General features: G+C 39.7%; 1 protein-coding gene across 2 annotated transcripts; it reads right to left on the reverse strand.

The window, feature by feature from the left end:
• Positions 1 to 21835: 21835 nt before the first annotated feature.
• Positions 21836 to 106776, reverse strand: TLN2 (talin 2; the record flags this gene model as incomplete). Of its 2 annotated transcripts, none has more annotated exons than XM_080626091.1 (56): positions 21836 to 22617; positions 23562 to 23687; positions 26075 to 26257; positions 26346 to 26408; positions 29201 to 29326; positions 36230 to 36354; positions 38072 to 38177; positions 39614 to 39721; positions 44370 to 44555; positions 46602 to 46718; positions 48186 to 48311; positions 49263 to 49446; positions 50826 to 50992; positions 51566 to 51712; positions 53083 to 53202; positions 54391 to 54492; positions 55088 to 55234; positions 56089 to 56259; positions 57082 to 57183; positions 58541 to 58673; positions 59489 to 59670; positions 60330 to 60470; positions 61558 to 61719; positions 61906 to 62049; positions 63291 to 63413; positions 64303 to 64392; positions 64714 to 64807; positions 68523 to 68662; positions 70690 to 70887; positions 71904 to 72023; positions 72843 to 73051; positions 75065 to 75167; positions 75758 to 75886; positions 76858 to 76992; positions 78249 to 78362; positions 80128 to 80241; positions 81752 to 81880; positions 82779 to 82945; positions 84693 to 84987; positions 86429 to 86596; positions 87160 to 87258; positions 88094 to 88302; positions 89012 to 89120; positions 89740 to 89853; positions 90875 to 91055; positions 92607 to 92683; positions 93571 to 93672; positions 94239 to 94394; positions 95065 to 95169; positions 97199 to 97262; positions 101173 to 101300; positions 102726 to 102868; positions 103686 to 103838; positions 105274 to 105403; positions 105901 to 105998; positions 106641 to 106776. In XM_080626091.1, the coding sequence occupies 56 exons, from the start codon at positions 106774 to 106776 to the stop codon at positions 22489 to 22491; spliced, it is 7629 nt and encodes a 2542-aa protein (XP_080482217.1). In that variant the 3' UTR covers positions 21836 to 22488. The 2 variants fall into 2 exon arrangements, with proteins under 2 accessions (XP_080482217.1, XP_080482216.1); XM_080626090.1 differs by having other exon boundaries at positions 56050 to 56259.
• Between the last annotated feature and the right edge of the window lie 37403 nt (positions 106777 to 144179).

Below are 144179 nucleotides of genomic sequence, written 5' to 3' on the forward strand. Positions count from 1 at the left end.
TGCAACTTTTTGTTTTGACCACTTTCTTTCTTTTCCTGTCTGAAATTACTTTTTGGAAGGTATTTATAGTAGTTTGAGTAGCAAAGCTAAAAATATCAGAGCAAGTTAGATTACATCTGAAGTTAAACAGGGATCTTCAAAACATGTTCTTGTGGAAAACTTCAGGGAAGGCAAGGCTGAGGTCTCCCATCATTCCTGTCACTGACCCCATTTATAATTTGCAGTCTCATGCTTCCCCTCATTTCCTTATCCAATGTTAATTTGCCTTTCAAAGGACAGTGAATGTGTTCCTGTTCAGGTAACTAGGCACTAATGACAAATATTAACTCATGTATTTCTAACATCCTATTTTGTGAGATTTTTAATATGTCCCTTAATCTGGAAATACTTTCATTCTTTCTGAAGGTTCATCTGGTATTCCTATGACAGGGTTTAATCTTGGCATTCATTTTTGGATGCAACAAATCCATTTAATGGGTATTTTTATGAAACTGAATAAATATTACACTGAACTATCCACCTCAGTCCACATGAAAAGGTGGACATCTGCACAATATGCTGGTCACGTCAAGGTGGAGTGCTAAGAAGCAATCAGAAACCATATTTCTCTGCCAAACACATTCTTTGAATTTAGTTTTCCTCAGCTTTTGGATTGGGAATCCTGCTGCTTAGAACAGCTCCAGCTATCTATCCTTGGGCTTGCTGCAGCTCATATTTTAAAGAACATGGGCAGTAGCTGACAAAGTTAGCTCACTGTAAAGCTAATGCAATAATTAGGAAATACTATTTACTGATAGCAACAGGTTTCAGTGAAATGGCACTGACTTGTGCTAGCTAGACAACCAAGACAGTAAGTTTATAAACATGACCAAGGGAAGCTATTTGTATATGTGCATATACATATTTATGTGTCTCTCTGTGTACGTACTGATAGTCAAGTACTAAGTGTCTACATTGGCAAGTAGAGAGATATAAAAGTAATAGATCTGTAGAGCAAATAACGTGGTACTAAGGACCAATTTGTTCTATATACACTTTAGGGAGTTTTGTTTCAGACTTTCTCTACTTTTGTGGACCGAATGCCTGTTTGTGATCTGACTGCATCTTCTGGTTTCATCTAGAAGGCACCCAGTTTGTGTGCTTCAAGGACACCCAACAATACAAACAAAACCACAGGAAAAGAGGTTAACAGAGAGATTCACATCAAAACTATAATAGTAATCTAAATTAAAATGCTAATGAAGATACATATTATGTCCCACTGGCCATCCATAGTGCATATGGGTGATGCAGTCAGCGCTGTAACATTCTCCTAATAACTGTTTGCAGAGAAACTTTCAGTACCATTCGATGTCAATGATATCTTGTCTATTTTCCCTTATGCTTAAATACTATTTCAACTTTACTGCTTGCTAGTGTGGCTTTAAATCATATTTAGCTTTCTTGTGGCACCTGAAGTTTGAAATACCACATTGCAACTCCACTGTGCTGCCCATTGTCTGTGGAGCTGAGAAACCATTTGCCTTCCAGTTTTTTTTTATGAACAGTCTCTAAGTCATAAGTCAACTTGGTCAATCTCTGTTTTCCACTGGCTCGTAAATTAGAAGGGAAAATAAAATACGCTAAGTCGATGCTAAAATACCACGACATACTTCACTGATTTACTAGGGAATAAACAAAGGACAGATCTTGCCTTTTATAGATGCAAGCTTCTCTGTGCCAGAGTCGTATAATCTGCCTTTGCCAAAGTTTAATTACACACAGTGTTTGTGAGGCTTTGGAATCACAATCCCAGTTTAACTTCCATAGAAAAATAAATCTGTCTGAAAGTACTTCACCAGAAAATTTTTTCCATCACGGGCAGGCTGTCAGAAAGGAATCAACCTTAATATATTTAATCAACAGTAATATATCACCTATGAATACAAATGCTCTGCCTCTTCCCAAGAGACAGTACATATATGTAGGCATTTGTGATCCACCATAGCAAATACCTTGCTCCATCAATGCCAAGGGCAGCAGGATAACTTCTGATGCCCAGGGCAGGCTGGATTATTTACAGAAGAACAACAAACCTCCAAAACTCAGAACCACCTTAAAGCTGCAACAGTCAGGATCCACAGCAGTCAGTAGCAGGAAGACAGGGATCATAACATAACCATAGTTACCTACCCTGTAAGCTCAGGACACAACAAATGCAAAGATTTAGTCTTATCAGCGTTCCTATCAAGCATCCTAGTGCCATGTACTTAGGTAAACTTCACATACCAGGATGCCTGGTTTATGCCAGTATGCCATAACCCCCTGTTTATTGCTTCAATAGTTCCTGGGAGTATTTTAAAAAGTGAAAAATAACAGATTTAATCCCTTTTGTAGCTAAAGATATGCATCAAAGAACAGATCTCTTGACACTTGGAATTAAGGGGGTTTTGGCAAACACTTCTCCCTCTTATCACCACTCTGCTTCAGATGCAAATAGAACTGAGGCTGTGGTTCAAATTCAACTATCCAAGCTTCCCAAGCACAACACAAGCATTGCCAAAACCTTCGCTGACAGTTTTCCAGGATAGGCAGGGAATTTTTAGGCAATCTGAGTAGCTCTTTCTTCAGCTCCCTGTATAGTCATTTGGTGGCTACCACCAGCTACTGAAGAGGACTGAGGTTTGGCTGTTCAAGAGGCAAGTGGCAACAGTAAGCAGGACCTGGCAGAGAGCAAGGTGATGTAAGTTCTGGAGTGATTTTTTCTGGCCACAGGAATGAGCTAGAGAATGGAGCTTTAATGAAAAGCCACTAGTCCAGAGCTATTTAAAAGCTGCCTCGGCAGCTCACCTGGCAACAGCCTTCCTCACATGCCTTGTTACTGCAAAACATATTATCCCACTGTGTGCTGGTTGTGCCCACAAAATTATGGTGATAACTATCACTGTTGGATTTCTACTGCTGAGGCAAGAGCACAACTTGGAATTCTAGTTATGGCAGCACTAATGAAAGACAACTGTTGGGAGTATGTTTTTTTAACCTATCAAAAAGACAATGATTTATAGAATTCCAAGATATTCCTGAATTTGGAAGAATTTAGTTCTACGAACTATGGTTGTAAGATACACAGGCCCCATTACTTAAAATGAGAATCCTGGCTGCATTGCTAGTAAAGCTGAAGAGTTGCTTTTAACACATTATTAACTTTCCACATCAGTCACATAATTTTACCCAACCTTGTGCTTATAGGAATTTTGCCACTGAGAAGTTGCCTCCTGCCTTTGTTCACATCAGTTCCTGTGGAGTTTAAGGGTATTGGACTCCCATGCAGGATAGAAGCCAAATGTTACAGGAGCACTGTACGGCAGCAGATGGTGATGCAGACTGGATGACTGAGTAGCCCCAGGCGCTGTCTGATCTATGGACACGAACAAGGAAAAATATGTTTTGCATATCATTTGACGTTTCTTGCAGAATAACACTGTGCTGCTGAGCTCATAGTTTACATTTACATGCCCATTCCTGAGGTTCCATACTTACCCAGGAATAGCCACTGACTTCTGACATTAGAAACTGTTTCCAGTCCCTGCACTATTGGAATCAGTCAGGAGAAGCAAGGTCTCACACATCTGAACCCACTCCTCTAAATGCAGCGCTATTGACTGTATCATTTAATTGTTACCTTGCAATGCCAAAGCAGCTGCTAACCATACAGAAAGAGTCCCAACCCGGCAAATGACAATATATGAGGAGTGGGGGAACTTGAAGAAGATGGGAATAAATGTAACTTACTAAAAGCGTCAGAGGAAACCAGCTGCTTGGGAGGAAACTCTGTAGCTTTCAATGCATTTCCAAAGGCATCACCTGTGCTAAGAGAGGGGAACATCTGGTCATTGCAGGAGGCCCTGAGGTTTGAATGCTGTGCTGTACCACAAGTTTGCATAGCTATGTTTTCTCTGTTGTTGAAATTGCTTCAGCCTATCAAAGAACCAGGAGTTACCAGACTTGGCCAGTGGCCTTGTACAGTTCCTCTGAGTCCCACTAACAACACAGGGGCTTGAGCAATTCCATCTTTGTGTTTTCCAACATCTGGTTTACATTTTCCCTATCTCTCTGAAGAACAGGTACTAAAAGATTGGTTCAGTGGGTCAGATTTCCAGGATTGCATAAACTAGCATGACCTGTGTTAAGATGATTCTAATGAAGCTATTTCAGTTTACACTGGTTGAATGTTTTGCCAAAAATCTTACCTCAAAACGGCCATTATTCCGTTTTGGCACCTCTGCACTCCTGTGCCCTCCAGATGAGTGGTGTGAGGAGTTGGGGAAAGAAAGAAAAGCCATCTGGCTATTTGCATGCAAAACTAGATATTCCTGACTTATTTATGTTCTCAAATCATCCATCCTTGCAGGGATGGGGAATTTTCCTTGCTTTGAATTCTTAGCCTTGTAGTCCAGAACATACTGTCTGAAAATCAAAAAGCAGGGAACCAGGAATGTCATAGCTTCTTGCTTGTTAGGACTGGGCTACGTAGATCCCTTAGTCCTGGCAGAAGGCCCATATACCCCAATGGAGGGAACACGCAGACAGTCAGAATCCTGTAGCATTCACAACTGGCAGATTAGGCAGCGGTTGTCTTCAGTAACACATTTGAAGTACTTGACACCAGTGAGTGCCAGACAAAGTGTGTTACTGAGCTGCGGATGATAAGCCTATCTCCAACAGCAATAACTGTTGTAACTTACCCAACACATTCCCATACCAATTAACAGCTTAACTGCATACACATTGCCTAAAGGATCTAGAGAATTTGACAAGGGATTAGTTTAGATAACTTGGTGTTATTTTTATCATGATCCTGCCAGTGTTCTATCTCCCCTCTAAACAGATAGACTTAGCAGCACTGTCTGGGAGGGAGCGAGCTTCAGTTTGTTACTGCTGCCTCCAGGTTAAGTTTTTAAATCTTGACAAGTAGAACCAGGGACACTCCCGAGTAATACTGATAGAGCAGTCTGTTCCCTCACACTGACCTCGCAGACATCTAGCATGCTGTAGAAATGCTTCCAGTATAGTTGCTTATAGTATGGCACTGAGCTGGGATGTCCTTTTCAGTCCAGTTTACCTGCACTTTTCTGTAGAGATAAAAACATGAGTACAAATCAGAGGCTGCTTTGAACTCTTTCAGAAAATAGGGACAAACATGGATCAAAAAGGTGAGTTGACTCTCCTGTACAGTCCACTGAGTTCTCTTCACAAGAGAATCGGTTGGTGTCCAACCCCTTGGGATAAAAAATGTTCATTCATGCTGTAGTGTATTTATTGACTAAAAAAATCAAGCTAATGCTTTTCATCTAACACATTTCACTCTAGAACTGCTGTGCTAGAAGTGATACTCCTGACACGCTGACAAGTGAAGAGGCAGAACATAGAGCAGCATGCCACACCACTGCTGCTGAGGGGAGGAAGTGTGGTGAGAATTAAGAATACACTTATTTAGCGTGGAATTCTGCCAGAATAATACAACAAACAACACCCAGCTTACAAAAGAGAAACTCATTAGATCTTTAGTTGCAAAATGTGGAAAGATTACAAACCCCTAAGACAATAAGCTTTCCGTGCTTCAAGGCAAGGACTGGGAATATTCTGAGAATGCAGTAGCTATGATCAAGACTATTCAACATTACTGTTGTACTTTCAGAAGTCTACCCTGTGACATGTCTAGGCCAAGATACAGTGCATCCCTCTGCCAGAGGCACTACCCCTTTGTCTCTCACAAAGGCAGGAGAATACCCAAGTCTTACATGTGACAAGCACTCTGCTTCTGTCCTCTCTCCATTCAAAGCCTGTCAGGCATGTTGGAGTCTCCTGGCAGAGCTGCATGGAGCTGTGGAGCACCTGCATCAGGCTGGGTAGCACAAGACCAGCCCAGACTGCTCACAGCTCTGTCGCCAACTCTGCCTGGGAACTGAGTGTTGGAAGTTGAAGACTTCTGCGCTCATGCACCGTGTTACTGGAAATCTCCCAACCCTACTGCATTTCTATGTAAAGAAGCACAACCTGGTTTCAGATCTATCCATGTATTTATCTACATAACAAGGCAATCTTAGAAATGCCTGTTCCAGTGAAGTGGCAGGTTAAAACTCATAGGTGGCCACAAAACTGAACACTACTATGAGTCCACAGGATAACGTGTCAGCCCTTCTTTATCTACAGTCCACCCTTCCCTGTGCCTAAAGAGACCACTCTGTGTAGTTTTTGTTTAGTTTAAAGAAAACTAAAACCAACCAAATGAGAAGTCCCAGCCCTTCAAACATTGCCTTTATAGGCCCAGTGCATCTTCATATCTGGTCTTTAAGGGTGCAGAATCTTCTCTGAAAGCTACTCCTAGCATCAGATTACATTGTCTTGGAGGCTGGAGGCTTTCAAAACTGCTCTGGGGTGTAAAGGCACAGCAAGTCATTAGCCTTTTCAACTGCATGGTTCACATGAGATTCTATCACGGTTCATATACTCTACAGGTGTAACACTGAAGTTACCAGAGATTCTCTTAAGTCTCCAGCTTTGTTTTCCATTACATTTTAGGAGCAGATGCACAGATTTACATATGCTTGCTACCCACTTTTCTCTGCCTTGTCTTCATCACTTACCCTTTGTAGCATGGAAAGCTTTAAGACTGCTTTAGTTAAATTCCAATTTTTCTTTGTTTATCGAGCACTTTAGGCCCACAGTATGCTGCTCCGTTTCCTAGCATTCACCCTAATTTCCTTGTGGATTTGGTGATCTCACTGAGTGGCTAAAAACATTTCCTCAAACCTGTTCAATATGGCACACTGCTGCTCCAGACCTTCCCCTAAGACAAGCTGCTCTTGTTGAATGACTCCTGCTTTTCTTTACACACCAAATTTACCTGGGAAGAAAGTCTGAACGCTCAAATTGATGATGGAAAAAATTACAACACCTCAGAATAGTTTAGCAAACGTTGGGACTCATAATCCAGGGATTCCTGTGCACCAGTCTTAGTTGCAGCAGCCCCTAAAAATGTTAGAAATGCAAGCAAATACGATACAAACAAGTTCAAGGCTGAAAACCGGGAGACCATACTTACTACCCGGGTGTGAGAGAAGTGCATAGAGACTGACTTCAGTTGTTTTGAAAGTCTTTGTTTCTTTTTCAAAACAGGCAGCATCTCTCTAAATCTGTTTGACAACTCTGAGGATAGAAAGCAGAGCTTTCTAATGCATGCTCAGCAGCAGTCTGGGGATGCTAGCAGGATGCAAAAGCCTTCTCTACAAGCAGACAGGAACTATGAAGAGAAGTGGCCAATTATAGAACTGCTTCAGCATCCCAAAATGCCTTTGTAGATATGTGTGCCTGAGTAGCAGCAAGTTTTCCTCGTACAAGAATGGATTTCCACAACAAAGAACCTTTTCGATGCTGCATTGTCACTGCAGAACCAACAAGTAGTCACCACTCCTTCCTCCCCCTTTTTTATTTAGTTAAAATAGTGGCTTGGAAAGTCCCAGTGTGACAGCTAGAGGAGGCTACTGCAGCACCAGCACAACTGAGCCTCTGCCAGAGGGTCCATTGGTTGGCACATGGGAAGGAGCAGGTCTACAAAGCTCTGCTTTTGGAAGGGCTTCACAGCTTGGGCAGACGTCCCTGGTGCTGCAAGATGACAGTTGCTGGCATGTGAGGTTGCAGTTAAAGGCCATTTGGAGTGGCCAGTGCATTAATGTGGACATAGCATATAAGTTAATAAAGACAGAGGAGGTGTATTGCGGGGGGGATTGTAGTCCCGATGATTCTGGCAATGAAGAAAAAGGGTAATTTCATTTTTGTGTACAAAATGGGTCTCTGTCGGCTTATCACAGCAATGATTTGTAGGTGTTGTGCAGGATCTGAACTGTGGGTTATCCCAAGGTATGTTTAAAGGTCTATCTCTTCACCCAAATATCTTGGAATCATAGAATGGTTTGGGTTGGAAAGGACCTTAAGCTCATACAGTTCCAACCCCCCTGCCATGGACAGGGACACCTCATCCTCCACCATGTTGCCCAAAGCTCTGTCCAACCTGGTCTTGAACACAGCCAGGGAGCATTTACCACTTTTTTGGGCAGCCTGTGCAACTGCCAGTACTGTGAGTTCTTTACCCTCACAGGAAAGAACTTCCTCCTTCTATCTAACCTGAACTTCTCCTGGTTTAGATTAAACCCATCACCCCTTGCCCTATCACTACAGTCTCTGATGAAGAGTCCCTCTCCAGCATACTTGTAGGCCACCTTCAGGTACTGGAAAGCTGCTCTGAGGTCTCCATGCAGCTTCTCTTCTCCAGGCAACCCTTCTGCAGGGGTTATTAATAAAGAGGAAGCAAAATAAGTTAAAAGATAACAAGAGGGAAAATCAGCATTGAAGGTTATCCCATTTTCCAAACTACTATGCTTTCATTTGTATTTAATAGCAGTCTAGAAGTGATACCAAATTAACTCTTTGCTAAAGTTAACCCTAAATATCTTTCTCTATTGAGAAAAATAAATGTCATTATCTACACACAGTAAGGAAGCAAAGAAAATTGCGAAGAGCCGTGTAGCTCAATGGCAAAAGAAATTCAGCTCTCAGGCCTGAGAACTATAGATCTTTAGTGGAAGTTTTGCACAATGAAATAGTAAAAGTACAATTTCTGCTTCAGTACCTCTGGTACTTGCAGTAGTGCCAGTGAGAGTGGGGGAAAGCTTGGCATGTTAAGGCAGACGCATAAATTCCACCCAGCTCTTTGTTCTTTTGTTTCCCAACATTTGTTGAATTCTTCCTACTTTCCATGGTTTATTTAAGAGCTCTTGCAGATGTTTTAGATTTCTTCTAATCACAGCTAAGCACTACTTATATTGGTTTCTTAAAAACAATATGCAATATATAATTTCGTATTAAGCTCCATTTTCCAAAGCCCCTGTTCCCCTGTGTCTTTTGTTCCCATATGTTACCCATTACAAAAATGGGTTTGTTAACCAGAAATTACTCCACAAATATTTTCAAGCTTTGATTATGCTGCCCCTCTATAGACAACTCATCTATCTCTGTAGCACAAGGATGCTGTGTGGATTGTGATCACTAGTGCATTTGCAGTTTCACACTTTGTCTGAAGAAGACCTGTGATACAGCTCAGCACTGCTTGCTGAAGAAGAGATGAACATGAGACGTGGTGTGCGATCAGGTGATGGAGCACAAGCAGCAGCTTTTCTAGGCGCAGGACCAGCTACCATTGCAGGACGCAAATGGAAGAATCACAAACACTTCCTGGAAAAGAACACTCTCATTGTAAAAGCAAAGAGTGTTTCCACAGCTGGACAGTGCAAACAGCACCTGTAGCTGTGTGTTAGCTGTGCAGGAGCACTGTAAACCTCTGCAGTTCCTGCCTAGCAGGATGGCCCTGACCCTGTGCTTTGCTGTAGCCCAAACTGTGCCTCGGAAGACTGCAGGTTTCAGACCACCTTTGTGCCAGAGAGGTGCTGACAAACTGAAACAGCTTTGAGAGGAGACAAGAAACCTGAGTTAACAGAGCTGATTTCGTTTGTGAGGCTGAGCTGGACTGTGAGCAGCAGCTGGGAGAAACATCCTCCAGAATTCCATCATCCGATGATGAAGTTTTCCTACTTCCTTCCTTCCACTTTCCCTTGAGTCTCTCAGCTGCTTTCAAGCAAAGCCAAGTGCAACCAAAACATGCCAGAAACACCAATTAGGATTGATAGATGTTTTCTCTTATGGTCAATCCACAGCCAAGGAACAAATGGAAATTGAAAAAGTGAAGTTTCACCCAAAATCACTTCCTGTAACAATCACTTCCTCATCAACTCACATCTCTCCTGTGGGCAGAGTGTAAACAGAGGAATGTGAGCAGGAAATGCTTTCCAGTCTAACATACCTACAGCGATCAAGTGCAAAGACAGGCAGAAGTGGGTCATTCACATGGGCACACAGGAACTGTCAGCACTAGCAGGCACAGCTGAGTGAAGAGGAGCTCTATAGAGGAGCCTGGGGAAAGCCTTTCAAGCTCAGAGTCAAATCACCACCAGAGCAAGTGGGGAAAGAGCCTGAGAACTGCACAGTACAATGTATTTGGGCTTCTACAGTGACAGCATGTCTGCTATCTCACCCAGTATGTGGGAGGCATCTTTAAATCCCAGGATCTATTCACTGGTGAAATGGTGCACAAACTGGAGGACAATGCCACTGAATTGTCCTTTATGGTCTGGTATAAAAGCCAGAGAAAGCAGATACTGTTCTGTCTCTCAAGAGAAAGGACTAACATACAGTATGCACAGAAAATATACAGCACTTTAAAGGGAAGAGGCAGTACTGTTCTGCATGAAGTTTCTGTTTTCTCTGCACTCTAGGGTGCAGTTTGCATGTAGTGTGAGTGGCTCTGAGAGAAGTTTGCCTGGCATATTCTGGAGGCAAATAGGATCAAGAAAATCTTGACATTGATTTTTCTCCAGTTTCCACAGATTCATATATTAAGAAAGGTACTAAGCTACTAGCAAAGTCATCTGGACTCTCTCTCAGCTGCTAATCTCCATGGTTCCTGATGTTTATAGCAGGGGGTGTGCTGCTAACTCATCCAAACGGTAGGCCTCCTGCAAACTTTAAATAGGCCTCTGCTTGTAGTAGGCCTTATTTTCCAGACCTTTTTAAATGTTATTCTGGGCACTGGTCTATACCCTTGAGAAATTCCTAACTGAGCAGATTCTGAGGGCAGCCAGTGACCCAATAACCTTCATTTTCCTGGGATGATGCAATGGCCAATTCATGCTCAGGAAGTACAGCGGGCTGAGCAGGACGTGAAATGAGCTGCTGAAATTCCCAGGTCAGCGTTTTGTTTCCATGCCATCAAGGGTAAGATTTCAAAGTGCAGAACGGTCCTTTAAGGTCTCTCTTTTATGAGGTCAGGCTAAATGCTTCCCTTTTATATATGAAGAGAGGGTGATCTTTGCCAGAGTCCACACTGGGTTTGCTCTTGTTTTGATTTCCGCTTTGGTTGAGAGCTCTGTGTAGCAGGAAATGCAGCTTTCAGCAGCAGTTCAGGCTTTGCTGGAAAGTGGCCCCTGCAACAGTGGACTGCAGAAGCACCCAAGCAATTTAGCAGCAGCAGAGAGACTCTGTCTGCAGGCTCTGTCAACTCAAATACCCTTCCTTTCTACCCAATCCTCAACTTCAAGACTGTATTTGATTTTGGTCAGTGAATAATATGAATGAAGGAATAAAAGTGAAAAGCTCTGAAGAACTGGCAAGGCTGTGAGAGGAGGGTAAAGATTTCAACATAAATAAACCTGACTGTGAGGCAGTGAAGGGCAGGTTAGAAACACCCTGGATTGTGTGAGAGTAATCCTGTAAGATATTAAATATCCCCATTTACATCTTGATTTAATCAGCTACAGTTGATAAGAAAAAAACAACTCCCAGCACAGTCTACAGGGATCCCCAGGAAAGCATTAGAAAATATATTTAAACTGGTATACTGGGTGAAAGCACTGGAAAATGTTCTCTATTGGTAGTATTTGCAGTAACGATTAACTGAATGTGCTAACACTCATGGATGGGCTTGACTGCAGACACAAGCAGGGACCTGAAGTCTGTGCTAGAAAGAGTGCTTTTAAGATGCAGCAGCCAGCAGAAGTGGCTTAGACACTAGATCTAGCTCTGCATCTCACCTTACAGCATGTTTCACATGGTGCATGCTTGACAAGCATGTCCTGGTGGAATACAGTCCTACCGGGGCAAACACAGCGTTGTGCTAGAACACAGCTCCCAGAGAGCTCAGATCAGTTTCCAAAGGCTGCAGTAATTTGGGCAATTGTTTAGATTAAGTAGTTGAGGCTGATTAGCCGGTAACCCCAGCACTGGGTTCCCATCATTAATTTCAGTAACACTTTGCAAGGGACAGAGACAAAAGGGCCCCAAGGCCAAGCCCTTACTGCGACCCTATAAGCCTGTTTCTCACGCTTGATGTCAAAAGCAGGTTGATTTCTATTCCCTTCTAGTCATATGTACAGACTAGTCCAGAGTTCCCTTCCTGCCTAAACTAATTTAGGACCAATACATACGAATTTCCTCCTATGCCAACTTTAGAGTTGTGAATTTAAATAGCTCCCTATTTTCCAAATCTGCACTTACCTTCTTGCTGGTTTTATGCAATGATCCAGAACTGCTCTCAGACTCTTAAGCTTAAACAAAACACTTCTCCATTTGGCTCTCAGGACAGACTCTCCTTTCCTTTTGATTTTGGACTTCCTGCCCTGTGAAGTGCTGTGCTCTATCAGCTTCAGGTTGCTGATCACACAAGGGTTTCTGTATGGGAAAAAAAAGTCATCAGGGCATTCAGAACCGGCACCTAGAATTAGCTCTGTGGGAACGAGCTTCTCTACAGAGCTCCCTGGGGCTCTGTGAAGCACTTAGGCTGAAGAGAGCTGCCAAGTGGGTTTTGAGATGACTTTTTCTTTGGAAATCCAAATGAAACAACAGGAACTTACTGCCGATAGAAGGGGCTGGACATGAGACTGGACAAATACTACTAATGCAGTAGAATTTTCCAGGGACCATATACCATGTGTGGAAACAAAGCTGCAGTGGGAAGCAAGATTTCTCCTTAGGGCTGCAACATTAAAAATAGTCTGGTTTTAGTCCAGAAGGAAACAAAATCAGAGGAATTTGACCCCAAGTAGTGAACAAAAAATGCCTGGCATTTTCAGGATGTCTGTGTTATTACAGGGACCAGCCAGGGATGAGTTATTTGTCTTTGAGCTATACAGCTGTTAAAGTTCTAAGAAATGAAGTCATGGCTTTCAATGTGCCCCAGTTATAGCACGTATTTCTGTTTGAACTCTGAAGGTGGCCTGAACTCTGAGAAATGCATGAATGTCTTAAAAGCCACCACCTACTTGTCTATAAGATCAAAAGGGACCAAAGTAACATTTGAGTTTACCTAATTTTAAATATGATTCTGTAATTTGCCATCAGGAATGTCACTGCAGGTCTGATTTACCCTTTCAGCACTGCCATTTTTACTGGCAGGGAGTAACTACAGATAGTATAAACCCAGCTTGGAAGCAAATAAGCCTCAAATAGTCTTCTTGCTGTCTCAATTTATGTATCTTTGGACTTTCAATAGGAATTTGAAGGTAACTCAGGTTCCTGTTACTGGAAAATCCAAGTATAGTCATTGTCGTCCTCTGCCAATCCTTATCCTGTTACCCTTTTGCAACATGTTAAAGATCAGCAGCATCTTTCATTGTGTCTATAAAAGGGTGGAAAGTTCTTATCTCACATTTTGCCCTGCTGCTCTCTCTAACAATGAATCTTCTTTTTTCTCCAGCATAGGATTTAAACTTGCTTGTGCAGTGGTGTTTGGCCAGCCCCATTTCCAATGCACATTCACACATATCCGAAGCTGTGCTGGCATTTCAATTCCACTGCAATCATGTGGCCCACCACACTTAAGAGACAACCCTCTGCAAACCCCAAAGCTACTTCCTAACCTGTGCCTGCCTTACAGTCCCAAAAGCTGCATCCAGCAGCGTTCCCTCCATTCAAAGGCAACTAACATATTGGGAACCATCCAGCACACTAAGCAGGGAGAAAGAAGGGCATCAAACAACAAAATCAAAGGGAATACTCGTTGTCTTTGTCAATGGACATTATGAAGCTACTCATTATGAATCCACATGGGGTCCAAACAGGGTGAACTCTGCTGCTAGCAAATACTTCTGGAAAAGGACTATAGGTTGAAGGTTCTCTTTTTAGGGGTGCTACCCTTAAAATAGGGAAGAACATCTGGGGAAGAACATCTGAATAGGCTCTGATGTCTTCCGAAAGGGGTGCACTGGCAGCCTGTTTTGCTTCACAAAGCATTTAGTCTGGGAGATATTAAGACTTTTTCCAGTTTTAGGAGAGGTACAGGACACCTTAAAGAGAAATTTTTGCATCTAGCTTCTTTTCAGATAATAAGGTCTTGGACAAACCAAAATACAAGTGATTGGGTCATGTAATAAAGAGCCACTCCTACAATTTGGAAGAGATCCGAGATGACTCCTCAGCAGTGAAGAAACTAACCAGGAAATTCTTTCTGTGGTTGGAGTTGTTAGGCTATAGGATTTGGAAGCATCACAGGCATGTCACAGCAGTAACATGGTTTGGCTTGAGAATTACCCTAAATAGCCACTTTATCACCACCAAAAGACTGCAAAGCCAAGCATAACAGAATGACCAATGAAGCTGTTATTCTGTGGTCTTCTTTTTGACCTCTTATTTTCCCCCCTACAGTTTTGTATGTGAAACCTCAGTAACACAAAGTCCCAGATCAGAAAAGATCAGCAAGAACAGCAATGTCTTCACACTAAAGTTCTCACTCACTTTCATTTTTCTGAGGCAAAAAAGAAACAGCTCTAAGTTATGCTGGCACACAAACATTTAGCTAAAATCACTACTGATGTCATGAAACAGAAGTTCAGTCTAGGCTTGAAGAACCCATCTTTTTTCCCAACACACATCTGTTGGAAGTCATAACACAGATATTCCCACAGTGCCTGGGTTGCTTCAACTCACTGATTTTCAAATCTATTTCAAATGATATGACTATTACATATATTGACCATGCATATGAGGAGACAAATTCAGTTCCTGCACTGTAGTTTCATGAACTTAAGGACTGAGTGTCCTGCATCAGTGACAGCTCAAAAATAACCACTGGAGGATTTGATCTTGAATTGCAGCAGCTACTGTTCCTGATTTTGGTAATAAGAGTTAAGACCCCTGTCTTCTCCACAGATAGTCACTATTTGTGACTAAATCCACACATATTGAAACATACTGACTTTCAAGGAAAAAAGCCAACCATGACCAGATGAAAGCAGGCAAAACCAGATGCAGGCAAAATCAATCACTAAAAAGGGAAGAGAAATTAACATCCAGCTGAAGTCTCCAACGATTTCATGAGACAAAAGTTCAGCCTAGGCTTGATGAACATACCCATTTTCCTTCCTAACATGCCTCCATCTTAAGTCATAACTCAAATATTCCCACAGTGAAGGTATTGCTTTAACTCTAAAATGCATATAACAAGGAATAACAATCTTTAAATTATTCCTAAAGGAGCATGCTTCCCCCCTCAGTAAATGACAGAAAAATTGTCTCAAGTATAAGCATTTAATATGCACTTGAGCTACGAGAGCTTTCACACCAGCTCTGCCATGCATGCCACACGTGTGGCAATTTACAAAGAAAACTAAACATAATCCACAATCCGGACCTTAAAAAACTGTGCTAGCACTTTAGAAATACAGTCATTGTAACTCATTTACAGTTAAAAAACTCAAACAAAAGATGGCTATTTGGAAGAGACAAAATAGCGGTGCTTGTATAGCTGAAGGCAAAGAGCGAGTAATTGCAGACAGACCGGACTCATTAGTGTGGCGCTCTTAATCTCTAAGTCTCACATAGCTGCAGATGACTAAAGGCATCTCTGAGTAAACTTCAGTACTAGTTTTGTGGCTAAAAGTGTCATGCTAAATGCTCCAATGCCTCAGGATTTTCATCATATTTGCAGGAAGCTTTGGTAAAGCAGGAGCTGATTTAAAGAACCTGCAAGGACTTTGTATTAAAGTTGTCAATTCCCTTGTAGAAAAATTTAGAGAAAAAGGCTGTGTTAACTCCTTACTTATGGGGAGGGCACTGGAGGCTGGAGCCTTAATAGAAGTGGTTACAATATAAAGCAAGCCAAGGCACTGCAGAGATTCTTGCAGATTAAATTCTACTCTGGAAGACAGGATGTTTGTCTAAAGCATTGGCAGTGAAGGATGGTTGTTCTTGGCACTAATCACAGATCACTGTTTAAGTCCCTCTGCTATACAGTTACCAATAAAGAATGCATTGGATTTCTCTGGAACTGACAGAGCACAGAAACATTCATAAAAAAACCCAAAACATGTAGAGCAGTCAGTAACTAGATGGGAATATAAATATTAACCCTTTCCTGGATATGACTACTACTGGTCTAGCTAGCTCTTGGATCACAGGAACTTGACTGGCTACTACATTCAGTGCAACTTGCTCTGCATTTGAACAAACGATCTCCCTTCCTGCAACATTATTTTGCCATCTGTAAAACATTAGTGAGTCATTTGTAGTGCTTCATGAACCACAAAGAAGAAATGGTCTCCAAGAGCAGAGTATTCTTATTAATACTTGAAACCCACTATGGTGATCTTGGAATAGTTACGATGGAGACAGCAGTTCTAACTAGTATCAAGCATTTGGTCCCAGCATTGTCCCTCTGAGTGTCTGAAACGCTGTAATTTGAGAAATCTTTTAAGCATGTGCTTAATCCCATTTAGGTCAAGTTTAGGTAACTATATAGCAACAGAAGTCCTTCACACTCTGTGTGCATTTATATACAGTAAGTGCTACAGCATTTGATGAACTGAGGCAAAAATACCTTCTCTGTTTCAGAAGCAAGGCTGATAAAACTATTATCTGGCAGTACATCCTTAATAAAATGCAATGTATTTATTGTCAAAATGGAAAATGTACAGGACAGTACAAGCACATATCAATAATGTACCACTGCCCCAAAATCTGACCATTCTTTCCAAGACTTAATCAGGTCAATAGTTGAGTGACTTAAGCTCAAGTAAATATTTTAATCAGTAACTTAGCATACACAATGCAATCTGAATGCAAAGATCATCAGCTGTAATGGTGGAAGAAGCCTCTGTATTAACCTTTTTACTTGGTCAACTGCACCTTACAAAATACAAATGGTGACAAAGGTGACAGATTCTGAACCATATTCAGAGAAGATAGAGCATGGTACAAGCAATTCCTCTAAAACAGAAAGATATACTAAACACAGCCCAGAAAGTACTGAACACTGATCTGGGTGGGATTGCAGATTGCAATCAGTATTAATAAATTCAACACTTGGAGACCAAGAACTGTATTAAGAAAATAGCCAGCAACATTTTCTCACTGTCCTAATGAACAGCTTCAAAATGCTTCCGAGACTGCTAAATTAACATTTGATTCAGCACCATGAGTGAATTTTCATGCTCAAAAGTTCTGAACTGCTGAACTTAATGTTCTATGTATATTTTTAACAGAGATTTTGACTTTATAGCAATACCTGTTATGAGTAAACATGCCAAAAGAAACCCTCCTCACCTAAAATAAACCCTTGCAGCGGACATTTTAGGATGCTAACAAGTCACCAGGCCCTACTACCTAGTTTTAAAATAAAAAATATACTTTGAGAAAATAACCAGTAGGGAAATAAAATGTTTGTTACATAAGCTTTATATTACTCAAAATAGGCATGGATAAACCCCACTTACTAGCACTTCCGCTGCCACACTAGACATAAGTGAGTGACTTGCACAGATAGAAAACCTAACTGTGTATGTTCTTGAAAGATGCTTCGGGAAAAGAGTCCAGCTCTAATAAATGCTCAGAACAAAAGAGAAAGGGAAAAGCAAAGGAATTTGCAAGATAAGGACAAATGAGACCCAAGCATATCAAACACTGTGGTTTAGTTTTCAAGTCTTAGGCATTACCATGCAAGCACAAAGAATTACCTTCCCTAGAGTCTCTAAGGTAGTGCCTAGAATGTTTTCAACACAATTAAAATCATGCTGCATAGAAAATAAGACCAGAGCAAACTTGCCAAATGCTTTTCCCCTAGTAGTTGAAAATACCTGTTTTAAAAGATTGTAATAGATATTTAAATAGGTATTTAAACCTAAAACATGCCTCAGGCCTCTATAGTCCCCATTTAAATATTCAGATAACCAATCCTAAAATAGCAGCTTCTTCAATCTTGTTCCTGTCATGGAGAATACGCAGAAGAAATCTACCACATAGCCAGACATGATATATACACCTGGTGATGCAGCCATTAGATAAGCACACAGAACACCAAAAAGATCCCACTTTGACACAAATGCAGTCATGCCAGAACAGACCCACCTGGCAGCAACACAAAATTAGTTACAGTGCAACTGCTTCAGGGCAAGATTTCCAGCATAGATCCCATATGGAGAAGTAGCCTAACTGTACATACACACACAGTTATATTTGACACGGAATAATGTTGAATGAATGGAAACCATAACAAATATAAACCCAAACCTAGCCTTCCACCCCAAAAAACCCAGCACCACCAAGCATCCAGCACCCTTGAATAACTGTTGTTCGACTTTTGTATGTGTGTATGTGTGATTAACGTGCTTTACTTTAAGAATATTGAATGCTCACTGCCATATATCACAGAGTACGCATTCTTAGTTTATACTGCAGAGCTTTAAATAGAACACTCTCCTCTGTCACCTGGGAATCGGGTCTCCTCCCTGCCTTGCAGATAGATACAACTTCTGTCTTGCTTTGCTTAAGGAGCAAAATGATCCTTTGCATGACCATGGCAACACAAGCCACAGATACCTACTAGCAGGGGGAAAAAGAAAGAGAAAAGAATTCCTTCAAGGGCTTATTGTTGGTGAAGACAAGAATAAATTATGTATTTATTCTGTGGCCAGGTAAGTACTACACATAACAGTGTGGCAGGAGGGCTGCCAACTCCTTAGTGCCTTTCTTGGGGTTAAAACTTTAACAGGAAGGGAAGACATTAAAGTTAAAGCTTAATTAATGACAGACAATAATCTTTAAGCAAAATGAATCACAGTATGAGATATGAGCTGTCATGGGTATATCATTTCCACACTGTGACGAAGGAGTAGCAAGGGATGTTGCCTCTTGGGCTGCATGCACTTCAGCAACAGTCACCCAAAGACCTCTGCATTGCTCTCCGCTGAATGATGCCCTGTGCTCAAGGACAGAGGTCACACATTAAATGAAGAGTAACTCATGAGCTGGATCTAGTCAATGCATCTGTCTACCTCCAAACCCGTCTATCCAGCTCCACTGCAGGTACTATGGTCAGGTGACATAGCTATTACTAAGACCTGTAACTCACACGACCAAACAGTGTCTGCATTTGATATCATAAACTTTGGGCCACAAAAATGTGTTTTTCCATTAATATGAACAACCACAACATGTTTAATATATACTACTGTGAATACGGAAAAGCAGGTTTCAGGAATCATGACAGTGATGGGAAGATAACTCTGTTAATCATGATGCAGTCACATAAGGACAAAACTCTTTACCAGTTTGGACTGATCAACAGCAACAACATGCTTGTGAGCTAAACATATCTACATTTAGGAGGCTTTTAGATTATCTATTCATCCCTTCATTAATGTAATGACGATACAGAAAACCAAAGGGAAAGGGGCAGACCAAACAGGAGTTTCAATTCTTGTTATAAAACTTTTCTCACTTTGAGAGTTCTGATAAAGAGAAGTTTAGAAAAATTATCAAATGTTTAAATTATTTCTGCAGAGTTGGGGAAACAACACCGGACTATTTGTACACAAACAGCTTTGAGGCATTTTGCTTTTAATTTGCATACAATTCCTTAAAGTGAATTCCACGTGAAGAAGGGTGAGATACAACAGAGCTTGTTTGCCATTTCACAAGTTAACAGAACAAAGTAAACATCTGTCCTTCTTATTACTTAGCTTCCATCCTGTACTCCAATTTGTAACTTCCTACTGCAATTCTCCATGCCAAATAAATGCATGGACTAGTTCCAAACTCCACAGACATTCACATGTGGACTTCAGTGATACTGCAAATTGTAACAGCAAGAAAAAAACCGAAATAGACTTTACATGAGCTTATATTCTCTTCATGTTCCTCAAACAAAGACCCAACATTCAGAGTAAAAAAATACTTCAGTTGTTCAGCTCAGCTACTCATCCGACCGCGGTTCCTCTATGGAGCACACAGCTGAGGAGAAAAAAGAACGGTGGCTTTCTGTCAAATGAGAGGGAGCGTTAGATCAGAAACAGAGAGGTCTCAAAATAACTGTGCTAAAATGGACTTCCCAAACTGCTTATTTGGAACACAGTCCGAGCATGCTCTTTCCTCCTACGTACTGATAAAGTTTTCTAGCTATACAACTTCCATACATAGTTGCATTTGACCAGGCTTTTGGCTTCTTTCAAGCTGACAAATAGCATCCCGATCAAAATATATTACAACAGTATTATATCGATAATAAAATACTGGCATGATGCTAAGGACAGCATCATCTTTCTTCGTGCTTTAATGAGACCAAATAATAGGTTAAACATATGTTAAAAGGGGAGCAGTAACAAATCTGTACGGCAGATCTTTCTGACATGGGAGTGTGAGCCTATCCAGGTAATATAAAAAGAGCCATAAGCTGCAAAGAAGCTGGGCCTCCCAACAGCAGCAGAAACTCTCTATCACTAGAGCTGTCTTTAGTTAGGTCTTAGAGCAATAAACACCAATTTAGCCTTGTTTAGCCTGAAAATTTACAGGGAGCCTTTTTTTTTTGTGTAGGAATTCTTAACATGAAGATTCTGTGACACTGCTTACAGCAAGCTGAGTGAGAAAGATCAAACTAATTGTGCTGAAGTGAAAAATGACAGAACTCAGAACTGCATGTCTCTGATAGTAAGGGTCTGCATATGCACACAAGCCTACGCACCACAGCACATCTGTCAATGCCAGTGATTCCATTTGGGATTTGCCAATTCTTTCCTCTCATGATTGTGGAGCCTCCAGCAACTCTACTGAGTCTGAAATATGTCAGTACCAGAGAAGAGACTAACAATAAAAATCTTTGTACACTTTAATATTTATTAGCTCTCTAGTAATTTTTTTGCTATATATTTAATACTAGTGTGACAAAATTCCTGGTAATCATATCTCATGCATGTAACTTAAATGAGGAGTTAGCACTATCTAAACTGGTAAACCTACCACTAAGGGGTTACTTTTGAGTCTACAAGACAAGTATTTCTGCAACAATGACAACTAGTTGGGTATGCATGTAACATAACAGGCTCAGCTGAATGGACCTAGCAGGTATCTAAATGACAGCACAGCCTTCAGAAGGACTAGAGTGACAACATCCTTTGACCTAAACAGACTTGACATTATTGTTTAAGAGGGCTTGAGTGAAGTTGGAGGCATGTTGGAAATTGTCATTAGGAGAGATGGTGTTTCTGTAGTTAGTCAAATAATTTACCTTTTGCTGGTTAAAGTTGCTGTGATTTGTGTTCTTTCTCTGACAGGGTAAGATGTGGTACTCACTCTACCCATATTGCTATTGTTTAGGTCACAACAGAGATATTGAGAGCATACCGTACCTTTCTGCAGCTGAAGACAAAGACTGATGACTGCTGCTATTCCTTCTCTGCAATTCCTTGGTGAGTACATTTTCATCAATACCAACTATGAAAACAAACTCCCTAGAGTCCAGATAATTAAAAAATACATTACAGGAAAAGTCTACTTGTAAATCACTTTCTCTTTGCTCCTACCATACCCACAGGTTTCAAAGCAAAATAAGTATAAATGAAATCATTAAAATAACAACAAGGGTTGTGATAGTCTGTTGTTGTACTGGGCATTTCCTTTTTTTCACTGAAATACATTCTAACAGAAATCCCACAGTACGAACAAGATAACTTCCATAAAAAAAACCAAAATGCAAGCTATTCATCCCAATGTTAGAGCATGTGTATGTGTGTATAATACTGTAAAAGTAGTCACACATTAGAGGTATATAATTGAAACAGCATTTTCTTTCATGAACCTGCTATTATTGAGGCAGTGACAAGGTTTCCATTTCTTTGTTTTCCAAGCTCTTTAAAGAATGGCTATTGCCACATTTTGTAAACCTAAATATTGTACAAGCAGAAGCTTGCTGGTATCAGGTAAGGAATAATACCACTAGTGCAAACAGGTGCAGAGACAATTCCTCCAGTTTTGGGGTGAACCAGCTATATAACACTGAAAGAGGACAGGCATCTTCAAAGCCACACTCATGCGTGTTTCTCCACTCAGACATACATCCTTCTCTGTCTTGGTCTTCTTTTTAAAAGAGTAGTTGGGGGAGAACCACCAGCTTGTGTAATATTTATCATATGAAATACTTCTTGACTGTTTTCCTGTTAATAAGATGAACGTTTTATAACAAGTCAAGGAACGATAAATACCTCAAGCATCAGGAAAGTGACAGTAATACTGACTTAGTATCTTTAGTAAAAAGTGAAACATTCTCTCCTGAGATATAAGTCAAGGAAGGAACAGGAACGATGAACCTAACACTGTACCATTATTTGATCATCATGCACCTCAGCTGCCCAGACGACAAAGAACAAGTGTTTATTCCCCTCTGCTCATCCAAAGCTATGACACGCAGTTTATTTAGCTAAGTGCTTGGCATACCAGAATGTTGTCAGAGCAGTTCTCACTGTACTGTCCCCCTTTAGCTTATTTCTTCAAAAGAAAAGAAAAAAGGAAGAAAAAGAAGGGAGAAAAAAAAAAAAAAAAAAAAAAGGAAAAAAGAGAAGGAAGAAGATCTCAGCAGGTTTAACCCTCATCTTCTCTCAGCTCTGTGGGTAGGAATTTGTATTGCTGTTGGCGAATCTGAGCCAGTTTTTTCCTTGCCTCTTCCAGCTCTCTTTCCTTCTTCAGCATTTCTTCTTGGGCTGCAATGATCTAGAGAACACAAACATAAGTTGTGACAGCAAGAGCAAGGAATACTGTCCATAAAACAAGATTCCTTTGTCTGTGACACCAGGCACAGGTAGGCCTTGAGCATTCTCCAGAGAAGCACCAAATTTCAGTGACTTCAGCAGGAATTGCTCAAATTTTTCCAGCTTCCAGCAGTAGGCCATCAAGAACATGATCATATTCTCACTTGTGCCTTAAAGAGGACTAAAAAGAGAAGAATCTATGAGCATAGTTTTATACCCATGATGGCTTTTATAGTGCTCATGGTGGTGTGGGGTTCGCACCATGTTTACATAATGTTTGCGCGACAGCAGAATTGAGCACTCATTACTGCAGGTGTCCACAGTATTTTCCTGCTTCTCAAAATGCCAAAGGAAAAACAACAGTACTACAGACATGCAGAAATGATAAATTTCAGTATCTTGTAAGCAGTGACCACAATAGGTGGTGTTCCTCATTCACAACAGGATCCACAAGCTGGTAAAGCCTCAAAGCCTTGGAGGCTATTTTAAAATACTGCTATTATTTCCCCATATTTGTTATGGTCACAGCAATGAACTGTCACCAGTTCTTATGTCTCTTTTTCTTTGATTATATACATACAAAAGCATTGTTCCACTAAGATTTGTGAATATTTGAAGTACATAAGAGAAATTTGAAAAGAACTACTAACTTCATCAGAACAAAATAAAAGATACTGGACACCAGTAGCTGCTATTACAGTAAATGCTCAGTGAAGAAGCATTAGATGTCTTGCAGTCTTGCAGCTGTTATGTCAATGGTTACCTAACAGTGAGGTATCAAGTAACTTACTATAGATTTCTACTTCTATTTGTCCAGCCTGCAATGCAGCAGATGGACAATCTAACACTATGCTACATTTCGATGATAGTTTTCCTCTGCTTTACTTCTTGGATGATTGTACCAACCTGAGCAATGCCACCCACAAACTTCGTTTTGACCACAACGTCGTCATCCTCTGCTTTCCCAAATGCTGCCTTTTGGGCAGCCCTGACCAGATTGTCTGATGCTCGCTTGACAGCGTTTCCTGCAGCCTTTGAAAAAGAACAAATTTAGCACAAAAATGTATAAGTAACATGGATTCATCTGAGCATCAAAACTAAAAGATCTCTGCCTGACTACACAACAAAGGTGTGCTTTGTTTTTCTCAGTGAAAAGTGAATGCATGTTGCAAAATCAATGGTACAGAGAGGAATACAATTCCTTAATTTCAATAGCTGGAAGCTGGAAAAAGCATAAACAAGATTTTATTTTCCCCTTACAGTTTGCAATAAAACAGGAGATGAAATCACAAGCTGTTACGCACAACACTGAGTTTTCTTCTTCTGTCCCTCACCTCCCCTCAGTCCCATTCCATATTTCCAGCTTCATCTCCCTTCCAACTTATCTCTCTTCCCACCTGAAATGACCCAAAGACAGATTAATTGAAATTTGCTCTGCTCAGTCTGGAGCTCATCCAAAGAGAATGGAAACATTGCTATTTGTTTCATTAAGTTTTGGCATAGGCTTAGTGCATTCCAAGGAAGTATACATGGAAAATGCAGTTCAAATGTCTTCTTCCAAAGCTCGCAGTTGTTTGTAGGGTAGGAAGGAGAAAACTAATAGACTTGAACTCCCATACCTACCTATTGATTAAAGGCATATGAAAGTGTTTGTGCTGGGGGCAAAGCCAGCTGAAAAGCCTCAGTAGTTTTGGCAAAAACACCAGTAGAACAATTTAGTAGACATCAACTCACCAGTTTTGCTATGATAAAGGACATAATTTCCAAGTGCAAACTTATTTTCCCTTTGTTATTCACTTTGTCACTAATAGGAAGCTTGATAAAATGGCCAAGTTAAATTTCAATATGTCCTTGGGCTTCTTTCTTTTTCGCATCCCCTTTCATCTTTTCACATTAAATCTCTGTTTAATAGTATCTGCCTGAGGGACTTAGCACCTCAAATTCCCTGGCAGAGCTGACAAAACAGTCTCTAATACTTGATTTTGTTCTTGTTTCTACTGTTTGCATTTAAAATTTATTCAGACCCATCTTGGCATTTGGATACTAAAGTGCAGGTTGCATTATAGTCAGAAATATCTCCCAGTTACTGATACAGACCCTTGACAAAATCAGTCTAAGTGAATCCTCTAGAAAGCACTAAAACCATCTCACCCCTAGAGATGAAGATGCCCCTGCTCATTGTAGGGGGTTGAACTAAATGACCTTTGAAGGTCCTTTCCAATCCAAACTATTCTATGATTCTTTAACATTGACATTAAAAAAACACTGTTTTCTGTAGAAACAGATTTTCACACAGTCATACATCTGGGTTTTTTAACTCCTAAATATTTAACCCATTTCTCTACTTTGAAAAAACGATGAAATCAATTCTTCTTCCTCAGATGGATTAAAGTCATACGTATTTCTGTTGGACTTGATCCTACCCATCCATTCATGAACTGTTATATTGAGTGTCCATTAGGAGCATCTGTGCAAATAAGAGTAAAGGGCAAATTTCACTGTCAAAGATACTTCAGTATGAAAAAAGGCGCTAAAACAGTTCTCAGGCTCCAGGCTGAGCCTGCAGGACAGGATGTCACAGATGGCTGTAGCCATTTTTAAAATGAACACCCTTCAACAAGACTACTGGAGATGTTCTATTTTACCCACCATAACACACTGCTAATTCAGCAACAGTTCATAGAAGCTCAGAATGAAATGGATGTTTAATGTAAAAGGAACCAGTTTAACATAAGAAAGTTAAACCAGCCTTGAGCTGAGACACTGCAGCAGGTTCTGCTCCTGTTTTAGCTTGACATTGATTCTCCATTTTAGAAATGTTCTATCTACAATTGCTGTGTCTTGATGCCTAGAAACAAAGGAAAGCTGACCATAACCCAGGCTGGCACTAAGGCAAGTACTTGTTGAACATATGTATCATTTTGAAGAGGTCAGGAGGATACTCATGCGCAACCCAGTGAAGAGTGCTTAGCTGTTTGAAGGCTTACTGGGAGTCTAACTGAAAGCAGAATAATTGCAGAGAAATCAGCTGTACTCAGTTGTTATAAAAATGCATGTAGTAAACATTCTCAGCTCATGTATTCCTATGGCTTACCATGGATATGAACCTATCAATACTGCACCTAAACCAAGGCTTAGCACAGGCCAGTCAACATTTGCATCTCTGTGTCTTGTAAAATTGAAGACTAAAACAAGCAGTAAAGCAAGCTGAAGCTACAGCTGAATAATGACAAATGCACAACCACCCTTGATGAATGCAAGTGCCTCACAAGGGGCAAGAATCCCACAAGGAAGAAAAACTGCACAGAGTGCTGAAAATTCAGTAAACTATTCCTAAAATTTGGGGTTTGTTCACACAGTGCTAAAATAGCATTTACATTGCACTGTTATAGATTTTCAGTAAGAAAGAACGTAAGTACCTGCAGCCTCCTCATAGCTTCTGAGTCATGATCAGCCTTCACTTTGCAAGCCACAAGCAACTGGGCTGTAGAAGCTGCCACTTGTTTGGCGGATGAGATGAGCTTCTCCTCACTAGCGTGGCCTTGTACTGATGCATTAGCTGCTTCACAGAGATTGCTGGTTGCAGCTGCCACCATTCGGGCCTAGGAGACAGTGAAAGAAGTCACTGTGTATTCCAACAGGACATTATTTCTTCAGGAATGGTGTTAGTTTTCCTCAAGAGTTACTCACAGCAGAAATAAGTCCCTGAGACCACTGTCCATCATCAGCTGCATTTGCAGGGATTGCTCCAACCTGAAAAACAGTTCATAGATATCTCACAATGAAACAGAACATATGATTGCTTTGTCTCAGATTTAAACAAACAGTAATCCACGAAAAAAGGAAACACCTGCACTGTGACTGTGCCCAGCACATGCAGGAGCAGAAAATCCAGCTGAAAGTTAGTTGTCAAAGTGTGCTTCCAGCACATGTCTGCCTGCTCATGTAGTGCCAGCCTGCTATGCTGCTTGGATTGCCCCATCATAGAAGTCTCAGAGTACTGGTTGTTGCAGCTGAGATGTTGGCCTAAGCAACAATAGCAGCAGATCCCTATCTCCTGATCTTTAAAAGACTTTATTTCTGTCTCCACAACACATTCAGATTTACATCATTCAGACTTACATCATTCCTCAGCCTCTTCTGATTCTGGTACTATCGGAACATACAAGCCAGAAAGCTTCACAGGAAAGCCCCCTAACCGCCTAATACTGAGCCTAATAATGGCATTTGAGGAAAGCAGCCTATTTTTATGCATGTCTAACCCACTGAAGTGTTCTTGACATCAGCAGTACAGGCAACAGCAAGTTGTTAGACGCAAGTAATGAAACAACATTCTACACACAGTTGGTTGCCAGCCCCCCACTCCCAGCTGCCGGGGCTGGGAGGTTTTGTGAGAGGAGCTGGAAGGTGTGAAATGCAAACAGGGTCCAGAAACTTCATGTATTTTTAAGAAAATGGAAACAGGGATTTGTACATAATGAGGATCCCAGAGATTGGAATCGAATTCTTACGTGTAGCATCAGCATAAACAGAAGGTGCGCTTTCTCATAGCTATGGTGACACACCATACCAAATTGAAAAGGTCAAAGAGGAATAGTTAGTTGCCAGAGTAAGTGTGTTTACTAGTACCATTAGCTGTTTGGCACTGAAGCATTGGATGTGGAGCAGATCAAACTTGTTCTTCCTGCCCACATGCCAGCTATACGTTTCTGGGAGGAGTCCGTACCACATGTCTTAGAAGGCTTCTTACAAAAACAAAACATTTCTCCAGTATCAATTACAAAATCTTCCCAGCAGGAACGTTGGAGCCATTCACTATGGACAAGAGTTTGGTCAGTGTTGTTATCACTACCTATACTTCCGGCAGGCCTGGAGGTACACGTTACTACAGCAGTCAGAGGATACCCCATAGTGATAATTGCCTAAGCACTCATAATTAGTAAAGAAGAAAAATGAGTTAGGGCTTCATTATTTCAAAAGTATGGCTTTATTTGTTGGTGAGAACTATCATAATGAGAGGATGTGCAACATTGATTTCGGTGGGGATTAATTTCTTCTTTAAAGACCACAGTATTATTTTCATATCCTTCAAGCACGCAAGAAACTATCAGTAAAAGCCATTTGCTTTAAAAATTCCTGATCTTTCAGCAAGTTGCTATGGAAAAGTGATGGATAAAACAAATCAGCTAAATTCAGTAAAGTAGGTACAACAGATCTGCTAATAGGGCACTATATTTGACAGGTGTGCTTCTATTAGAACAGCAAGGTAAAGCTTTCCTTAGAGAGATTACAGTGGTTTTAACAATTATCTAAACTTGGATGGAATAGGCTGCAAGTGCCATTATCCTCAATCTGAAAGACACAAACAGAAATGTATCTGTGGGAGCAAGAAGCCAAAACCTGTGGGAGATTCAGGGCTGGTACCAGGTATGTTCTCTATTATTCTATATAACTTTACAGTGGTGGTCACGAGGAAAGTAAAGCAAGCTGTATGCCATAATGAAACTAAGTAAGAACAGGTCTCACCACATAAACACACTGCACAATAATCTAAGCAAAGCAGGTAAGTAAAAATTCTCTTTTTTGGGCTGTCTCCATAGTCAGATAGATTTTTATCACACTAACATCTCATTTTATGCAGTACTGGTAATTTCCATAACTACAGCTTACAGTGGGTCTTTTCACACAGTTACATCACTATTGCTCTGAAACACATGCTCTGTGCTCCTGCTGGAACTAACAGCATGAGCTCTTCAGAAATTCTAGCTGAAGCAGAGAGCATTGTGCTTTTGTGACAGGGTCCATGATACAGTCTGCTCAGAATAAAGAAGTGGATGAGATTGGAAACCATTACTATACAACATCAATGATCCTCAACCAAATTGTTCTCACAGGGAACATATATGTTTGCTATTCAGATTTTAAATTTCGAAGTATATTAACTGAGAAAAAAACACAGTGATGGATAGGAAGTAAACCACAAAGCTCTCAATCCTGACCAGACCAAAAGGATGATGTGTTATAAGCACTCTTTCCATTGGTCCCAACAACAATAACAAGCACATCCACTTAAATGCACTGCATTTGCACACAGGCCTGCATTCTCACTGAATCAGACAACAAACACCGAGGACACAATGAACGAAACCCTTTCTATTCTGGTCCAGAATGGTGTTGTATACAGTGACATTTGCTTTCAGATCCCCAAGCTGTCTTGTGAGGCTATACACTACTAGCATGAATGACAGAGCTTCAGAAAATGAAAAAAACAAACCCATAAACACAACACCTCCCCACAGCAAAAAGAGCTGAAAAGCCAAACGCTGCATGACACTTGCAAGGTTTAAATAAACACAACTGTGTTTTCCCTCAATGGAACCAGGCCTGGGCCATGCATTGTGATAAGCAATAAAAATACTGACACTTTCATTAGTCATTCCCAAGTCTTTTCCTCGTGTTTTAACAGAGAGGAGTTAAGAGGCTAGATTCAATTTTGATGCTTTCCCCATCACCCACCGCTGTTGCTGCTTGTTCCGTTTACCTACCTTTCCCTGTGCCACCAGTTCTCTCTGGGCTGCTGAAGCTGACTTCACAAGGGCACTGGTAGCAGCTGCAATGGACTTAGCTGCTTCCAGGATCTGTTCTTCAAAATCCAGAGTCTCATCTGCTTGCTATAACCAAGAAGAAACAATGTCACACATTATTCACCTGAAAGCACTTGTATTTTCAAGATAAAGGACACACACAAAGTGAAGGAAGAGGATTTTGAAACTCATCAGTGAATTCATTAAGACCTACAACACGATTTTGTGCAAAGGAATTTCCTGTGGACTGAAGCTGAGAGTCAACAAAAGTGAATTAAAATACTGGGTTGCCCTGTGGCTGCTCACACATGAAATTGAGTATCACACAAGATACTTATAGAATCGCCTTCAGCTTTCTAACACATGACCTCCACTAGGGCTACTCAAAAGTACATTCAGAAAAGTCCAGGTCTGAAAAGAAATTCTTGGTTTTCCGGACCAAGATGATTTTAGTAGTGCTATCATACTGGCTTTCAGGATTGCTACACTAAATAGAGCATTTTCTAAATAGTTCAAGACTTCAAGCAATAAGAAAGAGCAGTGAGAAATGCATATTTTCTCATTCACCTGTACTAAGAAATGTAAAGTAGATGCCAAGCAAGTCATAGAGTTAACAGCTTTTAGTAAGAGCAGTCATTTCACAGAAAGCAGCATTGTGAAGCAGTCCAGTTTAGTCATCTTGGAGATAGGAAGTTCCAAAGGTCTGTCTGGAACACTTCAGTCATCCAAATGTGTCTTTCAACAAACATATGCAACTAGAGACATCAGCTGTTCCTAATGAGGTTTCTTACTTTTTAAAATGCAAATCTGTTGTTCCATAAAATAACTTCTTCAACTTCCTAATCACTTAAGCAAATACTGAGAACATTCATCCATTTAAGCATGCTTACTAGCTTCAAACAGTTAACCAAATAGAGACAAATCATTCTTGCTAAACAGAACCAGACCTGGGCCATGTATTCTGGTTGGGTTTTATGCAAAATAAACCAATAGAATGTAATTTGTTTGTGATCAAATCGTAAGTCTGCCAGAATCCAATGCAGTATGACGAATATGGATACAATACCAGAAGAGACCACCTTGTGAGACATGAGGCTTTTGAAATACAGGTTAATTCCAACTTATGCAACCACAGCATTTTTGTGTCAAATAACTAACTCTAAGAACACTGGCCAAGTGTCCAGAAAACTGGACACTTCATTTGCAAGTCTAAGTGCATCCATCATAGTTTGAGTCTTAGCTCTCCTCTTACTGCACTCTGATGAAATAGTGGTCAATTATAAAATAATAAAAGATAATGATGAGTCATTATAAATTGTTACAAAATGGAACATTGAGCAGTGCTCAGTCCTACCACACTTCACCTGACTGCCACATAACTGAAAGTCCAAGAGATGAAACTGTAGCATTCACTGACACCAGAAAAACTGAGTGATCTAAAAATAAACACGGATGTGTAGGTGAAGTTGTTTGGCACTTTAAAGATTTTCTTTAAAGATTTTATTTGAAAACCCTCACCTAATTCAAGGAAAAACATTTGTTTTGCCTTGCTCTTGGGCTAATCTTCTCAACTGAAGCATATGCCTCTGCAAAAAGAGTGTAAGGAATTGCTTTAAGTGCACAAGTCATGTTCCACGTGAATTTTTGGCAATGCTTGCAATGTCACATCACAACCATTATTACACCTAAGTTGTAATCACATTGGTCCTGAATTTATGCATCAGGCATCAAGTCTTACAAAACTCTACTTCAATCACAGCATCACAAAACCAAAGTGACTAAATGTAATTCAGTGTAGTCACAAACAGATTTTTTTTCATTATTAAAATAGATGTGATTTTGACTTTGATTTAAGTTGACTAAAGACATAAACTGAAATATCAACAAAAGCACCACTGGACCATAGCACATTTAACAGACAATTACTGCACTTCTACCTTCAACAGATTGTTATTACACTTTTATTTTATTCCAAGGCTCCTGTTATACTTAATTACTTAAATTAAGTATAAATTAAGAATTTAAGTGAGCACTTAAATTCTTATTTTCAACACACCAAAATATATGATGTGTATTATTCTTCCTAGGTCAGCATTTCAGCATTGTCAGAAATTCAGACTTGAGTGAGCATTTCAGTGTCTGCTTCCTTATCATAAAGGAGGTGTCATTCTTTTGTCCAGTTAATAAAGTGCCCATGACCATGCTCTGATCTATGAGGCAGATGGGTATGTGCCCTGTTTATTACAAAACAGCCACCAAAAAGAGCTGAAAGTTGTTGTTGCAACTCAGCTCAGTGGAGTGAGCAGATTAAGTATTGCACACAAGCACTAGGCAAAAATGACTACTTTCCAAGGGAATGCAGAGAAATCAGATCTCGCATTACTGAGAATGCTGTTGTAAAATTGCTGGATTAACTTCCACCATGGAGCAGCAGGTAAAGCTCAGTAGGAAAACAGACAGATAAACCCTAGTATCTCATTAGGAAACAGATTACGGGGTTTTTTCCCCCATGTACCAAATGAATTTTTTTCCCATTATATTGAAATCCGGGAGCAGAGAGACAAGACAATACAGCCCGAGGTTCTCAAACTTCCAAATCCCACATTTCCTGTTATCTCACGATTTCTTTATTTTCAGGTTGTGTGTGTGTGTGTTCTATTGACAGTTGATCTCTTCTGTGGATAATTTATTTTGGAAGCAGCCTTAACACAGCACACAAGCTGTGGAACTTCTCTTGAGTTTCCATCTTTTCTAACAAATCCCTATTTTCTATTCCTTCCCTACAGTCTTCCTGTCAGCATTCTCAGGTACAACGTATCTAGGGGTTGAATCCTCATGTGTGAAATAGGGAAGATAGCAGGAGGCTTGGACAGTGCTGTGTGTATGTTTACCTGTCTGTACTCTCCAAAAGGCATTCCTCAGCAACAGGACATGTAGCACTCCAAGACTGAACACAGCAAAACGCCCTACAAGGGAAGTAATCCTTCTACCCACTCACATTACTAAACAGTGTGTTCCTGAGCAGTCTGAAGTTCACATTCCTCAACAGTGCCCTCAACACGTGTCAACTCACAGCCTTCATGAACCAAGTTAGGAACAATAATGTGATTCATGGCAGAAAATTTCACCTTGCAGGATTTTAGTTACTTGAGGGGGTACTTGGGTTTCTTTAGAAAACCAGATTGATAAGACAAGTGATAAGTTTCTCCTTCCTCAAGTTGCATCTATGAAGATCAGCATCTTATTTCCCACAGGCTTAAACTAATAAGCTGTTATTGACTAAGTACAAGTATAAATGGATCAGAAAATGAAGTCACCAGAACAGACAAACAAAATTATTATGCTATAGTCTGTAGCATGAAATAGCCTGAAAATGTTGACTGCACCATTAAAAAAAATATATAATTTGAGTTGGTTTTGTACTGTATTTTAACCAGTTTTCTACAGCATCTCCACTATTAGGGGTAGCATAAATCAAGCCAGGGTTAACAGGAGAACAGATGAGCCCCAAATCTCATTGCTAAATAACAGAAAATATCACAAAAGATAAACCATTTTATTTTGAAGCGGCTCTCCTCTTCTGTTTCATAAGAGAAAACCAGTATGGGTAAGTTACTGCACTGAGCCATGGAAAACACAATAACCAGTTCAGATAAAGTCAGTCTTTGGAACAGCTGCTGCTCACTGTCATAAAAGGCCCTACACAGCTTAAGAGTCCCTCCAAGAGCAATTCCACTGATAAAGGAACCCTTCATGTATATATTTTAAATCAGATTAGATTAGGAGTCTGCAGAAAGTCTTCTAAACCTGCTTGTGAGTGAATGTACTCCTTCATATTGCCTTCTACTATATTAAAACCCCCGGAGACAGGGCAGGACACTGTAGGAATATGTTTGATATATAGTTGGATTAAATAACAACCTAATATATCAAACATATCACACAGAGTCCTGCAGAAAAAGGCATCCAGGTTTGATTCATCTTGGGGAAAAAAAAGGACAAGCTGCTGAAAGCTAACAGCAGGGAACTCTTATTGACTACTAAAGACACTCGTGTTTGAAGGCATAAGCCTGCACAGAAGCATGAAGAGCATACCAACAGACTAGGGTAGGTACAGCAATGCTCTCTGCTGTTGTACTTCATCTACCACACCTTTTCCCTTAAAAGTGTTATTTCCCAATAGCAGTGAAGCACGTAGGTGTTACTTAGACAAAACGTTTTTCTTCTTCTGAAACTACTAATTTGGGGATGGGGGTGTTGTTATTTCAAAGCCAGTGGCATATTTGCGTAACAGGAGGAATATGTGGTTGTATTGCAAGACGCATGATCCTCCAAAACGGAAAACAGAAAAAAAGGAGTCTATACTCCGGAAAAACAGAATTGTTATTTAAAGGAAATAAACCAGCCAAAACTTGCTTAATAAACAATAGAGATCTCATTGCTTTAGAGAACATTCCCCACCTTGAAGACTGTAATAAGAGCACTGAACAGGTTTTGTGTTATGGGGAATAGTAACACCACCTACTTAGGAAAGTCCTCAAAGCGCTTGTAAGATAAAAGCTCGGAAGACAGACATATATTGACAGGGTATCAATGGAGCAGGGGACTAGCACACTAAGCATTTTAGGAGCACATTCACCAGCAGCTATATGGCCAGAATTTAAAGCAGAGTATGCATCACACAATAAACATGAGCAGCAGTTAACATGTCTGTGTCTTATTAGAGAATGTTCTTTGAGATGACTCTCAGTACTGGAAAATGAAGACATCTCAGGCTATTGGTCTCAGTCTAAGACAGCAAACGGGTATGGTAGGTGCAAAAATATGAAGAGAAAACAAGGAAAAGAAGAATGAAAAAAATCCAAAAGTATATAAAAAATTCAGATAGCAGAACGAATGAGAGAATCCCCCACCTTCAACCTGGGAATTTTTTCTGTAGAAGTAATAAGACAAACTGGAACACATAGAGATGAAGATTTCAAATCTGAATGAAATGACTCTCACTCCCTGCCCCAGTAACAGAAGCTTACCCAAAAATAGAGAAGCAGCCACCAATTAATAATGATGAAGAAGATAGATTTCCTGCAGGCAGATTATTCTGAAATTACCAACTAATGACTTCTCTGCAAGTCCACTTGATGATTACTGTTAATCAAAGCAGAGCACTGGTCTAGCTGCAGCACTGGTCTGTTGCATTGTAGAAGATAGCTCCTATTCCTGCATTTCATAGACTAAGCATAAGAAAAATTAATTATATCAGCCCCCTTACCTAGTCTAGGCCTTCACACTACAACACTAGGTATGTTGTCAAAGATAGAGCCTGTTCAGAAGGAGGATATGAGGGAGGATATGAGCTACAAGTCTTCAGCAGAAAAGGTGATTTATGAGCCCCTCTGTGATCTTCCTAGTACCTTTTCATGTGAATTACAATCCTTACTGTGAAAGGGATTAAACATCTAAGAAAGGGTGTAAAGGCTGTTTAAACCCAAAATGACACAAACAGCTGGATACGAATTTTAGTTTCATTTACTAAAAACATTTAGTTTAGTTTTATTTTAGGCAAATAAACAGAGCAATAAATCACAGAGACTGGACACTCAAATTACCATGTTAAACGAGGAGCAGGTGTGAGATCTACATTCACTGTGAAATTACAATGACCCTGGAGAAGCTTAGATGTTGGAAGGAAACTGCTCCACGGTTACCAGGCAACACATATACACTATTGTGTAGTGATTGTACAGAAAGGTGATGGAGGACTCTTCCCCTCCTTGTACTCAGCCTGTGTCCTCTGCTCTGCAGAATCTCATTAGAAAGGACCATTTTTCTTTATAAACAAAATGGATATACTTGTTAAAAAATGCAAGACAAAGAGCATGTCTTTGTTATGAGCTGATTTATTCCCAGCACCAAGAAGTGTGGGAGGACTGGGGTGGCTGTGAAGTCCTCAAAGAGCAAAGCTACCAAAACCTATTTCATCTGATGTTCCTCAATGACAAAATACCACCCTGTACCGAAAACAATCATCTACCACTGAAAGTTCTTGAGGCCCTGCTTTTAGAAAGACTTCTCATTAGCTTCATTGAGAAAACAGTTTTGTACCTACAAAGCAGCATAAACAGGGAAATGGATATATAGTCCGTTACTGAAATCAGTTATACAGCTAAAGCATGATTTTCATTTTAAAGACATGCAATTCCAGGCAACAGAGTAATTTCTTTTAAATGCTGCCTGTTACTCCACACAAGGCAAGAAGTAGCAATTCTCTGTGATCCAGTCTTGTGAGCTATGTATACAACCAGAAGTAGTGGCAGTTTCATGTACTACCTCTATACCATCCATGAGAAAAGCTGGCTTAATTTTACCTAATATATTCAGACATACATTTGAAATGAATTTGCAATGTGCAGCACTAGCTTTCATAATGAACTGTAATTTATTTTCCTTCAGGAAAATTAATAGAAATGGTCATACCACATATCTCATTAGATACTGAGGCAGCTACTCTTTTAGCATGGCATAAAATGCCATGTTTTTAATCTAAGAAAATCCTGAAGGTCTTTGCATTCTCCTGAACCCCTTCTCTGTTGCTACTGCTCTCTCCTGATATATTACACACTAAAGATGAGAACAAAGCATCCTTCAAAGGAAAGCAAATGAGAATGACTTTTCACATCAGTCAAATGTGACTGAAAAGTAAATAATCAACAGCAATGATGCTGTAACTCTTAAAAGCATTTCTAACATTTGGCTTTTCTTACTTTGCTTGCTCATGGCTGGTGTTTGACTCACTCCCTGAAAAGCATCTTTTTATCCTTTTCCTTCAGGGGTGAGTCCCATTTAGTACAATGTCTCATGGCACTGAAAGCGAAGCAAGGTTTGATTGTTTATACCATTATCAGAGACAGTATCAAAGCATATACCAATATATGGGCTATACACATCTTCTGCTTTATTAACTTCAAAGTAACAGGGGGGATGGACACTCACCTTTGGCTTGGCTCTTGGTTTCAGCTGCTCTAACTTCTTTGCTGCAGCTTCAATTGATGCTGCAGCCCCTAGTAGCTCTGTCTCTGCAATGACTGTTGGGTCCTCTGGATCCACCCACTCTGTCCCTGAAATTAATACAGACAAAGACAATAACTTCAGAGCCACTGTGAGCTGTCACTCAAACAGGGTGATATGCAGTCAAGTGTCAAAACACAGGATGCACATAGTAGAAAGCTGATTTTAGTACCATAATGGCATAAAACCTCTAATGTTCATGTCACTGAGAGTGAAATGTAATTCAGAGTGAAAGAATGTATTTCTTAGGGTTACTCTATTATGAAAGTAACTGAAGAACTGTGCACACAAAGCAGCTTCAAAAAGGGATACTGCCATACCCTAGGAACAAAACTAGCTGTCACCAACTTGCGTTTATCAGAGCCCTTACTAATGTGGTTCTAACTTGGTAAGGTACATTGAGAAGTCTGACAGAATGGTAAAGATGACATATTATAGGCAACACAGCCATCCACAGCACACTTTTCAGAGTCTCTTTTTATGGTAGTGGCTAGAGATGAAGCTATTATTGACTGCAGAAAGCATGCTTTTGGCAATGTGTTTCTGACAGCAATGTAGAGTTTCTGTAACATAGCCAAAGGTCAACTTTTTTTGTTTTGTTTTGTTTAGTTTTTGGCATTTCTCTTGGCTCAAAGAAACTCTGGAGGTTCACAAAATGAACACTTGGCTGCATGAGTCCCAGATTTCTCTGTGCATTCTTATTTTCCATTTCATAACATTATTCTCTGGATGACAAGATTCAGAAAGCATCCATGTTCTGGACTGAGGGAAGCCATGAGACAGCCAACAGGAAAATCAGATGGAGAGAGAAAAGGAAACCAGAAATAAAACTTCCAAGTTCATAACTACTAGAAGCAAGGGGAGGAAGTGGCACCACAGATGGAAACAGCAAAGGATAGGAAGCAGTGTATACCAGGCAAAGGGAGACTAAGCTAGAATGAAAAAAACAGAACAAAGGAAAACAACTCTTAACACCTTTTTAAAAGTCACTGAAACTGGATCAGAAAGTTTGGGTGAACTTAATAATAAAATCTCAACTGAAACATCAATCATCATTAAGGAACAACTACTGAGGAGAAGGATACTGGCACTTTGCATCAGGAATAGCATAACCCATGTCTGATTCATCAAACAGCAAAGGAAATAATGTTGAATGTTTATGGATCACCATTGTGCCAGGTAAAGAATGAGGCAGTTTCTCTTATGGATGACAAAATCACAGGAAAATACAAAATGACTGGTTCCTACTTTTGATGTGCTGGGAGAAAACTGAAGTATATGGTACTGTAATCCTGCTGAGCTGTGTTTTATGCTGCTAATAGCTACAGAGTACATATATATGTGTTTTATATCAACTATCAGAATGTTACCAAAGACGTTTAGCTCAAGTAGTGTACAAGATGAAGGAAATCTATATTAAGCCTTAATATTGGCAGATAAGCAGGGAAAGAGATATTTTTGATGAAGGCAGCATGTATAAACAGTTAAAGCCAAACTTGTCGCTCTACTTGATGGTTCCATCTTCAAAGCCCACACAGATGACTTATGGTCAATCATCTTAAGTGGCAGAGGGCCAAATATACATGTTTATCAAGACTGTGAACTGAACATCAGCAATGAAATTTGAAGAATGAAAGTATGTGGTACCAAGACACTGGGAACATAATCAAAAGGGGTTTTGTTAGTTTTCACTTTGTTTTAAACTACAACAATGACAGTTCATCATCTGGAGTATAAAGCACACTGTATCCAGGCTGCCCAACTCACCTTTCATTGCCTCTGCTGATTGGATGAGCTCTGTAACAGCACCAGCAACCCGCTTGGAGAAAGACGCCAACTGATGCTTTAGTTCTGGAGTCGGTTTTTGAAGGATCTAGAGGCAAAGATAAAATGTACTAATGCACATTAGTAAGGATTCCAGAGAATGCTGGAACATTCCCAAGCCATACTAGTGAAATATTTATTTCCTGCAGCAATGGGCTGAGAGAAAACATGAGTGCAGTAAAAGAAATACAGTTATCAATGAATCACTAGGAGCAAAGGCCCACCTGCAATGCCTGATGCATGCTGAGAAAGTGGTACTGCCTCCGATTTCTACAGGAACTGGCAATATTATCTGGAAGTTCTCAGTGCTAAAGCTAGGACAGAATTTTCCAAAACAGCAGCACATGTGTGACTGTGTGAGGAACACATGCTTTAGCACTCCAATCTCAGACATTATAGTCATTATACTTAGGCATCAGGCTTAGTCTTTCTACACTGCTGGAAGTCATATGAGCAAACTGGATGATCACTATTACTAAGAAACAGAATTAAGAGTTCTGCAAGCTAGCTCTAGTTGCCTGTTCTGGAAAAAATCACCAATGGTGAACACAATGGGAATGCCAACCCTGGCAAGACCCTTAAATAGAAGGGAAAGGCAGACCCCTCTGAGCTGGATTTGCATGAAGTATTAAACTGCACTTCTGCAAATGGAAAACAGTCACACATTCAGACAGTGAAGTTGAATTCTTTCCTAAACAGGAAAAACATTTGCATCTTTAATTACCATGTTGTAGGGAGAAAAAAGATTAAGTTCTGGAAATTCACATATACTCAAAAACTACTTCTGAGAGGAAAGTGACAGATAAAGAAAGAGATTTAACAGCAAACCAAGAGTCTTGAAAGTCCCATTCAGGTGTGCATTTTCTTCATGTTTTCAAAAGCTGCTCTGCAAAGCAGCTCAAACTAAATGCACATCAAAACCACATTTATCTTTCTGTAAGCATGTTTCCCATTTTGCAGATAAATGCCTAACCTTGGATACAAGTAGAGAAGTTTTATGTAGAGCTTTGGGGATGTCATGTCTGGCATGAGTTGGAGAGCTCTTTGTGAGGCAGCGCTGGCTTGGGGTTTTGGGGTGCCACTGAGTAGGTGTGATTGCAAAAGGCAGGTTAAAGTGCTTTCCTAAAGAATATGTAACCTCTTTGCTCTGGGGGACAGGAGTGTGCTTAGCATGCCTAATGCTTACAGTGGGCTTAAAAAACACTGAAGTGTCTTATTTTAATTTCTTTGCTGGGGACCATTTTTAGGTCAGGACTCATCAGATCCCAATTCAGTCCCATTTAAGTACTTCTAGTCCTCCATCTACTTTGCAGTTTGAGCTGAAGCATTGAGTTTACTTTAGCTTGCTTTTCCTGAGTAACAAAACTGTTCATAAACTTGTGACAAACTGATAAAAACTTGTCACTAGCAGCTACTGTAGAAAGAGACCAGAGAGAGTATTCTTCTTGGGAGGAACCCAGTATGTGCATGCAGATGACTCCTTACCAGCAGAACATGTTCCAGGAGTTCCAAGTATCCCAGGGTACATTCTGTTCCAAAGCGCAGGGCTCGCTCTCGAACTTCTCCGCTCACATCTGGGTGATACGATGCTTGCTGAGGAGGCAGAATATTAGTACCCCAAAATTGCTCCCACCAGCAAAAGTCAACACAGAGCACATAGGGGAAAAAGAAGGGAAGAGATTTTTCATAACGTGCAAATGACATTTGAGCTTGAGGGCCAACCATTTCTGTTGTAAAGGCATAAGCAAAAGTTCAAAGAACAGCAGAGCTCCAGTTCCGAGAATGGCATTGGGAACACGTTTCCTTTCATCTGCACATTCTCTTGTCTGGGGGTACATCTGTAGTCTTTCTTAGTCCTTCATTAGATATTGTTAGCAGTAGTACTACTTCTTTCTGCCGCATAGTGAAACCCTTGAGAACCATCTGAAAATACAGAAGGATTTATGACTTTTTCTAAAGAAAAATACATCACTTGGAAAGTACCTTGGGGCTGGAATGGGCTCTTGGGTTGCATTTGTACTGTTTTGCAGTGCAAAGGTTATCTTGTTGTGGTTCTTCTTTTTTACCAATACCAACAAATATAAACATAGCAAGTGGAGTTTTGCCACCCACACATGGCTATTCACATCTTACAGGTTAGGAATATGCTAAACCCATTTTTAAGCCTGTACAGCCTACCATGAAGGAATGAAAGCAGAAATGGCCATCTGGTTTAGAGACCAAAGCACTGGCCAGGCCCCAGAAGACTTTGGCCAATAAAAGGGCAACCCCCAGCCCACCATGTGGGCCAAACATGGGTCTCACTTTTCCTTCTCCACTATGAAAGACAAATATAACAGTCTGCTCTTTACAGAAAGCTTTGCTATAGAAGTGCAGGAAATCGTTACTTTACATGAGATACACAAAAACCCCAAACCAACCCACCCACCCAAAAAAAGGGTTGGCTGCTTTTTGTTTTTGGTAACATGTTGCAAGTAAAAGCTTGTTAATGGCTTCAGCTTGATGTGGCGATTCAACACAGCAATGGGCAGCACTGGAACCATCTGTTTAAACACAGAGGAGCAGCAGCAGAGTCAGTGCTTTTACTTGTTAAGGATTTCCATTAAGTACAATACCTGACATTAAACAGAAGCCTGACTAATTCAAGCATGTTCTTTCTAACAAAAAGTGAAGCCTGCAGCCTCTTGCAGCTTTGTTTATTCCAAAGTAAGCTTCCAGGGAACTATTTTTTAAACGTTTAAGTGCCAGTTTTTGACAAGTTGGACTTCCTAAAAACCTTGAAAATCACCATTTCCTCTCTCAGAGCAGCTCCTTCCTCCCCTGCAGCTTCCTGCCTTCCGCTGGCAGGGGGCATTGCCTCACTGCTCGCCCATTTCCAACCCCTGCTACAGCCCTCAACATCCCGAGCAAGCGCTGCTGTCAGCGGGGCCCGGAGCCGGTCTATGGGCTCCCTCTGCCGGGAAGCTCAAGATGAGCAGAGCACGAAAGTCATTTCTGCAGGTTGCCAGCAAGTCATCTGCAGGGAAAGGCGATGGGAGGAAAAAGGGTAGGACTTTCCCCAGCTTCAAACACTTCAAACGAGCTCCAGACGCCCGAATCATCCAGAACAGCCCGTACTGAATTTTCAAGCAGGGTAGAAGGATCCGCCGGTGCACTGTAAGCATCCTAATACTCTTCCCTGTGCTCTTAAACGTTGTTGATACATATGCGATTAGAGCAAATATGTAGGACAGTAATAGAAATTTCCTTTTATGCGTTGCATACATAGCCAAAACTGACATCAGAATATTTTGGCAACATTTTTGAAGTGCAATGAGTCTTAAAACTGTATACTTCACAACAGACTAAAGAGGTAATAGCTATTTTAGGAAGACATTTTTGTATGCAGAAACATCCCAATAGCAATCTCACTACACCAGTTAGGACTCATAACAAAGATGTGTACTCCTCCATACTTGCACAGAAAACCTGCTGAAGCATCTCAAACAGAAACATATGTCCAAAGAACCAGAGTACACATTTATTTCCTCCTGCTGAAGCTTCCCTTACCTATCAGAATCCATTTTCTCTTCACATTCTTCCCAAACAGTAAGGCAGCAAGCAATACTTGGCTCTAGGACCACAACTTCTAGCCCATCAGCACTGATAGCGCTCATCAGCACTTGTGGAGGTAAAATGTACTGAGATAGTCATAAAATCAGTGCCATTTGAAGGAACCTGGAGAACTCACATAGTCCAACTTCCTGCTAAAAGCTGGGTCAACATTGAATTCAGACCAGATACTATAATAGTGATATAATGCACAGGTTACTTAGTGCATAGATATTATTTTGTACAAATAGGTAATAAAGAAATTGTTATTATCTTAGGGCCCGCTTTAACCTTCACTAAACGTAATTACAGTGTTCCACTGATTTTAATGAGAGTTGTCTTGGTTCGTTATATCCTGCAGTCATCAATCTCATTGTCTTTTGAAATGGCATCTTATAAGTATAGAATTAGCAATAGGTGCTGTAAATTCACATATAGCAGAGCAAGCACAAGCATATGAGTAACTGCTAATAAGTCGGACCCCTTACGACTTGCCTTAGGCAGCTGGCAACAAAATGGAACTTCTTCACAGCAGGGAAGTTTAAGCTATGTTCTATACAAATCTTCCATAGATCATACACATGTACTTTTCTCTTGCCCAAAGGATATCAAATCTGATTATTTGTCAGTGCTTATTGTACAGACCAGCTGAGTCACACCGGAAACTCCCTCAGTATTTGTCAAATATCACAAAAACCAAGTTGCACTCACTGCCTTGCGTAGCTTTTATGGCATACTGAGGCTAAGACTGCTGGTTCCTACCCCTAAAATTTAAGAGATGTGGCTTATCAAGGGAATGCCATGTACAGTAACCAATTTGTAGAAATTAATGGCATAAGATTTTTAAGGTTCTAAGCAAAATTTGTAGAAACAGGATTCGCTAAGTAAACTCTGCTACAAACTGTATATTTAAAAAGCTTTGTTAAATGACATGGCTATTTCGTCACACATTTTAGTTCAAATGTATACATAAAATTAGGATACCTGAAGACTTTTATTGCTGCTTGCCCAGTAACCACCTCTGATTTTATGAAAGCTAGGCAAGATAAAACTAGACCTTACTCCTTGTCAGTGTATCATTACAGGTAAGTAAAATGATTCTCAGTCACTTTCCTTCTGAGGATTGCTTTCTTTGTGAAGGTAATTCCCTGGGACACCACAGATGCTTTTCCAGCATCCCAGAACTCCATTGTTCCATTTGCAGGAAGTTTCATCCTGTCAGCCAACTTGCAATTCATGAACTCTGAAACCATTAAATTAATGGGAAACAAATGTATATAGAAAAAGATGAATGATCATAAGTAAATGTTCAGAATTACATATTGAGCTATACATTGTGTGAGTGTGTTTATATTATTTCTGCAAAAAGAGGATCCTCTTCATGAGAATTTGCTGTCTGCTTGGAGACATTGGAACAGAAATGTGGCACTAGCCACTTCCAAAGGACAAAGGATGCTTAGTGCACCTCAGCATCTGAATTCATGCCTGAATTAATTTGTTACAATGTGCCACAACTATGAGCTCTTCTTAGCCTCCCTCAGAAGCTTCAATTAACTGGCTTGGACCTACGACATAATAGGCTACAGTAGTTCTCATGGAAGTGGCACAGTCGTTTCGTTTTGCCATGCAAATTAGAGCAGGTTTGCTGTGTTGACCCTCCAGGTTTATGAAGCAGAGAGAACAGAATCCAGATTTGAAACATGCAAAGTGGTCAAGAACTGCCAGACTAAAGACCCTGACAGAAAACTCAGTATAATAAAAAGTTCTAAGTTCTATTAGGACTTGCACTTTTGTACGGGGATCAGTTTAAAACCAGAATTAACTCTTCCAATCCAGGCAGTATTAAGGTAAAAATTCATCTGTGACTGACTTAGGCAGTTGAGATTTGACCAAAAGCTGAAAATCAGACACCTCACAGACAGCACCATTATTTTACTGTCATTTTCCACACATGTAAAGGCAAAAGCAAATAAATATAATTTACAGGCAAAGGTACTTTTGTGTTACTACCAAGGACCAAAAGGAATGAGATCTTTATAACCCTTTCGTTTTTAATTTATGCTTAGATGTTGTTTATCATCCGAACAAAGCCAAATGGTTTAATATGACACATTCCCCCCAAGATTTTCAGCTCAGTTTTCCAAAGCTGTTTAGCTCAAGCAAGTGCAGAAAACAGAGTGCAAAGGCAAAACACACTTTTGAAAAGCACAGCAGAAATTGAGCAAGCCAACAGATTTTGTTAGAGGGGAAAGGACTATGAAAAATAGACCGGAGTGATTCCTTTCACCATTCCTTTCACTGTTCTAGCAATATTGAAATTGTATTTGTGACTGTAAGATTATCTGTATAATCTACTACTTGCACAAGTTGTTTGTCTGCCAGTTTAACAGAAGACTGAAAAGTAGGAAATTTCAGGTCAACCAAAACTTGTCATTTGCACAAAAAGAAAGAGTCGGTATTAGTACTGCTGCTTTTTTTCTGTGCATAACACAGATAATCCTTTCTGAGAGACAACCCCTTACCATTGATTTTCTCATCTGAAAAGTAGAGCATTAATACAAAGAAATCAAACAAATTATAACATTTGAGGCATTTAGAGGCACACCACAGGGAGGAGGAATCAGTCTTAGGCAAGCAAATGAATCTTTACCTTACAAGCTGTTAGCATGTCAGCTACTGCTTTGCGGCTCAGATTAGCTGTAGCAATCACATCTTCCTGTCTGCATGAGTTCCCAGCTGCAACAGCTTTGGCAGTTGCCATGGTGATTCCCTTCGTCATCCGGATTGATTCTTCAGGTGATGATGTCTTTTCTGGAACCTCACTTGACTGAAACACCTAAAAGTGAAAGCAGAAGGAAAGCCTGATGCGATTCAAGTCAAAGCAGAACATCCATGAGAAAGAGTCAGCAAATGAAAGCAGCCTTCCAACAGCAGGAAATTAGAAACATATTCAGAGTACTTGAATATCATTCTTGCTTGTCATGAGCCTGGTCCTGAAAAGCCTGCTAACCTACAGACAGCAGAGAGAAACAATAAGCTGAGGGAAGCATACAAAAAAAGATTAACCCATTCATCTCATTTGCCATTGCACTACCCAGATGACAGTTTGCCACTGAACAGCTGTTCAGAGTGTTATGGGATCAAAAGAATTACCATTCCTTTAATTATATTCTTTTTTCATCATGACTGCTGCTTAGGCTGTTCTGCTTACATGAGGAGGTCCTTCCTCTGCAAAGGCTGGGCCCTACCAAGCCTTTGTTAATAGTACAGTGTAGGACAGACTGAGAACATCACTGAAACAGTCAAATGGCTCTAAAAATGGAGGTGGAGCGTTGTCTCTTACACTGTGCTTAGCCTTTCTTAGAAGCCTAAAGGTATAATTTTGCAGGGTGAATTGTGTGAAAATAGTTCAAATTATCTGACAGCACACACTGCTCTCATGAATACTGGAATACATGAACTGTGGCACAATGTAGGCAATAAAAGCTGGGTAACCTTACTTTTATTTTACATTTCTTTTTTCCTGAACTTTAGTCTGCATCTGCTTGCCATTTTGTTACTGTGCAGGGGCAATCTGGAGTGCACAAATCACCAGGAGAGGTTTCTTGACTACACACAGTGCAACCTAAGCAGTCTAGTGGTTAAAGAATAAATATATCTGGGTACACATAAGCCTGGTCTATCCCATGCTCCCATTTCATCCGTTTTTCACTTTCTCCCTCTAGAAATGGAAGCAAGATCAAAAAATAAAGTTTAGTTAAATGGGTGAAGGACATCCCTCAGTGTTGATCAGATTCAGTCCCTGGAGTCCCAAGTAAAGCTTGAGGCATTTTCTGGAGCACATACGTGCCATCCTTGGTTCCTCTTGACCCTCTCCTAGTATTCCACTTTTCTCCCTATGAAAAAGATGGCATCTCCACAGACCTATTCCTTAGCAATGCTGGCAAAAAGAAAAGGAGGAGGAGGAACATTTCAAACAGATACCAACCAGACGTGATTCACAATCTTTCAGTGACTGATCAGGACAGGTTTTAGATCAGAGTTATGGGAAGGAATGTAACTTAGCCAGGCCTTCATGAGGGTACATGACAGCAAAGCGCACTAGATATCCTTGCACTAGATACAGAACATTCGTGATCAGGTACTGAATTGAGTTTTTCCCACTGCAGACACTGTGTGATTTCCCAGCCACTACGTACAGGTATTTTAAAAACCCTAAATGATCCAAATAAACAAGAGTTATTTCTTCATTACAACAGCATTGCTCACCCAGTGAAACATAGATGTTTTATGGAGAGCACTTGACAAGGCAAAACTGTGCTAGCACCATTATGGTGTTATTTTTATATCTTTTAAAGAGGAAGGAAAACAATTGTCATGGTCTAGCACCTAATGTGGAAGTTAATTCCTGCTGAGACAGCATATCAGATAGCAGACTATGTATCACTGGTAGTATCATTTCATAATAAAGGAAAAACAGAAACAAGATTAAACTGGTGGTGCAATATAGCTATGATGCTGAGGAGACATTACCCAAGCCAGGATCAAAAGAAATAGTACAACACTGAACTCCGAAAAGAATACCTGTAGTGAAAGCTTAATAGCTAAAGAACAAAGAAGCAGCAGTTGCTTCTAGATATGCACAAGAGAGTAGCACCTCAAATCTCAAAGTGGAGACTGTTAACATCTGAAAGTAGATAGGCTGAAGTGGCATTGTAATTTTAGTTTCAGAGATGACTTGCAACAGGTAGAGAGCACCAAATTGTATCCAATGCACTGCAAGGCAGTAAAACAGAGCTTGAGGAGGAATGCCTGGGCTGCCTGGTTTGAGTGTAAGAGCCTGCTTCAAAAAACAGCCACATATTGTTATTCTGCTCTGTACCGTGAGTTCCTGTTTGATGTACTCTATTGTGGCCTCAAGAGCTCTTGTCCCTCGAGTAGCTTCATCTTCTACTGCTTTAACAGTCTTCAAAAGCGATGTGACATTGGTTACCATCACCTGAAGGAGACAGAAGTGAAGACAAAGATACATGATTCCTTCCTCCCATTTTTCAGAGATAGCAGAGTATGAAGTAAGGCAAATTGAGCTAGGTAGGATTATGACTTCTAGTAGGGCCTAAGAAGCTTCATGAACTGCACTTGTTATGGGACTAAACACCAACTCTCCTGCTGGCCAGTTTCTGAAATTGCCCTGTAAGCTGCAGCACAGCTAGCTGCAGAGTGACACCATCAATTCACAACATTTCCATTTCTCTTAGACAGACTGATTATCTTAGTGTCTTTTTTTCCCCCCACGCATCTTACACTCAAGTTGAAAGAGATGTGAATTGAGGTATGGTATTTCTTTTTGAAAGGTACCCAGTACCATCTCTGCAATCACATAAACTCCCAGGTAAGCAAGTAGTCAAACACCAGCCTCAGACCCAAATGCAGAAACAGAATTAATGTTACTGTTCCCAGTACATACAATAGTCCTGATGCAGAATGACCTCATCTTCACTGCAATAACTACACCCTTCTTATACCCCAGTATGTTGAGATAAAAATGACAGCTACAGTGAAAAAAGAAGAGACAAAAAGGACAGCTTCTTGACCATTATGACTTAAAACAGAGAGCTCTTCAAGGCAGAAAGAGCCAAGAAGCCAGTTATCTTTACTAGATGGGTCATTTCTAAACAGTACCTCAACAATATACTGTTATCATGTGCTCTGAAGAGAGGCACAAGTCTTACATATAAGCAATAAACACAAGAGTGAGAATAGGTTCCAGCCAAGCAAGAAGCTACCATGACACTCATAATGTGAAAGCAGAAGTAATACCACCTAAATCTCCATGTCTGGAAATATTTTGCTGACACAAAACCACAAGATCTTTCTGAGGCCAATGTCAAAAAAACATCTTAGGTGAAGAGAAAATCAACATATCACAGGTATATTGTAATCTGTGTGTTTTGTGCTTTGATATCTATATAGTTCCTGGAAAGGTCTAGGAGAGAGGGATCAGAAATGCACAATATCTTACTGCAGAGTTATTGGAGGGTTTTTTTTTTCCTTCCCTCCCCAAGCCACAAGGTCCAAATAAGGAGGCCCCATGCCTATCCTGAGCATGATATTGTTTAGGATGTAGTTTTTAGGTACCATTTTATACTGGATAAATTTTAGTCAATAACATTACTAAAGGAGAACCTGCCCTGAGATACAGGCTGGCAAAAGAAAGCAGTTTCTCTTCAGAAAGATGATAGTTCTTTCAACAAAAATCACACAAGTCATCTGACAGCCTACAAAACTGAAAGCTACATGGAAACTCAATAGCATCTTATTTTGCTATATCATCCTAGGATGATAATGAAACAAAGAAACAGATGGGATTTCATGCCATCAGGAATTGCTGAAATCCAAGCTTTGCATGTCTATCAAGTGCAATTGCACAGATAGTTTCAAATAAAATGTAAGAATATGGCTTTACTTTAGCAGCACCCTTCAGCTGGTACATAGATGGATCATCCGCTGGTTTGCTGGCTGCTCCTTTGGTAGCACCAATGAGATCAGAAAGTGCCTTTGCCACATCCTTGATAGCATTGATCAGGACAACCTGTAGGAATGAGACACAGTTGTGAGCCTCAGGCAGGAAAGGGCAGACAGGACAAGGGCGTGATTTTGAGAACACAGCTAAAAAACATAAATCTACTACTGGTCAAATAGTATCTCCCTCCCTCTACTCCAGTAAAACACGTGTTCTGGAAGAGGAAAAGCTGTGTTGATATTTCATACAACCAGTCAGAAAACAAAAGTGACTACTTCCCATGAAGACACTGAAACATTGACTGCAGGTAGGATTTCCTTCCTGTGAGCTTCCCTAAGAGGACATTTACTTTTCTCCATGTTCTTCACCTTTTGGGTGAAGCAGGACAAGAGCAAGTTTATAAGCTAAATGCTATAAGTCTAATGCTACAGCTATAAACCAATTCTGAAATCACCTACTGAAAGATCAAATGTAGTTGCTATGGCTAGGTGTTAGAGGGAGATGGTTCTCCATCAGGAAAAGGAAGCTGAGCCTCTGAGAGGCTATACAGAATTAAATGCTGAATAACCTGGTTGCTCTTGCAGTCAGGAAAACTCAAATCTGGAGATACTGTATCACAAACCCAAGCTTAAAGACAGAAGTCCTAGACAAAATATAGACACTGTAACAGGCTTCTTAATTATTTTAGGGTGTTATTGGAATAATGAATAAATCTCTTCTCCAAATCCTTCTCCTTTTCCCTTTCCACTAGCAGAAAAGCAGTATTTCAAGTATTTTGCTGGAATTAAGAAGAGCTTGTTTTAAGGAAAATATTGAAAGACACATAAAAAATGAGAAAGCTTGGAGGGAAAATAAAGTGTGGAACACAAAGAAGAGTGATGTCTAAGTGAATCCAGGAGAGTCCCAAGACAAAATGAACCTTACTGTGTTGCTTAAAAGCAAAAGTCCCACAAAGCATTATCACTTGAAAACTGTCTCTGGTCTCTTTAAAAGTATCAGAAAAGTATTAAAACATCTCACCTGTGTTTCAGGGTCATCAGATCCCAAGCTAGCTGCTCCCAATTTTACCACCTCAGCAAGTTGAGTGATGGTGTTAGCTGATGACTGAGCTGCTTGGGCCAGTTTGTCCTGACTCGAGGCAGCACCAGAAACCAACAGTTTTGTATCTTCCACTAAAGCTTTTGCAGTTTTCAGGATATTTTCCCTATAGGCAAAAAAAGAGGAAGCAGGGAAGGGAGTAGAAAAGGAGAAGAGGAAAATAATGTGCTTTACAATGTCATGGTGACTAACAGCTACAGAAAGAGCTTCTATAAGTCATCATGGCAGTGTTCACTCATGATACTATACCACAGGCCAGCTTGCAAGTAAATAAATTGTCATTTAGAAAGAAAAATAAGAACTATAACTATTGCAACACTAGTATGGTACTTTGGGCTAGATGTAAGGCAGTTTATTTAAATGATCCTATCTTGAAAAGAAAGGAAGTAGGGCAGTAGCAGAAGACAGCATTGCATTGTAACACCAAAAGACAATCTGGCCATGGTGTGGGGAAAGTAACAGCTGTTAAGCCTCTATCTTCATCAGCATATTGTAAGGAAATGAAAACAATGATTTCTGAGGAAAGCAGTAGCAACAACAGCAAAAGGAATAGAGAACATGACCCAGTCAGGGCACATCCCCTCATATACATGTTTAGACATGACAAGACAACAAATCCAAAGCAACATCTGGGTAAAAGAAGAAACCATTTTGAGTACATACTTCACAAGTAAGTCAAATTAACTAAGAACCAGAACCATAGCCATGTAAAATTCCAGCCTGGAAATCAATGACACCAGTATGGAAATCCCTGACTGTCTGCAGAATGGTGGCAACTTCCACACCACTGCAGGTAGGGAATAAATACTGGTCATGCAACTGTCACATAGGCCAATTAGGCTGTAAAGCAGTAAGTCAGTGTCTTGGCTGTGAAGCCCTGGGTTTTACTGCAAAGGAAGTAACAGTCACATGCTGCAAATCTCTTAACGTGATGAAAAATGCTGTGGGATTAATTTGCTGCAGATGCGACTTGAAGGGAAAAATGGGTTTATCCCTGCTAAATGGGAAAACGTGTGGCATAGCCATGCCATTGCCATCACTGCTGTCCACAACAGCACTGACCGTAAGCATGATTAGCAAAACAAACAGCCAGTCAAGAACAGCTGTTGGAAAAAAGCATACAGAAGATTCCTCTTTAATGTCATGGACAGCTAACACTGGAGTAACAGCACATCTGTGCAGTGAGACAGCTTGAACACAGTAAAACAAAGCCACACTAGCATGACAGCTGTGGTCTGCTGTTGGGAGTGCTCTCAGCAGATGTTCCCCAGCTTTTTCAAATTCCTTTCTCACAGAAGTAACCAAGGTGAAGTTTGCTGTACTTCACTGATGTCCCAATCCTCCTGTTTCATTTCTCACTCCACTGACTACTCAATTTCATCCATGGGATAGGAAGGCAAAAATTTATCTTCACACGCTGGTTTCTTCTGCCACTTCCACTGTTCCCCATACACACATTCTTCCATCTTTTCCAGTTACACTGACCTGTGGTCTGCAAATGATTCGTTGTTCTCAGCATTAAGGGTTCCAGCAGTAGCAAACATGATAGTGGTGTCTAGATCTGCAATTATCCCAGATACTGCACTAGCTGCAGTAATACAGGCTTGTGTGCCTTTATTCCCTGCTTGAAGAGCGGATAAAACTAAGGAGACCTAAAACAACATAAAGCAACAAGGTGGTCATCAGAAGAAAGCCTCATTAGGGGACATCAAGTTCAGCAAGCTTGTTAACATGGCTGGAATCAACAATGGAAATTCACTCCACAGTATCATTTTGCAAACTGTAATAAAACTCTCCTCCCCCGTTCCCTAATTGCTCTCTTTGTGCAGCAGTCATTTTGGTGACTAAGGATTGCCTCAAATTAAAGGGGACTTCAGTTAGGAAGTCCACTTTTCAGACAGAATGATTTGTTCATCATAGGATGAAGCACATTAGTTATAACTTCCTTGAAATACAGTCAGAGGGAACATAGTGAACTTCTGCCAGGATAAATGTCAGAGCCAAGAGCTATCACTTTTTCCCTAATGTGCAAATAAACACTGCCCTCAAGCACCCCAGGAGTCACTGATATAAACTTTAACATCAGAAAAATAGAACTCTGACAGCACTGACTAAATATGCTTAGATTTGGTATATTTATTACCCCCCCACCTGGGGATATGCATACTGACTTCTAGCAGCACAGTTCTTTCCTGAGGTTCTATCCAGTTTCTATGTTGCCTTACCTTTTCTGTGACAGCACGAGCACATTCTATCAACTCCCTTTTGGTGTAGCTGTCTGTTGGGCAAATCTGCAGAGCTCCAGCTTTTTGCACAAGAAAGATACAGCCATGGCCAAGTTCTTGCACCCGGGTCCTGATCTGGAACCCTATCTAGATGGTAAAGGAGGTACAGGGAAAAAGGAAGCAAGAGCAAAGTGAATAAATAAATGTCATGTGGGTATGTTCTGTCACTACAAATGGAAACACAGTCACTGCAGAATCTGTATTACCAATATCCTGACCATTGCTATGCTCTCTGCAGAGATCAGAATAAAACGACAGATGTGATACTACCTACTCATGTAGCACTACCTTATGAAAGCTCACTGATGAAACAGGAGCACTAGTGAACCAGACCAAGGACAAGTGTACCTGATTCAAGCGCACACAACTTCACCCCATTTGAAGAACATTGCTTCATCTCCCAGCGCTGTACTGCCAGCGTGAGCTGTGTTTAAGGTCTGTACAATGGGTACCCAAAGTACACATCTGCTCTGTGCTGCTGAAACAGGGTCAAACAGTATATGACTGGTTTTGAATCTCACACAGAGTTTCAAGTCTCCAGAACAGATCACATATATATAGGTGGGGCACTGACATAGGGAAAATCCTGCCCTTCCCACTTCCCATTTATTAATAAACCTACAGCATAAGCTGCAGGGCTCCTGCTTAGAAACACGGGATAGTTTTAGTCCCTACATGTACTTAGGCATATAAGTGTGTATTGGTATAAGTAAGCAGGAATCACAGTCATTAGTATCACAAACAATTATTTCAACTTCAGGCAGAAAATAACATGCAGGAATGGTACTTAAATTTAACAATATCAAACTGAGAGCAAGCTGCTGCTTTTCACATAGCTACTGAGCATGGAACACCCAAGTAGTTTACCAGTGGTGGAACCTAATTACAAAAACAGAAACTCTTCTATCTAGATAATCTGATGATGGCGAGATACCCTCTTATCCCATCTCGACACAGTCTGCCTATGCTCCACAACCAGAGGCACGCAATGAGAAGAGAGGTGAAAGGATTTCTGTAATTGCGCTCAGAGAATATGTGGCAACTACCGTAACGCATTAATGCAATTGAGGAGAATAGTCTGTATTCCTCTGTTAGCTGTTATGGGCAAGAGGTAGTGCATTTGTTGGCCCATCAGGCAGAGCACACATAGTATAGACAGTACTTGTGTACGGAAGCAGCTAACGAAGCAAAGGCAGTGGAAACATGTTCACTGTAGTTATTTTAGATCATTGCAAAGACACTGGAAAGAAAACTCGTTACCCGATGGTTCAAAACCTGTTATCTGTCTGATCATACAAGGGATGTGTCACATTTGGCAACGGCTGCAAATGTGCTGCTGCAACTGAGTGAGGTAAATGCCCCTCATCACTTCGTATTTACTGTATGCTCTACCATTAAACAATACCCATGTTGATGCCACCATGTATAGAGAATAAAGAGGTCTGAAAACGGCAGACCTCCTCTGGTTCTGCTGTAGCTGCAGCCATTCGGCCCTGGAGAGCCAAATGCCCATAGTCATTGGTCATTTGTGATGCAAGTCCTCCCAACTCCTCCGGGTTAGTAACCGACTTAGTCATCTGGAAAAAGAACACAGGCGAGAGAAAAACAAAATGACAGGCATGAGAATAATTTGTTAATACACTCCAGCTCAGAAGCACAGTCATTTCTTTGGCCACACTGATAAAATGGGGTAAACCCCTTGCCATGTAAGAGATCTGTCTCCCAGCAAGAATTCCATGAGGCAACTCAAGCAAACATGCTTTATTAGAGTCATGGTAATCAGGCACTTGCAGAACATAGGGAGCAATCAAAGAGCAGCAGTTAGAGCTGATAAATCACTCTTTGACGCAGCAGGGCGATGGGCCAGGTACACAGTCACCTGGACAGGGTCAGGAGGCAGGTTTGGTGTCACAGTCAGAACTGAATCTTTCTTTAGAATAAGCCTGACTTATAACAGAGATACTATTTCTTTCTCCAGTTCATGTTAGTAAAAGTGATGGAATTCCATCCTTGGGGCAAAACTAGTTTTAGAGAAACATACACTGTTTTTGCCAGTAAGCTGCAATGTCATAGGTAGCAGAATCATCAACCTGTCTTGATGGCAACAGCAGCCAATTTTGTAAAAACTCTGTAGCACACAGCAAAGTCCCCTTGCCTCCCTCAAAAAAAAACCAAGGGAAGGTACTCTTCAGAAGGCAAATGTGGTAGGCACTACTGCGAAACATGAGTTAAGAATGTCTCCATTCAACAAGCGTCCTGTCTTCTTCTGTGCAACCCAGGCAAATCACAGAAACACAAGAGAAGAACAATGTGAGATGTTGTTCTCTACTCATTCTGAATTATTAGGGGGGGTCTGAAAACACTGATGTTATTTTACATGCTAGGTGAAACAGTAAGTGTGAAAGAGTAACCTGAAGTCACCAGTAAACATGAGGTTGGTATTTCAGGGACAACTAAAGAAGCTGATGAAGAAGTGTGTAAGTAAAACGTTTTCTTTTATTTCTCACAGAAAATGAGCCAAATGAACAGGTTTTGTGCAGAAGAGCCAGAAAAGGATCCAGCACTCCTCCCATAGAGGGCCACCCCTACAATCAAGCCACTAAGATCCAAGAGTGAATCTGACAAAAATCATCACTTCCTTTGTTCCATTACTCATAAAGAGATACGGGCATTGAAAATTAGCATTACACAGTTTCACTGCACTGTGCAAATCATTCCACCTTCCCTATGTACACAGAAGAGTTTGTTCTAACCAAATATCTTACCATTTCCTGTGCTGTTACAGCAATGGCTTTCGAATATTTCACCACAGTGGTCTGATAATCAACAAATGTTCCCTTCGGATCTGGAGGCGTACCTTCATCCAGCTGCAAAGAAGAGGGGAAAAATATGGCAGAAATCGTAAGGTCATAACCAAAAGCATGCTTTACACTTAATGATGCAATTGTATTATATATTCATATTTATAATCTCCTCTGTCTCAAAATATGCAAGTGCAGAAAGTGCACCAGGGTGTACGGTGAAGCTCAGACAAGACTGTAGCCCATGTTACAAAGATGCAGAAAATTGACAATACAGAGTGAACTCTCTGAAAGCAGTTTGCCTCAGAGTTGCCCTGCTGATCATTTAGGAGACTAACATGAAAGATAAGTAGGAAAAAGAAGCAAAAATAAGAGGCCAGTTGACCTAAGACTGCACTTGAATGTCAGCACATTACTGAATAAAAACATGTTACATAAATTCTACTGACAGGTACTGTGCAGGTTGTTAATGTTAGCACCAAACCTCACACATCCATCTGATTTCACATCTGCAAAATCAAAGAATCTTGAGGTTTCCTGTCATAGCATGTCAGCCATCAACCATCGCTGCTGTCAAGAAGTAGCAGATCTTCCAAATCTCTACAATGCTGACTGGCTGTCAAGGGCAAAACAAAAAGGGGGTCTGGATTTCTGTACTCACCTTGCTCATTGCCTCTGCTATCGAGTCCACCATACCTCCAACCATGCCTACTTCACTTGCAGCTTCATTTAAGGTAACCATGATATCATCCACAGCCTCTTTCATCAGCTGAGCAGCCTCAGTGATTGCATCATGAGTATGGGATGCCTGGAAGAGAGAAAAATGAAAAAACAGTGATCATCAGAGACAATTCTGTGCATAATCAAAGTGAGACTCAACAGTGCAATTAATGAAGACAGTACAATAACAGCTCTGAAACAACAGAGCAACAAAGGGAAGCAAAAAAGACAAAGGAAGACAAAAGTAGTACCAGACTATGACTAAGTGTACTTCCATACCCCCCTCCCCAAAATTTTCAGAAAAGACCCGTAGAGACATATGAACACCACCACAAAATGCCTGCCATAAAAAGGAAGAAAATAGTGCAGCTAAATAACATGTCTAAAAAAGTCTGTAACAAGAACCATAAAGAATTATTCCACAACAAAGGGTTTTCTAAAGCTGTAAAAGGAAACGAATCCCAACCCACCAAAACATTCACCTTTGATAACAACCTACTTACGGGACCTGCCTGGATATTCATGAAAAACTCACCAAAGAAGAAGAAAAAAGCCCAAACCAAATCCTAAAGCAAATGCAAAGAAAAGAGCAATAAAACCAGCAGGGAGCATGAGCATCCCTCAGAGAAAGACTCAGGAAGAATGCCTGAGGTGAAAGCATTGGTGGTGGGTTTCTCTAGTAGTAGACAGCGTAAACACTTGCTGTTAGACCCTGACTTCCTGCTTTGTGAAGACGATGTCCACCCGACTGCAATCCTATCTTCCAGAAGTGTGCCTGCTTGCCACTTAGAGATGTCACAAGAGCTGTCAATGGCATTCTTCACTGCAAATGTGCCCCTGTGCCAGGCAATAGGTAGCAGTTGCTTTCTGTGATGTGCCTGCTCTCGCTCCGCACCCACTCACCTTCTCCAATAATCCCTTCACCACACACAGCAACCGTACCTTGGGGTTTCCTCCCCCTTCTTTGGCAGCGTACAACATCTGTAAGGCAGATTCTGCTAGTGTCTTGCTCTGGTCCAACACAGTCATCTGTTGCTGATGATCCAGTGTTTTGGATGCCATGCCAACTGCGGCTAAAACCAAGGGTTCGAAGTAACTTGCCAGCTGCATTACCTAAGAAAGCCAGAACAGGAAAGCCATTTACCCTGTTTCTGAGGTGTAACCCTGATTAACCACCGGGCCACGGGTTAGCTCAAGCAGCACACTGTCCTAGCGCTTCTGCACCGTACAGCATTTAGTTTGTTTTATGTGCCAGTATGATTGCATCTCCTCTCAACTTCACATCCCTCAATGAACACATGTGTCTCCTCCCTCAGATGCAGATAGTCTCTCTTGCTCAGATGAAACCCTTTACAAAATGTGAGCCACATGCTCAAGGAAAGTGTGGACTTTGGTCAACATTTACCTAACAAGCAGGAGGAATGTGACTATCTAACTACGAGTATCTTGGCAATCATGACTTATTGTGCATCTCAAAGGGCCAGGGAAACTGAGAATCAAAACTGTGAATACTTGGCACTATGAAATATTTTATGGTTATCCAAAGCTAAACAGAGTTACTCAAGTCCTGGAGACAGGAGAACCTATACATACACACAGCTACTAGCTGCAACAGCCAGAGGTAGGGAGACCTTTAACATAGCACTCTGCCCTTCCATCCTTGCTTTTCCCTCCCCTTTCTTCATTTTTCCTTTGGCCATGAACATGTTCCTCACCAAAAAATCTCAATGAAAGTATCTTTCCTATAATACAGGACCCAAAATATAAACAGGTTTATTTAGTCTCAGCTCCAACTATTTGAAAATCCTTGATTTTTCCTCCTCCACCATGCTTCCTCTGGTATTTCATAGGAAATTAAAAAGCTGCAAAATCATTGTCTTCCCTAACATCCAGTTGTCTGAGACTTCAAATACCTTTGTAATGGTAGGTCAGTACCTTGTGCCCAAGCTGAGCTGCCTCTCCCCGAGCTGCAGTAGCTATGGGATCAATGAGATGGCCAATTTCCTGGACGACTGATGTCAGCTGCTCCTGTAGAGCCTAATACAAAGAGAAATTGTCAGTCACTATCAAAGCTGTTCTTTTATCAAGTTGTACCATATCAGAACAATCACCCTCAGACCAACCAACATATTGGAACACTGTTCAAATGACTCACTACATCAGATGCAGAAATGCAGCCAGCTTGATACTTTCTCATTTCTTCTCCTTTACCCTGTTTCAACAAGAAAAAGGGTAAAGCAGATAAGCCTGCCCCTGTTATATCTCTAATGGCAAGTAGGAGCTCCAATTTAAATAAATACAGCACAAGAGCAAAAAAGCTCTGCTGTAAACTTTGAAGCTAACAGGAGAAATTCACTGGTAAGAAAGATGAAGGCAAAATACAACATCTCTGAGCAACAGAGATGAGGACTGACCTCCTCACTACTGTCTGCAGGACAGCGGCATGAGAAAAGCATGTTAGTGGGCTTGTTGAGACACAAACACTGGCTGCTAATTCCGAGACACTTACTGTCTCGGCAGCAGCTGGGAGTTAGCTGACTCTCTTGAAAGGCAAGAGAAGAGAGACATTATTTTGTCACTTTGTTACATTCCATTTGCCCTATAAATAACTGTCATTTTCAGTAACAGTTCAACATGGCGTCCAAGATGACTTCATCATTGAAATAGAAAAGAATTATAACTATGACCTATTTCCTGTAGTAAATTTGTTTGTATAGCTTCATTTAGTCTGAGATGTTTCTCGTATGTCGCATTACAGCCCAAGAAACTGCTGGAATACACAAATAGACGTGTAGAGTCAGGAAGCAATAGTACAGAAAGACAGAAAATACCAAGCTGAGAATGTGATCACAAGTTGCTGACTTTTTGTAAGCAGTCTGGCACAATGGCCCTTCTTCTATGAGCTTAATAGGACAGGATTGATATACATTACCTTGAGTGGCAGCACAGGAAGCTTTTTCATGATAACCTACCTACATCAACTTCAGATCTCATTTAATGACAAAATAGGCATTAACAAAAATGACATGGACATAACTGGACTTCTAGTAATAGATCAGTTTCAGAAACATCCCAACTTCCACATGGCAAGCCAGCAGAGAAACACTATCAGTTGATCATATCAGCACAGGAAGTCAGAGAAATGTATGGATGGTGGTTAAAAATAACTGCTTTCACCCCCGCTTTTACCTGCTGACTCTGGTATCTTCCCAGAACTGATATACTTTGTCCAGCACGTGATTTTGCCTAGAAACATTCCAGTAAAAATACTTCTCCTTTCACTCACAGTAGACTGCCAAGTGCTCAGCTCCAGATCTTCATACGGCACAAAAAGCAGCAGGGTAAGCCAGGCTGCTCAGCATTACTTCCTCTGTTCCTGTGCTATCTCCCATACCTCAACTGAGATGTCATCCCTGGTGGCCAGGCTCTGACTGACAGCTGCAAGGGAGGCTTGCTCGATGTCTCTGATGCATCTGTTGATCCCATCAATGGAGAAATCACATTCCCGCTGGCCTGGGGCCTTGTCCCTGCAAGACAGTGAGAGTAAGCTGAGCATGGTGGGGAGGAGGCAGGCTCTTCAGGAATGCACACCAGCGTACTTCTTTACCTGACAACACATGAATCATATGGGAGGACAGCACAAAGATAAAAGTTAGCTTTGTCCTGCCTATTGGGTTCTGATATATGTACAGAGTACTCTGCACGCTCTCATTCACACACATTGCTCCTCTCAATGATTACACAGAAAAAAACAATTGTTGCCTCAGAAGAAATGAGCTCGGGGTGGTCCACAACGAATGACACCATTGAAATCCAACAGACACTGGGAAAAAACATTCATGATTCTGTACAGTGCCACTGACTGTCTGGGAAAAGAATTTCTGAAGTATTAGGTGTCATGTTCAGTCCTAGGTTTCTTTAACCAAGGTTAGTTTCCGGGACTTTGTCCTGAAGTGCAGTTTGCTATTTAAGCACAGTTGTTATCAAAGATCAACAAAGCTGTATACACTCCATGTTTCACTGCTTTTATACCATTTCGATTTAATCCGTAGTAAAAGGTTAGGCATAGAACTACACCTGACAATTTTCATTAAGAAAGGGACAGACAGGTTTGGCCAGAAAAATACAGATTATTCACTTCCTGCTACAGCATTCTATGCTGCAGAGTGCTGGAGTCATCAATTATGATTAAACACCCAGTGTAACTGGGGAGATACTGTGCATTACAGAATAAGTCATTTACATTAGTGAAGAATACCACAGTGCTAATGGCCATATGGTATTATTCTTTATGAGCAGCTACTCAATTATTACTGCAATCTTGTTATTGGAAAAGACATACCTGATAGAGGTGATAAGACTCTTGATAGAATCTGAGACAGTATGGGAATGCCCAGCTAGTACAGACCATGTAGGAGGGTCTTTTGGATTGATAGCCAGAGAACGAGCAGTTTTGATCAATAAAGATGAGCTCTCCAACATTGTTTTAGCAGAAACCAGAATTGGTTCCTGTGCTCGTGATCCCTGTGGTCAAAAAGGTACAAGAACACAACGTTTTAGTACTTATTATGCTCTTAAAATCCGTTTAATTAACAGCATTAAAATGGCATTATAATGTCTTGTATCATACTATTACATTCACAGATAATCAACATGGAACTGAGACCAAAATCATCATAGTCCAACTGTTTTCTTAAGAAACACTTTGCAAGTTTAAAAAGGCACATCCACAGTTACAAGGTATGGGGGGAGAGAATACAGGAAGTTCTTCCCAGAAAACCTGCTTGTTGTCATCATGACCATGTCATTTTTGAAGTGAAAACCCCAGTGATATCTCTTTTCAGATCTAATTAGGTTCCATTTGTTAAAACTGCTCTTAAGGGAAAAAAGGATATTTACTACTTTACCATATGGAATAATCCAGCTACCAGAGTCCCCCACACTGTATATACTTCAGTAAGAGCAGACTGGCAGTGCTTGCTGTAGCCTAACTGCTTTTGTCCTACTGGTGCAAAATTCAAAATCAGAGATAAAGGAAAAGACAGTAGAATGCCCTATGAACACCCAGGAATGCAGAGAGAAATTTTGGGGTCACGTCTTTACACGCACTTTCTCACTCCTGGCACACAAACTAATTCAACTTCTCAACTTTTTGAGGGTGGAAGTGCCACATCCTGCCTTACCTCAGTGCTGATCTGTGCTGGTATGCTGACAAATTCTGGATTGGAGGCAAATGCTGTCAGGTTTTCCACAGCCTCTATCAAAGGTGCAGTAGCAATTCTGCACTTGTTGCGGTTCTCTTCTGAGAAATCACCATCCAGGGCCTGGAAATCAAATCATGATAGAGTTCTGTCTGAACAGGTTTCTTTGCAAAACTGAAGGAAGATGGTTTAATTCTTCTAGTTTAAACTTTTGCACGTTTATGACATTGGAAAGTTCCTCCACAAACAAGGCTGATGCAAAGAATGTGATCCTTAAAGTGTGTGTTTCTTTCCTTAGCTGGTACTGAGCCTAAACTTAAAACTGCTGCTTTGTTTCACAGGACTGAATAAAGGTTTTCTATCACTGCAGTCATATGACTCATTGTGTCTCAGCACCTCATGCCTGAAAAGGTGGAAGTGGCCAACAAGGTGGTTCTTTCCTATGAACTGATTTATTTTTGTAACTAATAATTTATTGCTCTCATTTTCACATGAGTCAACTGATCTTTCTGATAGTCTCATAGCAAAGATTTCAATATGAAGGACCTTCTGTGTAATGTAACAGAACCTTCCAGTCCTAAGATCATAATTATTTTAGATGACTTTCAGTAGCAGATCAGCTGCTGGCTTCCCGAGGGGTTTAGAATCGTGAGACCTCTGCAGCTTAACAACTATTATTTCTGCCAGCATGAGGGAATACTACCTCCAGCCAAATTGCAGGAAGGTATCTGGAATATAAAAGATTACTATTAACAGGAGACTATTCAAGAGTAGCAACATAAACAGCTTCTGTTTGGTTCACAGTATTATTTGTTTATTTATTTTTCTCTTCTAAATATGGTAAAACTGTCAGAAATACCTCCACAAACCTCCAGATACCAGGCAACATGACACTAAAAACCTTCACATTCAGTTAATTGTCAAATTATTCTCATGGTGCAAGGCTATTAACCACATCCAAACAGAGGTGTCTCATCTGGATGGGGCAGATATCACCAAATTCTTTCCATCTTGACTACAGCACAGTTATACCACTGAACTTGTTGTCCAATTAAGGTCTGCAAAACAAACTAATGATTCTTAAACCATACATATGACAGAGGTAAAAAGGTAACTCTAACTGGCCTGATTCTGCCTCAACAGGAAAAAAAGAAAGAAAACAAATAAACACACAAAGGAAGAAGGAAGCACAATTAAGCAGCATTAGTACCTTGATAGTTTTCACCAGGTTAGCAGTGCTGTTTGCAACTTCCTTGGCAGACTGCACAAAGTGTCTCTTGGCAACAGGATTTGCTGTCTTTGATGAAGCAATACGACAAGCATTGCACAAAGCAGAAGTGTGTTTGGCCACAATTGTGGCAGCTGATAGTACCTGTAAAAATAGATGGCACAAAACACACAGATTGTCAAAGGAGCATGACAGTTACTCTAGTCAAGTCTGCAAAGTCACAGTTCAAAGCCACACAACAGGTTCAAACCACAACTCTTTTGCTTGCTCCCAACTGAAGCAGTCATGTGTCCTAACAACGACAGTCTTGCTGCAATCCACTGGAATCACCTGTGAGGGGCTGCTTGCTGGATCTACCAAGTTCTGGCAGGCCATCTGGATTGCTTGATTGGCTCTGGCGAACTGAATTGGGTCAACAAGACCCTGTTGACCAGCCTGACTGTTTGGATCTGAGATGCCAACCAGGTAAGCAGCCTAGAAATAGAGAAAGGAAGAAAACAATCCTAAGAAACAAAGTTAAATCCATCTTGGTTCTTTGAGAAGCTTGCCATGTCATAGCACATGGTGGTCTGAGATTATCCAGAAATCATACCATGAAGTACTGTCACCACTTTCTTTGTATTAAATCCCCATAATACTCTGAAACTGAGGAAAATTACCCTTACACTTGTGAAATTTATTTAGTCAAAATACAACCTGTCTCCTGTTTAGGCAGCTGGTATCCCTGGAAACATTAATTTTCACTTTTTTTTTTGCACAGCTAGTGGAAAAAGCTTCAATTGTCACAAGAACCAGCAAATTATTTACTGGATTAGCCACAGTGGAGGTAGTGAATTCTGAGCACAAACTCAATTCATAGCAAATGCACTGCTGCTGAGCATAGGATCCATCAAATCTGCAGTTGTGGGTATCACTGCAGCTCAAGATGTCTGATGGCCAAGCTTACTTTCTCAATTAAAGAGAAGTTTCATGCTTCTCAACAAGGAAGAATTGTCTGAACTGTCTTAAACCATTTTCCAAAAGTTCTTGAACAATTTCCATCACAGATAGGATAAGAAGATTAAGTCCATACTGAGACATTCCATATGTAGGGAAATCAAGACATGGTTCGCAGATGCAGAGCATAAATCTCATCAGCCAAATCCTTCACTGAAGAGGCTTTATCAGCTCTTGAGACTTCAAGTCACCCGGTTATGAGATCAGTGAAACCAGTGACCAGTTCCAGACTCTGATTTGTTGTAATAGCTTAAGAATTTTGGTTAGTCTGAGAGTGTCTGGATAGCTGAAACAGGTTGCTTATCATTTAAAATGGCTGAAATTCGTAGTGCTCCTTATGAATTTTTACAAATTAAATCAAACTTGATTCATTCATTTTAACTGTGGGTGTCCTGTGCACTTCGCTATGAGGTACAGCTCAGAGCTTGAGTTGCGAACATGAATTCCATATGCTGCAGCTTTGACATTTGCTTTATCCTCAAAACAGTTTCCTTCTTGGTCAATTCCCTTCCTTATAAAATATGTACATTATTGTACTTTGCTGCTTCAGCAGCATACAGCAGTGTGCCCGATTTTTGCGGATATACACAGAGCATGGCACGCACTACAAGGTCATCATTTGTTTGGCCGCAAGGAACAGCATCTCCCATTATGCACCCACAACATGAGCTTACTTAAAACAAGAACATAAACTTGCTTTACGAACTTCAGTAGCTTACCTGAGCTGCTGCCTCTGTGAGGCCACAGAGCGCCTTGGATGCCACTCCAACACATTCTCCAAAGACTAACAGATCCCCGGTTTTGGCATTCTGGGAAATGCCCGCCATTGATTCTCCAAGAACCTGTTAAATTAAACCCCAAAGTTATCTTCCCAGTATGCTTCCCTGTCACTCAAAGGCAAGTGATTCCTGGCCCTGAGCCAGTTCTGGCCCACAAACCTCTCTGATTTGGATACTAGAAATTTTAGCTAGTTAACGACTTCATGGAATCGGGCACATTGCTGTGTGCCCTGCTGGATAAGGCATGCAGATCAACACTGAATACACATTAATTCCCACAGTGTCTCCCACTGAATTCAGCTGATTTTCTTTGAAAATTCCAAATAAGGGCTGGCTGCAGTAGAGCATCAGCTGCACGATAACGTCTATCAGGCTTGCTCTTTTTCTTTTAGAGAAGGAAGGATCAGAGACGATTCCAACACATCAAATAAGAACATCAAATGCAAAGCTTCAAAGGAAGATGCATACTACGGTATATTTAAAAATAACTTCTGAGATTTCACAGAGTTTCTGATGAGCTGGAATATCTGGACTGCTCAGACGCTTCTCCAAGCTATTTTGCACAGAACAATACAATGGCTTTTCATTGCCAGGCCTCCCATTTGTGCTTTGGGTTGTTCTATCATAGCTGCAATTGCTATCATAGCATATCATGAAAGTATGACATGCTGTCTAATGCACAGGAAAGGAAGGGAGAACATGGGAAATTTTAACAGCATTGCATAGAATTCACTTCATTAACCATTTCTTACCACAACAATATGCCTTTTAACAAACCAAAACTTACATTTACCTGTAAGAGACCTGTCTCAGGCGGAGTTTTATCGAGGGATAGTGTACACTGCAGCTATAAACACTGTGTTGTGTTTCTAATATGTTTGATATGCACGTGGAATCTTCAGATTATCAAAACGCACTTTACAATTGCCACGCAGGGGGGAAAGGAAATTACCTTTGAGTTTTCCATTACACCTTCAATACAGTCAAAATATGAGAGGTCGCTCACAGGTTCGTTGGGGTTATCCAGCATTCCCTTAACTGTCTGAAATAATGAAAGAAACTCTGATTACTGACAGAGCCTGAAAACCAGGCAATGAATTGGGGAAATAAAGGGAAAAAGTAAGAACTTAATAACTGTAAAGAGAAATTGAAAGCAATACAGCTTTCCCCAGAGTTTGGTAGGTTCCTCAGGTCACTTTGATGTGAGCCTCCACTCTGGTTTCAGGACTATGTGGCTTTGCCTCAGTTTCCCTTTGAAATTCATCTAGTTCCATACACCCAGACTCTTCTCACTAACTGTCCTTCTCAGGCAAGTGTTTCCTGAAGTTCTAGATGCTACAGAAGTTGTGAAATGTAGTAATACCTCCAGTTCTCTAAGAGCATTATCACACTCCTTCTGCCCGGGAGCTTGCTGGGTGCACAGCGTGATGAGCTGGTTTATACTCTCAGTTACAGCTCTAGAGAGAGTAGAAGGGAAAAAAAGGTATATCTTAAAATTAAAGCATTCCTCTTATTAAAGCTTTGTTTCATTAACTGTACATAGCATCAGGATTTAAAACTTTAATATTCGACTGCATTATTTCCTTCCAGTGTTCGGGGATTAACTGTACGTTAAAAAGCTCACCTGGAGACCTCTGCTGTAACAAGCTTCGTAAGAGCAAAAAACATTCTCACCAAGACATGTGGTAGTGATCCACACTTGAAAACCTATCCCTTCAGTGCAAACAACTGGGAAGTTTGTCCAGAAGAAACAGAGGCTACATCTCACAGCAACAAGTGTATTGGGTGTGTGTGGCAAGCTTTTGGCTGAAAGGAGGCCTCTGTGAGAAAAGGCCAGGGGCTGCTCCAGGCAGCTGGGTGCAGACACTCCAACAGACCCACCGCAGGACACAGCTGAGCCCTGCAGACAAAGCTGGGGGCACCTCTGTGAAAACATGGGTGAGAAAGAGCAGAACACCACCTGGCAGCTGGCCAGTGCATGCACTAGCAGCATGACTTAACTTCAGTTCTAAAAGGTACTTCAGCACTTCTCCAGATCTGGCATTAACTGAATCATTTCTCAACTGCAGCCCAGGAGTCTTGAAAGACACAGAAGTAAGTGGCTACTATGTCAAAAACTGTTTGAATGTAACATAATAATACACATGCTTTGCTAACAAGTCCTTGTCTGACATACTGTGTTATACACACACACAATCCCACTATGTATTTCTACAGCCTGTTATCAAGTTGGGTTTTTAATCTTTCACTAATCATTGATATTCTGAGTCTCCCTGAGGCTTAAATCCACATATCAGAACAAGATATTTTTGCATTATGTTTCTATGGGAGTTCACAGCTCTGGCACTCTTGAACACAGGCGGAATGAGACATACAATATAGTCACTATTCGTGTTTCTGATGAATGCTCTGATACTGAGCAAAATCCATTATAACTACATTAATTTTAGATTAAAGGCTAACCACCCAGGAAAGCAGCTTCTAGAAAAAAAGGCTTTTCAGGAGGAGAAGGAAGTATGCTATTCATTGTTAATGGAAGATAATTTCTCTAGCTAGGCATGTTTACCTTTACCCCAGGTTCCAATATAGGTTGGGGAATGACCTGTTAGAGAGTAGTGTAGGGGAGAGGGACCTGGGGGTCCTAGTGGATGGCAGGATGACCATGAGCCAACACTGTGCCCTTGTGGCCAAGAAGGCCAATGGCATCCTGGGGTGTATTAGAAGGGGGGTGGTCAGTAGGTCGAGAGAGGTCCTCCTTCCCCTCTACTCGGCCCTGGTGAGACCGCATCTGGAATATTGTGTCCAGTTCTGGGCCCCTCAGTTCAAGGAGGACAGGGACCTGCTGGAGAGAGTCCAGCGCAGGGCGACAAAGATGATTGAGGGAGTGGAGCATCTCCCTTATGAGGAAAGGCTGAGGGAGCTGGGTCTCTATAGTTTGGAGAAGAGGAGACTGCGGGGGGACCTTATTAGTGTATATAAATATATAAAGGGGGAGCGTCATGAGGATGGAGCCAGGCTCTTCTCAATGGCAAACAATGATAAGACAAGGGGTAATGGGTACAAACTGGAACACAAGAGGTTCCACTTAAACTTGAGAAGAAACTTCTTCTCAGTGAGGGTGACAGAACACTGGAACAGGCTGCCCAGGGAGGTTGTGGAGTCTCCTTCTCTGGAGACATTCAAGGCCCGCCTGGACACATTCCTGTGTAACCTTATCTAGGTGTTCCTGCTCTGGCAGGGGGATTGGACTAGATGATCTTTTGAGGTCCCTTCCAATCTCTAACATACTGTGATACTGTGTGATACTGTGATGTTGTCACCAATTTGCAAACGCTTAGCTTGCACTGTGACATTATAGTACAATGCAGGTGGTTTTGTGTTGTATTTCATGGCCAATTAGAAACTGAGTGAAACAAGACAGCATGGAGGATATGCTTTCTTCTGGTTTGAAAACTCTGACAGGCACTTGGGCTATTTTCTCTTTAAGAAAATTGGCACTTCATAATGTGTTGGTTATATCAATAACATGATTACCTAAGATGGATGGCATCACCTGTTACAAGAGGAAACAGAAAGTACTTATTACATATACACCAGGTTTTACATTTATTTCCAGAGCAAAAAGAATGAGAAGAAGTAAAAATACTTGACCCTGACCATGTCATAGCAGGGAAAGAGAACCGAGCCCTGGCAAGCTTGTCACAATCAGGCACGAAGGATTTGAGAATGGAAATCTGGTGTCTCCTTAGCATCTTACACACACACACTGAGAATTGGTACAGTATTGACTTTTTATGCTTATCTGATGTCTAGTCATATGCATGCAGACACACATAGAGAGTCTAACAGCATGGCAAAACAGAATATCTAATGGCTTTAAATGGCTTGTCTCCCTTTTTTGATTATGTGCTTCTACAGAGGCAATACTGGCCTGGCAGAAACTAACAACTAAGTGGGCTTCACTGGGGGCACTAGCTTCATCTGTGCTCCAAACAGGAATGCTCCAATCCTAAAGGAAAAATCTGTAGCAGTCTGATACTGCAGCAGTAACGAAAGCTCATGCAACTCCTTCACCTTCAAGCAGCATGCCTTAGACTACCAACAGTTTTCCTACAAGCTATTTATTTATGGGGAGACAAGATGGATGTCAGAATTTATTTATTTATCTATTTAACAAATATGACAACGTAAAGCAGCAAAACCCTTTTAACAAGTCCTCTATTAAAGTAGTAGATTTATTTTTAAAATTAAAGTTATTGCTATTAGAAAGGGATGATTACAAGGCTCAGAACAAACATCAACTACATTATCCCTAAAGAAGGAACAGTCTTCACTCACTTCATCTCTAGGCTGATCTTTGTGGGTTTAAACATTTTGGAAGACAATATTGTAAGTCACATCCTCACTATCTCAGACATTCATCTGACTTACATTGGCAGTTCTAGGTGTGATATGTATCTGTCCTTCAGCAGTTCCCTGCCAGTTGGATATTTGAGCATTCCATTTACAAACTTAAATAACTGAATAAAAACTTAATTTGGAAAAAATTAATTGTGACAAGGATTTGACAAAGTGGAGGAGAGGAGATAATCCAAACACTGAAATGCAGTGTTATTTTTCACATAAACACGGAGCATCCTGACTGAGGAACAGAGTCCAAAAAATGGAATTCAGGGCATGGTTGACAGAATACCTTAAATAAGGATATCTTCCACCAAATAAGCATAGCATCTAACCCTTGCAAGTGTTCTCAATCACACACACATATGCACTGTTAGTGATAGGTAGCCACAACGTGACTGCTAAGCACATTCTATATGAGAATATGATTCAATTTATTTTCTTTGTTAGTGATTGAGAGGCTTAATGTTAGCTACTGCCTTGTCAGAACACAGGTGGTAAAATACACAGGAGATAAAACACATTAGTCCCTTTCAAAAACCAGGCCAACTCTTCAACTAACAGCTCTTATTTCTATCAAAGGTAACAAGTTATGCCAGTTACGAAACTATACCAAAATAAGCAGTTTTCCTCAGGCCTACTTTCATTTAAATAGAACTGCAGGTCCCAATCACTCAACTGTCAACAGCAGAAGAATATATAAACACATGACAAATATCACAGAGAAAACAAACATATCAAGAAAACCTAAATAAAGCAACATATCCTTACCTTGCTGCTGCTGCTAAGAGGTTCTTGGCATTAGGAGCTCCAGGATCAACAGACAGAGACTTGGCAGCTAGTAACAGCTTGCTGGAAGCCATAGAGATGCTCTTGAGGTTACCTATTACTTGAATCTGGTCCTCTTTAGTCTGGAAAGCGACAGCAGCATAACATTAGGTGCAGAGCTTGCACATTTGGAAACCCAGTTTGTTTACCCACCTGAAACCACGGACATGCAGGGGACCACAGTCGAGAGAAGGACATGGACCAAAGCCTCTGCACCCAGACAGGTGCCTCTAGCTTCACTTACGTTACAGAAGAAGCAGCCCATATAACAAACAGCTTGGTTTCTAACAATGGCAGCATTCACAAATGAGCAAGGGAGAAACTTTACTACTTGTTGAACAATGCTTTTGTTGTCAAGGCTCTCATGTGTCTCTGCCTGGCACAACTGATCCACATTATTCACTCAGTGTAGATTCTCTGCATTCTAGCATCTTCTGAAACCAACCCTCAGGCTCTCTAGCATGTAACTGGGATTACACAAAAAGATCTCTCCCGATAGTCATCTATTCCAAGAAAAGGCATTTCTACAAGCTAATTTGGCAAACATTCTGACTTGGATGTTCTATTACTTATTTAAGGCACTGCCTGAAAAGGAGAACCTGCATATACATACAATTACAGGGAAGGGCGGCATTATCACAACAAATAGCTGTGACTAGATTCTTCTGTCAGCGCTCAGACGTGAATCTGTTCTTTCTAACAATCTGTTCAGAGTTTTATGTAAAGAGGTTGCATATTACTTGGCCAATGTGAATAGGTTTTTCTCAATATTTACATTCTCTGCTTCCTCCCTACCCCAACATTTTGCTGGGCATCCAGAATACCTGTATGGCTTCTGTTCAGATCGAATAGCTAGACAAAGACAGAAGGCATTCTCTTTTTTGAAAGATCAGCCATTCACAATTAAGATGGTTATCATCCCCTAGAGGTCAGCAGGGTAAGCAAATCCACAAGGGCCACAAGGACAGCAGCAGCTGGAATTCTCTTTTCAAATAGTTATTTGCACTATCATTTCTACTTTTGCCTTCATTGAATTGCCTCAAACAAAACATACCAGAAGCCAGTGAGGCCCGTGGCTAAAAAGATTCAGGTACGTGACTCCTATTCACAGTTTCAGAGAATCAGCTGGCATTTGGTGCCTGCCTAACTTCATGGATCTGGAAATAAAATAATTATGTTTTGATGCAGAATAATTAGCAGTTGTTGTCCAATCTATCTACTCAGCTCTATCTACAAAGCATCTGCTCTATAGAGACACTTCTTTAAAGACTTCAAAGGACTCTCTGGCTAGTTTTCTTTCGGCAAGAATTTCTTAGACTTGCAAGTTTCTCCTGCTAATTAGGGCAAGACAGTCTGCAGACTCTTTTCTGCAAGTCCTCCCAGCTCTCCTGGTACCTGACCCTTTTTAATATGCTGGCATTTGTTAAGCTAAACCATCTCCACATGACCAATCAGTGTAATTTAGTACACCTAAACCCAGTAAGATAAAATGAAGGCAATATCTCCAACTTCAAATGAGTACTTATACTACTAGGAATAAGCTAGGAATAATATGTGATAACATTCCTTATTGTTACTGAGTTCATCAGAATAGAACTCTGCAGATTTAAATCACTAAGAAGTCAAAGTGCTTGCTGTCAGATCCATGGCAGCATGCACCATAGAGCAATATAAATGCATGTTTCCTCCCTCTACTTAAAGCACTTGAAAATTAGCAAAGAAAGGCGCTCAATTTTGAATAGTGTTCACATAAATTATGCTCCATGGTAGTTCTACTAAAATAAAAGCAACACTTTCCATGAGCTTCCGGAGGTTCAGCACACCTTTGTACCTTGAAATATACAGCCCAAATTGGTTAAAGAGCCCAAATTACACAGAGGACTATGAATTCACGTTTCTGATTGGGCACAGGAACAAACAGAAGTATCCTGTGTAAAACTTTAGTCTGGACAACCAGTTAGAGATGACTGCTCCATAACATCACCCTATCATATCTGCATAGGCTCACAGCAGCACATCGTACTTCGCTACTAGATAACCAAGATACTTCACTGCAGGATACTATGCCCTAGATAACCCTTGGTCCCAATTAGCCAGAGAAAAAATTCACCTGTGCTTGGCCAGCCATTTCAATACCAGCATCAAGGAATTCATCAAAATCATCACTGAATTTTCCAGAGGCTGCGGCTAGTTCCCCACTTTGGCCCCGTGTAGCATGCACAACTTCTCCTGCTGACTGATTCAAGTCTGCTGCTGCCTGGTTCAGTTCACTCTGAGCTTCTTGAAATGACTTAGAACTTGGAGGTAGCTGTAAGAGACCAAGTGCTGTATGTTATTGTCTGTCACATCACACCAGCCCTTCACAACTGGGAAGTTCAACACAATTCAAGAACACCAAATGCAATACAGTAGTGAGCTTCACATACAAGGCTAGAATGGAGTACTGCAACTGGGCTGCTAGTGATTCAGTTCTGGGTGCAGAACAGTTCAACTATAGGACACCTTATCAACCAGAAATCTATACAACTGTAGTCCTAATGTTTCTTTCAAGGGACTGACAATCAAGGGGCAAAGATAATGACAGCTATTTCATGGTTCAACTACGAAATTCAAAGTGATGAACTCTGTGGCAAAAGTTGGAGCATTTTGGTCTCCAAGTCATCATTCACTTCCACAAACAAGCTTTCCAGAACACCACACAAGTATTGACAGCTCTTCAGAATGACTGTAAACTCCTATCTTGGTTTTACCAAAACCTGCACAAACAAATCAAAATACAATCCCTCCTTCATTCACAGGGTAGCAGGATCACTGGTAGGTGCAGAAAAAAAAAAAGTTGTTCAAATCATATGATCTCCTGGCAAATTTCCAGTGCACAAAGGGCTTTTCTTGACAGGGATGCAGTTAAACAGAAATACAACAATTCTTCTCCTTGTACAAAACGACTTTTGCACCAAACATCTTCTGGCTCACCACAATACTTGTGAGACTGAACTCATCACTTTTTGGTGGGAGATGGATTATAATTTTCTAATTGTCATATTCTTCAAAAGATCAAGTCACATTTGGCATTTTCAACAAAACAAACTAATGGTGATCCATTCCATCAACTTTACTATCACCTTCACAAGCCACAGACATATTTCACCTTTCCCATACACTAGAATAACATCATTTCAGCCAAAGTAGCAGCTACATAAAGTTGCATTAACTTAAACAAAACTTCTATTATATGTACTTAGGGCACATTTACTAAATAAGAATTTGACACAGATATGCTTTTCAGTACTCTGAAATTTATTTCCATGTTAAAAGACATCTCACCGAATCAACAAGGAGCTTCTTGCTAGATTCCCCAATACTCTTCAAGGCCACATCCACATCCTTTTGGCCAGGCAGACAATTCACACAGTTATTCAAGGAGTGGGACACTGCTTTTGCCACCTGCAATACAAGTAAACATATCCACACTGAGAAGGCTTAAGTGGTCATTTATTGAAGAGGAGGCACATTCTGTAGTCAGCAATTCCTACATTTTGTCTTTAACAAGACCATTTTTGAGGTTTGCAGCTCTCCTGGTTTGCTCATCTGTAGTCTAGCAGTATTCATTACTCACACTCAGCCATTTGATAGGATAGGGCTGGCAGGGGTGATCCTGGCAACTGGGATAAAGGCTGCAGCATTGCAGGTAAGGGACTGCCCCAGAAGTTAACCATACACTAATCGCAGAAATCCTTTGCATATTACATTGTTTAAAGTCCTTTTTTTAAAGATTATAATAACTGTCTCCTCTAAGAAATGATTTCAAATACAGGCCAATTACAGAACTTTTCAAACAAGCAAGAAAGAATCTGTTACTCCTTGAAGTCTTCAAAAGCTGCAGTGCCACTTGTCTAGAAAATGGGCATTCACTTTCTGAATGTAAAATAAATACAGATCCTTCATTTGATAAGGATTTGTTGAACAGTTGTTGCAGTTTTGCAGTCAAGCAGCCTACTCAAATATGCTGTGGGTAAAAACACTTAACTGCATCTTTGTATACATTTATTTTTGTAAAAAGATGACTATAACATCACCCTTCACACCACCTGCATTGATTAACATAAGCATGATGTTACTATCTGAGAGGTGCTGGAAGGACTAGAAAAGTGACATTCTTTGCAGCCTCGTATTCAGTTGTTCTCTCTCATTATTTAATGGTGTGTTCTAAGTAATTTCAGTGGATGTTTGATAATTCATGTAGGAGCTCAAGTTGCAACTTACCTGGGCTAATCTCTGCTGACTATCTGCATCCCCTGGTGCAGCCAGAGCCTGTTTTGCCTCCTGAATAAGCATAGCAGAGCCTTCCATGACATCCCTTGCTGAATCCAACATCGCATGTGCTGCCACAGGATCAGTAGTAGATGCTGCAACCCCTCGTGCTGCCTGAGCCAAAGTCTTCAAAGCCTGAGCAGTTTCTCTGGCAGCAACTCCTACGTTCAGAGTCAATCAAGGATTCTATCAGTACCCTTAAAGACAATCTTTGTATTTCATTACAGATGAACTTGCAGGCAAAGATCCCATTGCAAAATAACATTGCAAATACAGTTAAAAGCACAAACACATTTGAAACACACAGCATCATTTGCCTTGAGAAATGCCTGTAGTGAAGCTATAAAGTAAATCTTATACCCCCAAGACTACTTTCTGGGCACAGCTCTACATCAGCAACTAGATCTTAGTCTGAAAAAGAAGAAAATCTAAAACTGAAAACGAGGAAAACCCCATACTCCAAGCTATGGGGGAAAGGGATTGTTTGCAAGAACAATTGAACATTTACTGTGCAAGACCCCTTGGTGATCCATATTTAGGTATTAAAAAGCATTAGAATGTTCTAATATCCCTATTGGAAATGTTTATAAAGCTGGGACATCACAATCAAATACAACCCATGAAGTAGCTATGCTATCATTTTAACTCCAGTGCCTTTTCACATCTTCTCTTCCAATCAACTGAACATTCTGAATTGCATAAACTTTAGAAGATAATGAAAAGCAAGTGAGAATATAGGTCAAAGTAAAGCCAAGTACTACAGAGAAACAGTATTGCCTACGTTGCCGTAGGCAATCTTTCTATTTGACAAGCCACAGACAGCTTTCTAGATTCTTAATTTAAAGAATATTTCAGGAAAAGCACCCACACTTTCCGTTTCCTTTAATTAGATACCAGTAAGCATCTTCTAAGTGCAACTTAATCTATCACAGCACCACAAAATAAAGAAGTCTGGTTGCTTTGCCTTCACCTTCGTGCTGCTTTCATTCTCTACAATGACTTTCAATACAAAGTGAAAAGAAACTTACTGTGACAGTTGAAGACAAGAAAGAATTATTAAATAGTGGATGTAAGCTGTAAAGAACTTTTATCACACACGAACAGTAGAATGTCATAACACCTGCAAACAGTGCCTGCTTGAGCACCCAATGGTTTGCGCATAACAAGACAGTATGAGATACAAAGTAGTTATATGAGCTTTGAAAATTAACTCCTTGCTTTGTAGGACCTCCCAACCAAACAGCTCTTACAGATTGATGTTGAGAGCCACTAGATCAATTGTTCAACATCAGCTGCAAGTATCTGTATTCCTTTGCCAGATACCCAGTGCTAACTTCTGCATAACTATGTGACAGAAACGTGAGCCATCTTAATGCAATTACATGCGCTTCATGTGAAAGCAGCTCGAAGTTGTGCGGCCCTGATGCAATTATACCCAATGAAATGGTAATTGCCATAACGCAGTCTGTAAGTAATATTTAAAAAAATCCCACAGTAGCATTTGCATCAAGAGCTTACATTTTTTACAGAAATAAGGAGACAGAACATTTTACCATCCAAGAGTAAACCTTTTCTCCCTCCTGCAAGGGAATATTTCCCTTATCAAGTAGATTTTGGTTTCTAAAATTACAGGTACAAAAATAAATGTAGAATCTCTACGTCCATATGCCCTGTTGGTTTTACCTCAAACTATGCAAATGTGATCAGTGGATCAGAAAGACCAGCTGCATTATACATATAAACTGGTAACATGAAGTGAGAGATGCAGTTTTAAACATCACCAGGCTACCTGAAGTAGGTTTGCATCCTGTGCTTCAAAAAATATCCAAAGGCCCTTTTAACCTTCTGAAAGGACACAGCAACATTTCTGATGCCACTGACCTTTAAATGGCATTACGTTTTAGTTCTGTCCTTCACAGAGCTTCAGTGGCATATATTTACACAAAAGCACCAGATGTCTCTGTTCTGATTATAGAGACCCACAGCAGATCGCAACACTTCCTTCATGAAGCACAGTATTCACACTCACAAGTCCTAATAATTTGCCACAGTTCACCACCAGCATAAAAAAGAACAAGGAGCAATTCCTTGATTTAAGAGTCTGTAATATGAAAACCTTCTATCAAGTACTTTATGTGAGCAGAGGTTTCACAAAGGCACGAATAAAACATTACCTGTGTAGTGCTCGTTGCCTTGAGCAGCACAAGTTAACAACTGGGCCATTGATGAACCAACTGCTTTGGATGTACTTCCCAGGTCCTGAGTGCATTTCTCAAGCTGTGAAAAATTGCAAAGGACAAAATTCTTTGTTTAAGCTCAACTAAAAGACATTCATTATTTTAAATAATAAAAAATCCCTCATTCCACAAACCCAAACTTCTATCTCAGGTACCAAACACACACGGAGGTTCTCTGAAATCTGACTAATGTGTTCCCTGTCCAGGCTGAAATAAATTAACATGTTAAGTAATATGAACAAAAAACCTTGTATAGCTAGCAATGGAAATCAAGATCTTCATCTTAGGGGAAGGAGATTTTTGCTAAATAAAACATTTCACCTTCTTAGCCTACCAGGACTGCTAGTATTACAATTACTGAGTTCCCATCTTGGTCACTACAGAAAAGAAATTCTTTTTGACAAGAAAAGACTGAAACATTGATGCTACTATACTGTCATTTCTACAATAAAAGAGGACCTACAGTCCTGTAATTCCACTACAGAACATAAACTCTTTTTAAGAGAATGCAAAATCCTATCAGTGTCACCATTATCCAAAGCCTCACTACTTGTTTTGCCTCCAATACTTATATTTTTTTAACAGCTAACTTTGTTTGTTTTTAAATGAAGAACATCCTTCCTCAATTACAGTTTCTCCTGGGAGAGGTTTTAGCTGTCCATCCACAGCTGCCATCTTCGCATCTTGCAATTCATTTTTGAGTGTCTGGACTGTATTCAAAGCAGAATCGATTTCCATCGGGCCACATGCTTCATGAGCCTATTCAGAAATCAGATCAATATCAATGTTAGCAGCTGTAAGCCACTATCAGAAATAGTAAATACTTCAGGTATAACCTCCCTCTCCCAAAGGATGGCTCTTACGCCTTTAGAGGCCACTGTGAGCACTTTCAAGTGTTACACAGCATCAATTCCAAACTCCTGCACGATATTCTTAGCTTGTGAGTAGCGTAACACACTGTTAAGAGCCACCAGGGGAAAGAGAGACATTCAGCTTGTGTACACATACCTTCACACTGGTAGTCCAGGCATTGAGAAAATAAGTGCTGCAGTCTGGACTTCACCTTTGACAAATAGCTACCTATGCATCATGACAAAAGTCACACTGACTTATCCAATGAGGCAGCCCACAGTCATCAGTACCTGAGCTGGGCATTTTAATGTTAGCCCAGATGTAGCCACCTATATGCTACAAATCTTGTTTGGGGCCCCAGTGCACACAGGAATCAAAGAGCAGACTGCCCACTTTAAAACATAGTAAAACCCATATATAATTTAGAAGTCAGTGTCTGAAACACAGATAGCCTCTGCTTCCCTGAATTTTATAGGTGACAGCTCCAGTTCACAATCACTGTGACCACAACAGTGCTCTACCTGGGTTCTCACTAGTTTGGCAGGTGCATGAGATAGGCTCCCCTTCCCCTGCTCTCCTTCAGACGTAAAGCAGCTCAGAGCTTCAATGTGCTGCTCTGTGTATAGCCTCCCCCCTGTCTTTCTGGAAAGCTAGCACAGGCTTTTCAGTTTTCTTGCCACTTCTCCCTCCCCTTTCTGTTATGACACAGAAGGCACCTGTGACTGAGCAAACTGTGCACAAAAGGCAACACATAAAGTGAACGCTGCCTGAGCATGAGTCATTCCCTTGGGGGAGGCACAATGGGCCAAGGAGAAGTGAGCCTGTGAGCGCCATCCAGGGCATCTTGCTTTAGCTGGTTAAAACTAGCATTCACCTACCTTCTGGGAGGCTGTTCGTAGCTCAGCTAAGCTGGTAGCAAGATTCTTTGCACACTGACTTAGTTGCATTGCTGCTGCTTGATCAGTCACAGTGGGGACTGCAGCTTTAGCAGATGCCACCATCTTACTTCCAGGCTGTTCAAAGAAGAGTAGGGAACACAGTTGGTTTTACTAGTTGATTTTCTTTAAATGTGGCTTAGAATTCAGTAAACAAACTGCTTTCTCCATTCAGACATTCGTGAGATTTCCATATTTTCTGTAATGATCATTTCATGCACTTCCCTGCTCCTTAACCACAACCCTCTAGATCCCAGCCTTTTAATCATGTGCTGCACCCTGACATGATTTCACACAGCAGTGTCTTCTGCAGCAGGACACATTGTGCTTTATTAGTCCAATGACTTATTCACTGGTACCAATGTCTGCTTGAGGCCTTTGAGTACTCATGTTGACTACTTAAAAATATTGCAATGTGCAGTTTTGCCATTCAGCATCCAGGTGGCACAAGCAGGTCCAGGTGGCACAGATGGCAAATTTGCCTCAATATTTCTAAGTATTAAACTCTGCCAAAATGCTCTATCTTGAAAATTGCAACTCAAGCACTGATTCTTCACAAGGTTTGCTGTCAGTACAATTAGAATACTTTGCTGATTCTTACCATCACTATGGTACACATACAGCCAGAGGGGAGATGGATCATTTCTTAATGTCTCTGGAGAGAATCATACAGCAAAATACTTGGAATGAGAGCATGGTTTGCAATACCTCTAGCTACATGGGTCCATAAAGAGCCTGTTATCAGCAACCACATTTAAGGCAGGACTAACTGGTGCCAAGTATTCATTAAGTCATTATACAGAAAATTGGTTTCTTCTGTTTGTTTCTTGTAATTTAGACATTAAATCCAATAGGTTTGATTATCAACACTCAATATTTAATCTTCTTTAAGACGTGTCTAAAAAAAATGGTTATACTCTTTTATTTGTGAAGAATTTTGGAGCTGCTTCTTGCACCACTAACTTTACCTTCACCAAGAAAATTACACCATTATCTCACATACTCAGACCTCTGCTTAGAAAGATGCTCAATTCTTTCCATCTTGCTCTTTAAACTCTTTTACAGAAGGCAAGTGCTATAGTAATGAATGTTTCTTCTCCACACGCTTGACTTTTCTTGCTACTTTTATCCTCAGTTTTGGTGGTTTTCATTTTCCACAGATTCAATGTACTTCAGCCATCTGACCTGAGGAACTAAATTCTCCTTAGCTATAGCTCACAGTCAGGGATGGACTTCTTACAGTTTACTGCTTATTAGTCACAAATGAAAACACACAGCACTACAAAATGCTTTTTGCTGTGATGGATTCTAGTACAGTGATTGATTCACTTCACCTGAAGGAAATTCTGGCTGGAATTTATTAGAGCAAGCTGGGCACTGAGGTCTTCTGACTGAGCTTGACTTCCTCTTACACCCTGCACCAACTGAGGAATATGGTCTGCAACATTCTACAAAAACAAAGAAAAAACCTTTTAATAGATAAATAAAAACTCCAAACCCACTGACAGACAAGCAAACCCACTCTCCACCCCCCTTAAAGACAACCTGTAGTATTCACAGGTACAATACTCCTGTGCCTTCACAGAATTCATTTAGGACACCATGGAACTGGACGAATACACAATAGGATTTTTTCAGAGACTTCTACTTAAGAAATCTTTATTTAAGCTACTGATTAAAGATCCTACAAAACAATCTAAGATTTTTCTGCAAAATTCCACACAAAAAATATTTTAATTCCTTCTTTTGCCAAGCTCAAATGCAACTACTGGAGGCGACATGTTATTCAAGAGAATGTCTTGCTTTCAGAAAAACATTGTCTTCTACACCTAAGCACCTCAGCCTCCTTTTCCTTGACTTCTAACAATACAAACTATACAATGTGGCTGGAGCATGCAACAGTGGGCATTGCTAAAACTTTACTCCTGAACTGCCCAGATTCATGCTCCTTGTCCATCCATCCCACAATAAAACTTAGCTCAGCAGTGCAATATGAACTCCCCCCCCATCCCTCAAGAAAAAGTATCAGCCTTCTCTGTTACCTAAGAATTAGAATGAACTGGAAACAATAAAGTGAATCAGCTCACCTTTTATTATTATGTTTTCAATTCATACTGAATTAGCAGCGTCCTACATCACAATTTTGACATGCACTTGAATTACCTTACTTAACTACAACATTTTTAGGATTACCACCAAGAAATTGCTGAATGTTAATGTGTTTTCTTCAGTGGTTTTGTTCTTGTTCCCCACATAGCTGCTCTTCCACCCGAAAGAAAACCCTTCTGCATCCTATTGTCTTTTCAATTTTTTGTTTGAATGCAGTTTATTTAAAAGCCCTGAAGCAACATTAGTCAGAGCTAGAAATTAAGGTGCCAAATGTAGCTTAAACACTAAAGAGAACAGCTTCTCAGCAGGCTTTGAATTCTAGCTTGGAACTATAAAAATGTGCTTGACTTCAGGCATACCTTGACATCTGTGGTCTTGGCAGCTTCAAGCTAAGAATCACGTTAACCCCATTGTAAGGTCTATAATGTTTTTACAGTGACATTTCAGGCTGCAGGTGCTTGTATGCTGAACATCAGAATAGCTGGACCAGTGCTGTTTGTTATCAAACCAGTAAATTAAAATAAGGATTTCACTCCATTATAGTAGAAATCGCTATTGCTACTCCATTCTTTGTTGTGGAAAATTCAAAGGTTACCTTTATATTAAAGCAGACCTCAGCCCCATTTCACTGTATGTATCATTCAAAGGCCTGTTTTGATGATCACAGAGCTACTGATTTGCTAAAGAGCACACTTGGGCCAGTGTACAGATTTCTCTGCAGACCCCTCTGCAGACTGCTTCTAGCATAGCTCTGCATATACAGTACTGCTGACTGATTTGCAGCAAAGCATTTACTTAAAACACTTCAGGTGAACTGGTTATTACTCAACAGATATATGCTGAGGTATATAAGCCTGTCAATTCTTTGTAGTAAAGTGTTTGCAGGTGTATTTGTAACAGTCAAATACTACTACATGGCACTCACAACTTTCCAAGGCTCTCTGAACAGTAAGGCAGGGAAACTATGGGTAATTCAATAAATGAGAGTTCTCTAGAATCCACAGATGAATGTGTGTTGTAATACTATTATTACAGCAGGTGATCTTCAGCTCCCCATAAAGCAGAGCTCAAGAGTTATTTCTCAGGGGGTTGTGATACATTTACCTTACAGCTCTGCACAAGTTGCTGGTGGGCTGCTGTGTTCTTATTTGACACTGCCGCATTCTGAGAAGCTGCAATAGTCTGAGTAGCAGCAGCTGCAGCTTGCTTAGCAGCAATCTGTGGAGAAAAGGAAACAGACTTAAATCAGTGGTAAAAGTCTAAGTCATTTAGAGGATGAAAAACATATTTTAGGTAACTTGGACAGTAACAACTTGACAGATTAATACATTGTATTCTTAGATTAGTCTGAATTGCCTTGAGGAAACTCAGAGTTGTTCTCTCAAGATGAAAGTAAGCTGAACACTGTTATCCAGCTCTATCTTGCCAATAAAGAAAAAGGTGGAACTAGGAGGATTCTAACCTCTTACTCCTTCATAACTTAGGATGCAATATGACCAAAAGCAGTCAGTTACAGAGCAGAAATGGTCTAATCAATTAGCTCCTTACAAAGAAGGCCAGAGAAAACAGGCAAAGTACATACAGTGTTTCCACACTGCTATATCAACACTTCTGACAAAGACTCAAGGGAGTCAGCTTCTACTGAGATTGCTCTATGGTAAAACCTAAGATACTAAACTTATGCAGAGGTAGAAAATACTGATATTGCTGAGTCTGAAAGCACTGAGAAGATTAAAAATTCAACCATTCATCCAAGCTATTCAAACATAACATTCTTTTCTTTAACTGGCCCACTAAATACAACCAAGCAGGAAGCTCATTGTTACCATTACACATTTCACTCCTTTGTAAGGCAGTATGTATTGTAAAAGTAAAACAAGTAAATTATCCTTTCCATAAAGCTTTCTCACGTACAGCCACAAAATTGAGACATCACTGTTTATTCCCTGAAATACTGCTCATTTTTATTCTAGTCAGATAAAGTAATTTAAATGCACTTCTGGAACACAGTTACCTGCTTGAGTTCTCCTTGTTTGTCTAATCTCACTGCACTTGAATCAGACTACTGTAAAACCACAGTTGGAAACCAGGAATTATGAAAGGCTTCTTTTTTTCAATCTGTCTTTTCTACATTTTAGGCTGAGAATGGGAAGATCAAACCTTGCCTACAAGACAAACTTCAGAGATATTTTATTCTTAGTGCACAACAAATTGCCTTTCTCCCTCTTGGCTGTCCTATCAGATAGGATGTATCTTTTTATTTCTGCTTTGATTCTCCAAACAAAGTACCAGTTTATTTGGATATGCTGCAATTCAACATATCTTTGTATGGAAATTCACATGAAACTCTGGCAGATACACTAGTACAACCATCAAAAGATACAGTGTGTAAATGACAGATCATAGAGACAAACGAAAACAGAAATGAAGTACTTTCAGCTCAGCTGTTTGAAATCTCAGCTATTCTAATTTTATGACTGGGCCACCATCAAATGTCTCCTGAGTCACTTTACTACATCAGTGATAAGTTGCTCAATTTTCTGAGGACTATGGTATCACAAACTAGCATCTCAAAATCCAAGCCTTGTAATCTGGAACTGAGCTTGCAGTGCTGTTCTGTGTTTAGCACTTCTCCTGAAATAGGCATTTTTGCTTGCTTGAAATTATCTACTGATACTGATTACCAAAATGGAATAAACTGCAAATTCAATAGTCTCTGGTTTCCAACCTCTAATCTGTTGACAATTTTCTTCTTGATGGCATTCTGTGCAGCAGCATTTGTAGCAACCCGCAGTCCCTCCGCTGCTTCTCTCAGACGCTGCTGTTGATCCTCATTTTCAGGATTGGCTGCAGCTCCCTGCACAAGATTTTCAGAGCAAATACCATGACCTTAGTAAAAGTTCCTGGATAAAATGTAGATGACTATCAAAGCTTTAGTTCCAGACAGTGTCTGCTACATCACCCTTTATTTTCGTTATTTTGTCTTAATCAAAGTTAGAAGAACATCAAAGTGTTGCAAGACTTTGAAGCAGAAAATTTATTGCTGGTGCAAGGTTGATACCATATATGTTAGATATTGTGACGAAGGCAGCTGAACATTTATTTTATACACTACTTTAGGTGCTTAGGAAAAAACCCCTGTGTAAACCACCAGATCTGTAATAACCTACTTTGATGAATGTAGGTTTTGAAAAGAACAGTTTTCAAAATTCCCAGTTCAATGTGCTTTTCAGGAACTGCAGTTCAAACCCTGAGATTTAACCCAGTAGGTTTTCTCCATTTGAAGTCTGAGAAAGTACTTGCAAGTATATGCTCTGTAGCCAGGCATATGGGCCTTCTAGAGCCCTAGCAGAATGGCTGGCCCTGATCTGTAAAAATCATTTTAGTGCAGAATATGTGAAACAATGCAAAGAATTTCTTATTCCCTAGTGGATTCAAGCAGGTTTCTTGCACAGAGTTCTCTTGTGAGAGCAAGAGTGTGGGGGAGAACAGAACAGGCAAAATTTCCCAGGTGGAAGGCACTGTTCCTAAGAAGCAAAGTTGCTTTAACAGCTTTTGTAGGAGATAGTTGTAAGTGACTGCTATGGGTTATTTTTTCCCAATGTATGATCACAATAAATTGTCAAATGCAGAACTCTTACTGGTTAAGAAAAAACACCTCTACTATCAGATAGATCCTATGTATGATATCCCGCATACCGCTTTGTGTATAACCATACAGTTTGAAGCTGTCAGTTATTTCATTTTCCCGGTACCTTTGCAGCTTCAACCATGCGGGCTGTTGAATCTGCCAGGAGTTTTGCAGCAGCCAGAAGCTTCTTAGAGTTCTCCATGTCGATTTCTGCTTCAGCATCTGACCTCATGGCATTGACGAGATCAGAAGTGGCTTGAGCCAGTACCCTGGCCTGCCGTACCATTTCACCTGCAGGGTACAGTTATATCTTTACTTTCCTCCTCTCTGCATTTCAGTTTCCATTTCAAAAGTCATCTCAACAAAATGAAAATAAAGTTACTTTTGCCAAAGTATTCTTTTGCTGAAGCATTCTTTTGTCTTGAAAATGATACTCAAAGTTCATAACTTAGAAGCTTCACAAACAAAATCTTGGATTGCAGCATAAATGAAGGAAACTGCTACAGTGGAGAGGAAAAAACGTAGTACTTGCATTCTAGATAGGAAGACAAACCCCAATACTTTGGGGTAATTTTGAATACACAGGTCAAGGAAACTCCTGGCCTAGTGGAGACTAATAATTTTGCTTTTAAATTACAGCCAAGATTTCACTTTTATTAAAAATTATCCATTTTTCACCTGTTCTTCTTCTCTGTCTAATATAAGCTAAACTGTCAGAAGAGAGTCAGCACCAATTATGTGGCCAAAACCAAGGTGTATATTTAAGATATTAGAGTCATGGTGAAGCACGGGGATGAAACAGCAATGCTTCTGAAGTGGATAGACACCCTTTCTAGAGTCAATTCATTTGGTCACCAAAGCATACACTTGAACTCCTTTGTAACAGACTGGAGCCCATAAAGCCTTGGGCTTTCTGCAGGTTATCAAATCAATTAGGATGTATTTGACCCTAAGGTCTCATTCTTTCCAAATGCTCTTAAAAAAATCATGGGAAAGAAAACCAAAGCAGCATTTTTCTCATGTGTTAAGGTAACTTTTGGGCTTTAGAATTCTAAAATCGCCTTCTTACCAGGCTTCTTTGCACAGAAGCAGGCAAAGCAATTAAGAGTTTTCTAGCTTTTATCACCTATTTCCTGAAATGCAATTTTGGAATTACGGTTTTTACCAATAATGGTAAATCAGTTCCCAGTCCAAATATTCCACTTATTAAAAAATCCCTTTAAATGCCCTTTCTTACAGCATTAAGCCAGTAAATCAAAGCAGAAAGAATAACCTGCTTGGATAATAATACAACAGTCACAAGCCAGAGTCTCTTTGCTGTTAAAACTGTGACCTCAGAAGTGCAGTAAGAAACTCAGAATGGAATCTGAATGCCTTCTACTAAAAACTAAGTATCGCACAACAACATATTCGACTGTGGACAGAAATAAAACGCTATTCAAGATCATCTCTTTCACTGCAGTGAAGCTGAATCATGAGTGTTGGCTAAACATAAAAGTTGACATGGTTTCCTGTGCACATCTACAGTAACTAGATTCCTTAGTAATTTACTGGTTCTTTACTAAAAATTCATATTGGATTGGTCAATTGCCAGGCATCTCAAGTTTTGGTTAGTTCTAGAAGCTGCACATTTTAACAACATCACAGAAAAAAAAAAGCAGAATCAATTTCAAAACCTACAACAAAATCTGGGTATAATGAACTCAATCAGTGGGAAATATTTGCCCAGGTACCTGTCTTTATATTTGAAGATGAGAAACTGCTACACAATTCTGTGAAGCGAAGCAGTGGTAGAAAACAGACAAAATATTACAGTGATCCTTAAGCACGAGACTCATTGTTTTCACAGAACATTCATTCTACCTAGCACACAGCTGTGTGCACACTGATGATTTAATCTTATGGGCTGAATGACTACCCAGCATGACAGCACTAGCCTAGAAATACAGTACAACAGAGAAGTGGCTTTTTACTTGTACTGTTTGAAATGTCCACATCTCTGAATCATGAAAAGCTACTGTTCATTAGAGAAACTTACCAGCATCTCCCATTGAACTGAAAATACTCTCTGTGACACACATGATGGTATCTGTAGCCTGGTCATAGCGTCCAATGGGCTCTCCCCTGCTTGCAAACTGGCGGACATGCTGCAAGAGGTCATTCAGGGCTTGGCTGACAATGCTGGCAGCTGCACTGACCTGCTTCAGTAACTCAGTGTCATCTGTGGCAGCCTGGCAGGCCCTCACGCAGTTCTCCACTGAACGGTCTACCAGTTTCCCTGCCTCAATCAGCTGTTCCTGACACACTGGAGAGCTGATGGTGGGACTCACAACCTGCATGGGCAAAGGACACAAAGCATTCAGAAAAGGTTTATCTGCAAATTTCCTATCTACTACATCAGGTTTTTGTTTTCCCTTGACAGAAAACCCTGAAAGTATTTAAATAGGTAGCTTCAGACATCTAGATTAGGAATCTGGATTCTGCATGTTGTTAACTTGATTCTAAGAATGGAAATCCCTTTCTTGTTTCATGCTTCTTCAACAGCTACTGAACTAAGGAAACCATAGAGAATGGTTCTGGAAGGCAGGCATGGGCCAAACTCCTCCAGAATAACTACACCCTGTGACCGACTCCTGTTCCCCTGGAATTCCAAATAAAATGAAATCTGAACTGAAGCCGGTCTTGTAAAGCCTTCTTATATCAGCCTTTTGTTTCTTTGTTTAAATAAAAGTAGTGCTTCACACAAGTCTAACCATGTTCTACTTCTGAAGTACAAGTAATAAACAAGTAATAAACCTACAGGTTAGAAGCAAGCCTTCCTTGTTTTGTTCAGGCATATCCGGAGAGCCTTCAGCAATGGGAAAAGTTTACATATTTTTATGAGGAAAACAGGATACCACTGGGTGTCTTCTGCCATATTGCACAAATTCACTGGCAGTAGGAACATCGAGTCCAGATAATGAAAATCCATATATATGGATTAAAAAAAGCCCTTGCAGACAGAGAAATGAAGTCGAAAATATATAAAATTTAGTACCTAATATTGGCTGTTAATTTTAATAGAACCCTTCTGGCATTTTGTTTTCTGCAAAAGATGACCATGCAGACTTCAAAAGCAGCATCCACGTCAGCAATGAGAACTGTTTAATAATGGAAATGTGAACAAGTGGTTTGTTTCTTTAGTTTTTAGACAAAAAAAGGCTGCAGAAGTTGTACTGTTCCAATTGCAGACTTAAGAATTTGAGGTCTGAGCTCCACTCCTTTGTAATTTGCTTTGACTGAACACCAGCACCTGGCCAAAAGCAATGGATCTATTAAAATGACCGGGCTACTTTAAATTAGTGCAAACATGTTTAAAATCAATGACAACCAAATTGATTTTATTTTCAGCAAGAACACCAACTTTTCATTATTTAGCTTTGCATGAGGTAAACCCATCCTAATTCTAGGCTTTCATTAATAATTTACATAGTCATCCACAGGCAAGATACGCTTTTTAAGCTAATGTTTTCTAGTTTTTTATCAGTATTAGTAACTCATCAGACAGGCTGTCTTATTTGTGGAAACTTCTCTGGAGATTGCAGCCACACCTCACATACTTAGGGCTCCTGATTGCCACTGTTATGGGTGACAATTCGTTAATCAAAACCTTTGATATTGCATAAATCTAGAGCTATGATATTAACACAGCATATTGCCAGAGACCGTTGGAAATACAGAGAAACACAGACATAAAACAATACCTTGCCACCTCATGGGCACTGCTAGCCTCACCTTCGCACAAGCCACAAGCTGAGAAGTAGAGAGTGCGCACTGTGTAGCGGCAGCAATGACCCGGTTCTGCAGGACAGTGTCCTCTGCGACCTGTGCTACATTCTTGGCCTTCAGCACTAACATGGCAGCAGCATTTGCAACAGCTTTGGCCAGACTCATAAGAACATCCTGGTACAATAAAGGGAAAACTTAATCTTATGACCAAAAAAAAGTATGTTTTTGTTAAGATTTATATTAAGAATTTACATTAAGATCATTTATATTAAGATCAAGTCTTCTAAAGGTAAGAAGTTCTCTTGTATCAAAACTTAAACATTTTGTTTCATATAAAGAAGCAAACATGGCTATTACTTAGAAAACCTGACAGTTCTCCATCCATGTTATCAACTTACTGGATGGTATGAGTCAAATTTTGAATTGGCTTGGAGTCCACAAGAACAAATATATGTCCCAAATGCATTTAAAACACTGAGGAGAGTACAGTGCAAAAGCTCTCCATGAAGCCAGAAAGCATCTGTATGATGCACAGAATGAAGCATGGGTTCCCATGAAGTCAGCACTTTGTGATTGTGTAATTAAAAACAATTTCACAATGGATTAACCTCAATTAGCAGGGAGAAACTTTCATTCTGGCATTTCCTAACTGCACTTTAGGAAGCCTGGTTTTATGCAGTGGCCTCCTCATTAGTAAGCTGCACAGTTCTGACAGCGACAAGCAACCCCCTCATTACCTGGAACCTTTCATCTGTTTCATTCTCCCCAATTTGTCTCAGTAGCTCCCCGCTTGCTTGCCCGATGCTTCCAGCTGCAGTCAGAACTGTCTGTCGAGGCTGCAAAAATAGAAGGGTGAAGTACATTAATTCAAAGAAAATGAGCTTTACTTGAATTTTAGATTTCCTTCAGGAACTTCTGCATTAGCATGCAATCAATATGGCTAAAAAAACCCATTACACAACAGGAGTACTTTGGAAAAATCTTTACTTTTCCAAATACACAACTGCACATCCATATTTCATGCGTTTCACCTGAAGTGCCCCAGAGAACTTGTAAAGAATTTCAAAGAACTCAAATAGACATTGTTGTAATAACTCTATTAAGGATGGACAGTCAATATGGCAACTGATCTGAAACATCAGGAAATTTCATATTCTTCAAAACATAAACTCTTGAAGAGATCCAAGGCAAACTGGTTGCTGACTCCAACTCTTAACAAACTGATCAAGACAGTCTACCCTAGTCAATACTACTCTAATTTCTGGAAGACTACAGCAGGGGAATTAAGTTTTCATTTTATATGTCAAAGTAGACAAAGATAGCAAAGAAATAGAATCATAGATGAGTATCTCTCCACTTCCTATTAAACTGAGTCATACTACTGTTCGAAATTTGTTTCAAAAAGAGAGTAAAGGACCCAGATAAATGAACTATTTATTACACAAATCAATTAACCTCTGCAAATAACATAGAACATTCTAATATCAAGGAGCAATACTTACAGGTCTGAAGATACAGACAGATAAAGGAATAAGAAACAGTGAAAAGAACTTGCTCAGGGGAAATTGCCTGGCATGGAGCAGGCAATGTTAGCTTCGAAGCGAACATGTCTCAAAAAAGCCAAAGCCACGCATTTCTCAGAGAGAACCTGAGAAGTTTCCATCTACTCACCTCTCCTGAAGTGGGTTGCACAGCCTTCAGCAAGTCTGAGACAGCACTGGCCAATGTTCGAGCAGCTTTCAGGAGATCTTCTCCACTTCCAACTTCATCATCCATGAGAGCAGCAAGCAGTTTCACACCTTTAGACATCTCAGTGAGGTTGGAAGAGATGGTCGTAATTGCACATCCCACAGCAGTGTAATCAGTGTCAACTGGGTCCCCTGTAGAGAAAGTGTTTTTTCATGGTCAGAATGCTTTATTGGTTAAAAGGGAAAAAGAGGCAGCTACTCCAGGCTACGCTCTGGTGAGACTCAAAAGAGACATTTCAAGATAGCCAAGCAATGCCTACTAAGTAATTTCATTGCCACTTTAAAAAAAAAAAAAAATCACACTGATAGGATTTTTCCAATTTCTGTATTTCTTCTTCTACAAAAAATTCATCTTCTAATAGAATTTCTCTTCATTCAGTACAATTTGCTGAGCAGTTCACAGTTTCAGGTATCTTCCAACATTGAAAGAACCCAAAGTAATAGAGTATTGACCCCTTTAAGCCACTCACAGCTCCTCCAATTTGTAATTCACTCAAGAAAAACCCCCATCATCAAGAAGTGTATAATCTCTCTCTAACAACTGTCAGATCAAAAATGCTTTTTTTGTAACAACCTTGCAAACATTCTCTACTCTACTTTGTGGAGTAAGCAAGCCACATTTTATCTTCATCAATGGTCTTTAGTGTAAGAGAGAAACTGAAGATACAAAAACAGCATTGGGAGGGGCTGAAAGCTCATTTCACACATCAATACACTTAGCTACTGGGGTAATTTCAAGAAAAATTTTCTCCAGCCGCCCCATACTCAGTCCCTGTGTTACTTGAATTAGATCGATAAATAACTAAGAGATTGCAAGGAAATCCTTCCCTTTTAAATTTACCTGCTGTAAGGTTAACAACAGATGCAGTTCCTGCAGTGATAGCATCAACCTGAGAGTGTATTTCATGTTTTGATTCATCAACCTTGTTCTGAACCCATACTCTAGATGCCTGAAGAGCAATAACAAAAGAATTAAAGATTGCAGTGAGGTTCCGTTAAGAGGAGATGCTTTGGAAATCTCTCGTTCCTTCATGAACCTTTAAAAGTGAAACAGAGGACAACAACCAAATGCTTAAGTGACATATGAAAGCAAGCATTTTTCTTTTGTTTTCACTACAGAATTGCTACCACATTCCAACAGTTGCCCTTTTGAGGTAAATGCCAGAAATAGTGCCTCTATGAAGGCTAACTGACAGTCCCCCATAAACAACAGTCTCTTGATCCATTCCTCTGCCCTAACCTGGATCAGGAGTGACAGAAACCTGTTTTTTTATTTTTCAAGTGTCCTGGAGGCAGTCACTTCCACCATAGTTTGTGTTACTTTGCACATATGCACACGATGCTGGCAAGACTCCAGATATGGCTATGCAAGGAAGTCTGCCACATCTGATCTCAGAAGACCAATCAGAATCAGGTGGATCACTGTACATAAATTCCTTAAAGAGAACACAAAATTTTATCTCATTTTAAAAGCTTCACCAATACCACTTTAGATCCGGGGATAATGACTGATCTGTAAACACCCCAAAGCATTAAGATCCATTTCCATGAGGGACCAGAAAAGCTCACCATGTCCTGCCCTAGAGGTGGTAAGTTATCGACTTCATTGAGGTCAGCTTGTGCCTGTTGAACAGCATGCATACTGGAATTAATAGTCCCCATCAAGGCCTGCTGAGCTGAGGTCTGAAAGGCAAAACAAGGAAATGGCTGTGTGCTATGTTCCGAATGGCCCTTCAAACAGATGTTACACACGCACGGAAAGACAGTGAGTGACAGCAATCCAACACCAGGCCATTTCAGAAAGCTACCTTTTCCCCAGTGCAATGGAGAAAGCAAAGCTTTCTAACACTCCTCTCACACAGTCTTGATTCAGCCCGTGTAATTTTATGCTCCTTGGTACTTGCATATACTAATAAAATGCTGAACTTTCTCAGATCCAACAATGCACAACAGACACACAGAAAGACACCAAGCTGTCTTAACTTGCATTCTATGAACATGAAAACTAAATTTGCTTCAAGGATATAATATTATTGACTTCCTGGAACAGCCTACCAATGTAATCAAGTACGATTCTAAAACCGAATTACCATCAATATGCATAAGCTAATGGAAGACTGAAGGGTTTTAGGCAGAGCAGGATCTGTATTGGGTGTCTGCAGCCCTACAAACACCAATGTCTGAGAAGGATGGAGAGGATTAGCTCCAGGTGGCAGAGTAGAGATTCCCCAGCTGCTCCTGGGAGAGACCACAGTGGAGCAGATTATTCCCCTGCAGCCTGTGGAGAAGGCCATGCCAGCAGATATCCACCCTGTAGCCCACACAGGACTTTGCATTGCAGCAGGTTGATATTTCCCTGAAACAAACTACATCCTGCGGAGACCCCACACTGGAATAGAGTCCTGACAGAAACTGCAGCTCATGGAGGACTCTTGCTGGAGCAGGCTCTCCTGAAAGCAGCTGCAGCTCATAATGGACACACACTGGAGCCAATTTATCTTGAAGGACTGCAGCTCATAGACAGGACCCATGCTGGAGCTGAGGAAAAGCATGAGGAAGAAGGAGAAGCAGAGAGAGGCTGTTGAAACTGACAGCTTGGGAGCAGGGAGTAGAAGAGTTAAGCTGTTTCTGACTTATTTCCTGCACAGAGAAGTTTCAAACACACACAAAAAAGTTTCAAATACAAAACAAGGAGGTTTCTCACAAGTGGAGGCATATGTCCTCTGTGCATCTGACCAATTGTGACTTGTTGCTGGGGAGAAGGCATGATGCCAATATTGAAAGTCTCTGGGCCACTGGACCCTGAACGCATCACAGCTGGTAGTGCCACAGAGCCATGCTCCACCTTCCCTGTTCGGTTGAACTGCTGCTGCAAGATGGTAGGTCTGGAAAGGAGGAAAAGTACAAAATACAATACAGGGCGTGAGTTAGCTCCTGCAAATCAATCTCTGTTGGAAGCTGTTCCTTCAGAATTTTAAATTGCATTTCACAATGTTTGGAGAAGCTGCAAAACTTCCCATTTTCTAACATTTTAGAAAAATAACATTAAATTAGGGCTTTTGACAGATCAAATATTAGTAGCACTAATAAGCAGGCACCAAGAAAGCAAGCAATGAGCAGTTTTGCTATATGTGGTACAATAGCTTTACCCCTTTCAGACACATGACAGACAGAACCTTAAGGCACAACAATTGCTTTGTTTTAGTTGTTTCATAGGCTGATTAACAGAAAACATTTTGAAAGAAATCCCTAAATTTAGGATAAAAACTAACATTCTTCCCTCTTCATACACACAAGCATACACAGTATTTGCTAATAATCTGGCAGCCTACCAACTAATGAGCTGGGAGGCAGGATACTTTCAAGAATCATAATTATGTCATCCATGCTCATGAACCACTTTGCCAGATATACTGTTCATAATTAAACACAGTTCAAGCTTTAACAGCTAGAAGGTCTAGCTTTAACAACAACACTGCTACAAAAAAAAAATTATTTCAATTGGGAAAAATCTTGTATTCATCTGTTACAAGTTTTGGGCTTCTTTGGACAGCTAAGAGTATATTCTGGAAGTGATTTGGAAAGGGCAGTGCCAAAAGCAAGCACATCTGAACATGTGGGATTTGTCAAAAGCTGAAATTTCACATAAGGCCACATTAAATGTCTAACAAGTCTATCTCCTATAAATCATGTGTCTAACAACAAATCAAACAGACTTCTCACATACACATTGCTGACACTACCATAATCAGAGCTCCAAGAGACTTGAGTAGCTCATTACAGCTTGTAATGCCACAAACCTATTTGTGTTCTTTCAGTGCAAGGAAAGATTGAATATTCCTTTCAAGAGCGTGGCCAGCTCTACAGCTCTGCTATTGTTACATTCAGCTACTCTCCCATCAGAACCATAGCCTCACCTACTACCACCAAAACTACCTTTACCCACACCACACATCTGATTGATTTGTCTAAAGCAATTTGATGAAATAAGGGAGCTCTGCTCGAGACTCAGTGTACAATTGACAGCAGTTAAACTTACCTAGCAGACCTGGCAGACACAAGCAACTAAAAACTTGTAAATCCTAGGCATTTGCATGAACATCAAAAACATAGTGCATCTTCACTACTGCTGAAGTACTCTCCCCAGCATCCTACTGAGTTACAGCCTCAGTCCCTTTGCTCAAGGGTCAAGTTACCACAAGCTAGTGCCACTGCTGGTTTCTTTAACCACATTTTGTGACAAATACCTGCTCTTTAGTCCTCAAATGAAGCTAGGAGCCATCTGAACTATTTGGGGATAGTACTTCCTTCTGTTGAAATACCCTGTAGAAAATCCTTCTTTAACAGTAATAACTACAGTATTGCATTTGAAAAAAAAGCTGCCCCAGCTAAAAGGTGTCACTCAAAGAGCATTTCCTTCTGTTGTATACACTCACTTCTTAGGTGAAACAGATTCTTCCAACATGGTTGATTCCTCATCACCTTCAAGTCCAAATCTATCTTTACTTTGCTTCTGGAGGGGAAACAAAAATAACAAATTGTTGTTAAACAAACGCGTGCTGCTTTTTGCTTTCTCTCCACCATTTCCTTGTCATTTATCTGAAACCTAGTCAAATAATCTGCAGAGTCATGTCTGGTGCTGAACACCATGCTTTTTGGCAGTGTGTGACACAATACCCTCTACCTCAGAAGACGTGCTCTTCAGCATTTAACAGACCAGGTTCTAAGCCGTGGCAGATTAAGTGTATAAAGGAAAAAAGCCTATTGGTGCCTTTTTGAACAAAGGTATAAAAAAAGTGCCGAGATACCGTCTTTTCTCACAAAAAATATTTAGAGGACTGAGTGATACGCAACAACAGCAAATCCTGGTACAGATCAGACACATACCATGTCTCTTCCCGTTCTGTTCTGAGGAGCATCAGAGTGACTCAGATAACTGGAACTCAGCTACAAGTCATATTTAGCATCCTGAAATATTATTATATGCATACATGACTCAAACACAGATAACTTCAACTTGACAACTGGAAACGGCATGCGTCTCATTTGTATCATGAAGATTCATGGGGGTTTATTAGTTAACCTGTTCCTAATTCCATTCATTTTAAAACTGGCTGTGTCAGCAGATTGCAAAGAAGAAATTGAAGACTGGAAGGGGGTGGAAATACATCTGTATTGTATCAAGACAAAAAGGCTGCTTTCGTTTTGCACTAGAGAGTGAAGTTACTTTTGAATCAAGTTTTAAACCATCTGTAGAAACCTGCACTTTATTTAACATTTATTAAATCTGACACTGACTTCATGAGAGAAAAAGAACTGCAGCTTGCACACATTTGAGCTTTTGCACTGCTGTACAGGGATCTTTTACTGCGCTTTCATTATGTTATCTTGGTACTTTACCTTCTTTAGGATGATATCAATGTAACCTGCTATTAACTGAGAGATCTGTTCTCCTTCAGTGGTCTGTACCGAGTAATAGCTTTCTTGATATTCCCCAAAATCCTGAAGGAGGTAAAAAAGAAAAAAATATCCCTCTCAGTACCAAAAATGAGAGAATTCAGGTTTAAACATTGTTTGTACAGACATACTATTACCTCCAACTGTAAATGAAACTGCTTCAAGATTCTAAGCCAGTTTATAAATGGAGGGTGAGGCAGAAGAGGGGAAGGATGCTTTTTATTGCAGTTTAATAACAGACGTTTCATAAACTGAAATGCTCATTCTCAGTCTGGCTTTATCAGACTCAGTCACTGAATGATGGAGAAAAGTCTTCAGAATTTTATTCGAAAGCATTAGTGGTTAGGCATAAAACAGTTCTAATTAGTGTTTTTTGAAGAGATTTATACAGCATTTTTGGGGAACTGGTCCATCTAGAAACATCAAAATACAGATTGATTTTAGACAGCAGTATGGGCCAATTTATTAGTTTAGGACTCTGACTCTATATAATGCTAGAAAATTACAGACAGAACAAGTTAAGTTGAAGAATCTGTTCTGAATATAATTCCATCTTCCTTTCTCCTTGCCACATAGATCCCTCTTCCTCTGAATATATACGAAAAGGTTACCAGAGTGAAGCTTTTAGGTGAGGCAGCCCAGCGTTTTACAGTTGTCAGTGGCCACTCCTGCAAAACTTCCTTGGTCCTCTCATCCACACGCATCACTGAGTCTTTGGTAACACCCAGCAAACGAGGAACCAGCTTGTTTTTGCCTTTCATTTTTTCCTAAAACAAAATGGTTTTTCATTCAAATGGAGCTTGCCACAGGAGAAAGAAAAGCGTGACGGAATATACTGACAGAAGGAAGCACCTGGCATGCAGACTAGGACAATTTAAAACTCCGGGCTCAGTTTGTCTGGTCACAGGCAGGGATTTTCAAGCAATGCATTAACACTAAGAAGCTCTGGTCTTTACTGGATCTTTACTATGCAGTTCAAAAGGCCCTCTCTCTTCCCCCTCCTCCAGAAACAGAAGCATTTTAGGGATTGTGGTAACAATTCTTTGGCCTCTGTAAAACCTTATCAGCTGATGAAGCTGTTTTCCAGTGCAGTTTTTTCAGCATGCAATCTGTATTCTCATTAAACTTACAAACAGCAACAATTTATGAGCTCTTTGTTAATGTTTTTCTGAAGACAGGACTTTGTTGCTAATCAAAAGAAAAAGCAGAAATGTTGATTTAAAGAATTTAAATCATGACAGACTCAGCTTTCTGGAAGAACTACGACAAGGATCTACACTGAAATTATAATTCTGTCCCACACGTAATTTACACCTTTTTCCAAACGCTGCTTTCAGACAGAAGGCTGAAAGAACATCTTTGACCTTTGCTTAGTGAAGAATCTGAGGTAAATACATAACTGAGCATACAGTATGATCACAGCAAGATCTACATTACCTTAACAAGAAAAAAGGACACTCCATAGGTCCGCAGAGAGCGGGCTAGCTTTACATACTTCACTTTGGCTTCTATTTCAGTCATCTCACCACAGTTTTTATGCTCCTGTAATGAGAGTATCACTTAGGCAGAAACAAACAAAAAAAGGGCTTAGCTTTCGTCTTTTTAAGGATGTTTAGTTAATAATCATTACAACCACACTGTTTGAAAACAATACTGGCTAAAAAATGTTAGCTGTATCCTGCAATTCCTCACAAAGGAGAACATAACCTGTGCACCATTAGGTTTCATAAACTAACACCTCTTCACTCAGCTTTAAAAAAATAATTTAAAAGTTCCAGCACTCATATTTTTTCCAAGGAACAGACTATTTCTTCCTTCTTTGTGCCCAAACCTTCTGACTCATGAAGGCATCACACCTTGCAATTGAACATTTCTCATCTCATGTAGGTTCTTCCAGTGGGCTTTTTTTCCCAGTTGCACTGTTAGCTACAATTTTTTCCATCACAAGAGAAGAATTCTACAGATGAGGAAGCAGCAATGATTTTTTCTAAATATTTTTATTTTTCTGAATAAAAATCCTGGAATACTCATCTAGGTTTGTCTGGTAACGCTCGATTTCTATTTATTACTTTAACAACTTACTCATTAATAAACTATTACCTGGAAGCAATGGCAGCTACCAATATTATGTATTCAAACAGCATCTGCTGTCCTACCACAAACCATTCTTTTGAAAATCCTCTCCCAGTGTCCTGCTATTTAAATACTGTTTGTGGGATCCCTATCACACCCCATCTTCCCCTTGCACTTTTCTAAACTGCTGGTTGCCACCTCTCATACTGGCTGATGGCAGCTGGGGGAGCACCAAGAATGTGGGAAACACTTTGCTACTCCAGTTTAAGTTATGATCTTGACAATGGTTCACTGGGAAGCACTAGCATGAGCAACTGCAACTCCAAAAAGCCTTTTGCATCCCAAGGACATAGACTGATTATGTCTCTCAAGTTCAGTGCACAGAGAACGCAAGTGGGATCCAAAAGAGCAAGGAGCCCAAATGCAGTCACTGCAGATGGAGTACTTGGTGAAAATCACCTGCCAAACTCAATAGTGTTATGCCTCAGGGTAACAGCTGATTTTTATCAGAAAGACAACTTGCTTATTCTACTTGCTATTGTATCTTCGCCCAGCATCAGTGCCCTCACTGATCAGTTTCTTATCAATGCGCTGAAGCACTCAATGATTGAAACTACTCATAGATCATATTTGAATTGGGCAAAAATCACATGCTATGACTAGCATGACAGAGCAATACTTAAAAGTGTATGAATTTTTTTTTTTTTTGCTTAAACTGCAACATCATTGCAGCTAAAGGGACAGGAAAGCATTAGGCATATTCATTTATAAAGCCGTACTATAAGCTCAGACTTACTGAGTTACACAATTGCTAGACTTGGAGTGTAACAGACATAGGAAACTATACGACCTGTTCCTGCTCTTCAACTCATCTCCCAAGCTGTGATCACAGATCACTGGTATGTCCTTCCAGTAGCCAAATGACTTGATTTTAGGTGCTGACCTCAGATTTTTTCTACTTGTATTGTATTGCCAGAAGTATTTTTCAGTAGGCACAGATATTTAGTGCATCCACAGTACTCAAACTCTGAGACCACTTCCAACAATACCAGTATATTTTACACTCAACTGCTTCAGTCTTTTACAACTGCGAGGTTCCCAGACACATCACTGAACTCAAGCATTAGTTAGAACTCCGTGTTACTTGAAGCTCATGCTCGAATAATGAAGGCAGCAAATTAAAACTATTTTCCTAAATGTGCTTCCGTTTTAGTACAAATACATATCCTTACATTTCAATGCAACAGAGAAAAAGATCTTAAGAATATTGAATATTCACTCTCTATCCTTCAAAGTACATTGAACAATCATCAGTGAAGAAAAAAGGATCAGGACAATAAATTTGCTGAAGAAGGAAAAGAAAAGCTGACAGATTCTTTACACTTGATTTTCTGATAGTTATATAATTCAAGTATACACAGAGTATACATCTGTGAAAGCCTGTATTTTTCTTATAAAGGAAGTGAAGATATATTAGGTTTTTCAGTCTCAAAATTACCTGAAATATTCTCTTTTCAGCCCCTCTTTGTTTGGTATATTCTTTAGGCAGAAATTCTTTTAGGCTAGAAAAAAAAAGAATCTGTAGTTAATAGTGCCTTCATAAGGAGAGATGCTTCCCATGCTCCTTTATTGGCAGTAAGTCCCTCAAGCTTCCTAAATAGGCATAAAATACCTATACAGTGAAACAAAATTCTGGCTAAGTAGGGTGATAGCAAGAAGGTAACTTACACACTTCAGAAAACACTGCAGTTACATCTCCATGTAAGAGCCCTTCATGTTTTAAAAAGTTATCAAAAGTTAGTAATAGCTGGGCCATTTTCCATTCTTAAACTATATGATATCTCTCAGCAACTCAGACAGGTTCACATCTATGTTCAAATACACTCACTGCAATCTGGAGGAAGAAGGAGACATCAAAGATTGAGCCAGCTCTGTGTCTGAGTTCAGACACTGCCATTACTTTCCAGTAGCTCTTTGTTTTACTGATGTGTGGGACCGAGTTCTTCCTCTGTGTCTTTCAAATGTTACAACACTAATATTTTACTGAAAAACTGCAAAGCCATTTAAGTGGATGCTTAATAAAAGTCACTTTCTCAAAAACACAGTAAAAAAAAAAATCAGTCCTAATTTCTGTAGCATTTAATTACTAATGGTGTCAGAATACAAAGTAATCTAAGTCAGTTTAGCCTCCATGGTAGAGTTAACTCAGAATCTTCAAACACATCACGGACACTTCCTTGCTGTATAACAAAATAAACCCTTTATCTCAGCCGAACACCAACCCGACTTGAAGACATATCAAAATTGTGCTTTAGCAAACATTCCTTTGTGGATTGCATTTTCCCATGCAGAACACTCTACTCTGAAGAAACTATGTCACATATTCAGCAGTTCATTTTCAGTCTCAGGAAACTTCCACAATCCAAAAAACTGGTTTTTAAGGTTCCCTTGAGCTTTGGACAACTGAGAATCACAGAAAAAGCATGACCAGAGAATCCCCTTCTCATTTTGATTTATTCAGTAAGCAAGCACACTACTAACACAGAAAGCAACCACTACCTACTATCATACAAAGGTTCTTTTCCATAAAGCTCTAGCAATATAAAACAAAGTAAGACCAACTGACCTTGCTGATCTTTCTTACAATGCTCCAGTAGATACATCTCATTAATACATGATAATGAAATCTCTTCCGAGTACTTATTTCCACAGACACATCATTGGGTGGGGAAGGCTGGAAAGCCAAATTCATTTTGTATCCATTTGTATGTAAGGACTGTACCCAAGTGCCAACATATTTATTGTTTTTCATTAGCATAAAGGTAAAGCCAGTGCTCTTGAAAAACACAGTTTAAGACAGGAAAACAGGCTAGATTAATGAATTGAGCTTATGGGCACCAATTGTGCTTGGAAAGAAAAACCCAATACAAGCATTTCAGGTGCTCCTTTCCTATCCACATATAACTAGCATAAGTTCTTTATTAGATATTCTCTCAGCAAATTTAAACACAGTGTGCCCCTGTAGGTACAATGCAAAACTTCAGCTGTATGAGGAAGGGCATGAAGAAGGACTATTTGCAACTTGATAGTTTAACAGATTTCACAATTTACTTTGGCATGACCTTCAAGGGAATTCCTACAACCAAAGTGTTAACAAGATGCAGGTAATAATCTTCATCTGAACCAAGAAGCCAAAAAAAGAATAAAAAAGTTCCCTCTATATAAATATCTTGCAGACATGGCAAAATAAACCACGCTGTTTCAAAACAACTCTATAAAATACTAATACTATTCTGTTACATGCTGTTTTCAGTATGAGATGACACGTTCTCCTTAATGGAATCTGTAGCATGTTCAGGTTTCACTGACAAGTGAATGGACACGTCTCAAATGTATTTCACACACTGAGTTACAGCATATAGTTTACATAAAACATAACTACTTTCATACTTGAAAAGAAGCCGCATTCATCCACCAAAGAGTTTGACATAGTTTGATGAAGCTTTAAAAAACCTCAAACTTTTTCAAAAAGAAAAAGAAAACAACAAGAAAGTTTCTTTTCTGAAAGGATGACAGATGCATTTTCAGGGAACAAAATAATCAGCACAGCAAGTGATTACACTTACTGACCTGCATGGCTTGATTCTGACACAGTCAAAGCCCATTCAAATGAAAATAAAACAATAGTAAGGAAAATTTTCTGCAGAAAATAACAAGGTTCTAAATTTTGTAATTCCAAATGATTTTGGAATTCTGAATTATTCCCACTGGAGTAACGTTCACTTTTTCTAACATACAGTGCAGTTATTTATACGTTTCATTGCTGTTAGGATTAAAAAAGATAATGCACTTTATATGTGTGATGAATTCATTCTGTGAGAGACTTCAAACTATCTAGCATTGCATACTAAAAAGTAATGTCATCCAGCCAGTCGTTTCAGTCCACTATAAAACATAGTTACTATAGGAGAGCTTAAAAAAAGGAAAAAAATAAAATCTTGACATTAGAGAAGACCAGGTAGAACGCCTAAAAAAGACTACGATCACTTCAGCAACTCTGCACAGCAGTGTGCAAAACTGCTGCTTAAGTGTGTGGGGAATTACAGCTTTAAAAATTTAAACCAACTCTTGCCATGAGGTAATACCCTAATGGTTTGCTGCAGGAATCCTCTTGAGCGAGTAAATGCAGAAGGGAAGAATAAGTAGACAATGGACAAGTCCCAGAGGAAGACTGTTGTGTAACTTGGTCACTGTTCTAAGGAATAAGAACCACAAGTACACTGAATCTATTACATTGAGTCCCCATAATTCAAGACATCAGTGGCTCTATTAAGAAATGTTCGTGGGCCAACCAGTAGCAGACAGACAGCATAAACAGAAGTTCATTATTACTTGGAACTGAAGAATGTTTGTTCACATGGTTTGTCTGCATAACTGAACTGCTACTTCTGGAAAAGCTTTCAAAAGTGAAGCGTTTCAAAGCAACAGTGTTGCAGCATTGCATGTTCCAAAACAAGCCACCATATTGAAGTAATTCCCAAGATCCAGTAAACCCCAGACTCAGGCTCACAAAGAAAGTGTAAGAGTCAGCACTGAGCACTCAGCCAGTGGAACAGGACAGAAACCAAACATGCACCCATTGTTTTGTGCACCCCATTAAGGTATCTGTGAGCCTCATATGCAGGCAAGGCTTGATTGAATGTGCATTAAATAGCTTAAATAGCTTTCTTTTACCTTCCTACATTCCTTTCCTCAGACTCCGGCCCTCAGTTAATTCTACTGCAGGGAAACCAATCAGAAAATCAAATCAGTAAAAAAATGGAACATCTACATTTCAGTCAAACTAAACTTGCCCTGCTGGTACCAGTTAAGTTTCACAATAAAGATTAAAGGATGGGTTACTTGTAAGCAGGACTCCTGTCCGCATCTGAAACAAAGTGCACAGTTCTAGATCTCCATTCTTATAACACCATGAGAAGGTGAATCTGAAAAACTAATTAATATCACTAAAGAAGACTGTAAAACTTAACCTCCATACACAGCAACATTAACTCTATTCAAATGACAAAGCCTCTTTCCATTCAAGAACTTCCCTAGAAAATCAGAACATCTGTGATATATACGGATGTACGCTTAATTCATTCATGGCATTACTAAATGGAGGCACTTATACAGAAGAACAAAATCCCAGTCTTCCCCCATTACCAGGTGGTTAGGGAATCCAGCTGCATACTTAACTGGCACCCTATTGGAGCTGCTGCCCTGTGCTGTCTAATAAGCCACTGCCCAAGGTTCCCATATCAGTTTGGGTTGCTGAATTTTGCAACCAGGTTCTTTTCACGGTGAGATTGTGACAGAAAACCCACTGATTCTGATTACCTCTACCTGAAGTACTAACATGCATTTAGTCTGCGACAGCTCAACATTAGTTACACTTGAGGTCACCCGAATTTAGAAGTTAGAAGTGTTTACTCTAAAAATCCAGGTTTGTGTTTGTGTTCTACATGAGGTCCAAACTGGATCTGCGCTTGAAAGCCTCCAAACTCGCAGGCCTTCTCAAAGGAGACAGGATGGGACCCATTCAGAATGTCATCACGAGCCTATCGGAAGTAAGCAAAGATATGTCAGGGACATCCAAAATAACTATTATATCTCTGAAATGCCTTGAAAGCTTAAACATGGCCCAAGCATCCAGTAACACACTTCTGTCTCAGTGCCATTATCAATCCATTCTGGACATGTTTAGGATTAATAAAATAAATACAGGGCTAGATTATTTTCTAGTGAATATTGATGAAGACTTACTGAAACCACAATTGTAACAACTTTCATCAAAAGGAGGACCTGACACCCCTTTCCTGCCATACGTATATAAAATACAACATATGTATATACATTTATGTGTATGTAAACACATACATAGAGAGAGATACATGTGTGTGTACATGCACACGTGTAAAAGCTTTTACATCTTAGCACCTCACAATAGCAGGGAAAACGATTTGCACATCTAGTAAGTAAAAACCATATCACTATTGTGAAATGGTATTTTTGGTATTTCCAAAAAGCAAACAGCATTTTCCTTCCTGATATTTAGATTTATTGGTCACCAATTATCCATAGATAAAACAATGACAAAGCAGAATCAACACATACTGTTGCAACAGTAGACGGAAAAAAAAAAAAGGCTAAGTGGCAGGAGAACAGCTCAGTGTTATACAGTCTTTTAAAATGCTTGAAAAATGGACTGCAGTCTTACAAGCAAAGTCATCTTTATCTTTTGCCTCAGAGTTTTAAAATGTAATTTAGAACAATCCCATTTGAATAAGCTGCAAGTATAACAAATGAACATTGCAATATTTGGTTTGTTGGTATGTTTTTGGGGTTTGTTGAACTGCACTGCAGGCCACTACACTGGAGCCTTCAGTTAAATAGATCTTATGCATAAAACTCAGGTTTGCTAAGATACTTCAAGTATCTCTAACACATTGGGGAACCTGCCTAGATAGACACTCACTGTGTTACATGATACCATTGGGAACAGGAAGCCTGCCTGCTTTGTGTGCTGTCTAGGTTGAAGACGGGAAAGTGAATGCAGAAGCAGCTCTCAACACTGATCAGGTGGGAAAGAGATGAGAAGCAGAAAGTTGGTTGCAAGACTGAACTGAGATTCTATACTACAGAGAAAGCATCACCTATAGAAGAGAATGCGGAGAAGAACTAAAAAGAACAACTTAAACAGACATTCATTAATTTTAAGGAAACAGGATGTGAAAGTCAGTGGATTTTTGGTTGAGTCCTTATTGGGTTGAAAATATGTGATTTAAAAAAAAAAAAAAAAAAAATCAGCAAAGTCTCTGGACTATCAAGTATTCTTGGAGTCTTGTGTTTATTTTCTCTCTAAAGCACATCCAGAACTGAAATTCTAGAAGATGAAGTGTTTCAGCAACAAAATGTCTGTAAATTAACCAACACAGGTTTTCTCAGACAAGACAGAACCCATGCTTCTGGTTCACATACTGTACCTGGACATAAAGCAAATTAAGTTGAACAGGATCTCTTGAATCTACGTTCTGGTCTGAATAAAAGAACTTTCGCCTCAATAGTAGTGTTTCATTTTCATCGACTCCTTGTTCTCTAAATGTTCGGCTATGATCCAGCCAATTTACTGTAAAGAACCAGACATGCACACAGTTAAACACAAAGCATTGCCAGTGTTAAAAGCTGATGTGAAAATCATGTGAAAATTGTTATTTCCACTGGAGGGGGAAAACACTGCAAAAAAATGTTCCTTTCACTTCTGTTTCTAATTATCGGGGTTGAAGGTGGCTACAAAAGAGAACTGAAGAATGCACTGCTGAGAAACAAGAATTTACTATGGCATAAAACACCATTAATATTGTTGAAGAGACAACTATAGTAACCTTTCAATACTACATTTAGATTTTCAAAGCTTCACTGCAGAATTGCTTGAAAGTTTACCATACTTTCCCCCTAAACCAAATTGTTCTGTTTCTTTTCTTATCCCTGATTGCAATTTTGAAACATCTTCCTGCTAGTCACAGTTAATCAAATAGTGTCTTAGTTCTTTGGCAAGCTTCATTTACACTTAATATTTGTACCTTCAAAGACACAACTCCCTTTTGATGGCTTTCAGCAGGCATCAATATTTAAATATCCCACTTCATTGAAGAGGAACAAATGGTCATTACAGAAATGATCCTTCACAATTAGGTTACAACTCCCATACCAAAAAAGTAACAAAATACACTTCAAAAGACCTGCCAACTCTCACAATTAGATGCAACAACTTGTCCATCTACCTAATTTTAAAACTGATGACACTGTATAAAAGGGTGCAAAAATACAGGTAGGGATCAACTGAGACACACTGAAGAATCTAAAAATGCATTCCTGTACTGTTTTCTTGCACTGAACTGTGGAAAGATATTAATTGAAGAGTAATCCTGGAATCCATGACTTACAATCATCATCTGTATGAAGCTTTGCTTTCAATTTTTCCATTTTTCTTTCATCTCTCAACAACGTCCTGTCTTTCTTAAGTGTTCCTGTACTTTCCTCTTTTTTTTCTTCAATGCTCTCCTGGATTAAGGAATATTCCTCATAATTTGTTATTCCTGGAATCATAAATAAATCCAGTGCTTGTAACAATAAAAAATTCATACATTTTAGGACAGGTGAAATATTCTTCTCTATATATTAAACCAAAAATGGTTCATTTCAAGTACAGCAAAATATTGCAGATGGAATGCTGGAACAGTGTATGGGGTATGAGATCCAAGAATAATTAACAACTTCTGCATTCAAGACGCCTCTCCGATATCCAGCATTATCCTTAAAATACGTCATTCCTTCGTCATATGTTGCATTTTCCACTTTTAGAAAGAAAATCAGGATTTTTTAGTCATCTACCAAGAGAAGCTGCCAGCTTAAAAACATGATGGAATTTAAAATAGCAATGAATTCCAAAATGGGGACGCGCCATAGTAAATTTCCTTTCATGGATGCCTGCAACTGCTTCCTGAGAACTGAGTCATTTCAGCTTGCCCACCATGTGTAGAAGAAATGTGGCAGAGCAGACTGAGAAATAGAAATGTGAAATATATGGCTTTTAAAACTCAACTCTTCCCATTAATATTACATGAAACTGAATCAAAAAACAGTTCACAGCATTTAGCATACATGCTAAGTTGCTCTCATTTCTTTGTTCTGCTTGGGTTTTTTCCACTGCTTGGTAAAGCATGTTTACTCTACACAGGAAAGCAAATTAAAAGCTCACCTACATGATCACATTCATGAAAATAAGTCAAAATAATTTCTTAAGTAAAGTAGTCACAGCACTCTGGAATCCAGCATAGAAACACTTAAAATTGAAATAGATGAATTTAGCTTAATTCAATTTCCAAGCAAATTAATCTAAATCAAATTAAGTCCACTTTAATTCTAAATGAGAATTAAGCATGGTTTAACATGATTTAAGCTAATCCATGCTGCATGCATGTTTATAGTTAAACATGAATTAGTTTTCCAAAATGCCTCTATTTAGGTAAATACAGACAGAGTATAACCAATATGACACATTTCTGACCAGCTGCTCTGGAAGGCTTCCATATGTTGTTTCACAAATGATGCTGCTATCAACCCTAAATCGTAACAACATAGATCCTTAAGTTTAGGTATATTTCAAGGTTAACAGTATTTTATGTTCTATCACATTAAAATTAAGTATAAATCTAATCTAATTCTCTAAGCATGAAAGTGTATGTAAATGTAACATACAATAAAAACATTGCAGCTATACTTTTAGATAACTTTGTGCCTTTACCTGCTAGATATTGAAGTTTAAGGATATAAGCTAACTCTACAGACTTCCATAAAACCTGGAGAACAGATACCAGAGATGTGTTTGGTAAATTTTAACTGATAACAAGTTTAAATATTTTAACATATATGCCAGTAATTTCTAATCAGTAATACATATCACACCATAAAAATCAAAACGCAAATACAGCTGAAAACAACTTCTTAAGCAGGTGGGTCCCAGAATCTTACCTATCCTGCTGCAAATGGTAACCAGCAATTCACCAACTGTTTTAGAATCGTCCACCATGACTGTTTTCACTGAACCATCTAACATACGTATTTTCTGAGGTCTCTGCTTCTTTTTGTACTCCAGTATATCCTAGAAAGTAAACAATACTGTTTCTAAATGCTTTTGGCAGCTACCACAAGCCAACCCACCTAGATGCCTAAACCAGGATTTGTTTCCCAGCCCCTCCAAGCTGCATTTTTCCTTTGTTACAGTATAGGCAAACTTACTTATGTAACAAACTTGAGAAGCGTTTTAGTTCTGCAAATGTAACTTTTAAGAGCTTGTCCTTTTTGGCTAGACCAAAACCTAAACAGGGCAGGACAGACCAAAGTACATTTGTGCTGCAAAAGCTCGTTTAGCATTTAAAAAGGATAGCAATCCCTTTTGGTTGTAAGCAAGCTGGCCATAATGAAAGCAAGTATGACCTCATCCTGTTTAGTATTGAAGAAGCCTACCCTTTATATTTGAGGTGACCTTACATTAAAGGTTATTCCTACACCTCCAAACGCTAAGTATTCTTCTTGCTCCTTGGGAAACAAGTTTTCTAACAACCTGCTGATGAAAGAAGCAACAGACTTGCACCATACCCCATTTCTCAGCATGTAATAATCCAGCGTTCGTCCAGCCTCCAGCCATATACCTTTTCGAGGATCTTCATCCGATAAGAACAATCCATAGTCAGAGGCTGTGGAACAGAAGAGACAGACTCATCAAACCTAATAAAGCCAACATGATTTTATTCAAGGTTATTCAGCACCAGGGTTGAGCTTAAAGTTTAAATCAGGGTTAAACTCAATTAACATGTAGCAGCGTTGTGAATATGGCGTGCACAGCATGGTGATACTTTTGGTTATTAACTCATTTCAAACATTTCCCTTTGCGCATTTTGAAGATGTCCAGCCATTCTTTCGTAATCCGTGTTGTTGCTTCCTTTGCAGAGGCACAACAATAAGCCAGCACTGATTTTCCTAGAAAGCATTGACACAAACATTGCTTTAGAAAGCACCCTTTGTACAAAAAAACTCTGTCAGGACAGAAGGAAGAAAAAGGATGCAGCTACCTTCTATCACTTACAAATCTATTTGCACTTTGTGCCTTTCACTCCATGCCTTACATTTGGAAAAAACCCAAACACACCCCCCCCAAACACACAGAACTACACACACACACACACACACACACGAAAAAAACCAAACAACAAAATAAAACAAATTGCCCAGCCTGAAAGATAAATGGAGGAACAGAACGGTGCAAAAAACCCCAAATGGGTCTCTGTTTACTTTCAGTTCAGCCAATGAACTTACTAAGGACAAATACAGGAACTCACCTTGCCCTGTTTGAGCCTCTGGCACTCGTTCACGAATAACTCTACAGGCATCATACACTGCAGTGGACGGTTCAAACTGCATCGTCTTCACTACATTGCAGTGGCGAACACAGATCTTCAAGGAAAGAGCTACCATGGTGCCAAGTCACTTCTAAGTTCCTACTAAAGTATCTGAGAAAACAGTAACAGCATTATTGCTTACAGGTTTCCACTTCATGCTTTAATACACTCAACTTTTCATTAAAGATATTTGAATTTAGTTCAGAAGAATTCTATTTATTCAAATGCAGTTCTACATAAAGTTCCATTGCATCATCAAGCTAGAAACTATCCAAACCATGGATTTTTCTTGGTACATTGGAAATTCATCTTCCAAAACCTTGTGTGCACATAAGTAAAGGTTTGTCTGAGGTATACCAAAATGGTGCACAGGAAAACAACACACATACGGGATATATTTTCAACATATTTACTACTGACAGAAATCTATTTTTCTCTTGTCACACTTTTTTATTAGACCATTTAGATTAGATGGTAACTAACAGCTTAGATTAATTTAAAGAAGTGGTGAGACACCGGCAGAGGTTGCCCAGAGAAACTGTGGCTGCCCCATCCCTGGCTGGATATCCAAGGCCAGGCTGGACAAGGCTTGGAGCAACCTGGTCTGGTGGAAGGTGTCCCTGTGGCAGGGGCTTGGAACTGGGTGAGCTTTAAGCTCTTTTCCAACCCAAAACATTCTGTGATTCTAATTCTATGATTTTCTTAGTACATAACTTCTCCTTACTGAAGATTCTTAAGCATGCAAAACTGCATTGTGGTTTTTTCCAAGTCTCCACATATATCTGCTAGATGTTTTTATCCCATTGCCCAGCTACCCAGAGCTTCAAGAATGAGCTATTTTTCATTTCAGTTCTATTTCAGAAACTTCACTGAATTTGACAGCATTTTTCTACAGAAACAGGAAGCTACAGATGCATTTTGTTTTGCTTTATTTTGTAGATAGTCTGGGTTTTGTCTCAAGTGTCTTCCCTTGCTGTCATAACACACCAAACTACTCTTCCATCATTAGACTTTCCACAGTGATCTCCAAGAACTCTTCAGTACCGAAGTCCTGGCTGCACAAACACAGCATCTACCAGAATATCCAAATCCTGTCTGCATAAATTCATGTATGTGTATTTTTAAACAGGAGGACGTGGGATTCTGTGGACTACTGATGATGATGATAATTTGAATAGGACAAATTCCAGTAGTTCCCCAAAAATTTAAACCCCAGCTGTGCATCTTTTTACAGTTTGGCAAAATCACTTTGAGGAATATGAAGGAACCACAGTTTATATTTGGTCAATGCACTGAGCTTGGTGACTGCAGCCCTTTCCCACAGCACAGACAGAGCTAAACCATTTCTGTACAATAACCTTTAGGAGCAGCTTTGGCTCTATGGTGTTATCCTGCCTCCATGTTTTTGGGGCAGCTCATCCATCTGCCTTTCAAAAGCGTATCATCCTCCTTCAGATCTTTTAGCACTTCCAAGACTACTCACTACCCGTATGAAATGCTATCTGACAAAGGAAAAGGTGTGAACAACCTAAAAAACGTACAAGAAACATTAACCTACACACCTCAGTGTTCTCCTAATCTATCACTATCTGGCAACAAAACAGTCTGTATTTTGAACCAATCATTCTAGGCAGAGGTCTGATAAGTAAATGAAAATCTCTCCCTACCATCAAAAAATTAGTCCGTAAAATATATCCAAAAGATGTTTTCATTTCAGAAGTAATGGTTCAGTATAGAAGCAGCAGCACAAAGTAAATACAAGACAAAGAAAATACATCTCTGCAGTATTTCCACAGAGATTTACCATAACTCAGTTCAGTTTAGCACTTCCTTACTTATACATAAGCAAACCTCAGAGCATCCCAGAACCTGAAATACCCTTAGAAACCACAGATTAGAACAGTTTTTCACCATCCAGAACGGTCCCAGGAAGAGTAATTATATTCATGTGCACTGTTAAAATGCCACGACACGCTAATAGCTGGAAAAGAGACAGACCAGCTTGGAAAACAGTCTGACCAAGTTGCTCAGTAGGCTGCTGTAACTCAGAGGTGACCTCTGGAACCTGGCTGTCAGCTCCCAGTGTGGTAAGGTGAGCCACAATCTGGGCTCTGTCTTCTGTCTGGTCACTGTGTTAAAGCAGGGCCATTACAACACAACCCTCTAAACTCCTTATCTCCTTTATTTTCTACTTCACTTCAGAAAAGAAATGATATAAAGTGACATCAGTGTCTGTCCTTGCCAGATGCTCATTTGATCCATTCTGGCAAAGCTCCATTCCAATAGAGTCCACAACATCTACAGGGAAGCTGCTCAATTTTTATTGTAGTTTTTACTATGTCTACATTTTGGGTGGTTCTTCCCTACCCACCCAAGTTCTCAACCTAGGCCTTCCATTCTGCAAAAGAACATTTTTTCCCTGCCCTACATAAACAGACACAACAATTTAACACCTTTAACGCAATTTTAAAACTTAGGAACCTGTCACTGTGGCCTCCAGAATGCCCCTCCTGTTTTTCAGGGTCAAATTCAACTCCTTATAGAAGGAAGGACCTAAATACATTGGTGACCTGGTCTCCTTCAACTCAGTGCTTTTGGTTTCAGAGACACCAACAAATGCTTTATTAGAAAAAGCTTATGAAAAGAGCCCATGAGTTATCAGCTTCCTCCAACACTGTATTATCAAACTTCAGAAAAAGGTTTTCCTTTGTTTCCTCCAGATTACCCTCAGGCTCTAAACCTCCCCACTTGGCCTTTCAGTAATAACCAGGACAGGCAGTTTCCATCTCCTGGGTAACAGCCAAAATAGGACAGCTGGTTTTTCTCAAAAGGACTAAGAGCTTGGTAAAGAAAAAGTGCTGAGAACACAGAGAAAAATGAAGGGAAATTATCTCCCACGTTCCCTTTATCTTCTATACATTGATTCACATGACATTCAAATATTTCTCTGTGCAGGTAATAGACTCTGCTCCCCAAGATCACTCAGTCTCTGGAATGGCTGGTCAAAGGTCAAAGGGTTTCAGGAAATTAAGAGTATTTTGGAAGCAATGGTTTGCCTGGTATGAAATCTAATGCTCTGTGAGTAACCAAGTAGAGAATTTCTAAATCAGGCTGTGACTGATCTATGCTTGCAAGGCTGGAGACTGAAGTAATAAATTATGGATCTGACAGGTTTGAGAGACGTAACAATAGCTCTGAGCTTTTAAAATGTGACAGATCACCAGTGAGAGAACCCAATGCCTCCAGGTATGCATCACAGCGTGTACATCAAGGCCTCAAGATGAACCATCACAATGCTCAGGTTCTGGGAAATCCCAACAAAACAAGATTATAACTAGTACCTGAATCAAAATGAGCAGGGCTCTGTGTTCCCACAGAGATAGCTTGCCAACAAAGTAAACAAGCAAAAATAGTTCAAAGGCATAAACCCCAAGAAATTATAAAGTGAAAAGAAAGACATAAGAACCAGGCGATATTTAAGTTCTTTAAAGTCACTCTAACAGAATAACCAGGCAGCAACCAATTCCCCTTCAGTTCCAGGAGTTAACAGTCCCTCTCACAGCTGCCAGTGTTTCTATTCACATAATCACTCTCTTAACCAATTCTGACACTTTGTGTGTGTGTTTGCCATTGCATTTTTGAAGACTCTTTCCCTCACTTTTTGACAGAACTGGGTTATGGAGAGATTATACAAAGGATTTGCCAGAACATCTGAGGGACTAGGACTCTCCAGGAGAGGAGCAGAAGCAACGCATGGCAAAGAATGGTCACTGGCTAGTGGGGTCATCATAGCCTCTGGTTACTGTATGTTGGGAGGATAAAGCTTGCAGCAGGCACCTGCACTTCCATGTACACAGCCCTACTTCAGCTCCCAGCTCAAGTTACTGTGTCCTTCCCAAATATTCCCTGCATACATACATTCTCAGAACAACTAGAGCTAGGATGCTAAATTGTTAAATTTTTACTGTAAAATTACAACAGGTATAGACTTCGAAGCACATACAACTCAACAGACAGGTAAACTATTTTTCTTTAACCATTTCTCTTCATTAAAAGGAATTTTCTGGAATCCTAGGGACCAATATCCACAAATCTAAACATCCCTCTATCCCTTGCAAAGTAGGTATTTTCAGTGAAACAGTTTGAACATTAAATACAAAAACCATTCTTTGATGACATTCTTCTATGATTCTATGAAATACTTACAAATATTTATAGCTCTGAACATTTTATTTTCCCTTGACATGAAATAAAGCTGTAAAACGCCTTTCTATTAATCTGTTTGATGCAAAATAAGCCAGAAAACAAAGGTAACTATGGACAGCAAGTCACAAACTAATAAATCAAACAAAAACTTGGATGTATTTGTTTGAGAAATGTCCTCAAAATAGCAGAAAGAAAGCTGATGTCAAAGCATACCCACCCTTAATTTCCACTGGCAGTTCATTTAAAACTTCTTTTCCTCCTGGTGTCATTTGAGAGGAGCAAACCAGAACTATACAACACCTAGCAGGACTCCCAGGGCTGAGTAACATACTCGTTTCCTCATATCCTACTGTACCTCTTCCTTCATCCCTCTTAATGATAATTTCTACACTCTGTGCTACCACAGTAATAGATTAATATCTTCTGCATGGATTTACTCTCCAGCTTCCTTCTTCTATATAGCTTGGCTGTCTCCTATTGAGAGACTGCAGAGTCAGCAGGAAATCTTTCCAGATAAACATTCAAGAGTGATTCATGGCCCCATGCTCTGATCAGCAGAAGCACAGCATCCTGTACCACATGGCACAGCCAACCTAGCTAGCATTTGAATTGAGGCAATACCAATATGCTGCAGCTATTGGAGTAACTACACTGTAAAGTCAGTAACAAAACCAGAAAACAGCATCTGGAACTTCAGTTAAAGTGGTGGAAATTAACCCCACACTTCAGTAAAGCCAAACTAGTGGTGTAGCAGGACTGAGGGAAACCCAATTGTAAGCATGATAAAGGCTGCATGGTTACAAGCGCTCTTTACTCAGGGCTCCTAGTGCAAACCATACATTGCAATTATTAACTATAGGGCACCAAACCAGTGGTACATGAAATGACCCATACTGGTCATACAAGATCAAGTCCAGACTTGCCCTACTTAGAAAGTTTGTATGATTTTCGCCAGGCTCATTAAATGAGTGATGAATCTGTGAGGGATCCAATTCTGCTCTACTTGAAAAGTTTACAGGTCAAATCAGTACTATGGATGTGAGTCTCAGGTAACATACAGATCATGTCTCTGTCTCACAATATCTTGCTCAGTTTAGCTAGCATAATAAAATGACAGTTACAGAAATTCCACGTAAATTCCCCAAAAAACTAAATTGTACCTGACAGCCCAATTCTGACAGACTAGGGAGGTGGCACTGATGTTACAATAGCTCATCAGTTGCTGTATAGAGAGGTAGACTAGGGCAAGGGAGAGCAGAGTTATCTTGACAAGCATTTTACAAGGACTCTCAAGAGACACGTAACTCAGGGTAAAAGGCTGTGTCCCCAAATACTGACACAGACAGAAGTTTGCATCACATAATTCTGACAGGAAACAACTATCATCAAGCTAAAAGCATTCAACATACCAGCAGAAGAATGGCTTAACCAGATTCATGGGGAAAATGGGTTTTAGAGGTGAGACCTGTTAGTGAACACTGACCTCCTTAATCATTCACATACCCTTAGTTTATACTGGCTTGATTTATACCATTCCTATCTTAACGTCTGTGGTGTCTGACAGCTGATGGGACCTTGGCGTTATCTGCATATTTTGAACTACACTGCTAAGCAAACAAACTGCAAAATCTCAGCTTAATATTATCACTGCTAAATGCTATGAGGATAAGAACAATTCTTTGTCTTCCATTTCACACTGTTGCAAATGGAGTGTGCTAAGTAAAACACAAACCAAAAATATCTGCATTTCTAAACTAGGCAAATGTGGAACAGCTAACACTGGCACTGTCAAATATGGACTACGCCCACCCAGCTAAATGAGAGTTGCCACTGCCAGTGCTATAGTTAAAAGCAAAGCTCTGCCATGATTTAGTAGAGGTCTGTCTCCCTGGAGATATTTCTTAACTGGTTCATTCAGGCTTGAGCAGTTTGCTTGAGCAAACACAAATCTAGGTCATGAGACTGTCACAGTCTAAAAGCCTGCATGTGTACATGCTAGTATAGGCAAGCCTACAGATTTTTAATACTCAATTAACCTTGTAAGAAAATCCAGTGGGACAGAAGTTCTCTATTGTCTTCAGTCCTCCCACCACCTACCTACTGGCTCAGGGCACCAGTGAAACAGGACACATTACATTTTCTGTTGTTCACAATGTTTGAATGTCTAATTCTACTGCAGCATATCAAATACTCATTTAGTGAGTCCACTAAAGGTGGCTGGTAAAAACTCCTTAAGCAAAGGACACTCAAAAATATAAACCCAGTTTTACTGATAGGTACATGTATTTCCAAAATTATCAATGCGAATGAAAGTGTCATTGGTGAAAAGCAGGCAAGTAGGCAGGTGATTGCACAGGCACGGATGGTAACAACACACATTTTACTACAAACTCATAATGGCACTGCAACCAGTTGGAGTTTGCTGCTGTTGGCATCTTATGTGCTTACATAAAAGGTCACACTGCTTCTTTCAAAGGCAGATAGGCCTCTCTTTAGTACTCCACTGCTGTCGCTTTGTAGGTCATTTATACCACAACGGTCTCAAAGGTGTTTAAGGGGTGCTATTAATAAGGTTTTCTTAGAACACAAGGCTGATTTGCCACCAGAACACTGCATAGGAGCTGAACGATCATCTGCGGCTTCTATGCCTGAAACACATGTCCATACATCATTGCAAGGCCTTATCAACAACTCCTTGATGGACAACACAGTGAAGATGCCATCACTGGTCAGCTACTTTGCCATTTTATTGAATGCTGTAGAGAGGTGCTCCGGGGATCACGATCACCCACATGCAAATATCACACTTGTAAACACTGGGCTGGAAGTTGTGCCTTGTCAGTATGCTTAGAAGGGAACAGTACATACTCCTATGGTGGTCACAAAGTAAAGACACCACACATTTCTACCTAACTAGCTCAAAGAGCATGGCAAGAGCAGTAACCCAATAGACTACAAGTTGACATTCTAAATGGGCAATGAGTACAAAGATACCAGCTTAGGGGAGACCAAAAGTAGCCTGACAACCTCAGGCACCACATACTGTCTGGGGTGGCTAGTCAGAACTCTTGAAGCTTGAACAAGTAAGCAAAAAAAGTATACTCCTTCCTTCCCTCAGTTAGAATACAAGGAACTCACACGGTACAGCATAAGCCATTGCTCATTCTCTGTTTCTAAATGTGCATGGACAATTAAAATACAAGACCTCTGCCCCAGGAAAAGCCCTACCCCACCTCAATGCCTGTATATGCACACCACACATCTCATAAGCAAGTTTACAGTTAAAACCTTCAAGAAGCTCAAGAAAAATACACAACATTTATCTGTAGCATGCAATACTGAGCCTTAAACAAAAACCTCTTGAAAAAAACAGTTAAATGAAGGTGAACTAGGGCAAGCTTTCAATGGCTACTGTGAAAGCAGGCTTTAATCATTAGTAAGCATTTATCTTGCCATTCTCAGTTCACACATTATAGTTGTACAGGAACAGCAGCTATTTTGCTAAGAACCCAGAAAGGAAGGACCCTCAAGCACAGTTATGCAAGAGACCAAAATATTTTAGTGTAATTAGAAGTGGTTTATAGGACAGTCAGCTTATTAGCAATTCAACTGCAGCTTGTTTTTTAAGTCAAAAGGCATACTGGCAAACTAACTTGCTTGAAAGTATCTTCAGAAGGAAGTATTAATTACAAGGGACTACAAGAGGAATGTCATTGTTTCAGAGCTGAAACAGCTTTTAGATAACAGAGGCAAAGAGCTTGACTGGAACTACTTGTAGCATAGAAGTCATTAGCCTCAGGAGCAGGAGCCTCCGATATTGCAGTCAATGACAGAACTCTGAAGAGGCCTTCCAGGCTTTTGTTCTTATTTTGCAAGAACACTGCAGGAAAAAGCTGAAAACAGGAAACATAAGTTTCTGTAGAAATCAGAAGTGAATCTACATCCTTTTGCTAGGTTCCTCTCCAAATGAAGCATTTCCATTGTAGAGGTGAGCCCTTTTAACAGAGCACTTAGGAGGATGGCAATAAAAATGTTCACAGATTCTAGGAGTATAATTAAAACAGTATCTGAGGAACAGAAAACCTTTTCCTTTGGTGGACTTCGGGGGTTTTGTTGTTGGGAGGGCATTGGTTGATTGTTTGGGGGGTTGGTTGCTTGTTTTGAGGGGGTTGTTTGGTGGTGATGTTGGTTTTGGGTTTGCTTCTTTTTGAGGGGCCTGCTTTACCTTTTTAAACTGAAGGGAACTGCTTGCAAGGTTAATCTAGATCCATCACAAGAGCTGCAGTTGCTTACAGTGGGATATATACTTATACAGCTTCACATATATTTTCTGATTTCCAGTAATTTAAGAGCACATCAAGTAATTATAGGATGAGAAGAATAAACAAAGACTCAAAATTCATTCTTTTCTTTTCTGGAAGAGCTAAGCTGATACAAAGCTGGTTTTCCAAAGCAGCAGATTTGAGTATTTAAAGCATTTCACCCACAGATTATAAATCACACTCACAGCAGTAATAGGATGAACTATCAAGTGGGCTGTTAAATGCAGGCTTGCACAGTTCTGCATATTCATGCTATTTTCAACTGCTGAAATGCTGTAACATTTTGAAGGACAATTTTTAAGCTTTTATGTCTAGGTTTTCAACCTTGGAGCACACTAACTTCAATGCTTTTCTTGACAGAATTAATTCAAAGCCACCACTCCAAGTTCTGAACTCTGCCTGCCATTCCTGGCAACCACTCCAAAGTAGGATGTAATAAACCACTCAAAGTTGTTAATTTTGTCATTAAAGGACACATTAGGATATGCTCTCTTGGGCTCACCTGCTGTGCTCTAAAGATGACTCTGCATTTCCTTTATTTTTTTTTTTTTAAAGTGACATGCATAGGCAGAGTTAACAATACATCGTGAGTTTTGCACTGTAATATACTCTGCCTATTCAAAAAAAATCAAGTAATCTTTTTCTTCAGGTACAGAAACAGTACTGCTAAGTTCTAGATAATATGTCATAGAATCATAGAATAGTTAGGGTTGGAAAGGACCTTAGGATCATCTAGTTCCAACTCCCCTGCCATGGGCAGGGACACCTCACACTAAACCATGCCACCCAAGGCCTCATCCAACCTGGCCTTGAACACCGCCAAGGATGGAGCATTCAGAACCTCCCTGGGCAACCCATTCCAGTGCCTCACCACCCTCACAGTAAAGAATTTCTTGCTTATATTCAATCTAAACTTCCCCTGTTTAAGTTTGAACCCGTTATAGCAAATCATACAAGAATTCTTTTGTTTTTCTCCCACTCTCCTGATCATCACCTCACTCCGCCCTGGAATTTTCTGATCCTTTTCTTTAAGGAGAAGAGCAGTCAATAGTTACTTTATACGTACTCTACTCAATTACCCGCCTTAGGGAACATAAAGGCAACTTATTATTTTGCTCTAGTTTCTTACCAGTTCTATAAACAACCTCCTTTGTATGTTAGTTAAACTGCTACTTGAGGCTGAACTATTGAATAAAATAGCATCCACTAAGCTACCAGAATCAGTGAAATAAATCCGTATTGATAATTTTAATCAGCATTATCATCCAGAATTAAATGGGGTAGACAAATCTTCAGAAACAACTTAGCTACACAGAATAAGAAAATTAGTAAGGCTTGAGTAAAATTACTTTTTGCCAGTCCTGTTATAGGGTTTATGTAGAATAGCTCTCACAAACTTGGTCTGAAATGGTGGACTTAACAGGCTCTGAAACTGGTTTTGAACTATTTATCTCAATAATCAGTTAATCCAATAATTTGAAACAGTTCACTAAAACAGAAAGTGAGGCAGAAAAAAGTAAACCTTTATAAAATGTTACTTGAATGAACGCAACTGTAGTCTAGCAAGTCAGCACTCCACTATTTAAGCAAGCCCCAAAGAACCTGCAGGAGTACTACACAGAACTGGTAGTCCACAGAACCACCAAACCATCATCTGCACAATGAACCTCATCTGCTTGTCCAGAATCTTCACAAACTGAGGATGAAGGCAGAGGGATCCCTGACTTGGAAAACCATTATTTCTTGCAGGCCCATTCAGAAACTGGATGCTTAGTAAAGCACTCGGTCATTTAGCGAAATTCTAGGTTGACAGCTTAGAGACTGACTGCCATTTATATTAAGCAAAGCACGGCAAAGCAGGTCTCAGGCAGAAAATCGTAGCTACTCTTCAGGCAAGCTAACTCAGATTTTCTCTGTTCAAGTACATAGAATGCACCAAAATTCATTCTATTTTAAAACAGCCATACACAGAAAGATGAAGTGCATTTTAGAGCTGTATGGTTCAATATAAATACAAGTGCTTGAGCTACCACTTTTACTTAAACCTTCAGTATCTATGGAGCTTGCCAGGAATAATCACTGTCATGGAAAATATTAATCTCCGTAGTGTCGTTTGTCCTAAGACTGTGATTAAAAAAAAAACCCAAAACCAAAACAAACAAAATCAAATCAAAAGGCAGCTAAGGGGATATTGAAAGCTCTCTGTCTGCCCATCCCACCAGGATAAGTCCAGAACTTGTCCTATCAGTACAAACTCTGCCCATCCCAAATGCTCAGCACGCAACCTAACACTGACTTCCATAATATACTATGTCCGTATAAATACCAGGTACTGATGCTTGCTGTGTTCTTGTTAACTCCTGTCATTATGTGCCTTTTGCAGAGGTCAGATACAGTATTTACAATAGTAAAACATTACATCAATTAAAACATTATTATTATTACAGTTATAATAATAAAACATTGGTTGAAAAGTAAAGCAAAGCGTATTCTGCTGATAGCCCACTATGATAGCCAATACATAGAAACTAAAAAATAGGTAACTACATGCAATAAAGGCAAAATCTCCAAGGTAAATGTGATATGGTCATTCAAGAAGCTACTACACACTAATACAAGATTAAATAAAATTATAATGAAGAATCAGACAGTATAAGAAAGCATATAAGGTGCCATATGGTACACTCAACTATGAAAGTATTAAATTACTAACGTTTCTAATGCTTTAGGTATTTGATTCTCTGACCCGTACATACAACATTTTATGGAGTTATTTTTTTCTGTATTATTTAGGATCCTCTTATCGTGACTAACATCAGTATCATTGCCATATATAACATCAAGTATTATTCCCATTTTTCCAACAAGTATCAGACATTTTATACTTAAAATTGTTGTATAACCAGAACTCTGCTGCTGCCATGGACATCTCTCCTTGAAACAAAATGAAGCACAGAACAAAGGAAAGCATGAGTAAAATTACCCAGGTGACACTAAGCCCAAATTAGAGTAAGACAAAAAAAAAACCCTAAAGGTAAAAACTGCAAGAGAGTCAACATCAACCTAAAGACCAAGCTGGCAGCAGTACTTTTAACAGAATTTGCTGCAAGCAAAATAATTCCCTGCTGGATTCGTAATGTGAACCACAGAACATATGGTTATGGGCCTGGAGTCAAAATGGAAAAGAGCCACTAAGTGCTTCCCACAGATACTTCTCAGACTTGGAGACACGCTTTTGGTGTCATTTACACAGTGTTACCAGTGTTGAAATTTAACATGAATTGCTACCTGCAGAAACAATTGGACAAGAATGGTGATTCCTGAGACTCAACTCAATGCAACTTTTTCCTGCATAAGATGTTATTGAAGGGGCCTCAGACAAAAGTCATAGCATGGAGTCTTTGGTAAAAAAGGTACATGACAATTCACTGGAAAGGACTGGCCAAAGAGACACTTGCAAGAACAAGCTTCAGAAGACATCAAGTGAACAACATAAGCTATTACATGAGATTCCTCTCTGCACCTGTCAATAATTCTTGTTGGAAGTTCAATGAAAGACAGGTTGTCTGGGATTAAATGGCCAAGCAAGTCCACCAGAACAATTCACTAATGGCATTTCTCCAACATTTGCTTTACTTAGCTGTGTCCACTGGAATTAGCCCACAGGTTGCTGATCTCATTCTTGACACAAAGTGTAGGCTGTCAGAAGCCACGTCACTGCATACTTTGCTTAAGGTCAATTAGAATACCTGTGGTATGTCAAGTGTTTTTCAAAACCTGAGCTATGACCCTCATTCCCCCACAGCAATCAGTCTAAATCAGGTCTCAAGAAAATGAGTACAAAAAAGAAATAAGAGGAAATAAAGGAAATCCATATCAAGACAAATAGGGTTTTTATCAGCATCATGTTGTTTACTGCACTGAATACTCAAAGCTAATCCCTTCTCTAAAGTGATTAGATAATCTAAATAATAATTAATTCAGTTGTATTTCTACCTGTATGTAAACACTCTGGTCTCAATCCCATCTACTGTAGTAACATCCAGACAGTTTTTGATCACAAGGAATCACAATCTGGAATCAAGATGAGATCAACAATTTCTGCAAAAATCATCATTCTTCATCAATTTTCATGTCATGGAGATAAGGTTTGCAGTAAAAATCAACAAAATATTTGTATGTTGGCAAAGACAGCAATACTAATTCCATAGACATCCCTCACTAGATAGGTGATCACATAGAACTGCGATAATATCATCATACGCTGACAAATGCTGGGGAAGTATATGCAACAATTTACACAAAGTCTACAACTCAAAATGATGCATTTTTAATATTTCAAATCTAAACACAGCAGAAGAAACAGGGAACAGCTTGTCAAAAGAACTCTGAGTAAAACAGAGAGAGGCAAAAAACAAGCCCTATACCAACAGGCTGCAGAAGGCTCGTGTACTACCAGAATCACTGACACTAATGGAAACAGAAAAGCTGAGCAAGGACAGTTCACTTGCCCCTGTCAAATCAACATCTCAGTCACAACCACAGACTGTGAACACAGAGCATGATACATTAGAGTGAATGTTTCAAGCAAGCACCATAGCATTCATCTCACTCCAGCTTTAAGAGCACTCCATACTCCCAAGGTAAAAATCTCACAACTACTGGATAAGGAAGGAAATCACAAGTTGGTGTACACCTTATGAAAATTTCTGAACATCCTTAAGCTTGAGAAAAACCTAAATCTATGAAAAGACCAGGATTGAACTCCAAAGCAGCTGCTACTCCTACAACAAAGGAAGAGCTCATAAAACACTGAACTTTTATCGGAGTGTAACAGTGCACAAACATCACATGTCAATTAGATTACACTTAGCCTAGCACACTGCCAACTGTGTGCTAATCTAAGGTCAAACCCCCTCCTACACCAAATGTGTTCAGAAAGACACTGGCAGTGTCTTACTGAAAAGCTCAACTCAACTTGACAGACTTCAACTGGTTAAGCCTGAATTCAGGTATTTCATTATTTTTCTTGGCAAAGCCCATTTCAAGCTGTACCTAAAAGACTAGATGATTCTTGCATCTTGGAGCTATTAGCTCTTGTAAGCGTTCTAAAATGCATTACTTGCACAGAGCAGGAATATTCTAGATATGTGCTATATATGGAAGAACATACCACCACCCTTTGCCATGTACACAAACAGACAAGAGGGCAATAAAAAAAGGAGAGATTATTTTCCAAGCTCAAGTAGGAAAAAAATAACCTATCATTGTCAATGATCATGTTGATTACAGCAAGCAGCAAAAGGGAAAGCAACCTGAGACGCAGTTTACAACTACAGGTACTATGCCTACCTAAAGACACGACGTAGGTTCCAGCTAGAGGCTCTTTTGGGATCAGCCTTTGATAGTTCTCATTTTGGCTACCTAGGAGATACTCACCAAGTAGCCCTCTCCAAGACTAAATTAATGGCTCTTCAGATGAGAATCAGAGCAGTATCTTAAAACATAGTCACAAGCGTTTGAAGTGGTTCTGCAATTCAAGCAACTGAGCTAAATCAGGAACAGACATTGCCTTATTCTCCCTGTAGGGTTTCTACCTGCAAACAGATTTTCCATTATAAAAAGGTAAGGAAGCCTAGATTAAGTAGGGCAACAAGATTTCCCTCTTGGAAATTTCACAGATTCATCACTGGCTCTAAATACATATTCTGAAAATACTTCTTCCCCAGACCACATCCTTAAAGCGAAAAAAATCTCAACAAAATGACTTTATAGTAACTTACTGAAAAGACCTAAACCCAACTGCTCAACATCTCTTTTTCTCCCCAGTATATTACAACTCCTGTCTCTCATTTCCGGGCTTCAGAGGAGAGTTCAACATTCATTTCTGCAGACAACAATCACACTGCCAAATTGATTTATTTTCATGTACTTGCTAGGGTGTTCCCAGCTCTCACTCCTGTGCCAAAACTTCCATTTTTACTGCCGACTTCCACAGTGAGTTCCAGGCACTTCCAGAATCAAATCCAAGAAAGATAAGACAGAAAATGAAACAAGACTTGGATAAATATCAACACAGGGGTCAGCTGTACACAGAGATTCATTCTTTCCATCACTGTGAAAATTCTCTCCAGCTTGAAGTAGCTACAGAATCACGGAATTCTGTTTGTCACAAGATGTAGACTCAACTTTCCCCCTAGCAAACAGGCCTTGTCTGGAACCAGCACTCCTGAGAAACAGAAGACTGTTCACAAAGGTCCTGATGTCATACATTAAATGTTCTGTTTATTTTTGTTTAAGTGTTTACATGAGTTTTGAAAACAATTCCTGGCATAAAGGAACAATAGACTCAACAGAATCACTAAATCTAAGCTGCTATTAACCTTGTGAAAATTCAGCACAGTTATAAACCTTATTTAAAACTGGAATATGTTATAACGTCATCCCCCTAACTTTATACACTAAAAACACAAGCAGAGGTGTACTTCTAAATAGAAATCCATATCCATCTTTATCTGATCTCATCAAGGTTATCCTCTTCAGCACACAGGGCAAAGTGTGCTATTTCTGTAGCCACAACAAAGGACAATATAAATGAACAAGACATTATACCAATACTTAATACAGAACTTTAAACTATTTTGGCATATAACCACCTGAAAGGTAACAAATAAACCACAACTGTAGAAACACATAGCATAGTCATAATCAAACTACCAAAGAACTCAGCTTATTTTTTAAAAAAACATACATGCTAGCAGAAAGGTATCAAAGTGACTGCCACTGTAAATAACATGTTTAATAATATACCAAGTCTCAATTTTAGAAGTACCACTTGGCTTTGATATACTATTCATGTGTTTAGGTTTGTGCATACAAACACACTAATGTTACATAAATACAGCATATTTGTGTATGCATGTATGACACAATCATGTGCACACATACATCCCTAAAAATCATCAAGGCTTTTCGGCACTGCACACCACTGAGAAAGTTGAAAAGAGACTGAAGGGAATTCACAATTCTCTAATACATTGTCCAGAGCAATGAGCACACTCAAGGTCAAAGACCTCCTCCTTCTCTTCCTCCCTCCACTATTATCACTGATTTAATGGCTGACTGCTTTAGCTGTAAATTTAAGACCTCAACAACATGCATGGAGCATTTAAAATACATCCTCCTTACAGTTACTGCAACCTCAGCATCGTTCATCAACTCCAGTTACAACAGAATGCTCATTCAGTTGCTCATACTGAATTATATATTTACAGACTGATTAATAATGCAATATATCAAAAATCTGAAGTAATTTTATCCATGGACTAGCAGCAGAAGGGTACAGAGAAAACACTCAATGGAAAAGTTTGAAATAGAACTTCAGTATAAAAGCTGGTAGTAGTGGCATTATTCCACTGTTTTATTTTGGAGTGGCAGGGCGGGACTTGAACACAGTTAACAGAAGAAACACCATGAATCATTGCTTTTTACAAGTTATTTATCTAAACATATTTAGAATTAAGCATTGTGCTGAATCTTTTATTATGTACCTGAATGATGTACAGCATTCACCCAGTGCTACACAATTTAAACCTACACTAGAATTCTTATCCATAAACATGAGTTTAACTGATCTCCTTTTTCAACCTTCCACAGCACTCTTACAGAAGTGTTCCCCTATAGGAAAGAGTCCTTTTATTCTGTTATACTTTATTTGCTTGTGCAACTCAAATCCTTTCTCTCTTAGATATACTTTCTGCAACAACTAGGCAAGACAGGAGTGAAATATTTGCTTGTGTAACATTTTCCAGCCTACTACAACCTGACCCCACACCACGATTGCCCAATGCACTCCATATTTTGTATTAAAACATCAAATAGATTTTTTCACAATTCCAAGTTCTATTTACATCCTGTTTTCATGGTATAAAACATAGACTTCGTTCAAAATGAGGGTGAAGAAAGCATCAAAGTACTGAAATTAAATAGGGAAAATCACCAAGCAGACAGCTATTAAAACCAGGAATCTATACAGCTTTGCCAGGAATCTCAGTCTTATTGCACTTTTCTACTTGCTTACCATGTGCTGTGTCCCAACTATTCACTGTAGTGTTGTTTCTTGTGGAAAGGATACTAAAACAGTTGCTTTAAGTGCAACTTCAAAGTATAAGTAAAACTATTAACAAAACCTGAAAGAAACTCCCTGTTTAGGGTTTAGGACACCGTGCACGGAAGAAGACTTGGATGCTGTCATTGATTTGCCTAGATCATCTTTCTCCTGAGAGATTCTGCTTCCCCACCTATTCCTTGTAAAGACCTGTGTTCTTCTCAGAGAACTGCTAACCAATGTACTCAAGAATAACATTCCAGGTAGATTTTCAGATTCATTCTGTATTGACAAGCCACCCTAACAAAGCTGTATAAGGGCAAGTTTTCTTCAACATGATGTTTCTCATGTCTTAATATCTGAATTATTTGATGCAGAAAAACCACCAAATCATGACAGCTAGGCGAAAGCCAGCTTCCTTGGCCAATCTGTCTTAGTAAATTCGAAGTAAACACATGCCATTAACTCTCAAAAAGTCTTCTAATGAGTGGGACCTCTGCAAAGACAATCATAGAATCATAGAATAGTTAGGGTTGGAAAGGACCTTAAGATCATCTAGTTCCAACCCCGCTGCCAGGACAGGGGCACCTCACACTAAACCATGCCACCCAAGGCTCTGTCCAACCTGGCCTTGAACACCACCAGGGATGGAGCATTCACAACTTCCTTGGGCAACCCATTCCGGTCCCTCACCACCCTCACAGTAAAGAATTTCTTCCTTATATCCAATCACATAACATTTAAAACCAACTGAAAGAATTTTCATAAATTCTAGCTTTTGTTTTCCTTCCAGTGTATGCATGAAAAGGGCTTGAAGCATTCCTTACTATTCATATTCTTCACTGGCACTGATTCCACTAGTGACTTTGGTTACTTTCTGCTACTACGGGCTATTGTTCCATTAGTTAACAAGATACTACATGAAGAGGTCACTGGAGTGACTTCTTCTTGAGTACAAGTTTAATTCTCCAACCATCCACTTACCTATACAACAGCCAGCAGCACTAACATGCTGCTGACAGAAAGGAGAGAATCATTGTGGACTTTGTGATTCATTCCTGCATCAGGCCAGCATGAATGAATTCAAAATGTTTCCTGGGGAAATTATCCTTTCACAGTTAAGAAACCAGGAGTATTCCCAGAAGCACCTGTTTCCTTTGATTAGTAGTTGTCACCAATCCAGTTCAATCAGTTGAACAGCCATACTACTGAATCAGTCTAACTACACAAAGAGATGATACTTTTAATAGAATCTCTAAAATCAAAAGCTAATGAAGACCTTTAGCCAAGCTATTTGATACCAGAAATGATAACAGTGATCTGAGAGCAGCATCAGTGAGATGAAGAAAAACAAAGACATTGCAAAAGAGAACTTAATGCAATGTGAAGTCTTAAAAATACAATACTTACAAGGTTCTTCCTGAGAGGGTTGATTATAAGAATGCTCTATAAATATTTAGCTCTAACTGTATAACAACAAGAACAAAACAGTGTTGCTAACCATCTAACCTTCTCAAGATTTGCACCTATTATGAAATGTGTATCCTAAATAACTTACTCTTTAGTGATTTTATTTCATTTAACCTTGTCCTTAGACATATCTGATATAAACTGACATGCTGCTTTAATTATAGGATGCTTTGAAAGTTCACTAAAGACATTTTTCAAGCACAGAGAATAGCAGGACAAAATTCCATTAGTGACCTTTTAGTATTACAAGCACCATTTCCAGATGAGCAGTCAAAGCCAGAGACACATTTAGAACAGTAATGTGTACAAGGTCAAAATAACTTCAACAAATTAAGAATGTGGACCAGGATTTATCACCCTTCTGCCCAAAGTCTTGCCACTTTGAGGCATTCTCTTCTCAAAGCATCATGGTATAGAAATCGTAATGTATTTGCGAAGTTTTTCCAGTAATGATTTTTCCTTGTTCTTTTTGCCATCTCTCCTACATGTATTAAGATGAAACAAAGTTAAGTCATCTTCTCAGCGATTTGTTCTCATACCAATGAAAGGCATGGCCCTTTTTCCTGAGGCTTAGAGAACTCATTTATTATGGGATCATATTCTCCAGTCTCCCTGGAAACCATTTAAAAATAGTCAATAGCTGTAATGGCCAGGTTAATCTCCTGGCTGTTAATTGCAATGTTTACTTGGAGCTTCAATATTCATGCATCACATGTATTTTTCAGCTTGATTTCTCCTCTCACACAGCCCCAGTGTATACATTCTAGGCATGCTCTAAAGAAAATATTACACTAATCTATGCAGGCAGCAGAGAGAAGTTTTTAATTACTGTAGGAGGTTTTGTGTCATTATATGTGCAACAAAAAAAAAAAAAAAAAATCAAACAAATCCTTACCTCAAAATTTAACTTCATTTAATAGGAATTAAGCTTGTCTGAAAATACTGCTTGACCATGTGGAACGCTTCCAGTAACCAGGTCTGTAATGCAAGATACAAACAAGTTACTTTCTTACAGTCCATTAGTTCCTAGTTTTAAAGTACCTTCTATCAACACACTTGGAAAGGAAGCAATTCGGAAAGTGATAAGTTCCATTTTCTCTTTGGGAGTCAGCATTAGCATTGCCAAAAAGAATAGGTTTAAGTTCAAGAAAAAAATTCAGTCCAGGCTTCCAAATTACTCACAGTTAGAAGTTCATAATAAATGAACTAGACTTTTATACAGGTCTAGTCAAGAACAAACCACTTGCAGCACAAATCCAGGTATTAATATAAATTAAACAATCACACGGACCTCTCAAAGGTCTCTATTTTGAAATTAACTGTGCTTTTCTGCAGTTACAGACTCTACATGGAAAAACTTAGTAGAAAATGGTGCAGCACAAGCCTCTCCAGGCAGCTTCCCTTTGCAGTGAACCCCTGCTGAGAGTATGATTGCAGAAAAGTAAAAACGGAATTAGCAGTTTGTTTTTAAAAGATGACAGAAACTTTATTTCAAGGTTTTGGTTGTTTTGAGGAGATGGACTTGTTGGTTGGGTGGGTTTAGGCTCTGTATTTTACACCTGGTTTTCTTATGTTCCATATGATTCTTGGACCATTTCTTAGGTTTTACTTTGAACAAAAGCTAGTATAGCGTACAGGTTTAATACTCGGCTCACGAGGATGGGGAAATCAGTTTGAACACCAAAAAAGACTGCAATTTCTCAACTCCTTCCCCAGCCCCCACAGCGCTGTGAAATAAACACCACCTTTTTTGTCAAGTATTTCAAAGTTTACAAGACTGATCACTTCTTTCTGGCACATTAATATGTTTGGAGAAAAAGATGGCCAAGACCCTGCTGCTAGCTAAGGCCTGTGTATGTTCTGTGTGTGCAAACTAGTTATGGAAGGCTTTTATCCCACTTTTGGATCTCTTGGAGCACTCTCTTACTGCAATCATAAAATTCAGAGCAAGTTCTCATCCTCAAAAGCCATCCAAATTTGCAACTAGTTTTTGTAACAATCTAGAAGACCAGGAAGTTAAAGTTACACAAGTACAAAGCTACATAGCAGGGAATGCCTCTTGGAGAAAAGCCCACAGCAACAACAGAATTCCTGCACTTTTTAACCAACCAAAGCTGGCAAAAACATTTCCAATAGAATCAGTTCATCACAGGATGTTATTTCTTGTTGGTCAGAAAAGCTTTTTTTTTTTTCCCTTCAGTCGGCTTCAAACCAACATCAGCTCTCTGCCAACACAACTATTAACTGCAGGTTAACAGATTTGCTGCAGCCTAGAGTAAATGTAGTTTGCATTAGGACAATCATTTTAGCATCTAATGGATCATCTGCACCTCCATTACAATCAGCATTGTAGTAGGTAGTTACTTTGAAATTCAGACCCTCAATCAACACCCATTAAACTTTTCAACACCTCCCAAGTCTCCAGTAATGCATAAAGAATGTACAATTAAATCTAATGAAAAGGCGTGCCACTAGCCTGCACCTTGTGGATTTTCTGCTAAAATCTAAGGTCAGGATAAAAGCAAATTCAGTGTACAGAATGTCAGCATATCTAATGCATTCCCTTGGGCAGCTATACCAGTGTGTAAGGGATTTATCTGTCATGCAAGTATTTGTATTACAGTAACATGCCAAAATCCTGTTCAGTACAGCCCATAAATTCATCAGCTACCCTATTTTCTGGAAGCCACTACTCACTGCTTCATACTTGCACATGTTTTAACTTTTTAAGATCTGTTTCAGATGCAATTGTGAAGTATTTGAATTCACAACTCAAATTCAATTTGAATTGATGCAATTGTGAAGTATTTCTAGTTGTATTCACTTTCTTCCTTTTCAGTCCTTTGTTGACAACCATATCTGAAACCTTTTTGAATCCCCAAATTCTGAGGGCACCAAGTACTGCTGGAGCTGGAGTAACTTCACCTCTACTCAGAGCTTTCATCAACTGAGGCCGACACTTACCAGGCGTGTACCAAAAGTGAATGTCTGAAAAACATACTACATTCTAGGGGAAAAAGCCTGATGTAGCAGAGAATGCAGTGACTATCCCGGTATTGCTTCCTTCTAGTTACAGCTGACAAAGGTCCCCAAATAACTTTTCCAATTCCACCCATGTTGTTCATTTACCGTCACTGTGATTTAAATGAGTGGGAAACTGCTCTGAAATCTGCTGTTGCTGCAGTTCTGTAACAGAGCTGTTGCTTAAAAAAAAAAGAATAAAAATAAAAGTCAGCTTGTTTTCAAGCTGTAAACCAAATATGGTGAAATAGAAATCAATTTTTCTGTAGTTTATCAGGAGGGTCTATCTACTCATGTTAATCAGAAACGTGACTGGAAATGAAGAAGGCGAGGGAACAGCTCTCTTAACATTTTACATCAACAAATGCAACAGAACAATGCATTTGCATACACCACCAGAGCAACCCAATGAGTAGAATACCACGTTTCAAAATTCAAACTTCATTTAAAACAGTAGATTTTCAGTTATATGAGTATTTAACAGTGGAAAAATTAACATATCCTGTGGATTCAAAGAAATCTTAAGTCATGTCAAGGATAAGAGGGTTATGAGGGGCAGTCAACATGGCTTTACCAAGGGGAAGTCATGCTTGACCAACCTCATAGCCTTTTATGAGGAAATAACATTGTGGATGGATGATGGCAGAGTGGTGGATGTGGTCTACCTTGACTTCAGCAAAGCATTTGACACAGTCTCCCACAGCATCCTCATAGCTAAATTGAGGAAGTGTGGTCTGGATGATCAGGTAGTGAGATGGACTGCAAACTGGCTGAAGGATAGAAGCCAGAGAGTTGTAGTCTATGGGGCGGAGTCCAGTTGGAGGCCTGTATCTAGTGGAGTGCCTCAAGGGTCAGTACTGGGACCAGTATTATTTAATATATTCATCAATGATTTAGATGAGGGAATTGAGTGTACTGTCAGCAAGTTTGCTGATGACACTAAGCTGGGAGGAGTGGCTGACACGCCAGAAGGCTGTGCTGCCATCCAGCGGGACCTGGACAGGCTGGAGAGTTGGGCAGGGAGAAACTTGATGAAATATAACAAGGGAAAGTGTAGAGTCCTGCATCTGGGCAGGAACAACCCCAGGTTCCAATATAGGTTGGGGAACGACCTGTTAGAGAGTAGTGTAGGGGAGAGGGGCCTGGGGGTCCTAGTGGACGGCAGGATGACCATGAGCCAACACTGTGCCCTTGTGGCCAAGAAGGCCAATGGCATCCTGGGGTGTATTAGAAGGGGGGTGGTCAGTAGGTCGAGAGAGGTTCTCCTTCCCCTCTACTCTGCCCTGGTGAGACCGCATCTGGAATATTGTGTCCAGTTCTGGGCCCCTCAGTTCAAGAAGGACAGGGAACTGCTGGAGAGAGTCCAGCGCAGGGTGACAAAGATGATTGAGGGAGTGGAGCATCTCCCTTATGAGGAGAGGCTGAGGGAGCTGGGTCTCTATAGTTTGGAGAAGAGGAGACTGCGGGGGGACCTTATTAGTGTATATAAATATATAAAGGGGGAGTGTCATGAGGATGGAGCCAGGCTCTTCTCAATGGCAAACAATGACAGGACAAGGGGTAATGGGTATAAACTGGAACACAAGAGGTTCCACTTAAACTTGAGAAGAAACTTCTTCTCAGTGAGGGTGACAGAACACTGGAACAGGCTGCCCAGGGAGGTTGTGGAGTCTCCTTCTCTGGAGACATTCAAAACCCGCCTGGACACATTCCTGTGTAACCTTATCTAGGTGTTCCTGCTCTGGCAGGGGGATTGGACTAGATGATCTTTTGAGGTCCCTTCCAATCTCTAACATACTGTGATACTGTGTAAAAACGAAAACTTATTATACTACATTACATTTTAAGACTACCCTGAACAAATGTAACTGTGGAAAGAATGATCCTTTTTTCAAGTGGGTTAGTTACTGCTGAAGTAGCCATATATTTTTTTACTTATCAATTGGAGCTAAAAGAGAACTTAAAAACTACTCATCACTGTTTGTTTGTTCTATTGTCCTCACTTCCTGGAATGCAGTCAGAGCTAGAACTCGACTGCCCTAAAGCCCAGTCAGCAAATCAGTGCTCTGAAACCTGGACTTGTTTACAGCATGAGCCTCCTTCCTAATACCCTGAACATATTGTAGAGTGCAAACAGTGAGTGCATAAAGCCCCTAATTCTGGAAGTTTACACAAAATTCAACAGGGCTTTCTGAAAATTTTGGGTATTTTTTAGCATAAGCCTCCTCCACCCCCTTTTTTTTTTCTTAGCCGCAGCTACATTCCTCTAAAGTGGTTTTGGTAAAAATGCTAGTGATATTTTGGGGTTTCCCCCCCACCCCTTACTGTTGTTAGCCAAGCATTGCTGTAGAAAAAGGAAAAGTTATTCAATTATGAGGCTAATGCCACCGTTATTCCTGCAACCTTGTTGCAACTACTGATTTTTTCCAGTTTTAGGCATGGCACCCACTGGAAACCAGCAGGCTTTTCTAGCTGCAGGAGGCCAACAGAAGAATACTGCATATAAACCCAGAAATTCTGCATTTAGTTCCATCACATCTAACTTCCTCAACAATACAAAACAGCTGCATGCATTATTAGTATCCTTTCTATTTGTGAAGGATTAAAAAGGCAACAAAGGGGGGAAAATGACCAATAAGCACCCTTTACCTTTATCAGGTTTTCACAGAATGAAATGAAACACCAAATTTAACAATTTTAATTAACTTTTTTTTTTTACCCAGCAAAGTATTACAGGAGACATTCATGATAGCAAGAAATCCATTTAAGAAAGTAGAACCAATACTCATCATCATCTCTTGCCCTTCCAACCCACTAGACACATAAAACCTATCATTAATACTTTAAGTTCGAGAAACTTCTTCTATCAGATGTTAATACAGATTGTCCCACTCTCCCTAGCTTAGAGGCCACTAAGCTTGTCTCCACTCCAAACCTTCCAACACTTGAGGTCTTTTTGCCTGACATCTTTGACTTCAACCAGATTAACTGTTCACAATAACCCGTCAAACCTGTTCTTTACTGATAATAAGCAGCAACATACACAACGTAACCTATTACTGTGTCAGATACTTCATAAGTGATCAGAATTCACCTACTGAACAACGTATTCAGCATCTAGGCAAATTCGACTATCCCTCAGGTGAAACTATCCTCTCAAATACAATTCTCCCCTTAAACTTCACAACTTTAAAGGAATAATGTTTAGATCCTAGTGTATGAAAATGGTGCTTCATTGTGAGCCTAAGCATTCAAGCTAGACTTTCTTCCTCTGTACCTGACAAATGGCAGCAGCTCAGCCCTACAGTGGTCTCCCAAAACTCAGCTTTCAACCTCTAAGGACTACTGCTTCACTCTGTTAGATCTTAACAACTGTTTTGCAGCTTCTTTTTGCCAATCTTTACAGCATCCTGCACATATGTGATGATAGTTTTGAGGAGGTCTGAAAAGGCACAACAGGTAAATTCTGCAACACAAGAGAAATACATGGCATTAATTTTTTCTCTGACTGTTATTAACTCCTGTGTTTTCATTAATTTGAAGTTTTGGTCAGGCAAATACTATTTTGCTCCTGTCCAGGGCTCTTCAAAAGCAGTAGAATGCTTTCCATAATGGAGAGTTATTACTGAAACTTTATTCTAAACTTTTCTTCTATATTATAATACCACATTATTGTATCACCCCTGCCAAATGAATCTGCTAATCACTTAACATTTTGAGCATCCTCTCTTAAGCTACAAAAAAAGGTTCCAATTTTGTTGTCTAGTAGAAAGACAAAATCCTGTTTCATGTAAATTGTTATTCCTTTTAAGGTAGGCAAAGAAAGTTAACTAAAAGTTAAATGATAACTTCTTTCAGTTTTTATTACTGTTATTACTACTATAGAAATAGCTGCAGCAAATACCACATTCAGTCATGCTTGGTAAGTTCTTTGAAACATGTCTGCCCAGAGCAATATGTAATCCTGGCATAAAATGGCAATGCCTTTCCTCTGACGACAGAAAGTAAGTTTGACTGATTCATAGGAAGGATCTGAAGCCCAAGACAATCATGCTTTACTGCCCCTCTAAAAAACCACGTACTAGAAAGGTGCCACCTGTCAAATACACTTACTCTTCTGTCATGATGTGAATGACAATCACCCCCTGAGTACTACTACAGGAAGTGTCCAGAGAATGACAAATATGAACCACTATTAAGTATGCCAGACTTGCAATGTCTGCAAGGAGTTAGCTACAGCCATCACCAATGGTTCTTCATTTATAATAAAATCTCTGGGTCTAGATTTGAGCAGAGAATATAGTCCTTTTAAAAGACAGCTAAACACATAATTTTCAATCATGTGATACAATACATAGTAATTGAAAATGACAAGTAATGATATGAAATAACGGGTATTCAAAAATGAGTACATGACACTTTCCTCAGCAGGGTACCATTCACACTAACTGTAATTTCTGGACCTTTTACAATTTTGGAATCTACACCAGCATTATCCTTTATTATTCCAACCACACAATCTGTAAACAGTTTAACAAATGTAAACAAGACATTAAGCCTATTCTTCATGAGAACAGAAACTGTCTTAGAACAGTTGCAGTTCTCTGCTGCATAACAACACCTGAGCAACACAATTCCATAGTATCACAGAAGAATTCCTCAGCATAAGGCCCATTTTCTTCCCTTGCTATGATTTTACACACTCATAATACCCAAACACATACTTGCACTCAGGTCAAAATGAATCTGGTGTCTCACCTGTTTATGTGATATACATTACAGCGTCAATAATTTAGCAATCCATTGCAAAGATTCACTGTTTCAGTGGAAGCTATTAAACCTCAGCAGTTCTATGGCAATCTAAATAAACAACAGTATATTTGCATGATCTTTATGAAAAAGTGTGAATTCAGCTGTCATTACTAAATACCATTAAAAACATAAAAAAAAGGAACTTCTACTTTTACTTTAAGTCATGAATCACTCAGGACTCAAGCATTTCTCCTAAATAGGCTTCTTTTTTACTGCAGGTTCACATTTTCTTTCAAGCTGTTCATCCAAGAAAGGTGTATCAACAGAACACTGCCCTGCTCCCTATACCTAGTCAAGCATATTTAACCTTCATTTTCACCAGGTAAAAAACAAAAAAACACCACAATAAGGTTGGGCTTGCAGTTGGATCAAAACAGAATTTACAGCATAATGCAATTCAGAAAATATCTGAAGTCTGCCAATTAAAAGGGCTGCTCATCACAATGTTTACCATTTCTGTTTCTTCTTAAAAAGTTAAAGAAAAGACACTAACATTCTAAACAGCTTGCCTATGTGCTTGGTAGATTTTAACCCCAGATCCAGATCTTACATTAAAATCCCCACAAGAATGGTAACAAAGGTGGCTGGTTCCAAGTGCTGACAGTTAAGCTAACTGAAACAAAAGATTACTGCATTGCCAATATTAATTTCAATGTCACTTCTGTAAGATACTACAAGGTTATAACCAAATTATGAGGTTCTCTAACATGAACACTTCCATCTTAAATGATGACATGAAATTCATATACATTTTGGCTAAATATCTGCAAATAAAGTCATTAGCAATGAGAGTGTTAGTTTCAGGCATTGCAATTCCATGTCCAGGGTGTGTGTATCAGCTGAATAAGCAATAAAAGTAACTTTTCAAAGGACAGGTAAAAGAGAAAAAACACAAGGAAAACACCACAAGATTTTTGTTGTTGGCACAATTTCTTCACAGTATGTTACCAAGACAGGACACCTGCCATTCTAACTGTCTAATTCTCAAGCTGTCTATATTTAGCATAAAATTTGCCAGCTAAATCTGTTCACAGCAGAACTACAGTCCATTTACACTGTGGTAGACAAAGCAGACAATTTACTTCTGTGGCATGACTAACAGGAAGCGTGCCAGCTTTCCGAATATATTCCTCGAAAGCTGGGCTGCTCTATATTTGCACCCAAAGGGTCAGTATAGTAACTGTTTCTGGAGTCTGTACCAAGTGTTAAAAATCCACTTTCAACAGAAATATAACTTGGATTTTTATTTTTAAAGCATCCCCACTGTTTTACTAGACTGAAGAAACGTTTTTTAAAGAGCAGTGGTTTATAAAATTTCTTTCTCTTCAGACCTGACAGTAACAAACATACCAAAACACAAATATACTGAATATCTGAAGTTCACGTTAGCATATTTTTTTTATTGCGTTTGGAAAGAGAAATTGTTTTGAACTCAAACCAGAATGATGCAAACTCAACAAAACCAATGTGTCTTCTTATTAGTATACCAACAAACCTTAGAGGTACCATCTTGTCCAGTCTGTGTGCATTACAGAAAATCCTAGACCTTCTCAGAATGAAAGCTGGTTATCAAAGAAAATGCAACTGCACTGAGGTGAGAAGATCAATGATTTGGGGCCGATACTATTACATACACACACCCTCTATGTGCCTATATGATAGCACTTCCGAAATGCAAACACACACAGAGCTTCTTACAGAGCTTGTAATAGCTTTAGCAATGCCTTCACACTATACTCCAAAACACAGGCTCAGCACATCCAGCATTTCCAATACAGTCAAGGCTAGAAGTTTCCAACAAGAGGAAGTCTATTGCACCTGAGGCAAACCCCAGCCTGAAAAACCCAGTCAGCAGTTAGGAAAAGACACAACTCTAGAACACCTTGCTTAAGTCCCACAGAGAATGTGGAGAATATCTGGAAAACCTTCCTGGGGTAGTCAGTCACCAGTCTGTCACCAGAAAGTGTACCTACTGTTTCTCCTATTTCAAAACAAAAGTTTCAAGTTGGTTTTGCAAATGATTGTAGCTTCTTACTTTGAAAAGCTCATATTATAAAACAGAGAGTTAAAAGTCTCACTGTATTTTGCATTATAATGCAGTGTAAGAATACTCCAATCTCTATTCACATGACAGATGTTTCCAGAAAAAAAGTCAGACACAACTTTGATTCCTTCTTACTAGAATAGTGTATTCATGTAAATATGTTGTGCTTAGGAAATTTCACAGTTAAAATTCCACAAACATCATTTTAGCTATCACTCAGCTGTTAAATGGCATGTATTTCTGAAGAGCCAGTAGTACATAGACCTATGCTGTCAGATTCAGAGTGCTGAAGGAGGGAAGAACATGGAGTCAAACAGTGCTGGATTTTGCAGTACTGCAAAATATTTAGCAAGATATACCAAGCTAACAAAATCCACAGACATGCTTCAATTCAAGTCATGACTCCAAAATCGGTTCATTTTAATTTCTCTATTCCATAGCACTCCATAAAGCTATTCTTAAAATCTCAGTTCCTTCACAGAAAATAAAAACTGACACAGCATGTCTGATCTTCAGACTTCAGACAGCTTGAGATACAATTTTCCTCCTCAAAAAAATAGGTATCCTGGGCTGCATCAAAAGGAGCGTGACCAGCAGGTTGAAGGAGGTGATCCTGCCCCTCTAACCCTGCTCTCGTGAGACCTCACTTGGAGTATTGTATTGTTCTGGTGTCCTCAACATAAAAAGGACATGGAACTGTTGGAACAAGTCCAGAGGAGGGCCATGAGGATGATCAGGGGACTGGAGCACCTCCCCTATGAGGATAGGCTGAGAAAGTTGGGGCTGTTCAGCCTGGAGAAGAGAAGGCTGCGTGGAGACCTCATAGCAGCCCTCCAGTATCTAAAGTGGGGCTATAGGGATGCTGGGGATGGACTATTCATTAGGGACTGCAGTGACAGGACAAGGAGTAACAAGTTAAACAAGGGAGGTTTAGATTGGATATAACGAAGAAATTCACTACTGTGAGGGTGGTGAGGGACTGGAATGGGTTGCCCAAGGAAGTTGTGAATGCTCCATCCCTGGTGGCGTTCAAGGCCAGGTGGGGCAAAGCCTTGGGTGACATGGTTTAGTGTGAGGTGTCCCTGCCCACGGCAGGGGGGTTGGAACTAGATGATCTTAAGGTCCTTTCCAACCCTAACTATTCTATGATTCTATATTTATCCCAGTGAAAGGTCATTAATGTATAAAAACATCTTGAAATCATTCTTACAATTTGCTTTCAAACTACAGAAATTAAAAGTGTCTTCTGACAGACCACACAAGCAAGGGCTGTCCAGGGTAATCAGGTATCAAAATGCAGTTCTGGAACAAAGTTACAGCTTTCGCAGTATGCTTACCATTAGAGCTCTATAACTTATCGAGTATGATATTTTAACACCAATTGTTTGGTGTTAAATAATTTATATTTTTATAATAATAATTGTTGTAACGACTTCAAAATGTTGGAATTGAAATTATTTCCCTCATTAAGAGTTGGATTTTCAAAATTCAGTGGTAAATACAGTTGACTTGCTATTTCTCCCTACAAAAACAGCCTTTGGAAGCAACATTATCTACTTTTGGAAATCAAGCTACCCCAAATAATTAAGGAGCACACTATGATATAATTTACTGTCCAAGTTTCACATCCCTTCAGAACTGGTAAAGCTAATATCTCAGGAAGTCCCCACACTTTTTTCTGCTACACAAACTATACAAGTGTTCCCTATCTCAGTATTACATGTCTTTTCCCTCTACATTTGTCTAACCACATACAGAAATGAAGCTCAAATTTTCACCCACAGGTAATAATTTCTTTAAATTAATTTTCAAGTACATAATGTTTATTCATCTCACTAAAATAAACTTAGTTTATTCTGCTACTACCTCAGTAATGAAAAAAGTAAACCCAAACCTGTTTTCTGGAAACAGGAAGTGCTAATTCAATCAGTGTGCATGCTTTAAATATCTGTCAAAGACTCCAAAGGGTGATCATAAGCAGCTGAGGCCCATGGGCATCTTCCATCATTGTCTCTCCAGTCAATCCCTTGAGATTGTAGAATTTAAGATCAAAACCAGCTAGCATTAAAAATCACTCTGAGTGAATGTGGTTGCCTAGAACTGAAGCAGTCTCTGACCCACTGACACTATTCTAGCTGAAAGTGAGCCCAATGTCATCAGCAACTGTTCTAGATCTCTCCAGAGGAAGAAACAAACTCCTCAGAACAGATTACCATTAATAAAGTTTTGTAAGAATTTCCAAGACAGTACTTTTTCAGTTTCTTATATGCTTAAAGCTCATCTTCCCAGCACAATGACTTGGTAGCAAGCTTCCTATAAAGTATTTCAACCTTGGCAATTTAGGAGTTTTAGATTACTTTCAATGCACTTTCCAAATAACAAATACAAGTCAGTGAAGCTGAACCAAACAGATTAAGCAGATGAGCAACTACCTCTTGCAGGAAGGAATTGTTTTCTTGTGGGAAGTGTAATGTGGTTGGGGAAGGGGGGCAAAAGGGATGGGAATTTAAAAGGCAGGTTTAATCACCAGAGTTCCTCGGTGACTTAGAATTCAGTCATTCTACAGTGTGCATACATAGTTGTGCACTATACCAGACATGCACAAATCATTTCTCTTTCAGCCTGATTTGTCTTAGAGTACATTAATATTTCAGAAAAAAAAAAAAAAACAACACAAAAAACAAAAAAAAAAAAAAACCCAACAGCACGTCTTTAACAATGCAGCTGTCAAATCATTTCTTTCCAATTAAAATATGTTTTGAATTTCATAAGGCCTTTCCACAGACATAAGTCTTTCAGTTCCAAGCACTTCCTGACATTTTAATTACTTCAAGTCACCCGAAGAACAAAAATGATGCTTTGCAGTGTTCACAGGTTGAACAGCACTGTGTCCTAAGGGAGAACAATGTCTGGAATGGCCATTTAAACAGGGGAAGAAGGAGAGACAATGTTGAAAAACACGTACATAAGAAATACACACTGTTTGTACTCTTCATTGACACCAAACATATGAGAAACTCAACCTCCTTCTCACTTCCTCCTCCCAGAAACAGGAAATGTCTTCCCTTGACAGGATTAAGCTTTCCAAGCACGTGTTTCTGGACAGAGGCAGTGTCAGAGCAATGCAGGAGAACATTAAATGACCCTTTCCAAGATGCTTTCACTACTTGCAGCTACATGGTCTAAGATCAAGGTTGGTTTTGGGGTTTTTTTAATATAAGTAATTTATAGTTGTTCAATAAGGCAAGTAATGCTCCATCACACTTTTGCACTGAAATGGTCTTGAACCAAAACAGCATCCAACTGTGTGCATGGGTTGCCTAACCCCAAATACTATCGTTTTCACTCACTCCCCATACTGGAGCTGCTTCAGCTTCCAATCTGCCTACCACACTATGGTTCACCTTTGAAGTTAGATCACATAACCCCCATATACCAACCCAGACTTCTATAATCTATGTGTCAAGAAAATTAAATCAGATCAACCCAAGGCATTTTGCTGGACAGAAAGCACTGTTTGTCTTTGCTCTCAAATAAACTATCTCAATCCTGCAAAACCTTGAAGTACTCAATCTTAGTCACTCAGAGCTGCTTTCAGTTGTCTAACATGTTGGTACAATGCTGCAGATACAATGCCCTTTACCTGCCACTCTGAAGCACAGTTAGCATAGTTGCCACTGTACAGCTGCAGGGCTGCATGGCTTCAAAGATAAAGAAGGAAAAAGAAAAACAAAGAAAAAAAAACCACCAAAAAACCAAAACCAAACGGAAAAAAAAAACCCACCCAACCACCGCCACAAAACATAAACCATACAAGAAACAATCCCACATTTCAGCAACAAGCCAAGCTGTTTGTATGGAAGAGCAGACTGACTCCTAGCACTTTAAACAACAGACACTCCAGAAAGATATATCTTGACTGATGCTCCATTCATTGTCCTGGAGTTAAAGCCAACATACCCAAGTAAATGAGGGAGTGTTTCTATCTGGTCTTTTTGACCAGGTCACTGTGACACCAGTCTGCACAGAACTAAGGCTTTAGAAAGGAGGAGTTAAAATATGGCTTTCTTAGCTCCAGTATGCATATAGCATTTCAGTATTTTCAGAATATCATAGAGTTGATATCCAAAGTTAATTCCAAGGGGGTTTTTTATATGCTCTCTGCCCAAGGGACTGATTCCACTGCATTCAAAAAGCACATCTTTAGTGTTCATTGCTTCCAGATTTTGAAAGCAGAAATTACTGTTATAACTCGGCTGAATTGCCTTAACAGCTCTGCTAAAGCCTCTCAGGTTTTCATCCCAGACTCTCACTTCAAAATTAACACATTCCAGCTTATTAATTCTCCAGTATACAAAGCTTATATTCAAGTTTTAGGCAGAACAATAGCTATAACAAAGAAGATGAACAGAACCCAAAACTTATATTGCAGACTACTGAAACACACAAAGTATTTGGGAACCTGAGTTACTGCATATAATACTAATCTTTTTGCCATTCTCTGCCAAAAATCTGAAGCACCACACTCAGAATTTGTACTAAAACCAAAATTTGAAAATCACAACCTATATCCAATTCTGCACTTTGTGGTTTAACTGGATTAAGCTAGCACATAGGTGACAACTGACCTCAGTGTCCCAGGTACAGGAATTATGTCATATAACATAAGCAACAGCTAATACAGGATTACTAATGCTAATAGTAAATGAAGTTGATGTGTAACAGTCGGAGCTGAAGGTCTATAACAGCCCAGCTACCAGCTTAACCCTAGCGATAAGAGAACAGACACTGACGGCATGTGCAAAAAGCCTGAAACTTTTGCCCAGTTTTTGCTCTCAGAAATTGCAGACCTTAAAATTAAAATACAAGAGTCTACAAAGAATACAACTGACTGTTGAGTGCAGTAACTAAAATATCTGCTTAGGAACATTAATTTTGGGCATAAACCACAGGAATGTAAAAACCACCATTAAGTAAATTATTATCACAAAGCTATGCAAAGTGAACAGATGATGTGAGCATGTCCATGAAAACCGGTGATATAATGTACCTGGATTTGGTAGGTAGCATTTAGCAGGTCAATAGGCCAAGTGACACTGCCAGAATTCAACTTCCACCTTTATTGCTCTGTTAGTAAATCTATGTTTCAGTTACTACACGGATTTTATTACGAAAAGATTTTAAGTGCTCCTCACAATGCTTTGAAGTGACAGAGTCCTCTCATGTCATAGATTCAGAAGCAAAGCTCCTTACTTGTGTGAAAATTCAGAACAGCCCAACTCAGGGATACAATGCTTACAACCTGAGAAGCTAGCAGCAATTCTGAGCTGTTACTGAGCCTCGTATTAGATATTAATTTTCTACCAGGTAAACCACAGTTAACAAGGCCACATTTAAAGAACATGCAAGCTTTTTAGAGCTACTACCTTGAAAGCAGGCACTTCAAAGAGACATAACTCCTTCTAGAAATCAATCACCTTTTATCAATTCAGTCCAAGAGGAAGGCAACTGCAAAACATCCTTTAACATCAAATTTTAGATTGAGATAAATCAGAACTGTTTGCTGGATTTAATTTCACTCCAGCTGCTCTCATGAATGATTAACACTCAAGACTCCTACAACTATGTGCTATTGGCTCCTTGGACAGCACTTTGCTGTACAAACAGATGCACAACAAGTTTTTTGGAAGCAATTCTAGCCAAGAACATCCAAGCCAAACCCTCTTTCTGCACTGGCATGGGGAGCAGCATGTGGGAAGAAACACACTTCTGGTTGACATATTTACCACTTGGCACGTGGCCTGAACTTGCAACTGGCAAGCATTTAGGAGAGGCAACTTTTTTCTTGGAGGGAAAGCAATAGGGGACTCATCAGCCCGAGGGCATAGAAGATATCAGATAGAGTCATACTTGGAAGTACCACTCTAGGATTAAACAGAAGACTAATTGCAGCATAACCTTAGCATAGCTTAATGAAATACATACAACAGGCAGAAAAACAAAGTTTTATCAATGGAAAATAATCACTTCCAGGATATCAAATTCTTCTGAAACATTTCTGAATTGCTGGTGCGAACATCTACATTTTTAGCACTATTATCCAAAAGACCACTTTTTCGGCATATGTTCTTATCATCTAAACGATGGCCTAGCCAAACAGAAGAAAAGGTAGAACATAATCAAAACCAGGACAGCACTGACACAGTTGTTATTGTGATGAAAAAGCAGACAAATCCTAAAACATAGACCATGAAATACCGTCATACATGCACAGGCTTTCTGGAAAGGCATAAACTCTTGAAAAATGGAGGAGTTAACAGTCAACGAATCAAAACTCACCAATTCTTCCCCAGCATTCTCAAAGAGGAAAGACAATACTTTCAAACATCATGAACAACCAATAAGCAAAAGACTCAACCAATATGGCTTTATATCATGTTCTCCATATGGTGGAACTACCAAATCTGACATCTGTTCACTATTTCTAGGTGTCCTCAGTCAGTGAAATCTAATTTTCAAAACAGTCTTAGCAACATGTAACCGTTTATCTGAATCACTTCAAGACTACCTGATAAATAAGCTTGACTGCAAACAGTTTTATTCCAAATTATTTCTTTATTTGGTGGGAAACCAAACTTACACATGTCCTTAGAGGAAAGTGGCATCCTATTCCCTTCCTATTTGCTGCCTCACTGAGATTACAAAATTTCTCACATCAGCCCACTATTTCTTATAAACACGTAACTTTGCTAGAACTGTTCAGAAAAAGGCTTGACATCCAGGTCCATTTTGGGGATGTTAGTTTGCAACCCACGTACAGAAGTGCATCTGCAATGAAGAAAAATTGAATTAAATGTGAAGTTTGCTGTCCAACCATTTAAAGTCATCAATGCTAGTAACATGCTCATATGGGCCTTATCTGCAAAATACAGTTTGCAAAATACCTCTTCCTTTCTGGCAGTGTATCTCTCCACAGTACAAAGTGTAACATGTTGAGTCAGGAGAATCCTACATGAAAACAGGTATGGCTTAAAATCCAAGCACAATGAAGCTAAGCCACCTTATTTTCTTACCTCTAGAATACACCAGTTCCAACATAGAAAGGTAATAGCTAAAACATCAACAAAGAGCAGAGGCCAACACCAATGTTTCTTTCATTTTAGCATTTGTGTATTATAAAATGCATGAAATTCAACTGCAACTACTCAGGCTTTCTTAAGACATCGTTTTTCCCCCATTCCACATTTTTTTTTTGCTAGATAAAAGTGAACGGCTTAAAGTTAGCATGCAACATTTCATGCAGTAGCTACACAGAAATCCACACTGACCACGCATCTTGCCATTAACATCCCATTAACACATTCCACTACGGAAGCTTCAGCACAATTTCAACCATTTCTGCCACCAAATGGAATAGATTTCTTTTAATCTTCTATGTCCAGTAGCATCACACAGCAAATACATCAGCCACACCTACAAGTACTTCAACTCTGACACCTTGTTACTTAAATATTTGTGTAACCCCTGCAAACTAAACATTACCATTTAGCTTAAACTGATTTGCTTCACATTAACTTTACTATACCAACACCTATGCACCTAAGAATATCTCAGGAGAGCATACAAATAAATTAAACTTCAATTACACTATCGCATGAAAACTCTGTTTTCTTGGTGTAGCTATAAAAATATCCAAGTCCTCCTTCATCGCAAAAATTAATTTCTGAATGCGGAACTCCTGGGCTATGCTGTAAGGGTATATTTAGCTGCTGCACTACAGCTCTCATCTCAGATTACACTACTATTTAAGTCTAAAAAGCAATGCATGTGTTCATGAGAACTGTGGAGAATAAACATGCAAGTTTGGAATAGGAAGTTCGTGTGAACTAGGTTAAGCCATATAGAGATATAAAATTTAGGAATTACACGGGAGAACTTATCTTCTATGTCACACTTTTTAGCCCTCAAAGGTGCCTGTAATAATTCCTCTGTTTAAGATGGGAAGAGATTAACTGCCTTTCCCTGTTAGCTGAGAACAGCCTTTCCAAGCCAGACTGAGATAGAAATAGGGACACCATACGCTCAACAACTCCCAGATCACAGCTTAGCCCTATGCTTTGCAAGCCCTTTACCTTCCAAAGGGCAACAGCCCACACAAGCCACAGAAGGAAGAGGAATAGAACTGAGTATTCCTTTTGTGTGCCCAAACTAAGAAATCTTTCAAAGTGTAACACAGCTGCTCGATAGTTCAGGACTGGTTCAGCTGCCTCTGTTCTCTGGATATGGAGAGGCACACCATTGCCCTTTGCAAAGCAAACATACAGCCTTTAAAAAGGACCAGTAATGAACATGTAACCTGAAGGCTAAAGGGTAGAAAACAGCAGGCTGAAGGGGAATGACATCGTAAAATGTTTGGCAGCAATTCCTCCTTCCATATAGTGCTTTTGAAAAGACTGTCTGTGGCACCCACATTTGGTGATAAGCAGCTTGAGAACCGTAGCTCCACCAAAGGAGGCCGAATACCTAGCAAACCACAATTTGTGGCTGTCCAAGCAATTGTCTTATACAAGTCAATCTACCACAGAGCTACAGCTTTTGCTGAATTATCACCAGAGGTCCAATCCAGTTCTTTAACATTACAGAAGTCACCAATTTGCTGAGAAAGCTCAGATTCTGGGTTGAACCAACTTCATATTGATGCAATGGGAACAAACACAGCCAATCACTAGTAGCTGTAAGAATATTAGTATTAAGCAAATCCTAGCTATGTTTTAGCTGCCAACAGAAAAACTGACCAAAATCACACGCATGACACCTTCCGTTCCTACCAAGTCTTCCAACAAAAGACTTTGGAATTGCTTCACATAAGCGGAAGGTCCACAGAGCATGAGTATGAAGCTTGAAACCATTTCAGGTAATACACATGACACTTACGTATAATACTCAGTAAGACAGCATGTGTCAAGACAAAAGCAGAAAGTGAAATTAAAATAAAAGATAAAGCAGGTGAAAATACCTAACAGAACTAAGAAAACATCAGAAAACTAACATAATAATGCAGACAACTGAAAAGCCAGATGCTCAGATTGCCAAGTCTCACAAAAGTCCAAGATCAATTTCAAAGCCATATACACAGATTGTTTTCCTTTGAGAAGACTGCACAGAGAATCTAAGGAGGGGAAGGAAGCAGAGAGGTAGACAACTCTGAAATAACAGAATAACGGGAAAAAGAACTCCATTAAAAGTGGACAGATGCAAAAGAAGTGTCAGGCCTTCCTACTTGAAAATATACAAAGAACTAAGGTTCAGAGAATGTGAATCAGTGTGCACATGGTTTAGTTACAATGCATATCAGTTAATACCCGATTTCACTGTGATTTTATTTTATTTTTAAATAAGAACAATGCCTTAGCTTTAACTCCAGGACAAATATTTCCAGGCCTAGTCCAGGGGGGTTTTTCCCTACTTCCAGAAAAGGTAGAACACCACCAATTCAT

Source organism: Psittacula echo (genome assembly GCF_963264785.1).
Source record: "Psittacula echo genome assembly, chromosome: 10".
In the NCBI taxonomy this organism is placed as follows: domain Eukaryota; kingdom Metazoa; phylum Chordata; class Aves; order Psittaciformes; family Psittacidae; genus Psittacula; species Psittacula echo.